The sequence below is a fragment of the Physcomitrium patens genome, chromosome 14 (assembly GCF_059467195.1).
Source record: "Physcomitrium patens ecotype Gransden chromosome 14, ASM5946719v1, whole genome shotgun sequence".
NCBI classification, from domain to species: domain Eukaryota; kingdom Viridiplantae; phylum Streptophyta; class Bryopsida; order Funariales; family Funariaceae; genus Physcomitrium; species Physcomitrium patens.
In genome coordinates, this window is record NC_143423.1 from 6,194,026 (window position 1) to 6,338,204 (window position 144,179).

At 31.3% G+C, this 144,179-nt stretch overlaps 10 protein-coding genes and 1 long non-coding RNA gene across 12 annotated transcripts in view; 3 read left to right on the plus strand and 8 right to left on the minus strand.

Moving 5' to 3' along the window:
* LOC112291605 (lysine histidine transporter 1) overlaps positions 1-2,172 on the minus strand; it is a 3,457-nt gene extending 1,285 nt beyond the window's left edge. The window contains exons 1-4 of the mRNA XM_024539251.3: positions 1,712-2,172; positions 1,035-1,067; positions 736-893; positions 1-628 (exon numbers count right to left, since the gene is read on the minus strand). The exon at positions 1-628 is cut by the window's left edge and continues 240 nt beyond it. Coding sequence (XP_024395019.1) covers positions 1-628; positions 736-893; positions 1,035-1,067; positions 1,712-1,768 — 876 coding nt within the window. The 5' untranslated portion in view covers positions 1,769-2,172. The remainder of the gene's footprint in view (positions 629-735; positions 894-1,034; positions 1,068-1,711) is intronic.
* On the minus strand, positions 2,101-3,431 carry LOC141046173 (uncharacterized). The gene is made up of 2 exons (XM_073538675.2): positions 3,291-3,431; positions 2,101-2,751 (listed from the first exon to the last, which is right to left on the minus strand). The coding sequence occupies exons 1-2, from the start codon at positions 3,299-3,301 to the stop codon at positions 2,319-2,321; spliced, it is 444 nt and encodes a 147-aa protein (XP_073394776.1). The 5' UTR covers positions 3,302-3,431; the 3' UTR covers positions 2,101-2,318.
* Positions 3,432-3,434: 3 nt separating this feature from the next.
* On the minus strand, positions 3,435-6,739 carry LOC112291825 (uncharacterized). Its single transcript, XM_073538875.2, has 8 exons — positions 6,477-6,739; positions 6,132-6,234; positions 5,308-5,486; positions 4,958-5,020; positions 4,302-4,381; positions 4,087-4,171; positions 3,808-3,888; positions 3,435-3,670 (listed from the first exon to the last, which is right to left on the minus strand). Exons 1-8 carry the CDS (start codon positions 6,712-6,714, stop codon positions 3,516-3,518), a joined length of 984 nt encoding a protein of 327 aa, XP_073394976.1. The 5' UTR covers positions 6,715-6,739; the 3' UTR covers positions 3,435-3,515.
* Positions 6,740-27,408: 20,669 nt separating this feature from the next.
* On the minus strand, positions 27,409-30,590 carry LOC112291915 (uncharacterized). Its single transcript, XM_024539902.3, has 8 exons — positions 30,338-30,590; positions 29,639-29,741; positions 29,350-29,406; positions 29,142-29,198; positions 28,712-28,915; positions 28,285-28,396; positions 27,934-28,136; positions 27,409-27,826 (listed from the first exon to the last, which is right to left on the minus strand). The coding sequence occupies exons 1-8, from the start codon at positions 30,457-30,459 to the stop codon at positions 27,734-27,736; spliced, it is 951 nt and encodes a 316-aa protein (XP_024395670.1). The 5' UTR covers positions 30,460-30,590; the 3' UTR covers positions 27,409-27,733.
* A 3,167-nt stretch (positions 30,591-33,757) lies between these two features.
* On the plus strand, positions 33,758-39,578 carry LOC112291785 (uncharacterized). Of its 2 annotated transcripts, none has more exons than XM_024539670.2 (13): positions 33,758-34,295; positions 35,263-35,524; positions 35,674-35,748; positions 35,938-35,996; positions 36,173-36,389; positions 36,720-36,816; positions 36,950-37,016; positions 37,142-37,240; positions 37,455-37,544; positions 37,714-37,868; positions 37,999-38,100; positions 38,297-38,528; positions 38,908-39,578. In XM_024539670.2, the coding sequence occupies exons 2-13, from the start codon at positions 35,275-35,277 to the stop codon at positions 38,968-38,970; spliced, it is 1,506 nt and encodes a 501-aa protein (XP_024395438.1). In that variant the 5' UTR covers positions 33,758-34,295; positions 35,263-35,274; the 3' UTR covers positions 38,971-39,578. The 2 variants fall into 2 exon arrangements, with proteins under 2 accessions (XP_024395438.1, XP_024395437.1); XM_024539669.3 differs by having other exon boundaries at positions 33,901-34,026.
* Positions 39,579-57,585: 18,007 nt separating this feature from the next.
* Positions 57,586-59,833, minus strand: LOC112291947 (protein HHL1, chloroplastic). Its single transcript, XM_024539976.3, has 5 exons — positions 59,393-59,833; positions 58,874-59,011; positions 58,487-58,573; positions 58,331-58,378; positions 57,586-58,190 (listed from the first exon to the last, which is right to left on the minus strand). The coding sequence occupies exons 1-5, from the start codon at positions 59,711-59,713 to the stop codon at positions 58,050-58,052; spliced, it is 735 nt and encodes a 244-aa protein (XP_024395744.1). The 5' UTR covers positions 59,714-59,833; the 3' UTR covers positions 57,586-58,049.
* Positions 59,834-68,032: 8,199 nt separating this feature from the next.
* Positions 68,033-69,983, minus strand: LOC112291034 (small ribosomal subunit protein uS17). Its single transcript, XM_024537968.3, has 6 exons — positions 69,913-69,983; positions 69,710-69,750; positions 69,461-69,561; positions 68,713-68,857; positions 68,440-68,529; positions 68,033-68,269 (listed from the first exon to the last, which is right to left on the minus strand). Exons 1-6 carry the CDS (start codon positions 69,922-69,924, stop codon positions 68,176-68,178), a joined length of 483 nt encoding a protein of 160 aa, XP_024393736.1. The 5' UTR covers positions 69,925-69,983; the 3' UTR covers positions 68,033-68,175.
* Positions 69,984-72,299: 2,316 nt separating this feature from the next.
* Positions 72,300-73,222, minus strand: LOC149987816 (uncharacterized). The gene is made up of 2 exons (XR_016506274.1): positions 73,051-73,222; positions 72,300-72,709 (listed from the first exon to the last, which is right to left on the minus strand). It is a non-coding gene; the product is annotated as an uncharacterized LOC149987816 (long non-coding RNA).
* Positions 73,223-77,851: 4,629 nt separating this feature from the next.
* On the plus strand, positions 77,852-82,758 carry LOC112290921 (serine hydroxymethyltransferase 1, mitochondrial). Its single transcript, XM_024537759.3, has 15 exons — positions 77,852-78,024; positions 78,257-78,304; positions 79,137-79,223; positions 79,389-79,510; positions 79,646-79,722; positions 79,874-79,998; positions 80,162-80,254; positions 80,446-80,538; positions 80,690-80,887; positions 81,096-81,200; positions 81,416-81,481; positions 81,665-81,742; positions 81,843-81,954; positions 82,188-82,295; positions 82,426-82,758. The coding sequence occupies exons 1-15, from the start codon at positions 77,911-77,913 to the stop codon at positions 82,572-82,574; spliced, it is 1,575 nt and encodes a 524-aa protein (XP_024393527.1). The 5' UTR covers positions 77,852-77,910; the 3' UTR covers positions 82,575-82,758.
* Positions 82,759-140,366: 57,608 nt separating this feature from the next.
* Positions 140,367-142,619, plus strand: LOC112291712 (uncharacterized). Its single transcript, XM_024539526.3, has 3 exons — positions 140,367-140,834; positions 140,985-141,128; positions 142,018-142,619. The coding sequence occupies exons 1-3, from the start codon at positions 140,768-140,770 to the stop codon at positions 142,320-142,322; spliced, it is 516 nt and encodes a 171-aa protein (XP_024395294.1). The 5' UTR covers positions 140,367-140,767; the 3' UTR covers positions 142,323-142,619.
* A 165-nt stretch (positions 142,620-142,784) lies between these two features.
* The window catches only part of LOC112291711 (putative 3'(2'),5'-bisphosphate nucleotidase, mitochondrial), a 2,911-nt gene continuing 1,516 nt past the window's right edge, over positions 142,785-144,179 (minus strand). Inside the window, exon 2 of the mRNA XM_024539525.3 lies at positions 142,785-144,179. This exon is cut by the window's right edge and continues 942 nt beyond it. Coding sequence (XP_024395293.1) covers positions 143,053-144,179 — 1,127 coding nt within the window. The 3' untranslated portion in view covers positions 142,785-143,052.

The following is a 144,179-nucleotide window of genomic DNA, read 5'->3' on the forward strand; positions in this document are numbered from 1 at the left end:
CACCACGTTATGCCCTGCATAGGCAAACGCAATTGTGCCAAGGGCAGTGAAAGCTCCAAACAACCGATCATTGTAGGATAAATCATCTGGAACTTGCTGTAGGGTAGAACCGCCTGGCAACTGCAGTTGAACAGGCTTGAACTGCGGCAAGCCATAGCTTACCGGTGCCAGTAGCTTGACGCCGCCCGGAAGGGTGTGCCCATAATGAGCAGGAATGATCCACGCTATGGTAGAGTAGCTAATGGACATGATGGCGGCAGCTAACGAAATGGCAGTTATGGAGTTGAAGTTGGGTAGCTGAGCGAGCACAAGCTGGACGATGGCGAAGAGGAAGATCCAGAAGACGATGGCGTCCTGCAATGGGCAGTGGTCGCCGCAGGTGATGTTGTACGCGTGCTGCATGGATTTCCCTGCTGTTACCATGTAAACAATGTCCACGCCAACCTCGACTACTAACTGCATCGGGACCACGATCCATAGCCCCAGTTTGGGGCCAAACGCTTCTTGACCAAGCTCATGGTATCTGTCGAATCGCTTTCCGGGCACAGCTTCGTGCATCTCCACCATTTGCCAGAGTGTGAAGAGGGTGATGACCCATGAAAGGATGAGCATTAGGAGACCTGGACCCCTACAAACATGATACCCACGTCATCCTCAAAGTTTGTGGAGAAGGGAACAATGGCGGAAGGAAAATAGGAAGGAAACGTGAACTGGCTGTGGTGTAGTGGTTGATACCATGTAAGGTAGACCATGGCGTTGGGCAAAGCGAGAACTCCTGCTCCCATCATCGCCGTGACGTTGTGGAAAGCCGCATGCTTCCAGTTGGCATTGCGGTCTGCGGTTGAGATGGGTAGCCATGCTTCCAGGTCGGTTGTGTTCTGGCTGTTTTCACTCTACAGGTCCCATAATCCCGGTCACAACACCCACACACATGAATCCCAATTACGAGAGTAAATATTATACCATGAATGTAATTTCAATGGCTTCAGCAAGCCAAGTGCATCATGTGTAACGAAGGGGGCAGTTACGCTTACCCTTTGAGGTGGTGCCAGCAGAACGGAAGATTGCTGAAATTAGAACCACCGACAAAACACACTTAGTATGTTTTCGACAAAATAATTCTGTGAACCGCCATTCTTCTCATAAACCCATAAAAATATTTAATTAATTAAATAACATACAATAACTTGAGGAAATTGTCGGTAAGCTCTAAAACTACTAAAACGGTGAATGAAAAAAGAAAAAAGAAAAAAGATTTAGCTTCTTAAAGGATTTAGCGCGACACTCAGGACTGGCGATTTTTGCATACCACGGCGGAGCAGAGTGCAACTTCAAGAAATTGCAAGCAATCGGTAGTATGGCCCTTGTGGGGAGATGCTAGAAAAAGACATATACAAAATAAAATTCTCACAATTACAAGAGAGTGCATGTCAGATCTTTTAAGTAGATAACAAGAACACCTTGATCGCAGACTTACAGACGCCGAGAGCTGTACCTTGCAAAGTACCGCGCTTTTCTCATTTAGTTCTAAGGGAAGACCAATGTCCGCTTAATCAGAAGACATTAGACACAGTATTATATATATATATATATATATATATATATATATATATAAAACTGGTTCCATTCAATTTTTCTCACAAGTTGAAGGATCCAACACTGCAATCTAAATCCAGTCTCGTATCACCCCTCCACATTCACTAGCGCCCACCTTTTGGAGTTCGATGTTGTGAGTGTCGAGCGACGAATCCATCCTTCCCAAAGTCATCGCTGCCGGCGTCGCAATCCTCCAGATCACTTCCGCTCTGCCAACAGTCGCCCCCTCTCGCCCACCAACGCCGCCCTGCTTCAACCAACTACCAGATTCCAAAACCTCCTACACCGATCATACCACAGCCGAAGAAACATATACCACAGTGCCTCGACAGCAAAATCACCAACAACTGTGACCTTGGAGCATTCGGCGACACATTCAACCCGAGGGGCACCAAAACGACGCAGGTCACCATTCCACGAAAATGGGTTTAAGCTTCTCAAGCATTTAGCGACTTCCGGGACTAGTATGCTCTGGAACAGAGAGTATCCCATAAGACTGGGTAATTTAGGGATTTTTCGAGATTTTCTAAATTTAGAAAAGCGCTGGGATAGTTAATCACACGTTCTTTGACTTTCCCACGATGATTGGTGCCACAAATTGCAAGGTTCCGAAAATGTGGAGCTGCAGGAGCTCAACGTTTCTTCGTGGTTCCAGCAGACAACAGTTGCTTTGCTTTCCCGTTCCGATTGAGCACAAGTTCGTTAGAGCTGGGCTGCGTTGACTACAGTATTGGTGTGAAGATCGTAACTTGCGGTGCTCTCAGTCTTGGCTTCGGTTGTCCGAGCCTCCGGGTTTGATTTGGAGCAACAAAGATCCAGTCGGTAGTGTATAAAGCCTCCTCGTCCATTCCGTAGCTTGGTTTTGAATAGCTGGCGCTACGGAATAGGCTTGAAAGAAGCTGCCTGCTTACGACCGCATACGGAGCCTGAGAACTGTACAACCTGGACGTGTCACTCAACTGATTGTTCTGGAAACGACAGTACGTTGAAGTGATGCATATTTCAATGACGATTGTAGAAGACAACAGTTGGCTTGCGAATCTTTTGGTCCGCAACATTTCTTTTCTCCCTGGTAAACGCACTCGGATGTGTAACCGCCACATGTCAGCTTCAAAAGTTTGCTGAGTGATTTTAGAGTTCCTACCGACGCGCTCCCTGCACAAAATTGAATTATGTTGATTTCCAGTGAGTATAGATTGCGAGGATGGTTTACGCGTCACACGGATGAGTTTAACTTATTCGACTTATCCGAAAAGGAAAAATCCTACGCCCAGAGTTGTCGAATGCCGGCAAAGATCATTGTTTCAAAGCGTTGTTTCTCAATAAGACTTCAATAACGTGCGCTGCGTGGATTTCAAAACTGAACTAAATGCTGGATGTTGTTCATTTCTCCTCCAGCCCATGAACACCTGGTTGTAAATAACTTTCGACTTCGAGATAAAGATTTACTCTCCTCGACTGAAGAGCATCCAGCCTCCACTTTCACTAGGAAGGCAAATAAATATTCACATCTGGAAAGCCTACGGACAAGAGCTGCTGACAAGGTCTGTAGAAGCTAACCAAAACTCTAATTGACGACAAGGTCCAATGATACTGACCTGAACACCAAGGACTGAGAAAAAATAAGAAAAGAAAAAAAAAAAAATCTCTTCTTTGTGGGATAATAAAAGTGGTCAAACAGAAAATGCAACTACCTCCAATGCATCTGAGCAGACTTCAATCGGTTGAAGAGGTTTCTCAGGTTAATGACGTCTTATCAAGTTAATATCATTGGTGACGAACTAAAGCAGTGACTCTGAAAGGTACCAACTCACAAGATCCAGCACTGATAACTCATATGTAAACCACATTCTTTCTGAACAGAAATTGAGCCCAGAAGCATAACGCTGAATCCCTTCTCTCCAGGAAAAGGTTCCCTCTTATGTGCTTGTAGTGCAAGGGTCTGTGGAAGATAGACTAGCTGCTTGATCTATAACCTCAGAACTTCTAGTGTGTGCAACCTCGATTTGCTCAATTGTGAAGTTGTGATTTGTGTATATGCAACAATCTGCAGCAATCTTCATAGCTTTCTTGGCTGAAAAATCATAAACCCCCAGCACACATCCAAGTACACAATCGTCAACATCCCAGTTCGGACTTTGGATGTCTAAGTACACCAAACAGAAACAACAATGGAAACGCACAAGAAGCCATGTATCCATCCACACTTACCAATAGCCTCAGCTCCCCAGTCAGGTAAGTCGATAAGAGCCCTCGCAGCTGCCGATGCATATGAACCTCCGGACCCAATACCTGCGCGGAGTAGAAGTGAAAAGATAAAACACGCATTGCGATCCTACGCATTTCTACTTCTAACTGACCACGGGATTACGATGTTAGGAAGCATGTCAATAGTGAATTGCCGCAGCATGCATCAAGTCGCAGTTGAATAGTGAACACAGCATGTAGATACATGCACGGATAAAACAATATAGATAGATAGATTCTCACCAATAACACCATCGTAAGGCTCTAGAACATCCCCATTGCCTGTTATTGTCAAAGATATTTCAGCATCCGCAACGACCATAACAGCCTGCACTCAAATCAATTGAAGTTATGAGTAGCAGCAAAATACTCGGACAAGTTCACAGCAGCATGGGAAACATAATATACACCATTACAATTGAAGAAGAGGCCGGTTTAGTTGGCAAAAAGAGATATACATCAAGACGCCTGAGAAACTTATCAGTGCGCCAGGCTTTGGCAAGCTCCACTGCAGCTCTCGTCAGCTGCCATACGTTCCCTCGGGTCAAAAAAACAATGAGCAGTTAAACATACCCTAAACACTCCACTTGTACATAAAGAGCTAAATACACAGCAATAATGGATTCGGAGACAGTATCGGAAACTATCGAACGATCATGTCCTCAGCATTTTCTATACCTGGCCTGCAACCAACACAACGGTGATCGTCAGTCATACGAAGGATGTGGGAGCATGCAAACCTTGCCTAGAAAATGCACTCGCAAGTTTCAAAACTATTAAAAGAGATGCAGATTGCATTCATCTGAATTGATTTAAACTACTATGACTTATTGCAAAACCTCATAATGTAATTCACCATCAAATTAATGAACCTAACCTTTATTAAACATCTATAAGCTTACCTACTAGAATGCATTCCTGACATGGTGAGCTTATGACGCTTAAGATAAATGTGTTCTTATACTGAGGTGGGATTACACGAATGAGTAAGGAAATAGACGGAAAAATTATAGTACATGTTTAGAACACTAAGATCCTGAAAACTAGTCAAAACTTGAACATGAATAATAGGCTACTTGAGTGGGCAGGACACAAAAAGCTGCAAGTTACCTACCAGAGTGTTCTTCAAGTTTGGTCTCCAGCCTCTCAAACAAAGTAAACGAATCAGCAGTGCCACCTACAAACTACCCCTTTCCCATTAGCTACGAGCACCCTCATAAACCCTGGCCACAACGTGTTACGAAAATGAGATATCCAAGTACTGCTTCATGCACTCGTGGCGGATAAGGTGGTGCATTATTGATTATGGCTCTGTCGTTCAACGTTAGCTTTCACGGTTACTAGAATAATGTCTGCGCATCCTACTCATCCGAAACGTCCTAATCAACAACTGCTCTACTTATTTAAAACAACCTTAACCATGAACAATAAGACAACACATGTCATTTTTCAAAATTGACTGACCTGCAAAACCTCCGATGACGTTAGCACCAAGTCTGCGAACCTTTCGGACATTCGGTTTGATAATTTCATTGCCCAATGTAACTTGCCCATCTCCAATAATAATGACCTTGTTATCCTTTCGAACACATAAAACAGTGGTGCCGAGCATACCCCTGTTTTCCGTATGCATGTGCCTCAAACTGAAGGCAACCATTTCAACCAACACTCAGAACCAGTAGATACACTAAAGCACAAACGCAAAGCACCAGACTTAAGAAGATTTCAAAGAGAAAGCTATACAATACAGTCATGGTCTCATTACTGGGGCGATACAAAGTAAAATTCAAAACATCGAACTCTCGATACGATCATATCCCTAAAATCTCAAATTTATTCCTTCTAAAAGCTCCCAAACATGTGAAAACTTAGCAGCATTGCGTCTGGCTTGGCTGAGAGAGATGTTGTCTTACTACCAATGTTCAAACGAGTTGCAATTTAAATCTATTGCTTCAAGAAAAAAACAAAGGGGACTGATGAACATAATTGGCGAGCTATTCAACGCTACGAGAGGTAATACCCAAGGGATCAAACATAAGTCCTAATTTCAGCATACTCGCTGAAAAAATTTGAACACTTTTGCAGAAAAAATAAAACATCAAGCTGCACTGCGCCTAAATGATCGTCGCGTCCCGGTGCTCGCGCGACGGAGAAAAACCTTAAAAAAACCCCAAGAAAATAGAATAAAATGACTGACATTCAGTGAATTTGATTGTACAATCACCTCACTCGAATGGGTCAAGACCCGCAATCCACAACTGAAGAACTCGAAGAATACGAGAACAAACCTCTGATTCAGCGCTGGGAGAATAGAAACAAAATCTGAATAGTGAATTGAGCTGCTTCTGCACGACCCATCGAATTCTTGTAGAACCCTCCCCTTTGCATACTCTGCAGATGCGCAATACCAGCACACAAAGGAAACATTCCAAAGAAAAAATTACCAATAAATATAATGAAGATAACGAAAATCCAGCGCGCTAAACTAGGAAACAGCCCCTCGTGCCTCATCACACGAACTAACAAAGCCCATTCCTCCTCACAAACGCAGAAGCTCAACATCCGCCTCCCGAGACCATCAATAATGCAACCTCAACCGCACTGGGCGTAAGAGAAAGACAGTGAGATTATACTAGCGAGGGAGAGGAGACGCGCGGGACGAAGCAGGCGAGGTCCCATGGCAGCTCGCAGAGACAGGCACGCTCTGCAGCAAGCAAGCAAGCAAGCAGGGGCGGAGGAGGAGGAGCTCCGAAATGCTTTGCAACGGGGAGAGAGAGAGGCAGGGTTGAGTAACATGCCCGAGGCCCAACCCCTTCCTGGCCCGATGCCACCTCGTCCCGTTTGCCTCCCCACCCCTCCACGTGTGCACATCCGTGCCACATCGGCACGTGCTGTGGCGTCTGCATCTAAAACTTAAAAATTTCGAAATAATCTTCATAAGAACTTCTTTTTAAGGCCTTGATAAAATTTTAAAATAGTAATTTTTTTAAAAAAATAGTTGCAATCCTAACAAATAAATCAATCTATAAATAGACAAATCATATTTTTCTTGTCAACATTGATATGATTTGGATAGATTATCTTCTCATTGCTTCCTATTATCTTTTAGTGTTGCTTAACATACATTTATGGACTATCAAAGCAAGAAAAACCTCCAATTATAGTGTTGGTGCTTTTACAAGAGCTTAATAGTCATGCAGAGAAGTAGGCAAAGGTGCAATCTATAAGATTACTACAATGAGACAATTTTAGTAGTTAGTGGTGATGCAATGTCCCAATAAGTACACTACATTAAACAAGGTGTAGAATTCATTATTGGCACCTAAAGACTACCCATTTATCTTCCTTACTTTATAAAATGTGTACATCTTAGCACTTGATGAGGTAGATTGTTTGTTGGAAAGCGGTTTTTGAGATCAAATATTGCAGTTAGTCCAAGTTTTGTTGATGCCACAAACTCTAATATATTCAAGAAGAATCATACACACCATTACTAAATTGCCCTTGTTGTTGTTAAAAGTGCTTTTTAATAATATTGGTAGAGACTCTAAAACTATTTAGCTGAGTTGTAAAACAAATAGTATTATGAAAATCCGTTTGAGATTTTGAATGTTTGAATATATAATGAACCTATAGTAGTGGTCTTTATAAGCTCAAGAATGCGGTCTAATCTTCTATTTAAATCCATATGGATCATTATTAGTAAATAAGTCGCATCATCATATATGGAGAAGTCTATTAAGGTCTATTGGTAGATATTGAAGAAATTTTTCATGGATGAAATACCAATTATTGTAGCCACAAGTATATTAGAACAAGGAAGAAATCATGTTGGTTTAAATCAGAAAAATAGTACATGCTAATGAAGGACAAAGTAGTAGCTTAGGAATTTTTGGAGACCTTATGAAGAGCCATACTTGTGGTTCTTGTATTGTTTGAAAGTGCCAACAAACTCGATTTAAGTAGTATTGTGGATGCACTCATTGAATCAACATTGAATCCACACATTATACATGTTGATTATTGTGATTTAAATATTATAAATTATTAAGTAAACTCTATCTTCTAAGCTGTCAATGTCAACACTGTTGGTTATTTTTCAAAGTCTCAATAGAATTTATGTGTAAGTGTCTTACACAATTAGAGTATGCCATTAGTTGTGATTTGATTTATTTGTAGCAAGCCTTGGATTTTCTTTGATCAATCACTTGGATTAGTAAAGTTTAAGGTCAAATATCTTTGGTTGGTATTGGTTGATGTTAGCTTCCCAATAAGCTTAGGATCACTAAAATTAGAGCCAAGACAAAATTTTAGCAATATTTTAAGGAATGTCATCATATTATGTGAAGTTTGCTTGAGAATATTAAGGTATCTCATTGTAGAAAGAAAAATGGAACTTGCAATAAGATAATCCTAATAACTCTAATAAAATCTTTAAAATAATTCAATTAAATTATAAAAATGTTAATCAATCTTTAATTAAATTCAAAAGAAGTCTCAAGAATTTATAAAAGAAACATAAAGAAATTATAAATTAATCTTAATGAAATATATATAATAAAGAAATCTTAAAGAAATATCAAAAATAGAAATCTAAATTGAATCTTAATCAAATTCTAATGTAACCTTCAACAAATTCTAATGAAATCTTAAACCAATCCCAACCATACCTTAATAATATCCTAAATTCTAAACAAATCTGAATCAAATTTTAAATAAATTCTAATCAAATTTTAGACAAATCCTAATCAAATATCAAATCTTAACCTTAGACCAAACTCTAATAAAATCCTAAATCCTAATAAAATCCTATCAAATCTTAAATTAATTTTCATCAAAATTTATATAAATCCTAATTAAATCTTAAGCAATTCTTAAATCCTAATTCTAAATCAAACTCTAATAAAATCCTAAAACATAAAGAACCTCAAGAAAATTCCAAATAAAATTTAATCAATTATGATAGCTATTTGAAACCTCAAAAAATATTAATTAAATTATAGATCTTAATTAAAATTTGATCTGGACTTCAATCAATAAGCAATTATCAAGCACATAAAATTTGAAAAGAATTGAACTTACTAATTACAAGAAAAGCTCAAAAACTTCTCAATTATTGGCCACCTTCCTTCTCTAACTTAAATGCTGATCTTCAACACCAATTTTTCTTTATTGAATTGTTCAATTGCTCCAAAAATTAGATTGTGTATAAGTATTCAAGTGTCACGGCCATAATCATGTAAGCTAATAATTACATATAGAAATAGGTAGAAGTAAGTAAAAGTATGTAAAAGTAAGTTAATTCTATAATATTTAATATGGAAGCTTCCTAGAAACTTCTTAGACACTGCTTTGACTTCATAGGTATCTTTAATTGACTTTTTGGATTAGAAACGTGGTCAACAAGTTGGCCATGTGCCACACATGTTGTTAGCTTGAAGATCAAGCTAACTATGTGGTCCACACATAGAAAAACTTGCCTTGTAAGTCAAGGCATGTGCCCTACAAAGTCAACACATATTGGAGGTCCCATAGAACGTCGCCACATAGTCCCTAATTAGATAGTATATATAGAGACAAGAATGAAGCCCTCTTCACTCTTGTCAACTCTTTTCTTGCTTCCAGTCTAGTTTCAAGGGTCTCAGGTTTCTTATCTTTTGGTAATAGCCATTCTAGTTTGTCTTTCAATATACATACTTGTTTATTTATATTTTTTTACCTTTCTTTGCATGAAGGCTCACTTGTCTGAATTGCTTTTTCATCGAGTTCTTGTCGTTGACAGATTGACAAGAATACACGTACAATATCAGAGCTTTGTCTAATCTTGATTAAGAGTAGATTACCCCTTCTTCTTGATAAGATATAAGCGTATTAGAAGTTGCGGATTACCCTCTTCTAAACTGATATTGTCCTTAGTATTTTCTTTGTCCGCAAGTCCTCTCTTCTAGCTGTCTTGAGCGATATTAGACATCTTCTCTCTTCTAAGTGTTATCATGGCAGAACTTCTTGAAATGAAGAGTGCAATGGCACAAATGCAAGAGCAATTGAGGGAGTTAATGCTTGCAATGCATCAACTCAATTTACCACCACAAGGAGCAACAAGATTGGCAGGAAGTAAAGATATAGAAATGGTTGGATCTGCTTCAACATCTGCACCAAACCATGTCCTTTCTCCTATGGTGGAACGCCCTTCAAATGTTAGAGAACCAAGAATTGCCCTACCCGAGAAGTTTGATGGCACCAGATTCAAGTTTCGAGGATTTATCAATCAAGTGCAACTTGTGATTGAACTTCAACCCCAAAGCTATCCAACTCCAGGATCACAAGTTAGATTCATTGGTATGCTTCTTTCAGATTCAGCACTATCGTGGTTTTCATCTTTTCTTGAAAGACGAGATCCAATATTGGATAATCTAGAGGCTTTTTTGGCGGAGTTTCGATTCATGTATGGAGAACATGATGCAATTCGTGTTGCAACCAATAAGATCCGTATTTTACGACAAGGTAATCGATCAGTAACGTTATATGCTTCACAATTTCGACAACTTGCAACTGATATCAAGTAGGATGATGCTGCACTTATTAGCCAATTTCTCTACGAATTACAATATGAGGTAAAAAAATTAATGCTCAACTTACATGATCCTCAAACAATGAATCAAGCAATTGACTTTGCTGTGAAGTGCGACAATTACCTTTTTGAATTCCGATTTGAGAACCGTACAAGTGGACCTCAACATTACTATAATTCAATGGCAACACCAACACGTCTTCAACACATACATTCGGAAGTAGAGGATATGCAAATTAATGCAGTACGTTTCAAACCTCTTACTGAGCAAGAAAAGACTCGTCGTCGTCAAGAAGGATTATGTTTATATTGTGGAGAACCAAAGCACACTGCTCAACATTATCCAAAGAAACAACGCAATCACAAAGTGAGGAGTATGGCTGAAAAAGAAGATAATATGTCGGAAAATGAGTTTGTCCAGCTATAATAGGGACCGTGCGGCTGGAACCTTGCACAACTTCTAGTAAAGGTCCTATTCTCTCCTCAGAGCCCTCTCTTTCTTTTATATTAAATGTTATTTTAGGACCTAAACATTAAAAATTCTCTGCCTTGTTAGATTCAGGAGCCTCAGCGTGTTTTTTAGATGAAGAATTTACTAAAAGACATAGCATATCTTTAGTAAAGAAAACTAAACCTATTCATGTAGAAGTCATAGATGGTCATCGATTGTCTTCTGGAGATATTACTCACGAAACCCTTCCTATAGAAGTAATAATCAATGGTGATAATAGTTTTGTAGTATTTAATATCATTAGATCTCCCTCTAATCCAGTCATTTTAGGTTTATCGTGGTAAGAAAAATACAACCCTCAAATAGACTGGATTTCTTGAACTCTTACTTTCTCTAAAAGTATAACTAACAGTGTAGTTAAGCAAGTAGAGAGTCATAAGTTCAGTTCAATTAAACCCGTATTTATAGGTGCAAAAGCTTTCTTGCATGCTGCTATGAAAGAATCACCATACATTATTTATGCTACACCCGTTTCTACTGGTGAAAAGACTTCAAGTGGCATTCCAAGCCAATATCAAGAATTTCAAGATGTATTCGAAAAAAAAGAATGCAGATACACTCCCGGAACATCGTCCCTATGATTGTTCAATTGACCTTCAAGAAGGAACACAACCGCCATTCAGACCAATCTACAATTAATCACAAAATGAATTGGCTGAACTCAAGGTGTATATTGAAGTAAATCTAGCTAAGAATTTCATACGCCATTCTAAATCTGCGACAGGAGCTCCAATTCTATTTGTGAAGAAAAAAGATGGATCATTGCGGATGTGTGTTGATTATCGAGGACTCAACAAGATTACCATCAAAAACAAGTATCTACTATCTTTAATATCCGGACTTCTTCATCAGCTGAATCAAGCTAAGATCTATACAAAAATAGATCTTCGGAGAGCATACAATCTAGTACGCATCAAAGAAGGAGATGAATAGAAGACTGCGTTTCGAACTAGGTAAGGACATTTTGAATACAACGTCATGCCTTTTGGACTTATAAATACACCAGCAGCTTTTCAACATCTAATGAATGATGTTTTTCGAGAGTTTTTGGACGATTTTGTAGTATGTTATCTAGACGACATCTTGATCTATTCTAAGAATCCAAAAGAACATGAACTTCATGTTCGTCGTGCGTTACAAAAATTAAGAGATGCAGGACTCTATGCCAAGATAGAAAAGTGTATATTCCACACTACTCAAGTCGATTTCTTAGGTTAAATCATTTCATATGATGGACTTATGATGGATCCTAAGAAAGTTCAAACTATTATAGACTGGAAGATCCCAAAAACGATAAAAGATGTCCAATATTTTTTGGGATTTGCCAACTACTATTGGATCTTCATCAAAGACTTCTCTCGAGTTGCAGCTCCACTTACACGTTTGACTTGTAAAGACAAACTCCAATGGAATCAAGAAGCGGAAGTTGCTTTTGAATCTTTGAAGACAGCGTTTGTTTCTGCACCAATCTTGTATCGTGTTGATTTTTCCAAAGCATTCTTTATGGAAACAGATGCATCGGACTTTGCTCTGGGTGCGATTTTATCACAAATGGGAACAGATGACAAACTTCATCCAGTAGCCTTTCATTCAAGAAAATTCTCAGCAGCAGAAATCAATTATGAGATCCATGACAAAGAACTTCTTGCAATTATGGATTCTTTTCAAGAATAGCGTCATTATCTAGAAGGCGGTTGTAGTCCAGTCACCATATATACGGATCACAAGAACCTCGAATATTTTATGTCAGCACGCGTATTAAATCGTCGCCAAGCTCGTTGGAGCATGTCTTTATCAAGATTCGAGTTCATCATCACTTATCGGCCAGGAAAACAACAAGGTTTATCCGATGCCTTATCTAGACGTTCTTATCTTACACCAAAAGAAAGACATGCATCTTTTGAGCAACAAAGAACAGTTCTCTTGAAGCCGAAATAATTTCATCTTCGAGCAATAAAATCAACATTGACTGTTGATTTAACTTTTCTTAAGCAAGTCCAGTTAAGTATGTCTTCAGACCCTCTTGTTCATGATATCAAGAACAATTCTTCTAAATCTCATGATCCATCTAAATTTGAATTCAAGAACAACCTACTCTATTTTGAAGGATGCCTATATGTTCCAGAAGGAGAAGCACGTTTACATGTTCTTCAAGCTCGTCACGACTTCCCAGCAGCAGGACATTTCGGATATAATAAGACTTTGGAACTGATATCTAGGGATTTTTGGTGGCCTCAAATGTGGAAGGCAGTTAAAGATTTTGTACAATCATGTGATGTTTGCTCAAGATCAAAAACTCCTCGTCATCGACCTTTTGGACTTCTTCAGCCATTACCCATTCTAGAACAACCATGGTCTTCTGTTTCTATGGACTTCAACACGGATCTTCCAATCTCAGGTTCTTATGACTTTATATTCATGATAGTAGATCGTTTTACCAAGATGGCACATTTTGTACCATGTACAAAATCTATCTATCACAGTTGAAGAAACAACTAAGCTCTTTCTTGACAATATCTATCGCTATCATAGATTCTTCAAAGATATTATATCAGATAGGGGAACTCAATTTGTATCAAGATTTTGGCAGACTCTTTTCAAGATTCTTAAAGTGGATATAAAACTATCTTCGACATTCTATCCTCAAACTGATGGACAAACGGAGCATGTTAATCAAGTTTTGGAGCAATATTTAAGATGTACCATTAATTACCAACAAGATGATTGGACAACTCTTTTGCCATTGGCAGAGTTTGCTTACAATAACACGGTACACTCTTCTACAAAACAAACACCTTTCTTTGCTAATTATGGTTATCATCCATGATTTGATACTTTTGACTTTTCAAAAGTTGATAATCTTGTTGCAAAAGATTTGACAATTCATTTATCAGAGCTACATGCAACGATAAAGGTGCAGTTAAAAGAGGCTCAAGAACAACAAAAGGCCAATGCGGATGTCTATCAAATGGAATAACCATCATTCGTCTTGGGTGATAAGGTATGGCTACTTCGTCGCAATATCAAGACCACTCGTCCTTGTGACAAGTTGGACTATCGAAGGCTGGGACCATTTTCTATTTCTATACAAATCAATCCAGTTGCATATCGTTTAGATCTACCAGAGTTAATGAAAATCCATCCAGTATTCTACGTGTCTCTTCTTGAACTATACAAGACAGTGGACATATCAAGAAGACGACAAGCTCTACCTCATCCTATAGAAGTGGACAATAATGAAGAGTTTGAAGTAGAAGAAATCTTAGATTCAAGGTGGCGCCAAAATAAATTAGAATATCTTGTCAATTGGCATGGATATGGTATTAGTGAATGCACATGGGAGCCATTAAAGAATCTTGCAAATGCAGCAAAGGCGGTGGAGGCTTTTCATCGACGACATCCATCAAAATCAAGATGAAAACCTTCTTTATAAAAGAAACAACATCTAGGCAAGTTAACATTCTTCTTTCAATTCTTGTTCGTAGCTTCATTGTAGTAGTGGCGCTCAGGAGATGGAGAACCAACAACCAGCGGATTCAACTCAAGAGCCTTCATTTGCTGACCTGCCGGACGAGACATTACAATTGTCACAACTTTCAAGACGACGCAATCGAGATGAAGATCTTTAAGAACGACATATTCTTCCTCAAATAAATGGTGAGATACAACGCGTTTGGTATCACGATTTGGGAAGGGACTCCCGATGTTTGGTGATTTTGCTAGAAGTAGGAACAACTCCTGATGGTGTTCCAAATATTCTATTTGAAGGAAGTTATGAAGGCCTCAACAATGATCAAATAACTGGGTGGTCTTCCCGCCCTGGTATGGGACACTACCGATGGTTGACAGGCCCTATCAATCATCTTCAAAGAGAACAGAGATCAGAGTATGTAGCGAATACAATTCGTCGCATCATAGATTTCTTCAACATATGATGACCGCTCCTCGTGGAACTCGTCCCTAGAAGGGGGGGTAATGTCACGGCCATAATCATGTAAGCTAATAATTACATATAGAAATAGGTAGAAGTAAGTAAAAGTAGGTAAAAATAATTAATTCTATAATATTTAATATGGAAGCTTCCTAGAAACTTCTTAGACGCTGCTTTGACTTCATAGATGTCTTTAATTGACTTTTTGGATTAGAAACGTGGTCAACAAGTTGGCCATGTGCCACACATGTTGTTAGCTTGAAGATCAAGCTAACTATGTGGCCCACACGTAGAAAAACTTGCCTTGTAAGTCAAGGCATGTGCCCTACAAAGTCAACACATATTGGAGGTCCTATAGAACGTCGCCACGTAGCTCTTAATTAGATAGTATATATAGAGACAAGAGTGAAGGCTTCTTCACTCTTGTCAACTCTTTTCTTGCTTCCAGTCTAGTTTCAAGGGTCTCTAGTTTTCTTGTCTTTTGGTAATAGCCATTCTAGTTTTTCTTTCAATATACATACTTGTTTATTTATATTTTGTTACCTTTCTTTGCATGAAGGCTCACTTGTCTGAATTGCTTTTTCATCGAGTTCTTGTCCTTGACATCAAGTCTTAATTGCTCTCACAAAATTTTGCTTCACAACACAACATTGAATTTGGATGCTTTGAATCATCTAAATTAAATAAAAAAAAAGATCTCAAAATTTAGATGTTGGATTGCTATAAAATTTTGCAGTACTAAATTTGCTTGAACTTAAGTTTAAACAGGCTAAAAAATTATTGAAGTTGACAGGGTTGCCAGATCAAAGGGAGGTTCAAAAGCTAGGACCCTTTAGTACCAAATTGATAAGATAAAATATTTTGTGGATAAATTCAATAAAATGATAAAATAAAATAAAATAAAAAATAAATCTTTGATATTTTGTATGTGAAAAAAAGTATATTGGACAAGATTATGGAAGTTATTCCATTGTCTAGTTCTTCTTCTCGAGAATGCCGTAGGAATTGTTGTTGGTAAATTTTGATCACAAATTGTAAAAGAAAAGCTTTCAAAAATTGGGATTATTTTCTAAATTTGACTTCATACTTTTTTAGAAATAAAAACTTTTAGTAGCTCATTTTATTATACTACTTTCTTGTAGACGTGCTTCAAGCTTTTTTAGATCTTGAATTTCAAACTAATTATGATTTAGACAATAATATATTTTTGACTAATCTTGTCGTGTTCATTGTATTAAATTTATTGCCATGAGATGCATGTGTGATATGTTGTATTTAGATAATACATTTTTTTATTGGATGTTTTGTAATTTTAGGATTCAATATATAAGGCTCTTGTATGTGTAGGGCACAATTGACTTTGACTATGTGCACGAAAATTACAGATTTTGCATGTATTTTAGTATGTATAGCTAAATAGACTTAAGATAAGATTAATTGAATGAAACATAATTAAAATATATATATATATAATTTCAATTGCATATAATATTATAATCAAAAATCACAAAAAGGCGTTGAATAAAAACCAATTTTTATAAAGATTAAGTGATTAAAGCACATCCACAAGTTAATCTTATATAGAAATTATTTATTATATTAAGCACAAAATTATTCAATATTTAGATAATAATTTATAAAAAATATATATACATGATGATTATAAATTAAATATTAGTTATTCAAAAATTTTAAAATATAAACTTTAAAAGAAGAAACTAATCTTATAACATGTATTTTTCAAAAAGGGTTAAGTTATAAAAATGAACATATAAGCCAAAGCCACATTTTTTTAATATTATAAAGTTAAAGTTTATATTATTGTTTTTAAATATAGTAGGTGATTAGACCTTGGTATTCTTAATGTTTTCCTATATAAGAGAAATAACTAAAGATATCTTAATGTTTTCCTATATAAGAGAAATAACTAAAGTTTATTAAATATTTACTAATATTTATTCTATAAACTCTAGAATTGAAGAAAAAGATTGAATTATCTTTGGAATTAACAATAAATTTTAAAAGAACAAATGTTTGATATAATATAACAATAGTCTTATTTTAAATTTTTTTTAATAAATAAGCAAGAATTACTAGTGTGAATATCAATGAAGCCTCTATACTATTACTAATAAAGGATTTTTATTGAAAAATATAAAAAAATCTAAAATTATATAATATACATTTAAATTATATTTATTGCTAATAAAAAAGATATATAAGATTAATTATTATTTATTTATAATATTTGAAGAGCCTAGTCTATTAAAGTTTTTATTTATCAAATTTTTATATTTAAAAGAAGAAGAAATAAATAAACAATAATAAAGCCAACTTGAGCTAAAAAAAAATTATAAAAATTTAAATGGCTATTAAATGTATAATTAGAAAAATAAATTAGCTTTTATTTTTGGCTTGAAGATTATTAAAAGCAAGCAATCAACTTATTTATCTACACTTAGATATTTAAAGCTTTCTTTAAATGAAGATAGCAAAAAAAAACAAGTTAATTTTTAAAATTATAACTAGATTTATAAAATAACATTTGCACTAATTCATTACTTTATTATAATCAATATGGTATGCATTATAAAGAAAGAAAATATATTAGCAAAATAGATGTTAAAATTATGCATTAGAAGATAATAAAAAATATATTTTTTTGTAAATAAATAAAGTATGATTAATTAATTCTTAATATGGATTTATATGTATATATATAATAAAAAAATTAATAATATTTAATATAAAAATTTATTAATTATAAAGATATTATATTATTTTTTATAATTAATTTCTTTATAATTAATAAATTTTTATATAAATTATATGAATATAAAAATTTATGAATTTAAAAATTTGATTTAAAATTTTTTAAAAATATATGAATTTAAAATTTTATTTTTATATAAATTATATGAATTTAAAAATTTAAATTTAAAAATTATATATTAGAAATAAACTTACATCATTATTACTTTTTTTAATATTATAGATTAATTTATTTTAAAAAAAAATCTATTTATTTTGTAATTAGATTGCATAAAACGATGTAATAATATCAAATAATTAAAATATAATCTGATATCTTAAAGTTTCCAAGGTAATCTTGGGAAAGTAGGCCTAGTAGGTTGCATTGAGAGTACAAAAAATGGTAGGAAAGAGAGTCTTGGGGGCCTCTTGCTCTCAACTTCAACAACAAACAATGCAAATATCACTCCAAGGACTAACCTCAGTGCATCCATGATCATATCCACAAAATCATTGCCAAGTTCCACAAATTCTGCAATACACAAGGCAAGGAAAACAAAACTCAACTTGTAGTCATTGAAGTTCTTTGTTTTTCACATCTCTCAAACATACACCCATCCATGCTCATACACACACCCACATTGCTTGACTTAGTTCTCTAATTTTACTCTTTGGAATTGATGCAACCATGGGTCACTATTATTAACATATGCTTTCAACAATGCTTCAACTAATGTATGAACTAGTGTTGTGCATATACAATTGCAAAGTGAATGTATTTCCTCTCCACCTCATGTCATCCTTTGGATGAGCCTTTTTATTTTCTAAATATAGCTGGATCAATTTAGTATTTATCTGCTCATGTCTAATGTACCCAACACAAGGTTTGTTGCTGAAAAATTACAGGATGAATGGTGGTACAATCAAATCAAGTGTATATATATATATATATATATATATGTTCTACTTCTGAGGTGGCAACATCAAGTTTGTAAACTAATTTGTGTGTATGGTGATATCAAGATATTTATAGAGTGACCCCCTGCCTTTTGATTCAAAATCCAATGAAAGAGTTTAGAGAATACGAAATGTATATGCATAGTTTAACTGTTGTCAAACTACACAATAAAAGAATGGAGTCTACTTAAAAATTTGTGAAGAAAATTAAACAAAAAGAATAAATTTTAAATAAGAGAAAATCACTTTTATTGTAACAATCAATTTTTTAAAAATTAAAAAGAAAATTATACAATATTTATTTTTATTATTGTTTATGACTAATATCCTATTTATATATAAAAATAAAATATTCTACATTATATTTTAAAAAAAACTTAAATGATATCAAATACAATGATAAAATTTAATTAAAATTATTATTTTTATAATTCTAAAAATTTATAAATTTAGCATTATATTCTTACATCATAAAACAATTAAAGCCATATAAAAGATATAAAAGAATATAGTGATTTTAATTTATAATATATATATATATATATATATATATACACATACAAATAGTATTTATATAATTTATTCTTAGTACTTTATAAATATAGCCTAGAAAAAAGAAAAAAATAAGAGAAGTATATTGGAAATATTTTTTATAAGATTTTTTTGATCTATCTAATATTAACATTTAAAGGCATTTAAGATATATTCAAGATTAGATTTTCAATCCAAATTATAAGAATCTGCAAATATGATTTATTAAAGCTTCCATAAAAAAATCATATTTTATGTATTTATTCAAAGTAATATTTTAAAGCTATATATATATATATATATATATATATATATATATATATATAATTTAAAATTTTAAAAGAAAAAAATTATGTTAATCTGTGAAATATTAATAAGACAAGCATGATTGATCTTAAAACAACTTGTGTTAGATAAGAGTGGTTTGTAAAAAATTCCAAATAAATAAAAAAATTATATGTATTATAAAATATTTATGGTTATTTAAAAGAAGTATCATTTTTTAAAAATTAATCTACAAAAGTCGCTTTTACTAAAGATATTTTTTTACTTTAACCACAAAATGCTACTCAATACTTGCCAAAATGTTTTCTAAATAAGAATATAAATAATATATAATACTATTATTTGGTTATTGATAATATTTTATTTATTTTTTAATATATTTATTGTTTAAAAAATGATATAAAATTAATTATTTTATTAAATAATCAACTTTTCTTTGAAGCTTGAGATGAATATTTTTTTGTAGCACCTACCAATTTGTATTCTTTCTAAATAACAAGTAGTAGAATTACTCCTTAAGTTCATTCAACTCAAAATCTAGTCTATTTCATTTAAAGTGATTGTTTAAGAATAATTTACTTCCTTTCTACTTGGATACATCTAAAATAATAAGATTTATGTTTATCATTCTATATTATAAGCAAGAAATTTTAAACAAGGTATATTATTTCTTAGATTAGACATAACAAAGGTTTATTGTACTTTACTTCATAACTTTATATTCAAAAGTCATAGAATCATTAAGCATTGGTTCACACCTTGTAAAATAAAAAAATATTTCTATTTACAAGAGTTGAGGCTAATATTAGCATAAATAATTTTTTTCTTTTAGATTTATTTTTATGCAAAGATATGTAACATATTTCTTTTTTGGATCCTATTATTTCTACAATATAAAAGAACTCTTTAACTTTGATGTCAAATATTGTAAATAGTAATCAATTCAAATTGTCTAATATTTTATGATAAAAAAAACTAAATAAAAATTACTTAACATAAATAATTAGGTAATTTTTGTAGAAACTTAAGAATCCAATCTTGATAAAATAAAATTTAAAAATTGTAAATTTTATGCATCTCCAAGTTTCAAGATTAATTATTCAACATTAACAAGATATTAAATGTCTGAATTTTAGTAATTTTAATTTAAAAAATAAATATCTAAAAAATATGGGAAAATAAAGACAATTAGCTTTCTATTTTAGAATCTCATTCAATCTACAAATAAATATATGAATAGTAAAAAAAATTAATTAAAGAAAATATAGAAGAAATTAAGATATTAACTCTTTTATGGTTAAATTGACCAAAAATAATTCTCATTATTGATTATAGATTTTTTTTTTTGTTTTTTTTACTTATTTACATATGGATTTTTTTTAATATTATGAAACCTTTTCTTATAAAAAAAATACTATAAATTAAGTGATGTCTTCTTTATAAAAATAGAATTAAATATAATAATAGATGATAATCATTTTATTTTATTTTTATTTCATATATTTATAATGATAAATTATTAGAAATATATATATATATATATATATATATATTCTTAGAAGAATCTCAATGTCAAACTATAATGGGAGGCATCTTATTAATTAAAAATTTAAGATAGTTAAAAAAATTATAAAATAAACCAAAATTATCCATGATTATTTTTCTAAAAGAGAAAAACAAAATATAACTTTTGGAATCATAATGCATATTTTGTCTTTGTCATTGTAGATGGTCTTAAGATGTTTGAGTTGTCTAGCTTAATAAGAGCTGATTTTGACCTAATACCTACATATTCACATTTATCCAATTGTTTTAATCTAATGAACAATAACTCATTTTAAAGGTATAAAAGTTGATATTATTCTTTGATTGTGTTTCATATTATGTGTTATTTTTTAAATATTTAAAATTTTTCTCTTTATATAATTAATTCATCATAATCAAATCTATCTTACATACTATAGAAACAAAAAGTTATGGATACAAAATACTACAAGTTTAAACATGTCACTTAGAGAGATTTATTATATTAATTTCTACGTAAAGAACCTAAATTTTTAATAGTATTATTATTTTCACATATTGAATACTATATTATTTTGGTATGGATTAATTATTTAATTAAAACTGCATCTTAGGATTTCATGTTTAATTTTATTTTTTGATGTTTTTAATCTTTATGTTAAATTTTAGCTATTAAATTTAGTTTAAAAATAAATGAAAATAGAATAAAGTCTATTATCTACATCTATTTTTAACAAAAGTGTATCAAATATATAATATAATGCATTTTACTACATAATGTTTTATTGTAGAAAATTTTCAATGCACTGGATAGAAGATACAAAAAAACATTTTTTTGAATCTTTGAAATATACTTTTATTTTATTTTATTTTAATAAATTATATTTATAGATTAATAATTTAATTAATGTAATTGTGGCATGTTAAATCTTCATACTTATTTTATATTTTATATTTTGAGCAAAATAGCACACATGCCCCTGAATTCTTCCGAAATATCAAGAATACCCGATTGTCTGGGCCCCACGCGAATTGTACGCCGCGGCTCCCGCTAGTGTCCCAAACGATAGTCCACCGAATAAGATCTTCTGTTCAAATGGTGTGAATTGTGTCGGAAGTGTGCAATGCATTCTTCTGATAATCATATCCAGACAATCTCGACTCTTCCAACAAGCTCCGCAGCTTCTGCAGCGCTGCTTTCTCATCTTCGAGACTACTCCCGTTGATCCTCCACACATCGATAGCGCCCACACGATTCTGACTTGAATCCTTTTGAGGTTCCGCACTGCCGGAATTCTTACTCCTAGTGTTTACAGTTTGTGGCAAAGAATCTAACCGTAAAGAACGTAGGTACTGGACGTGAGGGTTAACACATGGTAGCTATCACACTTTGGGTTCTGCTCGTCGCGTGTGATCGGATGCGGTGTCGAATAGCTTCGAACAAGTTTGTGACAAACGAATAACTTTTCCAAACAAGGTTCTATACAGCTCTAGGACTCTCTGCAAACCCCCCTCCCCACTATTTTCTTCTTTCTTCTTTCTTTTTCTTTTTTTTCTCTTAATTTCCTGACGGTAAAGGAAAAAATCGAATTCACCTCACATAAAAAGGTTCTATTCAATTGTTCTTCCACAATAATGTCTCCTACCTGATCCTTCAATACACGCCTCCATTATGATCCAAAATGTGATTCGTATGTTTAAAAAATAGATGCGGCACCTTGTAGCACGACATTTGTGTTAGATCACTGAAGTCGCATTTGAAGAAGATAAGAATGGATTCAAATTACAAATGCTAACATTTCTTCTTTGGATAAACCAAATTCTCAGGCGAATGATAAATCTCTCTCTCCCTCTCTCTCTCTTCCTGGAATGATGAATCCACTTGAGTATGATGCGCCACAGGCATCTCGACCTTCCAGTGGTCACCTTCCGTTGACACCCTCTGGAAGCCTATACTCTCATTTATTTGGATCTGGAAACGGACTGCAAGGGATCCAAGGATCAAGTCCTCAAAGTGGAGGTACCGCTGGTATGAGTATCTCAGGGATCTCAGATTTCACACCAAGAGCTAACCGTATGGAGAGAGGATCGGTCACCGCAGGATTGTCCTCAACTTCCTCATCTAGAATGACGAGTAACTCTTCGTCAAGGAATATTAATGGTGGTGGAAATATGTCCTCAATGTCGCTACTTTTTTACGCTCAGCAGCAGCAGTAGCATCACAATTCTCCTGCTCAGATGTCTGCAACAGCTCTGCTGCAAATATCGGCTCAAATGGGCGCAACTGTGAGCAATTCTTCCCTTTTGCGAGGATTTGGATTGGGAGGTGCGGATTCGAATTCTATGGGCATGTGGCAAGTTCAACGCCAAGAGCAATAGCAGCGGCAGCAGTCCCAACAGCAGTCGTAGACGCAACCGCAGCATCAACAGCAATCACGATCACAGACTCAACAACAGCAGTAGCAGGGGAGGACAGGTGATCTTCCACTTAATAACATGTCTAATATGGCAATTCATCCATTAATAAGGCGGCCGAGTGATTCACAGAATGTTTCGCAGGGTCTGTGTGGCTTGTCAATAGGGTAGAAAAATAGTTTTGGAGGTGGTCAAGAATGACTATCGAATAATTCCACTAATGTGCAAGACCTTCTGAATTCTTTGTCTGGAGGTGCTGGACTCTCCCGAGCCAGTCTCTTCCCTGCAGCGGGAGCGGCGGCGTACAGTTTGCGCGGGGCCCAGACAGTGCGGAAAAGCACAGGCTTCGGGCCCCAGTTCAAACTAAAAAAAACAGGAAATGGATAGCTCATAACTCTGAGAGGCAATTTTGCAACTATACAAAAGGAGGGGCAGATTTTTTATTATCAAAAATTGAGGGGTATTCTCGATATTTTGGAAGAATTTAGGGGCATGTGTGATATTTTCCCTATATTTTATTAGAATATTATAAAAGCAAAGCAAATTGAGAAATGTTATACATCTTCTGTTGTTGTAAAACTTTGTCAACTCATAATTGTGTGTCTCTTTCAAAAACTAATCAGAATCTTTTATTTTAAAATAATAAGTTTAAAAAGAATAAAATAAAATCTCTAATCTACAAGTAATGGTTTAATTTTTTTTAAAATAAATGCTGATTTTATGAATTTTATTTTGGTGAAGATGTAATTTAAGATTAAGCAAAGGCCTTTATTTTCGAATAGTGTACAATATATGGTAGCAAGTTGACCAATATTTTTTGGTTTATTGGATATATATATATATATATATATAAACCACCTAAAGTAAAAAAAACATGTATATTTCTTATTCTTCTTTGATGAAATATAGAAGATAAATAAAAAAATATTATACTAAAAAGTAATAGTAGATACTTTTGAAAGTTTAAAATATTCAAGGCACTTAAGCAAAAATAAATTCAATACCAAAATTTAGCTATTTAGAGCTTGTATTGGAGGTAAATTAAAAACATGATTTTTTCTTAGAAAATAGAAATATTAAAAGACAAATATTTATCTAGGATCTATGTAGCAATATTCCAATACTTTGATGTAAAAGCATCAAAAGTGCTCTTACTATATACTTGCATGTAGTATTGTAGTATCATGTGTTTCTTCGATAGAAACATGATTCCATTTGTTGAGGTAATTTTTTCTTTCAATGAGTTCAAAAGATGCATTTAGATGACCAATATCATTATTAATAATCTCCAAAGTTGTAACCATCTTTTTCATATTTGGAATATATTTCATATAATTAGTAAGAAATGAGCCATAATGAGGTATAGAGTAATACAAGAATCATTTTATGCTTTGAAAAAAATTAACATACTTTGGAGCCTTCCTAAGTTGGTTGTGAGCAAATACAACCATTTTTTTTGCCATCAAGTCTCCAAGACAATGACACAAACACAATAGGATGTCTATGTTGACCTTTACAAGCATACTCAACTATTTCTTGTCTAAGAGTCTCTATAGCCACATATCCATCTACATTTCCTCTATCACTTTTCTACACTATGGAATCATAAGAAAGGGATCACATCCAAGCCTTAGAAAAGTCTTCTATTAATTATTTCATTGGCCAAAAAAACTCATTGCACTCTTTTCCAATATGCATTTTTATAATTGAATATTTGTAATCTATCAATGAGCACAATTTCAATAGCTATTACAATTGATTCATAAAATTCATTTAGTTTGTAGACTCCATCACTAATTTGTACAATCAAAACTTATAAAACATGTTTCACAATAGAACCTTGGTCTAATAACTATAGTTAGGATTTATGAATATTGTTCATAGTTAATGTAATATGTCAAAATTTATTCAAGTATCTATCAAATATTTATTTGTAATTTCTTTAAACATTAAAAATATATATATTTGACAATATTATACATTTTCAATGCCTTTTGGTCTTGGTTCACTATTCAAAGAAAAAGACTTAGTTGCTTTTGCACTCCCCTCCAACCCAAATCTCAATGTTGATGCCATCTTCTAAAAGACTTAACAAAAAAAATAAAAATAAAATCCATACTTAAGAATCTGGAAATATATTTAAAAGACACATTAGTATAATATAATATAAATTTTAATGAATACTTTATTACTACTTTTCTATTATTATTATTTATTTAAAGTTAACAATATATTTGATTTTTTTAATTATTTACATAATTATATTAACTAATTCTACATTATTATAGATTATATAGATTTATTTTGGTCAATTTGAAGTTGTCTTGGTTATTTCAATTGACTCCAATTAATAATAATTCACTTTGTCAAAACAATTCAATTAATTGCCAACTTTTTCTATTGGCTTATATTTTACAAATAAGTTATGATTTCAAAAATTTACTAAATACTTTGACTATCAATGTTGATTTCTTATGTGTTGTCATTTATTATTTTTCTCTTAACTTCAATTATTATTGTTATTCTTCTTTTAAGTTTTATTATTTTATATTTGTTATTTTATCTTTATTTACATATAATTTATTTAAAAAATATATGTTTCTTAATATCATGAACTTAATTGTCTATTTATTGTTTTATCTTTAGTTATGCATAGTTTGTTTTCAATACATTATTTTCATTTATATTCTTTAATATTATTCATTTAATTATCTATTTACTATTTTCTTTTGTTTGTTTATTTATTTAGTCATCTCTTAACTTCTAGACTCCATCACAATGAACTCATAAACATGCATGAGAGATTCAGAATGGACTTCAAAAGATAAACGCTCGAATCACTTGCCTTCTGAGAATTGATAAAATCACAGCAACACCTTCATGATGCTGATCCTCAAATTTCCATCGTTGAGCACAACCGGTTCTGAGTCTAATGCAAGCTCCGACTCGGTAGGCTCCGCCTGATTCAGCCAAATTCTAACTGGTCAGTTGCCCCAGTTGATTCGTTGCCTGATCTCTCGTTGCAAAGATCCTACACACTGCAACCTGCACCTCCATACGCTTGCACGATTCTGCCAACACCTCAATGAAAAAGAGCAACATCGTCCAGGATGAAGGGTCGCCCAGACATAGCAGCACTCGCGTCAGTTCAGCTTTGATAATTCTAAAATCATCTCAAAGGCGACCACCGTTTTGTGAATATAGTGTCAACAGTGAAGATATGAGCGAAGACACTGCATGCATTCGTCATTCCACTTGACAACTGAACGGATCCCTTGGGCCTCCAGCAATGAGCGGCAAGACGGCGAGAATAAGAGACTCCACAATTTTGCTCCACCAGTCTTCTGCGCACACCCCGCGACACTCGGCGATGATTGCAGTGAATGCAAGACTGAGAACTCCAATCGATGTGTTCAAATTCACGGGTTAGAGATCCACTGCTCCCACCACGTTGCGTCTCTGCCCGAATAGGAGTGTAAAGCGATTCGAGTTGGGACGGTCCGGAGCGACAGGTGGCGAGCGCAGGGCGTGAGCAAAAAGGTTGTGAGGGTGACAGATCAGAAAACGAGGAAAAAACAAGCAGCAGCAGCTCGGAGTAGAGCCGAAGACTAACAGGCCCAGGAGAACAAGCAGCGGCAATTTCAAATGTCTTATTTGGTTACCGAAGCTACAAGACTTCGTTGGCCTTCAGCACGCAGAGGGTCAGGGAACCTAATTGGAGAGTTCTAGTCTCCGCACTCTGCTTTACCAGCACATGTCTGCTTCGTTTCTTCAATCGCATCGAGGCTCTGTCGCCATCTCATTCACATTCATATATACATGATTTCTCAAGTAGACGTTCTGATGATTAATGTCGTAGAACATTCGGAGACGAAACTCACACCACCGACCATTTTGCAAACTACAAATCATTGTTATCCCATACGCCAAAAGATGACAGTAGAGCCTGCTTGAAGGCGCAGTAGCCAGTGAAGCAAGATGAGTGGCAAATGAAGTAAAATTTAGTGTTTCGCAAGGTCAAAGTTAGTCGAAGAAAGATACACATGGTGGAGCCATGCAATGCAATGTAACGCCCTAATCTCAAGAATGTAAGAAAGAAACAGGAATTTTACAATTTCAGACGCAGAAATCCTTATATATACTAATAACAACCTCTGATTCAGCACTGAATTGGAATAAATCCTCCCAGCTGTGCAACAGCCAACTCCGTTCTGACTACAAGGTGAATAAACTGCAAAAAATTTAAATGATGTGCAGGCCTGAAGACCATAATTGGTAAATACTCAAACTCAGTGCATAAGCAATCTGAAGTGCACCCCCCTAATGACAGCATGGTTGACCCATCAGTCTGAATCTTTTCTGGAAACTCCATTTGATTAAGGGCGAATGGTCCCCAAATTCAAGACCAGCTTCATCACTGCTCCTTTTGCGCCTCAAAACGAGCAGGCGATTTGACTGCTTTCATGCAACAGATACCTGATACGAGAATGGTAATGAGGGTAAAGGCCTGCACACGACAATTTTTCGTTACAAATTGTAGAATACCAAGTCCCAACTCATGTAGAAGTGTAATGACGGTCCCATAAACTAACAGAAGATAACAAGTAAACTTACCACAAAGATTCCTTCAAGAATCACAGCCCTGCTCCTGCAAAGTGCATCACAATCTGTAGTTGCATTGCCAGTGCTTTCGAATAAATGGCGTTCAAGAATTCCATGATGCTTCTCGTTTGAAGCCTTAGGGTCAGAAGAATACAGAACAACATTGCTGGTTCCAGACGACTTCAAGCTTGACAGCACCTTTTCCAGCACCTCTCCTGCAGAATATAAATACGGTGAGCACACTTAAATACAAATGTAAAAATTGGAAGAAAAATATCAAATCATCTGGCTTGTTAAACAAGAAAATTCACATAAATTCTAAATGTTGAATATTCGCAGTGTTCGTCCAAATCAAAGTATAACCTTCAGAAAGGGACTTGTCAGCAACGCTCCAATCCAACAAGGGACTGTAGCAGATGACCAGAAGATCAGTTTTCTTGTCCGCACGCGGAAGCTTCCTCCCCACAATCCACTCCTGGACACAAAAAAAAATCACAAAAGGAACACACAAGCACGTACGATTTGGAGCTTTAGTCTAAAATTACACATTTATCTCACTGTTAGGCACCAGAATATAAACAAGGAACGAAAAAGAAATGACTATGCAACACGACTAATGTTTGACTTGCGTTCAGTAAGCATTCAGAACATGCGTTTCTCAAAGCATGATGCTGAAATCTGAACGTATCATCATCTACATTTTTCACGCACGTTTTATGCACAATCAGTGTCACACAGGTAAATTTTCAAGGACATAATCTCAGATGAAGCGTGTAAATTGCAAACACACCTGCACAGCAGGAACACCAGTAAGCCTCTTCACATCATGCTCTCCAATAGAACAAGATCCAGATACCGCTACTTCATCAATTGCCACTGTGGTGCCGAGCTCGCTTGGAACGTTCCTAAGTAGAGACTCTGCAACCGAAAGTGACCCACTTGCTACAGTGACGTAGGGGATTGCCATTGAATACCTAGCATCAGCGACAGATCCCTGCAATTCGAACCAACGACAATTCTAGAAATGAGTAATGATCCCCAACACGTAATAAACCTCGGTTGAATGTAAAACAAAATTGCATAAAATGCAACAGATTAAAATCAAGTTAATATGCCGTTTCGTGGATACACAAATTTCTCCTGATAAGCATCAAAAATAATAATTCCCGTTCATATCAAGTTAACCTACACATTTTCAACACCGTGGATACGACAAACACCTGAAGAGTCTTCAAAACGCCAGACGGCTGACCTCGAGAGATGTCCTCAGATTGGAGCTGCTCAAAAAAAAAGATTTTACGAATCAGTTCGAACAAAGATAAAAGTAAACAAAACCCTAACCTGCCAAGAATTTCTACTGTAATTGGAACGAAAGAAATTCATGACATGTTAGGACTCCAGACTAGGCCAAAGCAAAAGATATCTCACCTCCTCTCCAATGAAAGCAACAATCATCTCTGGAGCTGCTTCCTCTCCGTCTATACCCTGCAAGGCACTAAATTAATGGGTGACTATGTAAAATCAACATGGATTGTGCCTGTGGCACAAGTCAGAGAAAAATGAGACACACATCTTGTAGATTCGACAAAAACACACCTGCCCTTATCGCACTCTGCGGGGGGTACCACTCTCATCCTCGAAACACCATTCAGACTCTATCTCCTCAACATCCGTTTAAAAACATAGTTCGAGGTTCAAAAGAAATTAAACAATGTACCTGAGTAGATGTGCATCTTCTTAGGTCCTGGAAGATGTTGCTTACTAGGCTTTCGGGCGTCTGAGATTTATACTTAACACTTCGATCCTCCTTACCGAAGCATCTGCAAGCAAACACGGCAAGAACATTCAATTGGGAAAAAGCCCTGATCAGCTGCAATTCAATAACAGCCTTAGGAATTAGCACCAACCTACTGATCATTTGAAGAACCCAGAATTCCCAGGAAAAAACAGAATCTTCACAAGGCATCAGCTTGTTGATAAATTCTAACGTATTGGATGGGAAAAATCCAACAATAACCAGATTTCACAATACAGCTCTAAAAAATCCTACACCACGAACACATAACAGCGATAGAGATCTGAAACCTCAAAAAAAACAAAACAAAACAAAACAAAACAAATCAAACAAACAAACCACCATAATCCTGCTGAGAATTCAATCCGATTCTGACACAAAAATAGGCCAAACACACACTAGATCTGGGATTTTACTCAACCTCTTCAGAAATAATATCGACGGTGAGCGTAGCGAATAGGAAACCCCTAAACTTCGGGCCTAAAGTGTTCTGAAACAATCCACTACCCTAAATCCAAAATCGGGTCGCCTTGTGGTCACCCATAATTCCGAATCTGAGATGAGTGCATCTAAACGGAAACAGAAATCAGCTCAGGCAATCAAACCCACAAAACGCTATACCTAAGGTCGGACCAGACGAACGCCGGAGTGACGACCTCAGCTGCAACCAACTGAACTGCGATGAGAGCCACCAAAACGAACCCCACAACCCGAACCTCCATAGCATTGCACTGCTTCCCCATCTCCGCGATTTCCTAACAGCAAACAATACAAAAAACCCTCCGAAGCGCACCAGGATAGCAAAACAGCCAGTCAGTCCACGACAACGACGATGATCTGCGGCAGTGGCTCCTCCACAATCGAAGCCTCACTCCTCGTCGTCCTCCTCCTGGTCCTCCCTCGGCAAGCAAGCAAGCAAGCAACCACGTAGAGGATGAACGAACACAGCCCCCTCGGATGGGTGTCTCCCGTCGTCGTCGTCCTTGGATGACACGCCCTAAGCCCACGCTTCCGTATTGCATCGGACCCTGTGCCCGTGGGACCCTATCACTGTGACTTTTTCCCACTTGGGTTTTTTCTTTTTTGCTTTTTCCCTTCCTTCCTTCCTTCCACAGCTTAGTATTATAAAAATTGTCTTCGTTTGCTGATGAACCCCAGACTTACTTAGCCTGTGGATGGACGAACACAGCCCAGCCGATTATCATGTGTGGGAATGAGATTGGAATAAAGACAACTATACATGTATTTGTATGTTTCACCTCCCAAGTATGATTTGAGAGGTTGAGTTGTGTTCTTTTATAGACATGCCTCTAAGCTTAGCCCACAAATGAATATGATCCATTAAATTTTCATGTGCAGGTTGATATTCTATTATTGAGGTTTTGCCTTTGAACTGTTATTTGTCCATTATCTAGAGAACATGTGGGCAGCAATTCAAAGGCAAAACAAGTCTTGTGAATAATAATGCTCCTCCTCAACCTTGAGATAAGTATTGAGAAGGCTCTATTTGACAAATGATAGCCTTCTCAAACTTCAAGAGATGTAATTCATTTGTAGCCAATCACAATTTGTAGCATGGAGTGGGGTTCCCCAATCATTGTCTTCCCCAATTCTCATTGTTTTGACACATATTGTTTCCATTCTTGGACTACACTAGACACATACTCTTAGCCCCTTGGGTTGCACTCATGACTCTTTAATTTAAGGTAGTACACAAATTTCATTACTTGCTCAAAGCCTTGTAACTGGATTTATTTCTTGAGTACTTATTTATAATTTGTAATAAATATCTGAATCATTTGTATAAGGATATATGTGTCAGGTTTTATCAGTTTATTTTATGAATGCAGACTTTTGCAAGAGTAAAAAACCAATATTTGGAGGTTTTAATTCAATATATAGCTGTTTAAATAGATGAGAAATAGCAACCCAATAGTTCAAAGAAAAATAACAATAGTGCCAATATTGTCATTATAATCAGCCTATATAAATTCAGATCCTAATCTTTATATGTTCAAAAACTATGCATTGAAAAATGTACATGTATTCACTGTAAATCAAATGCATTGTGGAATATATTTTTTGGAATAAAAAACGTTTTTGTAGAATGAGATGACGAGATTAGAACGTTTTGCCAAAGACCTTAATTAAGATTGACATTGCCACTTTGGTAACATTGATATACTGTCAATACTTTAAATTACGTGGATTTTAATGTAATAATAGATTTAGATTGTTAAAAAATTTATGAAGTAATCATAAACACTAGTTTTACAGTTTATTTGAAAGACAACCATAATAATTATGTGTTTATGGTAATTACAGTTTGGTGCAAACAAAAAAGAATCGGTTTTGGAGCATAACATAGAGAGTTTGAATCTGATATAATACAAGAATCAATTATTTCTTGAACCAGGATGAATGTATTATTCAAAAACTTAGGATGTGCATTTTATTATACACATATAAAATATATATATATATATATATATATTTATATATATAAGTTTTGAAATGTTTGTTTTAGGTGCATCAATATTGTAGCTGAATTTCAAGAATAATATATTTAGTCTGTGTTCAATGTTTTTGATTTTAATGTGTTTAATATTAGGTTTAGGCTACAAGCACCCCAAATTGCTATATTCAAACCCATTATGTCCATACACACACCCAGATCCTCCCATTGATTGCTTTAGACCTTAGTGCAAGTTCCAACCTCCTCCCCTCTTCCTTGTCAAGGATGAAGTCTAAGACTTCTTCCAATCAAAAAAATTGTTAACATTCAATGTGTTTTTTTTTTCAAAATATATGTAAAAATAAATCAGGTTTTAACAAAATTAATTAAAATCAAAAACATTGAATACAAAAAAAGAATAAATTGTGATAGCAGTAGCAAAAACTATGGTGACATCAACAACACCCTGTTATGAAATTGCTCGTATTTTAATTATCACTAACTCTGTAGTAAGACACTACTGGCACCCTTCTCTTACATAAACAAGTTGATGTAAAGTGTGCAATCAAAGCAACATTGATTGATTGCTTCAAAAGTATTGCTCTAATTTGTTTACATGTACAGCTAACAAAACTTTTAACCTTGCTTTACAATTAGGTTCAAACAATGTTATACTTTAGATTGTAAAGCAAGTTAAATATTAGGAAATAAGAGCTAGGATATAGGATTCACTTCATGGATAATGTGAGATAAAAGTTCAACCATGAGATGGAAAGTATTTCACCAAAATTTTAGAATATAGAGTACATGGTTCCACCAAATGTTGCTCAGTTGTGCGTGACAGTACAAAAAAATGGAAAAGTGAAAGTGAAAAGTGGACAATGAATCATTAAGCCATACACTCTAAGAACTTTAATTAACAAACAAGTTCTCATTTATTTAGATTGGAACAGCATATTCTGAAGCAAAATAAGAAAAAGTCACAGATTTCTATCCATGGATATAAATAACCGAACAAACAATCAAACAAAAAAAGCCGTGAAACAAGCCCATTGAATGCAAACGGCGATCAGAGCTGCGGTGGGGCTAATGAACGAGGCCAATCCCCTCGGATGAATGACCGGCCTACAACAAAGCTGAGGTGGCAATCCGGCCATCCATCCACCGAAAGCACCATCCATTAACGAATGAATAGATTCAAGCTCAACAAATAATCCATCCACAGTCGGATGAGACCACGAGAGGGCCGAGCTAGTGACCAGTAAGGTCCACTTGGTGCGGTTATCAAACCGAATTAACCCTGCCCCCGCCGTCGGCTAGGGCGCGGTCATGGGGTTACTTCCCACCCACAAGCCAAGGAGTGGGCAGGGTGGGTGCCCCACCCACGCCCGACCCGGCTGGGGATGGAGGAAGGCATTGGATGGAGCATGGGTGGGGGCTAATGCACTGCTTGCTTGTGAGTTGGGCCCCGCCGTGCTCCTTAGCTCGCGGAGTTTGGCCGCGGCTGTTTTGTTTTGTTGCTGTAAAATAACGGGGTTGGTAAAAGAAATTGCGAGACAAATTGCAGGCCTGCCTGCAACTGCGTTATGTTATGTTATGTTATATTGCGTTGCGTTGCGTTGCGTTGCGTTGCTTGGGGTGGGATCCAGGATCCCTGGTGCTGGATAGGCAGTGCTTGAGGCAGCCAGTCCCATTGCGTCTCCTCTAAAGCGCGTCTAAAGAGCCTAAAGTGATGTAGATACTTCCTTGTTTGCTAAGTTACACCAGTTTCTTCTTCTTCTTCTTCTTCCTAGTTTTTGGTAGGCCATCGCGCTCTCGCTCGCTCCTGTCTCTCTGCTTGCCTTGTGGATTAATGGTAAGCTTAGCCTGTGCTGCACTCTACCAAGTCTCGTGACTGCCAAGGAAGGGACTGGATCAGTTCCCACAAGCGAGGAGGGCGCCACACTACGCGACGGTGCCTCTGTTTTTTCTAGCTTTGCTGCTGCAGGCATTTCGTGTCAGTGGGCTTCGTGATTGTGCTTCTCGCACCTCTGGGTGGCCGAGTGTGTTCGCAGCGTGTTGAGTTTTAGTGTCTTGGGTGGCGGCGACAGCGGGAAGTTTTCATAGCTCTTGCGTTTAGGAAAGGTAAGGGGAGGCGAGTGATTTGCAAGGAGATTGTGAGTGGGGGAGGAGGGGGGTAATTTTGTGGAGTTTGTGAGATTGCACACCAGCATTGTGTGCTGGTTGCGTCTTGGGTGCAATTTCTTGGACGAGGGTTTGTAATCTTTGTGTTTGGTTGGCGTTCTCTTTGTGACGCATTTCGCGTGGGGTGCATCCAATTTGGGGTTGCGAGGTTGTTGGGGTTCGATTCCTGAACGGAATTTGGTTTAGATGCATTTTATTGCGGTGTAGTGATTGGTGATTCGAAGTTGATTTCATTTTTAGAGGCAGTAGTTTTTAAATGCTGGAGATCGGCATAGCGATTAGACTTGGTGGTTGAGGAGTGCTTCACTTAGAAAAAAACGTGTAGTATTTGAGTACTTCTTGCGATTGTATCTTTCAGTGCCTGTAGATATGTTGTAGCGGAAGAAACCACACAATGGCGTTTCGATCGATATTCTAATGTCGGCTTAAGTTTTGAATTTTCTATGTTTGTCAGTATATTTACTTTTGAGAATATATATATATATATATATATATATATATATCGAATTACTGATAAATTTGTTGAGTGAGAAAGATTGCAACGTTCTACATTTGAGTGTGGCTTCGAAATCTGGTTCGAAAGTAAATATGGTTCACGTGAGCACTGCACGAGCTAATTATAAGTTTGCAGTATCTTTAATTTGAATCTTCTCGACTAGAGTGACGGAGGTGACTTATTGCAGGGTTTTTGTTGTGTCGCTGCAAACCTAGAACTGATTTTCTGAAGTTGTCATCGGAATTTCAGACTATGATTTGCCAACTAGTGCAGCTTATGATTGAATTATAGGCTTTGTGACTTCGTTATCGAAATAACTAATCCGACGTCTTCAGATGCTTTGTCACGGCATCATTCCCATTGACATTATTCCAACACAATAAGATTAATTAGTGTAATGTGCGAGCTCAGGTTTACAGGAACATGGGATGCATTTTTTCTTCCGACGCTGATGACGGAGGTCCCTCAGAAAATTCCGTCAATCCTAGTGAAGTATATGTGTATGTATTGGGCTTGAGGGAACCTAAACAGATCGATTTAACAGAGAAGTTGAAGGGAACGGTGTCGCCGGGGTTATCAGAAAAGATGCAATCTCTTCGATCAAAAATAATCACTCTCTGTGGCAGAAATGGATCTGGGATGAAAATGAAGCCGCAGAGGAAATCACTCGATGGTGAGAATGCTATTCTGTAATTTTATGCGCTTCCTTGACTTGGTTATAACCATTTTTCTCGGACATAACGAATTATTCTGTACAATGTACTGGGTGGGTTTAAATGTATAATGAAGTAGTTTGAAATAATTGGTTCATATGAACTGCAGGTGATTCCGGTGACCTGGACTTGGAGAAGGCTTTGAACGATTATTTACCTCTATTGCTGGGTCTCGTCATAGGAGGTGGTGCATCTCCAGGGTCCTGTGACTCTTTGTTGCATTGCAATGTGTGCTCGGATACTGGCTTTTAGGTTTCATAATGTTGTGGTTTTTTGTGCATTAGGTTTCTTTCAGGGAGGTATGATTTGCTTGCATCTTGATCATTCCTGCATTCTAGGAAACTGAAATGGGTTGGTGTTATGTGTTGCATAGGTGATAAATTCAATTCGGTTGTTGAATTTCCCTGGACAAATGTGGTGGACGAGAAAAAGGTCAGCTTCAACTTCAATTTTCCTTTTTGATAGAGAAACGATAAGTGACTATTTTTGAGGTTCTTAATCAACCAGATTGGTTAACAATTACAGATGAAATAGAAAGTGGATCTTCTCTTTGAAGCTTTCATACTTTTTTATCCACTGAGCATCAACATGCTTGGTCCCCTTTGCAGGACACTTCAATGGCAAGTGTGTATTATGAGTTGCTGTCTGTGCTGCATCTTTTAGGAGTGCTGGCTTTACAAGAAGCCAATATGTGCTTGACACCAAAGCCTCGAGCAGATGAATACAATTCCAAGGCAACCGAAGGCATGTGCTTCGCTTTGCATCCAGTCTATGCTTTTGGGCGGTACCTATCTTCGAGCCTTTCTTGGCACACAGTATCTGATGGTAACTCCTACTAACTTTGCGCTTCATCCTATTGCAACTGCAATACATTCAATTTCTTTTGTGGCTTCATGCACTGCAAGCTTCTTTTCCATGACCTGCGAATTAAATGTAGTTATGTTTTGCAGAAGAACTCGTACTTTATTTGTCAGGTTGTAGAAGTTCAATTTGAATACAATCCATTTTTAAATGACGTGAATAAGCTCAGTGAGGATTATTACGGATTGATACATACATGGCTGACGAAATCTGAGATAGTTGAATGTGTTAGACTATCTGTATATTTTACAGATGTTCTCTTTTTTGTTCTAACTGGACGAGTGCTTCCAACAGAAAGCAAAAGAAAATCCATCAAAATATTGTTGAAGGCCGCATCATACTTCGAGTGTGCCTTGAAAGCTGTGTTGCCTAATACTCCAGAGGATACAAAGTAAGACATCTTGGAAGGATGAACAGTGAATACTTTCATGTTCCTGCACCCATCTAGTTGACAAGTTCTTGGCAAAAGCATAGGTTATGTAAACACACAGCTGATCGTGGCATATTAACGGACGCTCGTGCAGGGCGAAGCTACCAGCTGATCTAACTGAAACAATGTTTAGGTCATTGGAGCAGCAAGCTATAGGCCAGGTATGTTTTTGTTTCGCTGTTGTTTGCATATTATTCACGTATCCTGTTGAGACTACGAATAGGTTGCTCACTATGAGTATCATTCATTTTTGTGCCCTTACGTTGAACGGGGTTTCGTGGTGCAGGCTGTGGACTTGCAGCTAGGATTTGCGGTTGTTAGTGGGAAAGCTTCTCTCGCTGTGAAGCGAAGACTGGCCTGTGAGCACGTTGAAGTATGGGATGAGGTAGGTGTTCCAATGCTTATGTTATATGCTGGCGCAATTTGTAGATGCGTTATTGGACACTAAGACACTTTGAAATGATCTGCACCCGATCAGTAGCATTTGTAGAATCTCATCTTCAAGGAATATTTTTCGCTGTTGGAAGAAAGACGATTTATATATCAAAATAAAGTCTTGTAGGTAGAGTCACCAGTTCATTTTGTGGTATGTATGGCAGGCAGTTAGAAAGCTAAGAGCCGTGCAATTGGGGGAAAGGGTGAGGGACAAGCAGTTACTATATGTGAAATGGAAGCTTGCAGAAGCAAAGGTATAGCATTTGATCACTGTTTGAGGATGGTGATCTCTTTACAAGTTGCCACAGGCATATGGAATTGTGTACCCAGCTTCATTTCTTGAAGCAGAAATTTAGCTTAAGATGCATTTCGTCTTTTGGGTAACACTTTCAGTCACAATAACATTCATCTTTTGTTTTACAGGCGGCAGCTTATTATTTTCATAGCCAAGTTTTAGATGAGGGCTGTGGAAAAAACATACATGCACAATCTCTGTCGTGCATGAGAGCTTCACATGCTTATTTGAAAGAAAGCCAAAAAGCTCGAAATGAGTTTGGGAACATGGAACCACTGACAAAGTATGCTGTTCTACGCACTAAAAAAACTTCTTAGTTTGTACGGCGTGTCTTTAATCGTACACCTAAAATGTGGGAGTAGTCCACAGGTCTTTGAAGATGTTGTCTAAGTACCTGATGTTAATCTGTGCAGAGTTCCTCCGTTGTGGGGTACGATGAAGTATCTCTATCGCAGAATACCCAGGGAGAGGTCGAGTAAACGGCGCCTTCTCAGAGAGAATTACCCCAAAGAAAAGTAAGCGACAAACTATGAGTTCTTTCGGTTTGTATGTGGTTTGGCAGTTCATCAGTGACCAGTACATTGTATTGGAAGGGAAGATATCTGCCAAAATTGCCACCTGTGAAGTCTTCTGTACTGAAGCCGTGTCTTCAAAATTGGTCCATAACAAGCACTACATGGCTTTCTAAGGAATGAAGGTTTTGCTCTGCAGAATGCCACGGAAGACACCCAAATTGCCAGAGTTTCCTGTTGCATTGAGTGCGGATCCATTCCACTTGCCTCCATTTGATCCAGCTTGGAAAATGGAGAGCGGGTTTGAAGTTAGGGCTTCCCTTACTGCCGTCTTACCAGTATATTACACGTTGAAGGATCAAATTCCACCGCCAATTTTGGATTTAAGCAGGGCGGGACCTGCGCTACCACCATCGGCAGTTACTGATATGGTACAAGTCACATAATTGCCCTACATAAATTGTGGAGTTTTTTCAATATATGCTGTTGGTCATAAGCTTAAGAAGGTTTGAACTAGGTGCGTTTGTCATGTATGAGGTTATTGATGTAAAATTATGCCCATTCAAATCAATCTTCATAGAGATAAACCAGGCGTCCCCGAAACCGTTCCCTGGAGCTTTTAGGCTAGTATATGCTAATCTCTGTAAAGTACACTTTTAGGTACAGCGAAGTCGAAGGTGTCCAAGTTTGTTTTGTTGCTTAGAGATCTAATTTAAAGTGCGGCAGATGTTTAGTTCATGTTTAGTTACTTATCATAAAGCCGAAGTTGGATGGATTTCTGACTTCGTTCCTGCTGCTTCACTTTTCCAGTATGCGTTGGTGTCGTTGGCATCTGTATATGAAGTTTGGTGGAAGGATGTGAAACGTGACTGAGGTTGAATATTCCATGATCATGAATGAGTGAATATTCACTGTTGAGCTTCGCGGGAGCTTTCATAGAAGACTTCTGTGGCTTTGAAACCGACTGGAATTGAAATTTCAGCTTGTCGACAGAGCTTACAATTTCCAACTTTTGAGTACGGGTGTAGGCTTGAAGCCCGCGAGGCGGCTTTTTCCAACAAAAGCTAACTGGATTTGCCTACAGACGCTTCGTCTTTGTGATACACCTATACATTATTATTCTGTATTTTACATTCTTTTTGCAATTGAACAAAGTTTAATTTGCATAATCTTAGGTAGTTGTATATGTCTTTTTATTTGAAAGATCATTTTTTCTTTTTTTAGACATATTAGTTTGAAAGTAGTACGTTGTAGTGGTTGGATATGAAATTTGATCAGAGTATTATTGAAGCTGTAAAACAGTGTAGGCACAGTTCCACTGCTTTTGCATGCTGAAGTCTATCCACTTGTAATGAAGTTTTGCATTTAGGAGGAAACCGAGGGAATATTGGAGCCTTGTCTCTGTTACGTCAAATTTTTTCCCTTACCAAAAGTTCAGACTTTTGTTTGAAAAATAAAAATAAAATTGCTACTTTGACCAAGTTCCTGGTAGAAGCTATTTGGATTACTTTTGGAAACGCTTTGGAAATGCTCTTTGTTGTAATGCATTATTAATCACTTGCATCCTAATCATTGATATATGCACTCAAATTCTCAAACTAATGCTAACAAAATTATATTTAGAATCCATACTGTTTCATGCATTTAGATTATTTTCTTTATCTATTTTTTTAAAAACATGAAAATCAAAATTCAAAATTATATACATATTAACACAAAATCCATGTGCTAAGATCTATTTGATAAGATTGATGAGAGATTGAGATTTCACAACTAGGATTTAAACTACAATAATTCCTCCATAATTCAATATTTTGTAATTCAATAACCTATATTGCTTGATATAATGTCTCCTCCAAATTTGTTCTATTATGATAACTCAATATTTTGATTACTTGTTATTTGATACAATTTCAAGAATTTATGAAGTTCTAGTTCATTGTAGCCAAGCATCTAGAATTGTCTACACATAATCAAAAACATATAGCTTATGTTGGCAGTCTTTTAGTACTATGTACATTGAGAAATATGTAAGTTTTATAATGTCAAGGAGCTTAATCACAACATAGAGGGTAGTGGGTTTCTTCTTTTTTGGCACCTCTTGCCAAAGTTCAAATTCTAACTCTTCATCCTTGCCTTCAATCTTCCCACTTGTAGCACTTGCCAACAATTCGTTATGAGACACTTTCTCATGTTCCATTGAAACTTTTGCAAAAAGGTTGGGAAGGGCTTCCATTGACATTAGATTGCAAACACAATCTTTTGATGCTATCTAGAACCTCATTATTAATGATATCTTCATCTTAGTCATGTTGAATAGTAGCAGTAATCAATTAGTGATTGGGCAAAGGATATCTTATTTTTAACTATCATTAAATAAAAATATTTATAAAAATTTATTGACTTTTTAGTAGATAGATTCTAAATTTGATTTTTAATTTTTGACAAAAGAAAAAAGAAAAAAGAAAAAAAGAAAAAAAGAATGTGATATGAAGTAAATTTTATCATTATAAAACAAATTCATGGTCGAACAACTAACTAATATTTGATATATTTTATGAATATTTTTTGTAACTTCAATTTTTATTTTATAAGTTATTGATACCTTATTTTATAAATTTTAATAATTAGCTTCTAAAAATCTTCTTTATAATTGATTCTATGTTCATTATGTATTTAGTTTCTTTCTTTTATTTAAAATATTAAATTAATTATTTGATAAAATCTTTTAGGTAATAAATTGATTGTTAATTCCATTAAAAAATTTACTTCAAATAAGCTCTATAAATATAAATTTTTGGCAAAGTTATGAATTTTTAATTTTCTAATTTTTTAAATTTTTATAGGATTTATAAAAACTAAATCATATATATTAAATAAACTTGTTATATTTAAATACTTTATAAACAACATCATATAAATTTTTTATAATATAAGCTTTAGCTAATTTATATATTAATTATTCATTACAAAAGGTTTATTAAAAGCATAATAAATAAATTACTAAATTTTATATTTATGGCAAATCCTTCGAAATTTATTTCTATTATTATTCCTCTACCTTATGAATTATTCTTTTATAATGACACAAATTACTATATTTATTTTTGTAATCTGATTCTTTGAATTTTTAAAGTTTTTTATAGAGATTTACAATAATTGTAGATAAATTTTTGAATATATTTGTGAAAAAAAAGACCTTTTGATTTTTGATTTTTCCATAAGTCTTGATGTAAATTTGACATTTTAGAATCTCTATTGAAATAATCAACTTAAAGTTAATTGGATCTATTGAAATGTGTATTATATTTTTTTTGTAAAGTTTAGTATAGTCTTGTATTTTTTTTGAGGTTTAATTCTCTTACTAATAATTGAATTCTGGCATGAAAGCAAATGACACTTAAAACTTTGTAAACACAATTTGTGAGCTAAGATATATATATAAGCTCTTTAAAATTTTAAATGTGCATTAATTTATTCAAAAAAAACTTTAAATCTGATTGAAATATGAATATATATATATATATATATATATATTTAAAAAGGATAAGTTATTTATTTATTAATTCTAATAATATATATTTTTTACTAAATAATTTATCAAAAATAATAATAAGTAATTAAAAGATTATTAATCTATTTTTTTGAAATTTAAAATTAATTAGAAAAACAAAAAAATAGATTAATATAAAAATAAATTTTAAAAAAATTGATTAAAGTAAATTTTGTATTTTTATGTCATCGCTATGTGCATTCCAATAATTCAATAATAAAATTAAATTCGTCTTTAGAAATTTATCTTTAATATTATCTTTTATTCTTTTGAAGAGAGATAAATCTAAAAAAATTAAATTTTTATGTATTTAGTAATATTTCATTGTTAAATCAATTCTAGTAAAATAATAAAAAAATAAAGTAAAGATTAGAGGTGCTACTAACAATACTTTCTTGACACCAATTAAATTAAGTTGTTGCATTATTGTAAGTTTGGTTGGAATACAAAAAAAAACATTAGCCTTGTTTAAAATATATATATATATATATATATATATATATATATATATATATGCCAACAATTGCGTAGAGCTTCATAATGTTTTACATTGATAAAGTCAAAGAGAAATCTTAAATTGGTTAAAAAAGAGACAACTTCTTTGATGTTAGCAATTACATAGGTTTACAAATGGACCTTTGGAAAGAATAAGCTATTATTATAATATTTGACTTTTTTCATCAAACTAGACTTTGTGTCATGGACATGTATTTGCCATAATTATTACATATGAATAAGTTGTAAATAAAAGTAGATTAATTTCATAATGTTTTTTAAAGAAACTTCTTAGAAGCTTCATAGACGCTGCTTTGACTTTATATGTATTTGTAGTTGATTGAAAGATTAGAAACTTGGTCAACAAGTTCACCACATGCCATACATGTTGGTAGCTTGTGGAACAAGCTAATTATGTAGCGCCCATATAAAAAACTTACTTTGTAAGTTAAGATATGTGTTGTGCAAAGTCAACATATTTTGGAGGTCTTATAGAACGTTGTGATATAGCTCTTAGATAGATAATACATATAGAGGCAAGAGTGAAGTTTTCTTCACTCTTGACAACTATTGTTTTCTTTTTAGTCTAGATTCAAGAATCTCTAGTTTTGTTGTCTTTTGGAAATAGCCATTCTATTTTTTTTTTTAATATACATACTTTCTTATTTCTATTTTGTCATATTTCTTAGAGAAAGTTTTACTTATTTATTTGCTTTCATCAAGTTTTTGTCCTTGACAAATTGACAAGAGTACACTTATAATATCAGAGCATTGTCTTTTCTTAATTAAGAGTAGATTATTTCTTTCTACTAATAAGACATAAGCATAGTGAAAGTTATAGATTACTCTCTTCTAAACTGATATTATTTTTAGTATTTTCTCTATTCTTAAGTTCTTTCTTTTATTTATCTTGAGTGATATTAGTCATCTTTTTTTTTTAAAGTTTTATTATAACAAAGCTTATCCAAATGAAGAGTGCAATGGCACAAATATAAAAACAATTGAGGGAATTAATGCTTGTGATCCATGAATTCAATTTACTACTATAAAGAAGAACAAGAATGACAAAAAGTAGAGATTTGAAGATGATTGGAGCTACTTCAATATTTGCACAAAATCATGTCTCTTCTCCTACATTAGAATATTATTCAAGCCATAGAGAACCAAAAATTGCCTTACTTAAGTAGTTATATGATATAAGATCAAAGTTTCAAAGATTCATCAATCAAGTATAAGTGGCAATTAAACATCAATTCCAAAGCTATCCAACTCCAAGATCACAAGTTAGGTTTATTAGAACATTACTTTTTAATTTTGTGTTATTATGATTTTTATCTTTTTTTTGAGTAGTGTGATACAATATCAGATAATTAGGAAGCTTTCTTGGTGGAGTTTCAATTTATGTATGGAGAACATGATGCAATTTATGTTATAACAAACAAGATTCATATTTTGTAATAAAAAAATCAATTTGTAATATTATATGCTTCAAAATTTTGACAACTTACAATTGATGTCAAGTAAAATAATGCTATACTTATTAACCAATTTTTTTATGGATTATAATATGAGGTAAAAAAATTGATACTTAGTTTACTTAATCCTCAAACATTGAATCAAGCAGTTGATTTTGTTATAAAGTATGATAATCAAATTTTTAAATTTTTGTCTAAAAATCCCTTAAGTAGGCTTTAATGTTATTATAATTCAATGGCAATATCAATGCCTTTCCAATACATACCTTCAAAATTGAGGATATGCAAATTGATGTGATATGTTTCAAATCTCTTATTGAGAAAGAAAAGACTTGTTATTGTTAAAATGGATTGTATTTATATTATAGAGAATCAAAGCACTTTGCTCAATATTGTCTAAAGAAGTAATGTAAATATAAATTGAGAAGTATAACTGTCAAAGAAGATGATATGTTAAAAAATAAATTTATCCAAGTATAATAAGGACCACGCAATTGGAACCTTACATAATATCTAATAAAAGCCTTATACTCTCCTTAAAATTCTTTTCTTGTTTTATAATAGATGTTAGTTTAGGATATTAACATCACAAAACTTCTACATTATTAGATTTAAGAGCTCTAATTTATTTTTTAAATGAAGAATTTATTAAAATATATAATATATTTTTAATAAATAAAATAAAATTTATTCATATAAAAATCATAGATGGTATTTCGTTGTCCTTTGGAGACATTATTCATAAAATATTTCTTTTAAAAGTAATAACTAATAGTCATAATAGTTTTGTGATATTTAATATCATTAGATTTCTTTTTAATCTAGTCATTTAGGTCTATAGTAGTTAAAAAAGTACAATCTTTAAATAGATTATGTTTCTCATAGTTTTGATTTTTTTAAAAGCATAACTAAGAGTGTAATTAATTAAATAAAAAGTTATAAGTTTAGTACAACCAAATCCATATTTATTGATGCAAGAGATTTCTTATATGCTATAAAAAAATGATCACCTTGTGTCATATATAACATACCTATTTCTATTAGTCGAAAGACTTCAAATGGCATTTATAGCTAATATTGAGATTTTCATGCTATATTTGAGAAAAAAAATATAAATATTCTTTCAATGTTATATTGTAATTTTTTATAGTATGTAAAAATTAATTAAAATAGATAATATATTTCTAAGTATTGATGTGATTTAGAATGGTTAATAGATTAATTTAAAAAGAGTTGATGTAAGAATTTTTTTTTTTGAGCTTTACTTATGTTGATTATAGTGTTTAAAATATATAGGATATAGATATGTAATATAAAAATTAAAGAGAATATTGGGGCTCAAAGATGAAGATTCAAACCTCTAAAAAGCTTATTTGGAGGAATAAAGGCAAGGTATGGATGGATGAAGGCTAAAAGTAAAGATCTTTATCTCTATTAGTCAAAGGCCATGCCTAATGGGCATTCAATAGGCTGTTTGTGACAATAACAAGGATTTTTAGAATTTTAGAAGGAGCATTTGAGAATAAAAAGTAAAGATTGTAAGCATTAAGATTTGGACTACAATTTTTATAAAAAGTTTAAAAGATTTAGAGTTTGGATGATGAAGTTATAGATGTTTGAAGTTAAGATGTCTTTTTAAGTCATATTGTTGCTATTTTAAACATACGAGGAGTTTTATGATAGATTTTAGACATTGGAAGGTGAAATTACAAGGATGGTTTTAAGATCTAAATCTTTTGTGAAAGAATTTTTGCATTTAGAATTTTTATGAAGAAGTATTGAAGACAGTACATTGAATTCAAAGGTAATAAGTAAGTCTTTTTGTTGATAGTATTGGTTGGAGCCATATCTTGAGTTTTTGAATGAATTTTTTGCTCAAAATTTCTAAAAGTGTATATTATTAGGTTGAAAAGCTATATATCAAAATTTTATAATATTTGAGTACTTATTTTGTAAGATATAAAGAAATTTGCACACAAGTGTATAAAAGTAAGGGTTTGAAGCTACTATTAGGTTATAGCGATATTTCAAGATTTGTAATGAATTTATAATTGAAATTTGTTGTGATAGTTGTTAATAGTACAGTAATACTTTATGATAAATTTTGATTTATTTGGATAGTTCAATCGTGATATATGAGCTGTTGAAGTTTGAAAAAAATTCATCTTAAGGATATATAAGGTTTTATAATATTTTATCATATTTTTGGTAAATTTTGGTATTTAGGACTTATATATTGATGTAATTGCCTAGATAGGTATAATTTTATATATAAACTTGGTATTTTTTTTAATCTAGAGGCTTAATTAAGTATTTAATGATAGCCAAGAGCCTAGCGCTTTCTTAAGGCAAATTCTCTCTACCCCAATACCAAAGCATTGTTTTTATGACTACTCAATTGATTTTTAAGAAAGAACTCAACTACCATTTGGATCAATCTATAATTTATCACAAAATAAGTTAGTTAAACTCAAAGAATATATTGAAGAGAATCTAGCCAAGAACTTCATATGCCATTCCAAATCTCTAGCAAGAGCTTCAATTTTATTTGTAAAGAAAACAAAATGGATCATTGTAGATGTGTGTTGGTTATTGAGGATTCAACAAGATCACCATCAAGAATAGGTACCTGCTATCTTTGATATTTAGACTTTTTTTATTAGTTGAATCAAACTATGATCTATACAAAAATAAATCTACAAGAGGCATATAATTTTCTATACATTAAAAAAAGAGATGAATAGAAGACTGTGTTTCAAACTAGTTATGGACATTTTGAATATAATATCATGCCTTTGGGACTTATAAATACATCAATAATTTTTTAACATCTAATAAATGATGTCTTTTGAGAATTTTTGGATAATTTTATTGTCATTTATCTAAATGACATCTTAATCTATTCTAAGAAAACAAAAGAATATGAACTTTATATTCATTGTATGTTACAAAAATTAAGAGATGTGTGACTCTATGCCAAGATAGAAAAGTATTTATTTCACACTAATTAAGTCGACTTCTTAAGATACATCATTTCAAATGATGGACTTATGATAGATACTAAAAAAATTCAAACTATTATGGATTGAAAGATTTTAAAAATGATAAGAGATGTCCAATGCTTTTTGAGATTTGCTAACTACTATCAGATTTTTATCAAGGACTTCTCTTAAATTATAGTTCTATTTATATATTTGAATTATAAAGACAAACTTTAATGGAATCAAGAGATAAAAGCATCATTTGAAGCTTTCAAGTCAACCTTTGTTTTTACACCAATCTTGTATTATATCAACTTTTTTAAGCCTTTTTTTATAGAAAAAAATACATCAAACTTTATTTTAGATGTAATATTATCACAAATAGGAATAGATGATAAATTTCACTCAATAGCTTTTTATTTCAAAAAAATTTTAGTAGCCAAGATCGATTATAAGATCTATAGTGAAGAACTTCTTAGAATTATAGATTTGTTTTAAGAATGGTGTCATTATCTAAAAAGTATTCCTAATCCATTTATTATATATATGAAACATAAGAACTTTGAGTATTTTATGTCAACACATATTTTGAATCATGGCCCAATTTACAAAATCCTATCCTTGTCAAGATTCAAATTCAAGATCACTTATCAACCAAAAAAATAATAAGATTTATCAGATGTACTCTCTAAAAAATTTTACCTTGTATCAAAGGAAATAAATGCATCTTTTAAATAAAAACAGACAATTGTCTTGAAGCCAAAGCATCTTCATCTTTGAGCAATGAAATCAATACTAATTATTGATTCAACTTTCATTAAGTAAGTTCAATCAAGTATATCTTGTGATCTTCTTATTTGTGATATTAAAAATAATCTTTCAAAATCTCATGATACTTCCAAGTTTGAATTCAAGAATAATCTATTATATTTCAAGGAGTGCTTACATATTTCGAAAGATAAAGCTTAATTACGTGTTTTTTAAGCTAGTCATGATTTTTCAGCAGTAAGACATTTTGGATATAATAAGATTTTGAAACTAATATCCAAAGATTTTTGGTAGTCTCAAATGTGAAAAGAAATCAAAGATTTTGTACAATCTTGTAATATTTGCTTAAAATTAAAAATTTGTCATCAATTTTACAAACTTCTTCAGTCATTATCCATTCTAGAACAACTATAGATATTTTTTTTTTCTATGGATCTTATCATGAATCTTCTAATCTTAGGTTTTTATGACTTTATATTTTTCATAGTAGATTGTTTCACTAAGATGGTATATTTTTTACTATGTATAAAATCTATCACAAATGAGAAAACAACCAAGTTTTTTCTTGATAACATCTTTGACTATTATGGATTCTCTAAGAATATTATATTAGATAGAGAAACTCAATTTGTATTAATATTTTAAAGAATTCTTTTTAAGATTTTAAAGGTGGATATAAAACTATTTTTGGCTTTCCATCTTCAAACTAATGGATAAACAAAGCATGTAAATCAAGTTTTAGAGTAGTATTTGAGATGTACTATGAGTTTCCAACAAGATGATTAAACAACTCTTTTTCCATTGGCAAAGTTTTCTTATAAATACTTAATACATTTTTCTATGTAACAAATATCTTTTTTTAATAATTATGGTTATTATCCATGACTTGATACTTTTGACTTTTTAAAAGTTGATAATCTTGCAATAGAAGATTTGAAAAATTATTTATCTAAGCTACATACAATAATAAAGGTGCAACTCAAAGAGATTCAAGAACAACAAAAAAAACAATGCCGATGCTTATTGTAAGAAACAAGCTCATTTCTATGTTGGTGATAAAGTATGGTTACTTTGTTGTAATATTAAAACTATTTGCCATTGTGATAAGTTAGATTATTGTAGACTTGGACTATTTCCTATTTGTGAATAAGTTAATTGAGTCGCTTATTAATTACATCTAACAAAGTCTATAAAAATCTATCCCATATTTTACTTGTCTCTTTTGAAGCCATATAAGTCAAAGAATATCCCAAGAAAAGACAAATACCACCGCCTCTTATAAAATTGGGTAATAATAAAGAATTTTATTTGAAAGAAATCTTAGATTTGAAGCAATATTGATTTAGATTAGAATATCTTATTCATTGGCATAGATACGCTATTAGCAAGTGCACATGGGAGCCAACAAAAAATCTTATAAATATAATAGAGAAGGTCAAAGCTTTTCATCAACAACATCCATCAAAATTAAGATGAAGGATAGCAAATCTTTGTTATATAAGAAACTAAATTTAGAAAAGATTATATTCTATCTTCTATCATTTGTTTGTAGTTTTTGTATAATTGTGGTAAAGAGATGGAAAATCAACAACTATGAGTCATTGAATTGACTTAGGTAGGTATTTAGTATAAAAAATACACTTATGGTGCTTAAAATCACAGATTTTGTGAGTTAATAGTAAAAATTTTAAGAAAAAATAGAAAATAGAATATTCATAGTAGATATGCAATCAATAATAGGATTTATTAAGAAAAATTTCTGAAGCTCGAGGTGATGGAGTGTTATCAAATTTATGAAGACAAATAGGTATCCCAGCAAATCTTGGTATCACCTCTAGCTAAAAGCAGATTGTTAGGTTTGGAATCACATTGTTGGCTTTATTAGACAAAGGAGCTCAAATAGGTGTACAAAAATAGAAAGCTACAAAATTATTCAAGGATAATTCTTTAGCAAGCTTTATTGTGAGATCCTTACATATGAAATTAGATGAAGGAAGTTTGGTATTGAGAGATTGTTATTTCTACCAAAGGGAGTCAATGCTTAGCCAAAAGCAATTTAATGTGGGAGAACTTGTTATTCTATAGTTCAGCTTTCAATTTTTATGGAGAATTGGATTGGCTATCATACCTCCCCAAAGTCATCATACTTGCAAGGTAATGAAGGTTAGACATAAGAAATTAAGCTGAGAAAGAAGAAGTTAGATTTTTAATTTTTAATTTTTAATTTTTAATTTTATTAAAAAATTATATAATAATAAGAATAATAATAATAATAGTAATAATAAATAAATAAAATAAAGATTTAGATGAATATTGTTTTACAAATGAGTTATTCACTATGGATGAATAGTCATTCAAGGATGAATTCTTATTGATAGATGAATATTAATTTGAAATTAAAACCATAAAAATTATTAATAATAAAATAAAATAAAATAATAATTAAATATATAAAATAAATAAATAGATTAAAATAGTAATAATGATGATTTTTAGATTTATAGAATATTTTGATTGACTTATTTTGATATGTGATTATATAATAGGAATTGCTTGATTATTTAGATGAATTAAGAAGTTTTTAGGTGAATAAAATTGGATTAAATAAGAGCTATAATTTATCACAATTTCATAGTTAATTTTATCATTATGAGTTAGAAATAACTCCAATTAGTAGAGATTATTTTTACCTCATACATTGGTGATTTAAAGAGGTTAAGAGTGATTTGAGTAGGATTTAAATAAGAAATTAAATTTTAAGAGTTAAATAGTTAATTCTTTTATTGTGAATTAGAATAAAACTTCCAACTAGTGGAGGTTTTTTTTAGCTCTTATTTTGGTGCATTTTCAATTCAAGAGCCATCATTTGTTTATTTACCGAATAAAACATTGTAATTTTTACAGCCTTCAAGATGACGTAATAGGTATGAAGATCTTTAAGAATGATATATTCTTCTATAAATAAATGGTAAGATACAATGTATTTGGTGTCATAACTTGAAAAGGGAGTTTCAATGTTTGATGATTTTATTGGAGGTAAAAAAAATTCTTGATAGTGTTACAAATGTTTTATTTGAAAGAAGTTACGAAGGTCTCAACAATAATCAAATAACAGGATGGTGTTTTTACTCTTAAATAGGATATTACCAATAATTGAGAGAATCTATCAATTATCTTTAAAAAGAACAAAGATCATAGTATGTAGCAAATATAATTTGTCACATATTTTTTGGAAAAGCTTCCTAAAAGCTTGATATATACTATTTTGTCTTTATATGTATTTTTAGTTGATTGATAGGTTAGAAATTCGGTCAACAAGTTAATCACGTATCATATATATTGTTAGCTTGTAACAAACTAATTATGTGGTGCCTATATAAAAAACTTGCTTTGCAAATTAAAATACGTATTGAGCATAGTCAACACATTTTAGAGGTCCTATAGAACGTCACCTTTTAGCTCTTAGGTAATTGATATATATATATATATATATAGAAGCAAGAATGAAGCCTTCTTCACTCTTATCAATTATTTTTTTGCTTTTAGTCTAGTTTCAAGAGTTTTTAGTTTCTTTTCTTTTTACAATAACTATTCATTTTTTTTTTAGTATACAAACTTTCTTATTTCTATTTTGTCATACTTCTTAGAAAAAGTTTCACTTATCTATTTGCTTTTATCAAGTTATTCTTCTTGACACTTTGGTATCATACTTAATATTTTTTTAAATAAGATTTTTTTAAGGATATTTTAGAAGTTACATCAAATTGATTTTACATATTATTTTAGTGAGATTTTATTAGGCAAAAATATAATATTATATGTTATAGATAAATTTTATAAGTAGATTATAATAACTTGATTTATTGAGAATAGATTATAATTAATAGCTTATTATTATGGAAAAAGAAGCTTTAATTTTTTATTTGAGGTATTATTTATCTTGACAAGAATTTGAATAAATACTATCTATTTTTCAAAACTACTTTGAAAGAAGTTTTTTGACAAATTTTGCTTAGATTTCTTTACTGGTTTACTATTGGCTAATATACATTTTAAGCATGGAATCTAAACTTTGATCTTTATACAATTTGAAACTTAAAAGAAAACATATTATTCAAATCTTTTAAAATTCTAATATAGATTATTCTCAAAGAACTTCTAATGGAATTGTTTTTGGTGGCTAAAAAATAGCAATCAATTTAAGCCATATTATAGAAATGAATCAAGACAATTAGAAATCTTGAGTACCAATGTTTTGTATAAAGTTGGACTTAAGAGCCGATAGGAAGTTTGAGCTCAATGTTACCAATTCTATTAGAAAAAATCATAAATTGATACTCATTGGCTATCTTAATCTACTAATTTGTTGCAAATTTTCCTTAGCAATAGAATATAGCATCAAAGACTATATTATTCTTTTAAAATCCAAATCAAATAAAAAAATATTCTAAAATAAGAATAATATTATAATAAAGATGAATACAAGGATCTCTATATTTATATTATAAGTTACTTTTAATACATAATTCTAAGAACTTTTTTTCTATAGACTTTAGATGAAACTAATACTTATTTAAGAAGTGCCGATCTAATCATGTAGAAGCTACAAAGGTCTCAAAAAAAAAAAATCCACTATTGACAAATGAGATTTATAAGCAATGAAAGAAGATGTTGATTTAATGAGTTACAACATGGCACTTCTATATTAGAAATTATTATTAGCCAATCTATTTAAATATATTACTGCAATCATAGTAGCAAAAAATAATTATTAGCTAATTTAAATTGAAGTAGGAAAATTAGAGAAATCAATATGAACTATTTTTTATAGTTAGATGGTAGCTAATACATAAGAATGATGGAAATTAAAGCAAGTAATGCATCATTACCAATCCATACACATACAACAATAATTTTTTTTAAAAAATCATAGTTACTAAGTTTTAAAATGGAAATTTTAATAAAATTAAAAATAATATTTATGCCAAATAATAATATATCTTATAGTAAATTTAAAAGTAATAGCAACATGCATGAAGGCCTTGTAAAAAAAATCTGTTAAAGAAAAATAATACATGGAAAATCAAAGACCTTAATTATATCTCAAGACATGATATGTTGGAATCTTCACAATAAAAAAAACATGATTTAACTTTCATTAGAAGTAGGAAATCACAATTAGCACAAAAGTAAGACAATGCAATTGCAATACAAAGCCAACATATATTAAAAGAATCCCACATCTTAGGCCAACTAAACCACAATTGTTTTTAATGGATGGTAATGAATTATTTGCTTCAAAATTAATGCCAATTGTAGTTGAAACTCAATGGTGCATTGAAATGGCAAACACAACTTAAATAGTAGAAGAAACCAAGCATGTGGCTAATTACTAAACTAGATCCTAAGAAGGTGCAAATTTATCATAAGGAAGAAACATTGTAAATTCCAAAGTTTGAATATGGTATTACTTTCATGGCAATTAGATCCAAGTAACATATCCATGCTCTACACTTAGTATAGTTTCTCTTGCAAATCAAAGGCTCAAAGTATTGACGGCTAAAAAAGATTCAAATCTTGGATAACATATTTTCTTTTTATTCCTTAATGCAACAAAATAATTAGGCAAGATAGAGGATATTTCAACATACTTTTATTAAATAAGAGATAATTTTAAATTCTTATGAACTTTAAAGTTTTTAAGTATGAAAAGAAGGCACAAAAGAAAATTTCTATCTTAAATCAATAAATGCCTAAGATTCCTTGGATTTCTAAAAATCCTAAAATCTCAAAAAAAATAAAAATAAAAACACTCATAATAATTGATATAAAAAGTATTTTTTTATTTCAATCATCTTTATTAAAGTAAATATTTTTTTAATGTAAATAGATTAAAAAATCTTTTATAAGTATTCAAACTAAAAAATTATATATAAAGCATAACTGTAAAATGTGTTATTCTTCTTATAAAATAACATAAATTATATGGATTTATGGCTTAAGATTCACAAAAGACGATTTGGCCTAATGAAATTTTTTATTTTTATTTTGAAAGCTGATCCAAGCTATGGCAATAATTCTAATGGAATAAGTAAAAAATTATTTGCATCATTGTCTCTATATCCATTGAAAATTTTATCAATAGCATTGATGCTTTGGTACTTAACAAAAATAATTGGATCAGTATCACTAATAATTTTAATAATTCTATTAATATTATTAATACTTATACTTCTAATAAATACTAAAAATATAATTGAATATTATTAGATTTATAAAATTATTATCATTTAGTAATTTTAATATTTTTGGAGGTAATTAAAATATTATAGAATTTTTTCAATACAAACATATTTTTGTAGGAGAATTTTCATAAGATATGATGAAAATAATTAGAATTTTTTAAAACTCACTTTTTTCTTGCAAACTCCTTTAAGAATAATAACCATTTAAATTATTTTTACGACAATAAAAGAGATGGGATTCATGTATTTTCCAAGTTAAATAGATTTTATATTGATTCTTCTTCTTTGTAAATAGGTAAATTTTAAGGCTATTGAATAAGAAGTGATTTTATTCTCTTCAATCAAGTTTTTATTCGATTTGAGTTTTAATTATAAAAATCTAAACCTAAATCCTCTTAAATTTTAAAGTAAATGTTTTTTTTAAAAAAAATAAACATAGAGATCATTATGGAGTTACAAGAATTTGGACTCAATACTATAATAAAAGATCTTTCATCTATTCTATAGAAATTTTTATTTAATATTATAAGTAATTTTGTAAAAACAAGCTCTTTTATAAACTAAATATTATATTAAATTATATGAAAAATTATAAAATATACATGTTGCTTTTTAAGCTAATTTTTAAGATATTAGCTTTAAAGCTTGTCTTTAATAAGTACAAGTTTTTCTCAATTAACTTAAAAATTAAAAAAATATCAATAAGTAGTCAAATTAAATAAAAACAAATTGAAGATAGTATTGAAAAAAATTATTTATATACTAATCAATATTTTTTATCTTATGCCTACCATTAAAAAAAAATTAAAATATCTAAATAAAGCTTCAAAGAGATCCATAAGATCTAAAAAATATATATTTTAGCTTTTATTTTAATCTTTACAAAACAAATCTTAAAAAAATCACTATTTTTATGCTTAATAATATGCCATGTAAGTCACAAAGATTATGACTAAGACTTATTTAAGTCTTTTAGTATGCATAAAATTGAAGTTATTAAAGACATGGTTGAAGGCCTATCATATTTGGCCCAAACACTACAAGTGTTGGATTTTTCTAGATCTTTAAGTATATTATGAATAAAGACTATATTTCTATGATTAACTAAGTTTTAAGTACAAACCAATATTACATTCTTTATTGTAGAACATGCTCTTATTTAATATAAAAGTAAAGAAAAAATCAAATTGAACAATCAAAGGTCCATCATCCTACTAAAAATCTCTTATCAAATTTATACTAAAGCAATAAAAAAAATCTAAGTAGTTCTCAAAGAAGTTATTTATTATAATCAAATTGTATTCTTCTCTTTAAGGTTTATCTTAGGTAATATAGTAGTGACCTAAGAGACCATAAATTAGGCCAAGATATTAAAATCACTTGTTCTTCTTTTCAAAATTTACTTTTACAAAGCTTATGAAAAAATCTCTTAGGATTTTGTATGTTGAGCTTTTTTCAAACTTAACTTAAAAAATTCTTTTTTATATATAGTTAATATTAATATTTAAAATATAAGCAAAATTATAGACATTAATAAGATTTTTATAAATTATTTTTTAACAAAATGAGGTAAAAGACAAGGATATCGTTAGGAACCTTATTTCTTTATTTTGGTTTAAAAAATACTTAATATTGGTATTTAATATGCAATCCAAAAAACATCTACAAGATGTTCATTCCATTTGGAGCCTTAATTAATAAGTTATTAGCCAATATGATGATAAATCTACAAATTACTATTAAAAAAGAGAAGATAAAGTATTCTATTTAGCATGTACCATAAAGCATTTCAGCTTAGCTTTAAGTCTTAAAATTAATTGATCCAAATCTATTGTCTGTAGATAATTTAAAAATCAAGAAAAATTAGCATAGATAAACCAATTTAGATGGGCATAGGCATCTAACATACATATTATTAAACTACTTCAAACTTTCTTTAGAATTTTTTTTTAAAATATTATATGAAGAATAATTTTTAATTTAAAAAATAATAAAATAAATAGACTATTGATGTGCCACCAAGATCAAAATACCAACAAAGCTATCTTCATGAATCAATCACATAATGTGGCATTGGATGCAAAACCATGTCTAATAGATGTAGTTCATAGACTATATAAATTTATATAGTATATTTTAATTTAAAAAATATTCATCTATTTAATATCTTATATTACTTGGCCTTGTTAGTGTCAAGAAGGACTTAAGAGATTTTGGTGCAAAATCTCTCTTAACTTAACATTCTTTGTCAAGTCAAGTCTTGTGAGATTTTTTTAAGAGAAAGGACTTTTTATTATAGGATTTTGCTTAGATATAGTGATTTAGAAATTGACTAAAGCTTAGAGTTTTTTCTACACACTTTTACTCTTAGTTTCTTTCTTTGTAGTAAGAAAAATAGCTTGACTTGTGATATTTAGATGTTTTATCTTTTACTTGACAAAAAAATCTCTTCTTCAAGTTTTGTGGTGTAGCAAATTGAAGTGGAGAAAATAAATCAAGTCTGATTTTCACAATGATATTGTTTACAACCAAGTTTGTTATGTAGTACTAACTTAATGAAAGTCATAATATCAAAGTATTTCTCCAACAAGGCTATGGCAATTAATGTTGATCACTTTGTTGCAAGAATCATGATGAAGATGGTCTTTGCATCATTAATCTAGAAGATGACACCAAAGCACTCCCATCCATATGGTTGATAGTTGCACTTCAATCAAGTTAGGTAAATATTCAACATTTTTTTAGATTTTGATTAATAGATGCTTATTAGACTTGGAAACTAGATTTGATTTGATTACTAATCTCAAATTAAAAATAAAGTATTGGATCTAAAATTTGAAATAAATTAGAAAAGTATAGACACATACACACACACACACACACACACACATATATATATATATATATATATAGATATAAATCATTTTGATTTAATCTTCCTATTTTCTTTCATGATGTATGGAATTATTTTTTATAGTAAAATCTTTATTTTTTTTAATTGTATTTATTTACAATTCCATCAAGCAATAATTTTCCATTTAAACAGTCTTTATCATATTAAAATTGGTTATATGGTCCAATCTCCATTCCCTTAAAGATGCAATATTTATTTGGTTTATTTGATACAAAGGTGTTGCAATTAACACTTACAGGAAAAAAAATCAGCCATAATATTAATACTCATTGTGTTATGTGGCAATCTCAATTCTATTCTTCATTGTTTTTGGCACTATCATCAAGTTTGTTACATGTGGAATTGGGTCACTTCTCTTCTACATAAATTAACATCAAATCCATGGAAGTGGGGTTGTTGGAAAACATTTTCTTGACAACATATTATTTTTGCTAAAACACTTTCTTCTAAATTCAAATGTTTTTGTAAGATTTGGTCTTTGCTAAAGGATCTTTGCCAAAGAAACAAATATGACTTAAAAAAAAAAATCACTATATTCTCTAATATAGAATCCTAGTATTGAAAGGTGTAATCAAATGTAGACAAATTAGCTCAAAATTTATCTAAAAGAAATTAACAAACCACATGTTACATGAACTTCTCTTTTTAAGAAATGAAATGAGTGATGGATCGCAAAACAAATATTAGATTTTAGAATAGACCAAATAATTTAGTTTAATCTAAGTGGTGTAATCTTATACAAAAGTATAAATGAACTCGCTCTGGTAGCTTTCCATGTTTTTAGTACTCTTAACATTGCCTTAGAGTATAAGTAGTTGGTTGTACTTTTCCCACTCAACTAATGCATTGGATATATGTATCTAAACAATGAATTCAATTTGATAAACTGCCTATGTAGAACATCTACCTATATTTTATCGTGTAATTACAATCAAACATATGTTCTGGAAAAGTAATTAAAAAATTAACTCGATGACTCATGTGTAACAAACCTTAAGCCCATAAGCTGTTTCAGATACATAATAAACCTCTAAAATAATCAATTGAGAATTCATGCTTAGCCCAGAAACTATGTGATATTGTAAGTAGAATGCGCCTGATGCAGCGACCAGATTCAGAGAGTACATATCACTTCTACGTCAAAAGATAAAGCATGTACTACTGGCATTTGAGCAGAGCCTATATTGCTTATAGCACACGTCAGAGCCTTGAAGACTCTTATTTTGGGAAATAATTGATCTCCATCTAATGCAGGAACACTGACACATTGCTGCTTTTTGGCAACAGATTGAAACATACCGCATAATTTCGTCACTACGCCTACATAATCACGCGTCACGCAACTATTGTCCCCTCAGAAAAAAGTTGCCAAAGAAAAACTATGCATCTAAGATACAATACAATTTTAGGTCATACAAGGCTCGCAGGGAAGTCATCAGCTTCTTTCTATTCAACATGTCTTTGACGAAAATCAAAATCTTCTCGTTACAGCTAAGAAACATGTCTCTCTTACGACCTGATCTACTTGTTGTCCTTCGACTGTCCAGCTTGATCTTGTGAACCGGCTGGTAGACTACCAATGCTGCCAAATGACTCCCCAACTTTGCTGAAGAAGCCCTTCACTTTGTCCACTACGGAGTTAAGCTCTTCTTGTGGAGGGATCTGCAGACATCGAGATTTTAGTACCCAATTTCAAGTTGCTGTAAATGTTAGACACAGTGATAAATGACTATATAAACATGGAAAACATGATCACAGAAAAGAAAAGCACAAAAAGTGTCCTTAGACGGATGAAAACTTACTGTGACGACATCCGAGGAAAACATGGCTGACTGGGGTTTTTCAGGGTCCTGTGAGAAGTCAATGAAGAATGTTAGAACATAGAAAGGTGTTGTGCACGGCAGCGTACAAAAAACACTCAGCATTCACCTTCACCGGCAGAGTGTGGAGACATGTACCATGATCTTGTAACCATATTGAAACCCAGTAGCGGACTTCAATACAGGGTATTGCTTGATGGCTGTCTGTATAATTTTCTTTTCATCCTAGAATACAACAGCAGCCCCTTAGAGTCAGTCATACTAGCTAAATCGGCACAAAGTCAAAAAGTATGTTAACGAATCTAGTAAGAGCATACCCATCGCCCAAGTCCTAGGCAGCTATCATGGAATTCATGAGAAGACTTGTAGGGCCACTACAAATTTCAATTTATGTTAGTTTCCACACAATCCAGTTTACTGAAATGAATAAACAGAAATTTGCCAAAATAGAGTACAAGTGGATCTACACCAATTGGTAACCTCATACACCAGTGTATACTGCCATAGACGTGAGGGAACTTTTACCTTGTAAATGACACCAGCGATGTTCCGGGTCAAAGTGCCTTCATACAGCTTCTTTCCCCAGTCATTCTTCATGGCTCCAACCATCATTTTTGCTGTGGTTCCTCCGGTCACCACGCTCAATGGATACCACCTTGGGACCTGCAACATTCCCAACAAGAATCAATCAATGACTCACGACACACCGTTTCTGTGCTTCATATTTGTGTCAACACCACTCGAGACTCCATAACCATCACCCTAACTTAACAACATCAAGTCCAGGCCGGTGGTCGCTAAGTTGCGTAAAGTAGTCTAGGTTCACCAAAAGCTCCTGCGCTATGATTACCTCCAAGCACGTCAGTCTAATAAAATTGAATGCAGAAAACCCTAATCACAATGGTGTTTATGGACTTACGGAGCAACAGCACAAGCTAAACTCTCGCAAACATGGGGATGTGGAGTAAGAAATAGCAGCTGTATGGACATCATTCAACACGATTTACTAGTAACTCTCAGCAATTCTGAACAACAAATGCTTACGTTCAAGGTTCGGATGAACAAAACAAACTTGGGGTTGCCGTCGTCTTCCATGGCGGGCATCGAAGGCATCTGCTGGCGGTTGGGTTGCCGTCCAGGGATACCAGCGTTGCGCCTCCCTTTGGCCCGCACGCTCACAGATACATCTCTCCTGTTCGCGTGCTCCTCCAATCCCGCTTTCGAGCACGATTTCAACGCCGCACTGCCGCTTCCCACCATGAACGACGTCTGATGTGTGCCCACTGCGGCCCTTTGCTTCGTCGCGCCCCCCGCAACGCAGAAGCTGGACGCCCCCGGCGCAAGCGCCATCATCGTAGTCTCCATCGGCTACCAAACACAATCCTACGCAATTCTGAAAACCGACAATCAAGTGCAGAATGCAAATACTCTCGTGCGACCTCGAATCACACCAACAAAGTTACCTTGCGACGTTGATGGATTTGCTGGAGCTGCTGCGAGGCTCGCCTGCGTCGTGGAGGGGGAAGAGCGTCTCAGCCTCGGCGAGCAGACCTGAGAGTGGATAGGATCGGCTAGTAGGTTCGGCTAGTCCCTACCTCGCCACACCTACACGACCACAAATACCAGTTGTGACGTGCAGCGAGTTGGGTTTTCAGCCGGTCGTTAAAATTGTGGCGCTGGGAAAGGACTGCTGGCCACGTCATCATCGCCACGTCACTCTGGCCTCGGGAGAACTCTGTCTGGAACATTGGACTGATTCTTGTGTATTAAAGAATGAAATATTTTTTCTGTAGAGAAGACACTTTCTGACAAAAAAAAATCTGGAATTGAACAAGAATCTCTACTGTCAATATTGTTGATGTGAATGCCACATATTGTTCTTGATTATTGCTACCGCAGTATCACCACTGCTGACTATTGTTGTCTGCCATAATGCATCACCAAAATGAATCACAATGTATTCATTAATCACACAAACATATTCCACTGATGCTACATAAAACTAAATACATATAAAAAACAAAAACGATAACTAAGAAAATACACATACATATGCAAAAATGAACATTGTATACGATAGTAAAAAGAAATTAGATTTAAAGAATTTTACATTTAATTATTACATATTTAGATATAAATAATTAGACATACATAGTTAGATATAAATAATTTTATATTTAATAATTACTTCTAAAATTTTATAATTTAATTAATTAATTATATTTTTAAAGTATATATCATTATTTTTTATTGATTTTTTATTATTTAGTCATCCTTATTTTAAAATAATTGATTACAAGTTTTATTTTATATATATTGTTATTATCTTTGAAATGTCACTTTAAACTTGTTCTAATAATTATTGTATATGTTTATTTTTTATTTTTATTGGTGTTCTTTAACTATAGTATTTTTTATCTTTATACTAAAATTACTCAAAGAGCAAATGCAATCAACAATATGAATTAATAAAATAATAAATACAAAATCAAAATTATATAAAGGCCAAGTAAAACCTTCACAAGTTGTATTGTGCAATGAAAATATAAGAGAGTTGCATAACTCATTTCTAATTGTTGTATGACAATAATTAAAAAAATATCATACAATATAGTATAAAGAAGGTTTGTTGAAGAACTAGAATTCAAAAAAATTGAGTTATATTAGGTATCTAAGTTATACGAGGTATACATAGCTTAGTAAAGAAAAACCGACAAACATAATATATAATGCATAAGAGCCAACAAACAACGAAACAATCAAACAACAAAATAGAACAAAATGAAATTAGTGGCTCAAACCACACAAATCCAAGCCAAGAATTCACAAGCAATTTATGACAAGTTAAAAAAGACAAGAATGGTTCTTAACATTAAATATATGCAACAAGGTCCTTTATAACTAAAGACAATTTAAAAAGAGACAACACAAGTTAGAGAAAGAAAATGAATGTAATTGATAGAAATTGTCCATAGATGATTAATTCTTATTCTTTATTTCCATACATAAACAAAATATATGAGTCTTGAGGATGTTTACCAAAGTATTGAATTATAGTCTTTCAAAGAGTGCTTATAGATTTAAAGATTCTTTTGCCCTATAATTCTATTGTAATTGTAATTTATTTATTTAATAATAAATTATATAATTTACAGTGATTTTTTTATTATATTTTATTTGTAGAGCCAATAATGTAGATAGGATGTATTTTTTATATAGAAAATATATATGGCTATACTTCTTGCTCTAATTTCTACTTTTGTATTGTATATTCTAGAATGGTTCTAAGCAATAGATTTGTAGAAATAGTTGGTGATCTTTTGTTGTTTTTAACACATTGTTTTCAACTATTACTTTAAAAAAGATATTCTTTACTAATTTCAATTAAAGAATTTTTTTTTTTTTTTTTTGTAAAAATCTATATATTAAGTTTGTATTATATAGGAAGTCATATATCTTTAATTTGCTAAGATATTTAGTTTTGGAATTAATTTTTACTTTGGTAGTTTAACATGTATGCAATATAATTTAACCATAGATTATGTAATTTTATTAATCGAAAATATTTTTACTAGATAGAAAGTATTTTATATAATACTACAATAAAAAATAAAAAAATGAAGTTTGGACTTAAATGTTAATATAAGAAAATGCAATGTTAGAGATTAATATATAGATGATTTCTAATTAATTTATTGCAATGAGAATTGTTTGTTGTTTATTTGTTAATATTAATATTTATTATGTATTCTAAGAATTTTTAATTTAATTTATTATCAGAACTAAGAATAAATAACAAGTATAAACCTTCTAAAGAATGAAACTTTAAATGAGATGTATTTTTTATATATAATTATGTAGTAAAATTAATTTAAAGCATCTAATTCTAAAAATAAATATTATCTACATTGGATTATTCAGTATTTTTAGTATTAACTTATATCAACTATTATAAAAAAAATCATAAATTAATAAATATAAATAATCATTAGAGATGTCAGAATAAACATCCAATAGAAATTATCATTGCTATGGCCCAATAATCTAGGTTGGTTGCTTTTGTTGAAGTAGCCATATGACTTAGAAGCCATGTGGCCTAACCTTAATAAATTTTAATCATATAATTATTTTTTAAAAAAAATTCTAAATTAAAATATTTATCACACTTTATATTAGCTTTAAATACTTGATTATTATATTTTCTATAAATTAAAAATTATATCATAAATAAATAAAAATTAGCTTATAATTTTTAATAAGAATTATAATAATAAATATTAATTATTTTATGGCCATTTAAATTTTTATAAGATTATTAATAGATTTTTTATACAAAATATATGTATATATGTTTATATACATATGTATATATATATATATATATATATACACAAACATATATAAACAAAACTCATATAGAAAGCTAAATGATTGTATAACCATTAAAATAACCTTAAATTATTAATATTTGTATATAGAAGAGATGTTTTTGTGATTAAAATATATTTTTGAAAATTTACCAAAAAGTATTACCATCTTTAAAAGTTGTACAATATTTTACCAAGTTGGTGATTATTTCTATCTTATTAGGTTAAACCAAGCATAAAAGTGCTTTAAATGGAGGTTGGAAACAAGAACAAGGGGTTGGTAGAGAGTCAAAAAGAACAAGACAAGGACATAGAATGGTTTAAAGTGAACTAAATTTAAATAGTTCCAATCAATAATTTTGAATGCTGCTAATAATCTCAATCAATTAGTGATTTTGTGGATCGACAATATATACATATATAATACATACAATGAGCAAATTTTAATTTTTGAAAATAAAATAAACAAAAAATATAAAATAAAAAATATTATTTGTAAAAAAATCTCTTTTTACGCCTTTCCATTGTACTTTTTTCATTTTCTTGCTTTTAAGATTGTTATAGTTTTAAAATTTTAAATACAGATAAATGTATTTTTAACTAAAAACTAAAAGTAAAAACTTATATGCTTATTATAGATGGACCTTGTATAATTTAGTAGATATTATGTTTTTAATGCCAAAAACTAACAAATTCTTTGGACACTTAATCTTTCTAATTACAAATATCAATTATTACAAAAAAAAAAAAAAAAAGAAAAAAAAGAAAAAGAAAAAGAGACAATCACAAAATACCAAATTAATGTGCAAAGTAATATTGCTTGAATTAGTCATAATCTTGCTAACAATTACATTTTTGTGCTTTCTACTTCATGTATTTGTATATGTTTTAAAAAACCAAAAATTTATTTTTTCATTCTAATTAAACTAAATTTAGATATTCATACATCTTTACTTATTACAACAAATGTCAATTATGTTTAAAATCTTATAAATACAACCATTTGCAATATTCTCTAGTATCATGTTAAATCGAAATTGTTTTTTTCTACAAGATCTCAAAACCCTCTATAATACTAATAATAAAAAAATTAAACTACCATATTTTTCTAAATAGACCAATTGAAATAATAAAGACTCACATCACAACAGTAATAATTAATATACAAACACCATGAATAAAACAAAATCACTAAATTAAATTTTCATATTCAAAAAATACATCAATTCAATTTCATATCTTTTATGCTCTACTATAACAAATCCAATTTGATTGCACACTTCCTAAATTCTCTATTTAGATTTTTTTTTTCCTACAATCATATCATTTAAATGCTCTAAATATATGATCTTGAGATTTCTTACAAATTCAATTCAATTTCATTTCAGTTTGGTCAACCCATTTGAAGATTTTTGAAATACACGTAATAAAAAATTGCTTCTACCAAGTTCCACTTACAATCCAACTTCATTTTGTCTATTTATCATTCACAATGCTAGTTTCTATGCCTAGTCTCAGCACACATGGCGACTATCTTATTTATATTTTGTGTGCATTAAAGTAGACGAAGACAGAGCTTTTGAGGTTGCTGACCTTCATCGAACACACAAAGATCGGAACCTGTTTTGAAAGTTTGGCATTTCATTCTTGCCAAAACGCTGTTGGAAGCAGATGAATTCATTGTTCATGCACTGTCTGCTAAACATGGAGGCAGAGGAGTGGATGGGTGTTGCAGGAATGAGGCCCAACAACGCACTTCTCAACACTCAACACACGGTTTGCATCAGAATGAATCGAAGTGAATCGAAGTGTGTGATGTGAGTCAGAACCGCTCTGAAAACATCGCCGGGATGCCTCTTTTGCATTCCCACAGTAACGTCTCTCTGTGCATCTCGGGACCTGTGCCCTGATCGAGCCACAAAAATGTTCTCTGATTGCCATGTCTTCACTTCTGCCAGTGCCAATCAAAAACCACAACAAAAACAACAACAGCAGCAGGCATGTGTGAGAGGATGCGGTGATGCGTGTAGAATGGGTTGGGAGTGGAAAGATAGAATGAAGCACAGACGAATTGAATTGCATTGCATTGCAGGGCTGGAGAGACAGACGAGTGAGTTGGTTGAGGTTGGGGGCAGGCCACGGGGGTTGAGGTGTGCGAGAAGGAAGGCTCCCTCCTCCCATAGGGAATGGCGGAGAAGAGGGAGGGAGGAAGTAGAAGGACGAGGGAGGGAGGCGAGTGAAGGTATGTCTTTGAATAAACCCAAAGACTGCAGCAAAGTAAAGATATACTATTCCACGGGGGATGACACTTGGACCCATCCGGCATCCCACATGCCGGATACAACACCCTACAGTCTGACGTGGAAGGAAGCCCATTCATTCAACACTCTCCATCCGTGTTGTGTAGTGTGGTGGAACTGCGAATGTCTTTAGGCTCTACGATGTGTGCAACGTGCACTGTAAAGAGCTTAGTCGGGTGCTGTGCTCTGAGGCATGCCGCAGTTTGGCAGCTGGATCGAGTGGGAACGGAGAAGAAGATACAGAGCTGTGCAAAGAACTGTTAAATCAATTCCAACCATTTTTTATATTTATAATCTCTAATAGCAACTTCTAAATATTTTTAAAGCTTTATTGAATTAGAAAATTTGTAAGATATTTTAAAACCTGAGAAAAAGATTAGAAATATAATGTAGTTTTTTATTTTAATGAAAAAAAATTAGCAATTTAGTTTAATATTTAGAAATTTGATAGATTATATAATAATTTGAATTTATCATAAAATTACTAGAGAATTTTTTTTAAAAAATTCCAAGAATATGGTTTCTACTAATATAGGTTTTGATACACTCATTATTAATTAAAATTAATTGATTGAAATATTCTTCTTTAGAATTACAAATTACAGTCCATCCTCAATATATATTAACACTTTGGAGCAAAGAAACTTGTAACACTTTTGTGTTTTCAACACTTTAACAATCATTGAAGGTTGTATAGACAATATGTAATACTTACATAAATAAAAATTATGTGATTATAAAATTAAAGATAATATCGCTTGTATGAATAAAAAATAAAAATATATAAGATATGATTGTCATCATATATATAAGCATAATAGAAGTAGAAATCTAAATTTGCTTAATGAGATTCTTATCTATGCCAAGTTATTTTTTTTATAGTAAATAAATACTTTGAATAAGAGGTATAACATCAGTAGGGTTTTGTTTCAAAAATTATTTTAAGATCACCAATATAATTTCAGCATCCTTAAATCCTATTCTATCCACCATCCCATTACAAATTTACACATTATCAGCTTTTTCAATGGATTCATTGGTAGCTACATTTTTTTCATTAATCAAGCATATTTATAATTTCTTTCTTAGTAGATATATAAGGATTGTTAATTGATGAATTTATGCCCATTCATAGTAGATCAAGTTTCACTCACTTGAGATACCATTACCAATTGTTATAGTAAAGTTGTAACTTCTTGCAATTCTTTCTTTTGTATTGCTTCCTAAGCTTCTCTATCTCTCATAATTGCATCCTTTGCTTCCATATTATTAAAAATATTTTTTAAAAAAGTATGTGTATGTTCCCAATAATTCATGATTTTTTGATGTAATAATTTTAATGGATTAAACATTCTCTAGCTTTATCAAAGATTGACACACATTAATATCTTTGTTCTTATTTTTTATGAGAAAATTTATTTGGTATTGAATTAGTTACTTGCAATATTGAACTTTGAATGATTGAATAATTTCTACATCAATAGCTTGGAATCTACTTATAATATTTGGAAGCAAGAATTCAAGTTTAATCATCCTCAATTATGCACCTACATTAGGTACTTGATACCACAAACATACATATTTATCTAAAGAATAAGTATTAGATAGAAGATAAATGTAGGTAGATTTGATAATATCTTGTGGAAAAGCTTTTTAGAAACTTCATATATGTGTATTTTATTTTAGACGTGTTTGTAGTTAATTGGTAAGTTAGGAACTTGGCCAACAAGTTAGCCACATGTCTCTTGTGTTAGTAGTTTGTGGTACAAGTTAACCATGTGGTGCATGTATAGAAAACTTGTTTTACAAGTTAGATATGTGTCTTGCAAGTTGGACATGTATTGGAGGGCTTATAGAAAGTTGTCATATAGTTCTTAATGAAATAGTATATATGGAGGCAAACGTGAAACCTTTTTCATTCTTGTCAATGCCTTTCTAGTCCCTAGTCTTGTTTCAAGTCTCTCTAATTTTCTTGTCTTTAGTAATAGCCATTTTATTTTTAATATTTTCTTAATTTTGAGTTAATATCTACTCTTTTCAAGTGACAAAAGAATATATTGAGTTTTTATTTGTTTGAGATTCATCTCTTTGATACTTGGTGATCTGAGAAATTGTCAACCAATAGTAATACCTTAACTTTTTGATGATATTGGAGGATCTCTCTCTTTTTTATTGAAGTAAATTTAGAACTCTTCACTATTATAGACCTAAACTTCCAGCCTCTCTAAATCATTAAATTACAAATTTGTCACAACATCATAACATTGCTAAATCCTCAAATAATACAACACTTGAATACAAAGAGGCCAATACAAAAAAGCCTAAAGTTTAAATCTTGGAAAGATTGATGGAGTTTGTGACTAATAATGTTTGTGTGATGTGGAATGAATAATGTGTGAAGATACTTTGAGCTTTACACAATATTATAAATACCAACTACAATATAATCTGTACACGATGGACCTAATTTAATTTCATCCAAGTGAATTCATTAAATAAAAGGGAGCTCAATTTTTATAAAATCTATTAGCAATTAACAATGATTACTATACTTTTTGGATTTTTTTGGGATAACACATATGGAAGGTGAAATATAGCTACAAAAAGTATTTGCTCAATTATTGCTGGTAGATGATTCTCCATATAGTTAATACTAGTAACGAAGAGTTGGCTGTACACTAAAATATAAATGACAGTTCACTTACACCACTAAAATAAAAATAATAATAAATAATAAAAACCCTTTAGAATGAATTGTAGGAACATTTTGCATTTCTTGTACTACTCGCACGCACGGCCAACACCGTTTGGTCCGTCTTCAATGGTAGAACGATTGGGGCATCAAAGCAACACAGTTAACTGCTCGGTTTGTTCGACAACTTCAATAACCATTAATCCAATTCACATGAAAGTCAACTTTCAGATCGCACTTCGCCGTAGTGCACATCCACAAGCTAAAAAGGATAGCTTCTCACATACAACAATAACGCTTTGCACTGTAGGATTCAGACTGAGAATACAGAGAAAACGTCGGCAAATTCATTCTTCACGTAACACTACCACGAACCAGATGTGTTATATGTAGGTGATCAAGTTTCCCATTTCAATAGAGAGGGTGATAGATCCCATCCTCTAACTAGTACAAGATGACTAAGAGAATTTAAACAGCTGTGAACACCTTTTTGTTTCCTCCGTCGGAAGCGCCCATGGGGATCACTTTCAAGACGTTGAATCTCACCGTTTTCGAGAGAGGCCTGAAGAGTTGGGCAATGTATTAGATAACAGGGAGAGTCATTGTTATATCAAATTATCGGTATCACCCAAAGTGAACTCAAAACCCCAGGTAGTTCCATTACAAATAGAATCTACCCAGCTCCTATGATAGACTATGATATTCTTCCAAAAGTTGTAATAAAAAACTAACCTGCATTGGCCGATGATAACCTTGTCACCCTCTTTCACACGGAAGGCAGGGGAGACATGGGCAGCTAAGTTGGAATGCCTCTTCTCATACCTGCAAAAATAGAATTTAGGGTTTTGTGAACAAACAGGGACACCGCGTAAGAGTACCAAGACAATTGTCACATCATTGAATTAATGACATCTGACAATCTTCTCCAGAAGCTATGCCGCAAATTTTCTAGCAAGCGCCATCGCGGAAAAATTGTGCAAGCTGCATGAATTATGATAATATCACCTCTGGTATTTTCTCACGAAGTGGAGGTAATCTCGCCGGATGGTAATCGTGCGGGTCATTTTTGTGCAGTTCACAGTTCCAGTGAGAATGCGACCTCGGATGGAGACGTCTCCAGTGAATGGGCACTTCTTGTCGATATAAGTACCTACAGAAAAAATATGAAAAACAAAACTCGTTGAGCAAGGCGAACAAATAATAAAAACTATACATTTAAAATGCAGAAGTCGAAGAGTAAGCCTTCATATTCAAGGCACGGGCCTCAAACCATTCAATGGTCGCAGAAACCAAGCTCCACAATTTTGTATTTATGGCTAAATAAAAGAGAATCCAGGAAGGAGGCAGTATGTCTACATTCATACAGGAATAAGAAGTGGATCCGAATCCGACACAATCTGGATTAATATGCCACAATTTTTCTACAACCCTTGTACTATATGTGTGAGCTACAACGATAACATTTGATAAAAGACGACGTGATTTGAAACAGTAAAGTTCATAATCTGCTTGACATTACGTTAGTTGCTGAATCATTTAAACACATGAGTGAAAATCAAGTTGGCAGAGGCTTCAACGCCATGATTCTAAAATGAGATCCAGTAGATAATTCAAGCATTGCATGAACGAAGGGGCAGTGCATCATGGAACACTCCATGAGACTGAGTGAAGACACAACCAGGAAAATCAGTAGTACCAAGATGGGTTACAATGACAGAGTGTGCGTAAATAAAAACCAGTAGATGCCACGTACCCTCAATAGCTTCACGGGGAGTCTTAAATCCAAGACCTACATTCTTCCAGAATCGAGTACCGGCTTTCCCTGCTGCCTTTCCCTTCGCCGAAGCTTTTGTGCTGCAATAAAAATAAAAAAATAACACATCCTTATCAGAAAAATTAAGGCACGCAGAATCATAGCTTGTTGCGAGCAAACCGCAAGAATTAAACCAAAATCCATAACTACTCTCACACAAGCAAAGATAACAAAATTCCAATATCTTACCTGAGGAAGACCTTAGGCTGCTTCAGAAACGACTTCTCGGTCTGCAAACGAAGAAAAAGCACAGGCCCAAGACCATCAGGAAAAGCCCTCGTCGCCCGAACCACAAAACCCTAAATGCATCGAACACTACAGACTCTTTGAAAGAATTCCCAAAAGGCACAAGATAAATTCATAAGACCAGCTACGAAAACTTCAAAAAGCACCTGCTCCGCCATGGTGCTCGATCTGCTTAGACGAGTAACGAAGGCGAAGAGGGTGCAAGCGAAGGTGCAAAATTCGAAAGGGATTGACCGGGCGGGCTGTTGTTGCTCTTAGGGCTGTTCAGGACAGGTTTTAGGGCCGACCATTCTTCGCTAGAACATGACCTCCATTCTATTCAGAGCGCATTTCAAATGAAGCTGTCATCTCTTTATAAAGGGACCTTTTCACACGGACCCGATTTTGCAATCTCCAGCTGGTCGAGGATATTGAGGTCTGAGTTCGGCGGGTATCAATACTTGGCAACTGCAAAAGGCGTTAAGAGGACTATTTTATTTTTCTTTTACATTATCCTCTGTATTTCTCTCTGAAATGTAGATGGATACAAATTTTTCTTTTTCTTTTTCTTTTTCTTTTTAATAGGAAGTCTAAACACAAGCTTAGTGTAAGTAGAGAACCGTGATGGCGGCAAAGAATGAATATCAATAATTACACAAGAAAAAAACAAAAAAAATAAAAAACAGTCTATATGAATAGTCAGCATTCATTATGATCAACCTCCCAGAACCAAATAAATAATTGATTATATAATGTAGTTTAGTACACTACATGTCATATAGTATAGGTCATGCAAATTGTAGCTAACAAAATGGGTTGACTATAATCCAAAGTTGACTTTCACAAAGTTAACTATAACCCGAAATTGACTTTAATGAGATTGACTATACTTATATATGTGTATATATATATATATATATATATATAATGTATGGTCAATTTGATTTTTCAATATGACTATTAAAAAAATCACCTTATAAGTTTTTATTGTAAATGTGAATTTCCATTGATAACTTTAAAGAAGATTTCACATATTGAATCTACTAAATTTTAATTTTAATAATAAATTTAAATAAATTTGATAAAATTCTAAAACATCATATTATTTTTACAATTAACTTATATTAAAATAATGCTAAAACTTAAGAAATAAGTATTTTTAATTAAAATTTTGATCTTTCTATTAATATTTTTTTAAATTACATACTATAATTTTTTTTTATATAAAATTCATAAATACAAAGGCATGTAGAATATGTAATAGTATTTCTTAGGAGTTTATTTTTATTAATAGTTGATTTATTTATGTGACAAAGATATAAGAGCAAAAGTAAATAAATGAAAATAAAAGATAATTTAGAAATTATCTAAAATACAAGACAATATTTCTAAAAAAAAAAAAAAAAATAGAATTAAAATGAAGGTCTAAAATCCATCAAAGTAAGTTTCATTGCTTATATATGTATATACATATATATACACATTTGAACATGTTACAAAATATTATACTACCAAGATTTATTTTTCTTACAACACATATATACATATGTTACAAAATACATATAGAAGAATGTTAAAATGACACAGATTTTTGTAAAATTGACCTACTATCCTCATTCTCTATATTCCTAGCCCCTCATTCCTTGTCTTGACCTCCCCATCTCCATTCCTAGTGCCCATCTTCCATCCATGGACCTCTAACAGGGCACCCTCTAAGCCTTGGAATCTTGTTCATAGGACCCCACAAGACCACTATCAAACCATACATTAGCTTGAGATATGCCTCTCGTAGCAAACTTTGCATTCAATTGAGCTAGTATGCTTTACCAACACTCTTATTAGTTGTGTGCATAATACCTATTTAAAAAATAATAATATATATATATATATATATATATATTATTTTATCTCATTGCAATATCCTTGTGATCATACACCACCATTGTCTTTTTTAAACTCCATCTTGTTTTAATTATAAGAATTAAGCTATGGCATCTTACATCGTATGCTAATCAATGGTCGCTACATTTGCCTTATCTATGTTCTCCATCATCAAGGCCACATCTGCCACATCAACATCGCAACTCTTCACTCTATTGAAACTCAAAGAATGTTTGTCTTGCATAACAAGGTAGTATGCATAGTGGATAATGTTTCTACTAAAGATACAAACTATTTCAATGTTGGAGCCATGGCCATCGATCAAATCAACTTGGCCTTCTCCATTTTCTTTTCATGCAAGGACTTATGCCCAAAGTGCAATGGTGCCTGATTTATTTGCAAGACAAGCTCCGCTTTGGATGCTAGTGTCACTTAGAAGGATCAAGCTTACATTGTCTACAAAAATTGCAATGGGTTAGACAAGGTGGATCAAATCGATAAGGCGGAGCACATCGTTGCCAATGGCAAGAAGAGGTTAGTGCTTGTACTTGTGCAATTCGTCAATTCCATAGCATTTGTAGAATGCATAGCCAATGTCTTGAAAGATTTTCAAGTCTCTATTACATAGCTTGACGTTATATAATCTCGTGACATAAAAATATATGTATATATATATATATATTCACATGTGTCTTTTGACTTGAGACCTTATTTGTTTGAATATCGATGTGCCTCATAATCTTCTCTTTGTTATATTGCCCCTTTGATTTCTTTCTCTACTCAATCTTTTACTGTTCAGTGTCGTTGCATATCTTTGTATATCCATTGCCTTTGAAGGATGGTGTTCATGCTCTCATAGCTTGTCCTTAAGAAATATGGCTTTTATTCTATTATCCATTCTTACCCAAGTCCAACTTCTTCATGACAATGCATTTTGAAAGCTGTATCAGAATAAGTCTGTAGAAATTTAAAAAGCCAACATATAGTTTGAAAGTGGCCTTGTAGGATCTCATCAGCGTGAATCCATGGACGGGAATGGACGTTGAGAATGGAAATAGGGAGGTTGAGACAGGGGATAAGGACCTGGGAACATGGAAAATGAAGATGGTGGGTCAATTCAACAAAAATCAAGGTCACTTTAATGTTCCCAATTATATATATATATATATATATATATGTATGTAAAGTAAGTAGCTTCAACAAGTTTTCATCAATCAATACTACATATTTTCATATTATTTATTTATCTTTAAGATATTCATATTCAACATGCATTATTAAAATAAACAAATAAAGTGCTGCAACCAATGAATATTTAAAGAACAATATGGTATCATTTGGACTTTACACTGCACCAACTTCCTCCAAACACTGAGCATAGAATATTATAAGTAAGTTTTTAAAAGTGTAAAAATATATTATACCACAGAGATAGCTGGCAGCCCATGCACTGCACTTGCAGTTCTTTGCACAGCTCTGTATCTTCTTCTCCGTTCCCACTCGATCCAGCTGCCAAACTGCGGCATGCCTCAGAGCACAGCACCCGACTAAGCTCTTTACAGTGCACGTTGCACACATCGTAGAGCCTAAAGACATTCGCAGTTCCACCACACTACACAACACGGATGGAGAGTGTTGAATGAATGGGCTTCCTTCCACGTCAGACTGTAGGGTGTTGTATCCGGCATGTGGGATGCCGGATGGGTCCAAGTGTCATCCCCCGTGGAATAGTATATCTTTACTTTGCTGCAGTCTTTGGGTTTATTCAAAGACATACCTTCACTCGCCTCCCTCCCTCGTCCTTCTACTTCCTCCCTCCCTCTTCTCCGCCATTCCCTATGGGAGGAGGGAGCCTTCCTTCTCGCACACCTCAACCCCCGTGGCCTGCCCCCAACCTCAACCAACTCACTCGTCTGTCTCTCCAGCCCTGCAATGCAATGCAATTCAATTCGTCTGTGCTTCATTCTATCTTTCCACTCCCAACCCATTCTACACGCATCACCGCATCCTCTCACACATGCCTGCTGCTGTTGTTGTTTTTGTTGTGGTTTTTGATTGGCACTGGCAGAAGTGAAGACATGGCAATCAGAGAACATTTTTGTGGCTCGATCAGGGCACAGGTCCCGAGATGCACAGAGAGACGTTACTGTGGGAATGCAAAAGAGGCATCCCGGCGATGTTTTCAGAGCGGTTCTGACTCACATCACACACTTCGATTCACTTCGATTCATTCTGATGCAAACCGTGTGTTGAGTGTTGAGAAGTGCGTTGTTGGGCCTCATTCCTGCAACACCCATCCACTCCTCTGCCTCCATGTTTAGCAGACAGTGCATGAACAATGAATTCATCTGCTTCCAACAGCGTTTTGGCAAGAATGAAATGCCAAACTTTCAAAACAGGTTCCGATCTTTGTGTGTTCGATGAAGGTCAGCAACCTCAAAAGCTCTGTCTTCGTCTACTTTAATGCACACAAAATATAAATAAGATAGTCGCCATGTGTGCTGAGACTAGGCATAGAAACTAGCATTGTGAATGATAAATAGACAAAATGAAGTTGGATTGTAAGTGGAACTTGGTAGAAGCAATTTTTTATTACGTGTATTTCAAAAATCTTCAAATGGGTTGACCAAACTGAAATGAAATTGAATTGAATTTGTAAGAAATCTCAAGATCATATATTTAGAGCATTTAAATGATATGATTGTAGGAAAAAAAAAATCTAAATAGAGAATTTAGGAAGTGTGCAATCAAATTGGATTTGTTATAGTAGAGCATAAAAGATATGAAATTGAATTGATGTATTTTTTGAATATGAAAATTTAATTTAGTGATTTTGTTTTATTCATGGTGTTTGTATATTAATTATTACTGTTGTGATGTGAGTCTTTATTATTTCAATTGGTCTATTTAGAAAAATATGGTAGTTTAATTTTTTTATTATTAGTATTATAGAGGGTTTTGAGATCTTGTAGAAAAAAACAATTTCGATTTAACATGATACTAGAGAATATTGCAAATGGTTGTATTTATAAGATTTTAAACATAATTGACATTTGTTGTAATAAGTAAAGATGTATGAATATCTAAATTTAGTTTAATTAGAATGAAAAAATAAATTTTTGGTTTTTTAAAACATATACAAATACATGAAGTAGAAAGCACAAAAATGTAATTGTTAGCAAGATTATGACTAATTCAAGCAATATTACTTTGCACATTAATTTGGTATTTTGTGATTGTCTCTTTTTCTTTTTCTTTTTTTTCTTTTTTTTTTTTTTTTTTGTAATAATTGATATTTGTAATTAGAAAGATTAAGTGTCCAAAGAATTTGTTAGTTTTTGGCATTAAAAACATAATATCTACTAAATTATACAAGGTCCATCTATAATAAGCATATAAGTTTTTACTTTTAGTTTTTAGTTAAAAATACATTTATCTGTATTTAAAATTTTAAAACTATAACAATCTTAAAAGCAAGAAAATGAAAAAAGTACAATGGAAAGGCGTAAAAAGAGATTTTTTTACAAATAATATTTTTTATTTTATATTTTTTGTTTATTTTATTTTCAAAAATTAAAATTTGCTCATTGTATGTATTATATATGTACATATTGGCTAGAAAAACATGTAAAGTTTCGACAAAAAGAAAAAATGTGTGTGTGTATACACACACACACACACACACACACATATATATATATATATATATATATGAATAGTGTTTTAAGAAATGAAATGTAAAGATAAAGAAGAAGATTTGCAGTTAGATTTGCATTAGACTAGATATATGCCCACAGGAAGAATATTAAATATGGGCAGATCTGTAAAGTTAATCCTCTATTATATCTGTACATTCACACGTTCTCCCCCAGAATTGAGTCATTGCCCAATGATGCTTCTCAATGGCATATCTGACAAGCAGATGACAAGGATTTCTTTCACCATTTTTATTCCTGCATTCTGAACTGAACAGAACCCTCATTTTGAAATGGATATACATGAATCTGGTAATTAGTGTCTCTATCATGTGCATCAACATTACTATTTCAAATGCTTCTGTGGAGTTCATAAACTGCAAGAATTTGGTGTTGGTCCATATTAAAATATACTTTTTCTAGAGGTGTTGATTGATACATTATATTATATACACTACAGAAGCTAATGAAAGCATTGTAATGCTCTCACTTGGTATTGGTGTGGTACAAAACCTCAGAACAAGGAAATTAGTTAAACATAATCTATAGAATGAATGTGTGGAATTTGTGCAAGAGTTTGTTTGATTCTTCCTTACTGATGTGGCTGTTAATTTAATGCTTCATACATAGTAGGTCATTACAATTTGGTGAACAATTAGGAATGCATAAGATAGTGTGTCAGTGAACTAGTTATAAGTGGTCATTATAAGTTCAAGGTTGCAACCTAGCAGTGAAAAAGCTTTTGATTTACATAGTATTCCATCAAATAATAGTATTATTCCACTTCTTCAAGTGCATAATTCCCGGATTCTACACCTAGAATCTGTTCTTTGAAAAATTGTTCATTATTTACTGCATGGTATATTGGTGATATATGCATGGAAATTATTGAGAGCATTAAATGTAGCTGGCTCTCTCCATGCTAGTTATTGTAGTTTACAGTTAATACATTAGCTACAATGTTTGGAATGTAGTGGAGAGAAATTGTTTATCTTCTCTTTGTATACAAGAGACAACCACATCAATACATAGATAAGAAGTTCTCTCTCCTTCTATTCACTCTTGTGTGTGTGTGCATATTACTTCCAACTACTCTTGTGTCTCTCCAAGCATTCTCAAGAGAAATGATCAAGCATATCAATCATGTTCTTTTTTAATTTATAATATCCAATAAGGATAGCCACAAATTTTGAGGGCTACTTTTGACCAGTTTCCAATGCTAGCAATAATAATGAACAAAATAAAATAAAATAAAATCTCACTCATGTATATTTTTGGATAAAGGATAACCCATGAGTTGGAGATCAAAAGATATTTGCATACTGTAATGGATAAGAATTTGTGTGTGTGTGTGTGTGTATGTATCTTGATTGATTGTGAATAACAATTTATCATACTTGTTATTCTGAACAAAACTCTGCCTTTTTCCTCCATGTAACATGAGACTGAAATTTCACTTTTGGTTTTTGAGATTTGTCATGAAGCAAATTGTTTTTGATTTTTTTAACAATGCAACATGGAAAAAAAAGTGAAATGATGCATTTGTTGGATGAGGCATGACACTTATTACTACATCAGGGAACACATATACACAAAATAAAATAAAAAATAAAAATAAAGATAAAAAACCATGTGTTTGAAATTATGGGTTTTACAAGTTATGCAAATTTTGTGGTAAAAACATTTCAAAGACTTTTCTAAATTAAATATATATAGAAGAGAAACTGAATGTACGTGAAAATGTATGAATAACATTTCAATGGACTTGGTGAATATTAGACAAATTTGAGATCAACTTAAAATTCACACATCTATAAAACTCAAAGTCAAATTCTTTCAATTTCTTAAAAAAAATTTATGTAGAAAAATAATAATCACATATTTAAATAGATTCTCTATGAAAAGATACAACAAAAAAGAATTAGAAAATTATTTTGTTTTAGTTACCAATTTATTCAAAATAGACAAAAGATAAGCTCACACATGTAATTTGTTCTCTCTCCCATGCTTATACACCTGAAATGTAAGGTTGCATACTATTAGAATTGTGATGGAAATTATTGCATTGAATTGTTCGCTGAAAAGGATCCACAAAAATGTGATACATCAGCATTAAGCTGCGTTCTTGACTTTTCATGACACTTTTTACTTTTTCTCTCGTCAAATGTTTCTTCGGCACAAGCATATCTGGATGCGGTTGGATATCATTAAATAGGAGAAATTATCATCCGCATGCATTCTCGGAACAGAGGGATTACACCAGGAACTGTCGTGGGGCCGACGCAGAAGACACGGAAGACAATTCCTGGGAGACCTAAGACTCTTGGGCGTCATGCTTGCCAAGCGGCGACAAATTCTCGACTAAGTCCACGAGGAACCTTTCGTTCTTGCCTTCACATGAATCGAATGCATTGTTCCCGTTTGCATTCCGATCTGCCGAATCAACTCTCCCCGCTGGATTGGCACACACAGAAAAGACCCATTTCTTTAAATCTTCTCTGAAGTCTCACGTCCCCGTAAGTTGTGTGTTGCTGTGTTTTGCCTTTCCAGAGGTGCACAGTTGGTGGAGGCTGTGAGGATTCCACCACCATGGCCATTGCAACAGCGATGCGTCGCCTCGCTAGATCGCAGAGCCAGCACCTGCACCGCGCATTGCATCGAACCCCTCCTGCCGCCTGCTCCGGTTTCCGGTTCTCTAGTAATGTTAGTTTCTGCCGTTTTTTTCTTTCTTTCTGGTTATGTCTTTGTGAGACTGTTTTGTTTGTGAGTTTAGTATAATTGCGCCGGAGTAAAGGTGCCGGGTCTTCTGTAGAGCGTTGGATTCTTTCGTTGTAAGGTTCTTTGTTGCCGATTTCTATGTACAATGGGTTGAATGTGGGTAGAGGAATGCTTGGGGTGTGTTGACGACATCGCTCTGTTTTGGTTCGTATCGCAGACTGCGGTTGCTTCAGAGTACTCAAGTTCGGCTAAGTCGAATGTAACGGTGAGATTTAGCCGCCATTACTTGTTTGGCCGTTTTGGCAGGTTAAGGCTTCATTCTGATTTCATGTTTGCACTGTTCGTTTTGTTTTATTTTTTAAAAAATAATAATTGTGGAGTGAACATTTGGTAGCAACATCTCCTGAATGATTTCGATATATATATATATATCGTGGTTGAAGATTTTATAACCCGTTGGATCGATCGAGTGGATCTGCACCATTATGGCAATGTGCGGTGTATTTGGAGTTTGAATTCATTAATTGTCGTGGTGCATGGGTTACATGCACTTGATGATCGAGCTCCGGAAAAGCGTTTGAGTCATTTCTACTGGATAGATGAGTAGGACGGGTGCGGGATAGATCTGAGTAATTTGAAAACTTCTTGGCGCTCAAATTCTGTGACCGTTTTGAGTTGTTAGAGTTGCATCGCTTCATCGAACACAATCACATCGAGTCTACGAATATTTTCACTCTAGTGATCAAGGTTGAGCGGTGGAAAGGTCTTTTATGTATTGGCAGCTTTTAATATATCCGTTATTGTTCACTTGGAGGCTCCCCAATGAATCTGGGCAGAACCCTCTGCTGTCGATTGTAAACCTTACAGATGTAGTTTATTGCTGTGTTGGAAACAGTCTTTCGTTCGTAGGCGTGGTCTTTGATGGAGTTGTCATGACTTCACTTGGCAGGACGTCCCGTGCCTTGAAAATCTTCTAAAGTTACAGCAGATTATTGCCTTCTTTTTGTTTTGTTCTTTTTTGTTCTTTTTCTTGCTGATCCTTGCATGAGTTTCAACTTGTAGCATGCTGTCTTAATTTCGCACCATGTATGAAACAGTGGCCGAAGCAGCTCAATGCCGACATCTCCGAGGTTGATCCCGAGATCACTGACATCATTGAACACGAGAAGAATCGTCAATGGAAGGTATGAACATCCGCTCCTGTGTTTTTGTAACCCCTCTTTATTTGAGCTAAAATTTGTCTTGTATTTATGTTGGAGTATCAAGTGACAGTTGATGAGTAATGATTGATATTTGAATGAACTTATCTAGGGCTGGGTGATAATTCTAAGTTGCGTTGCGCTTTCCAGGGACTTGAGCTGATCCCGTCAGAGAATTTTACGTCCGTATCAGTTATGCAGGCAGTGGGTTCAGTCATGACCAATAAGTACAGTGAAGGTTACCCCGGTGCTCGCTATTACGGTGGCAACGAGTGCGTAGTTTCTCATTTTCCTCTCTCTCTTTAAAATATAACTTGTCTGTATTCTTTTTCATAAACCTTTATTGATTGAGATTTTTGCTCTGTTCATGAATAGTTAGGTATATTGACACCTCTACACAAATGTAGGTTCATTGACATGGCTGAAAGACTGTGTCAAAAAAGAGCTCTCGCAGCTTTCCGCCTCGATCCAGAGAAATGGGGAGGTCGGTATCTCCATCTTGGCGTACACAATTTAGCTTACGTCTATTCTGCACATGGCCTCTTCTCTTAGCTGTTACATGCCCTAGTCCTTGAAGTTGTTCCTGCGACTTTTAGAGAAGCATACAGCGCTGATACGCAACACCGGTTGATCAGTGAATGTGCAGTCTCTCTCTGGGTCCCCAGCCAATTTTCAGGTCTACACAGCTCTCTTAAAGCCACACGAGCGCATAATGGCCTTAGATCTTCCTCATGGTGGTCATTTGTCTCATGGATATCAGGTGTGATTCCTAATAAACTCTACCTGTACCATCTTTTGCCACTCGCCTCAGAGCGTCAATTATTATGTACCGCTGCTAAAGATAGCTTATTTATTTATGTATAGCTGATGTTTTCTCCACTTGCCTTACATCTACTGGCTCTGTTGTCTGACATGGTAAACAGACGGACATGAAGAAAATCTCGGCGGTTTCCATTTTCTTCGAGACTATGCCATACCGATTGGACGAGTCTACAGGTTACATAGACTACGATACGGTACTAACTGCAAACCATTAGTTGTGGTCCTGTATAATGCTCTTATGCATGTACATCCTTTTGATGTATATCCTTGGATAATATTTTTGATGTGATTTTGAGGATTGTTTCTAGCTATGATCACTCTCCTTTTCCTAAACATGCGTTGAAGTTGTGAGTCTAATTTAACAGATCAATTTGGAAATTTGCAGATGGAGAAAAGCGCAGTTCTTTACAGGCCAAAATTGATAGTAGCTGGTGCCAGTGCCTATGCTCGCCATTACGACTATGCTCGTATGCGCAAGGTGTGTTTAAATTTGATGTTTGCGGCCTTTGCATTATGTGAAATTGCATCATTTGTATGTTTCTACAGTGTAATGTTAACTATCCGATACTCTACTGTGTACCTGCTCCTTCGAGTTCATATGTGATCTGCAAATTGTCTTTCTCATGCAGGTTTGTGACAAGCAAAAAGCTATTCTGCTTGCTGATATGGCCCACATCAGTGGCCTGGTAGCCGCTGGCGTCGTCCCGTCTCCCTTCGACTTCGCGGACGTGGTAACTACCACTACCCACAAGTCTCTTCGAGGCCCTCGGGGGGCCATGATCTTCTACCGCAAAGGGTTGAAGGAGACAAACAAGAAGGGTGAACAGGTATTTCAGATACTAGAAGTGTTGTGCGTTTTTTTAGTTACAACATGTGTTTTTATTGTGGAGTAAGCTTTAAAAACCATACATGTGATTGATAAGTTCCACGCAACGTGTCTTCACTCCAACGAAAGCATAGGGGCGATGCTGGTCTCGCGTATGCGGAGGTTGGTTACATTTCAGCTGAATGTTTCTGATCCATCCTGCTGTGCAGATTTTCTACGACTATGAAGACAAAATTAATGCTGCTGTTTTTCCAGGACTACAAGGGGGTCCTCACAACCACACCATTGCAGGACTTGCTGTTGCCTTGAAACAGGTAAACTTTCGTCATGCGATCATTTAACGAGGAGCATAACTCATCGATATTGGAAAGAGGTTTAAGCGAATCAAAATGCAAAACTTCACCTTTTTTAATGGCTTATAGGTCCGTTTATTTAGCTTTCAATTATGATGGAAGTAGTCGATGGAAGATTTGACTGCGGCGTGGACCTGCGTATAATGATATCTTATCGCTCTTTGGGGTGGTTACAGGCAGCTACGCCAGAGTTCAAGGCGTACCAGGAACAAGTTCTGAGCAACTCTGCACGTTTTGCCAAGGTCGTTGTCTTTTCATTTAGGCCATGCTATGTGATACCTGACAAGAAACAGTGTGATCAGTAGTATATTTTGTTGTACTACAAAGTAATTAGGTGATGATACTTCTCTAGTAACGTTTACAAGTATTTTATCCTTTTGGTATTAATTTGTGGGTGATTTATGCAATTGGTTTAAAACATGTAGGCCTTGATGAGCCAAGGTTACGAGCTGGTGTCCGGTGGAACAGAGAACCATTTGGTGTTAGTGAACCTCAAACCCAAGGTATTTCCTGTGCATTCCCTCTATAACATCATTTCATGCTATTGCAGCTTTCGAAGAAAGAACATTGAATAGTTATTAACGAAATCTTTCATTTTTTTAGGGTGTGGACGGCTCTAGAGTGGAGCGAGTGATGGAGCTTGCTCATATTGCGGCAAACAAAAACACTGTTCCTGGAGATGTATCTGCTCTAGTACCTGGAGGCATTCGCATGGGTAAGTTGCAAAAGTAATCTTTTGATCAATCCAATTTTGGTGATGAACTGACCGATGAAAGGTTCTTCGAAGGGTTAGTGACATGAAAGGGTGATGAATTTCATGTATTACATCTTGTAAATTATTAATCGCAGTTGCTTAGTTGGTTGCTGTTTGTGTTATTATTGTCTGTGGCATTTGAGAGGGTGAATTTATTCTACGGTCTCATGAAGTGGACTCTTTGCTTGGAAAAGGAACCCCTGCTTTGACAAGCAGAGGCTTCATAGAGGAAGATTTCGAGAAAGTTGCTGAGTTCTTTGACCGAGCGGTTGGAATCGCTGTGAAGGTCAAGAAGTCCACAGGTGAGACTTATACTAACTATTATTTTCTTTGAAACGACGGGCAGAGAAAGTGCTGGTTGTACACATCTTTGATGTATTAATCCTTCCGTTTGTAACTGAATCAATACTCCGCATTGTATTCTGGTTATAGGTGCAAAGTTGAAGGACTTTAGGGCAGCTGTGGACACTGATCCCGAGATCCAGGCAGAAATTGGAAAGTTGAGAACTGAAGTTGAAGAATTTGCCAAGCAGTTCCCCACAATAGGCTTTGAAAAGTCCTCCATGAAGTACCAAAATTAGAAGCGGCAGTCTTTGTATAAATATGTCCCCCGTGCACTGGGAAATCAGGTGACATCATTCACTGGCTGCGTGTAGCCATGCTAATTGTCGCCCTCCATGGCCAATTATATAAGGTCTTCAAAAGGATGAATCTTGTATCTAAGATGAGTTACTTTTTGAATTGAAGAGATGTGAATTGAAATCCCGTGCTGAGAAGCGGTGTTCTGCGGGCGCGATGCTGAGAATGCTTGATTTTTTTTTTCTTATCTTTCAGTGTGACATTATTATGGATGTCTGCCCGCGTTCCCTGTGTTCCTCTTTTCTTTTCTCTCTGTATTTAACAGGGTCTGTAATTGCATTTTTAGCTACTATGACGGGGATGTCTCATCAGAGAAGCACGATGCTGAGTGTTTCATCCAAAATCCCCTTTTATGGAAGAAATGTTAAGATGAGATTTGTTAAAAGAATTGAAAGTGGTTTATTAGGATTTACGTTAGCAGGTTTTGGATCATGAAAATTGGGTAAAATTGGACAGAGAAAATTGGAGGATTTGAGAAAGAAAGAGACAAGAGAAAGAAAGAAAGAGACCCATTAATGTAAAACTTGTTGAGGAAAAGAAGGAAGTTAATTTTCCAATATTCTCTCTTCCGTCCCTCCACTTCCTTGCCACCTTTGAGTTAAACTTGTGATTACTGTTTATCTCATCCATTCTCTCGCTCAATTCCATGATTTGTGGCCTGTAATTCTGGTCAAGTAGCCACTACCTAAAGAACAAACTTGAATAAGAATCTGAACATGGAGAACACAACAGTGAAACAACAATAACCATTGTAAAATTGTACTGTTGCATGGTTTGGTTTAAAAGTATTCATAAACTAGTATTTAAAGTTCAATAGACACTATAGCCTTAGTTTTTTTTTGTAAATATCTTTAAATGTATTTGATGCCTTTGGTGCCAAAAATAAAAAAAATGTTTACCCTAATGGTTTTGGATTAAAGTATATTTTAATAAGAAAATTAGGTTTCCAATAAGTACTAATTGTTTGTATCTTTGTTTTACATAAACATATCAAGCAAGGACTTAACAAAAAATACAAAAAGCATAGTGATAAAAAATATAAAAAATACAATAATACACTATTTTCATTACATGTATAATTAATTTGAAGATGGCATATCAAGCATGTGATGTGATAGTTAAGTTATTGTCTAAGCTAATTTTTTTGTCACATCTTAATTCAAGTGTTTGAAAAAAATGAAATAAAAAAAAGCTGTATATAATTCCATATGATATAGTTAAATTTTATTCAGAGTTGATTGTTTCAATTTATTCATCAGTTTTTAGGAAATTATGATGCAATGTTATCAAGAACAAAATTTAACATTTAAATTCATAAACTAAAATTTTCATATAAAAAACATAATAAAATATATACTTGATTATTTGAATTATTTGAATTAATGATATTAGTAATAATTAAAATTTTATATTCATATACAAAATAATTTTTAATCATATAATGATTTTTTTTTAATTTTAAGAAATCCTAATTTAAAATATTTGTCATACTTTAAATTGGTTTTAAATACTTAATTATCCTATTTTTATCTAAATATAAAATATATATCATAGATGGATAAAATGGATATATATATATATCTTTAAATGATTAATACTTGAATATAAAAGTGATATTTTTGTGATGAAAATGTATTATAAAATAGTTACAAAATATTATTGCAACTTTTAAAGGTTGTACAATATTTTACCAAGCTGGTGATTATTTTTATCCTAGTAGGTTAAACCAAGCACAAAAGTGCTTTGGATAGGAATTGAAAATATGGACAAGGGAGGGGGAGGGGGGGGGGGATGGATGTGGGGACAGGAACAAGAGAAACAAGACAAGGACATGAGACAATTCAAGGCGAAGTAGAACTATATTTTAATGCCTTGAGATATCTCAGTTGTCACCTCTCAAGATTTAATATTGGTTGCTTCAGAAATCATTGGAAATGCAAGGGAGTGGGAGAGAAGAGGAAAGATGGGGTGTGTGGGATACAAGGGAGAATGTGATGGTGCTTGCACAGGAATGCAAGGGATGTGATGGGATAGGTGGCCATGCAATCAGGGTGTTGGGATGCATGGGTCCTAGCCACCTAGCCCTGAGCACTAGATGCCTTGGGCAGTGAGATCACTAGACCTATGTCAAGGTGGTTGATCTTTTACATAAAATTATGTTTTGTGGTGGTAGTAGTAGTGGCTTGCAATGAGGCAGCTTGTTGAATTCCATATAAAGCACTATGAGAGAAGTAGTGCCTTCTTATAGTGCATAGTGATGTTACAAGAAGGAAAAATATGGGTAGGGTGGTGATGGGCACTATTAAGGTACAATGTTTAGGAAAAAAGTGTAAAAAAATTAATATGAGTATGGATAGTGGCCATTTTTTCATTACAAAAGAGAAATTGGTGGAAAGAATTAGAAATGGATATGGATGATGTTTTTATTTAGTACTAAAGAAAAACATGTGGTGAAAATGGGTAGAAAAGTGACCATTTTTTACCACCAAGGAAAAAAGAGTAATTTAAAATGGATGAGAAAAATAGGCAATAAAAAATAAGTGTAATAAATGGATAGAAAAAATTAGAATTGATCATGTAATTGTGAGTATTTTTTATTTTTCAAAAAACATGGGTAGAAAAAAATAGATGGAAAATGGTCACTATCAAGCTAACTTAGTAGTAGAGACTACTACCACTAAGTTTTAATTAAAAATATTAGGAATGATCAATGTAAAAATTTAGTGGTAGAGATTGCTAATAATAAGTTAATTATTGGTTTAATATAAAAATAATATACAATACTAACTATATTGTATGTGATTTATACAAATGAAGTATGAATTTTATTTTAGAGCTTAAAAGATAGGGATGTGATAGAAACTATTAGCAAAGTCTTTGAGGTACTTAATATCAATGGTCTTTATTTAGATGATAAAATTGACTTTTTCTGTCTTGCACTTTTGGATAGTGAAGGAGAAGAAGATAAAGAAGAAGTGGAGGTAATCAAAGATCTGAAAATTAACCTTCTAATGTTAATCCCAAAAAGATAGTATTATTTTAAATATGAATTTGAAGAGGAACATGAAAATCACCACACTTGATATTATCATTGGATTTAATATCATTTTTGTTTATCAAGAAGAAACTCAAATTCAAGTGTTCTTTAAAATTATTTTGAAGAAATAAAAAACTCTTAAAAATAGCTTTAAGATACTTAAGTTGGCCAATGTTAAATAATGATTGTTTAATAAAAAATATTTGGACGTCATTATTCTGTATATTGAAAAATAGACATTTATAGTTTGGAATGAAAATTGCAAAAGAATGTCTCATGTTATTAAAAAAAAAAATCTTTTAAAAATCTGTTATTTGAAACAAACAAAAAGAAGGAATAAATATGGAATTTTGAGGATTTACATCAATTAAGTCATTAAGATTTGTTTGGAGTATAAATTTAAAAAACCTAGATTTGAAAGAATGATTTGTCCGTAAGGTCAATGACTACAATAATACACCCAATATCATCAAAAAAGTTATTTTTTAAAAAAAGTATTTATGAATAATTTTAAGATCCAACATGTGTTGGTGTTGAAGCTAATCCATCAATATTAAAGATAGAAACCTTATGCCTTAGTGATAGAAGTTTTTATGTACCATTAAGGATAAAAATTCTACATAAAATCTTTTAATCTAATGAGCAATAATCAAAAGTTTAGACATTGGTCTTCTAAAAGGCACAACAGATGTAAGTTTTTTTTTATAAAATTTATAGATCTTGATGATGAAAGGCAAGGTATTGAAGTTCATATTAGTATAAGCTACAATAATTATGATCCTAGATTAAAAGTAAATTATTATTTTTTAGTTTTTCATCAAATTAAAATTAATAATTGAGCTAAGATGTTTGATAATCTTAATAACATCAAATTTTTATTGAAATATTCTAGAAAGTGTAAGGATATTATAGAAATAAAAGCTCAATTACATAAAAAACAAATATATTGCCTCTTTTTAGATCTAAAAGAAGTATCAAACTTATTATTATGTCTTCAAATGAAAAAAAGATGCAATAAAAAACAATATGATGTGGCAAGAAAAATGATCCCTAATTGGATCAAAAATGAAAAGATAATTTTTTATCAAGCTTATAATCCAAAAAATCCTATAGAAGAAAAGGAATTGTTTGTAATAGTAATGTAGACAAAAGGCATCCTTAAAAGAATAAAAGATATCAAATCAAATTCGTATAGGTTATAAACTTGATATTAAGACCAACCAATGGAATATACTATTATATGCTAAGATGTATTTTAATATAGAAGGATTAAAGATGCTAATTTTATTTATACTTTATATTGCTAACAAGAATAGTAGTAAAGAGTAAACAACTTTGTATTTCAAAATATGTACCATATTTCAAAACATCATTATAATTTGGCCAAATGCAACAATAATTGATAGGAATATGTGAATGATAAGAATTTAAGGAATGTAAAGTAAATAAATGAGATATTTTTCAAAGAAAGGTGATAAAAAAAGAATAAGTAATTTTTTATATTCAAGAAGAAATTAGAATGATTAATGGCAAAGATTAGGAAACTAGAAACTTTTGAAACTAAATTAGAAATAAAAAATTAATAAAAATTAAAAAGGCCTTGCTCTTATTTCTATATATACCATATAACTAGGAGCTATGTAATGACATTCTATACGACCTTCAATGCATGTCCAACTTGCAAGATATGTGTCTAACCTGCAAGATAAGTTTCTTATATGTGCACGACATGGCCAACTTATATTACAAGTGTCCAACATGTGGGAGATATGACCAACTTGTTGGCTAAATTTTTAATCTATCAGTCACATATAAATACATATAAAGTCAAATTCATATCTATGAAGATTCTAAAAGGCTTTTTTATAAGATATTATATAATTTATGTACTTTTAATGACTTTTATCTAACTCTTCTTATTTTGATAATTTAGTAGTATTGATTGTGTCTGTGATAAAGTATTATATTATATAAAGCTTTGATAAAATCTATTAAAAAAAACTATTGATATTAAAAAAATAATTATTTTTTAGATTTTAAACAAAGTATCATATACTTTTGTATTAGTTCTACCTAAAGAAATTATAGATAGAATATTTTTGCATAAATTATTTAAAAATGAGTCTTGTAGAATATATATAAGTATATATGAAGTATACCTTTTTATGTGAAAAGGTGAATTGATGACTTGATGAATTCATTATATTGATAGATAAGCCAAATATAAAACATTATTTTTGAAGAAACTCTTTGGTGCAATACAGCAATAATGCATATGCATTGACAAAATCAATAAAATATTTATTAAGAAGCCGAGATAAGTATTGAATAATAAGGTTGTAAAATGCCAAGTAGTTAATTGAGCATTACAAAAGAAACTAATTATCAAATTTAAAAGTTTTTAATATATATTGTATAGAGTTTATTTTTTAAAGCCAATATATTTTAACAAAATGGTATATTTTTAGCATATCTTATAAATGGTTTAAATTCAATAATTATGGTCATATGTATGAAAAAAATGTGGGCTATGAGATAAATTGATAAAAAAAAATATTTTCATATGTTAGATTTGTTAGTAAATACATATGATGATAGTTTATTTTTCAACGAAAAAAAAAATATTTGATATTAGTCCTAGTGATGGATGAGATGAAAGTCTAAATGATGGACGAATTAATGATCTAAGTATTAGAAGAGATGATAGAATTCAAATTTGTGGGTATGATTTTTAAGTCTACAAGTTGTTTAAAATAATTGATTTGATGACAATAAATAAAATGGAATTCTTGAAAATAGAATGATATGATATATTGAATAAAATATTAGAATCAATCTTGGCATTCTTAAGAGGTATAATAGACTTATTACCAAGAGCTCGAAAAAACTCCATACCAAGAAAAGGTAGTAGTATTATTTCTAAATAAGTTTATATTATATTATTAAAATTATTTTTAGAAGCCAATAATATAAATAAATAAATAAGTATTATAATAAAAAATATACAGTGGAAAGAATCTAATAGAACTAAGACTTGATAGGATCAAAGTTCTACAACAAAGATAAGAAGTTGTTCAAAAGAAGTGTATACAAGTAAGACTACTAAGTTGTACAAAGAAGCATATTCAAAGTGTAGTATCTAAATATATTTTTTATTTGGAATTACCAAAATTGAGTGCAAAAATTGCCAATATATGATTGTAAAATAAGATAAGAATATTGCATTAGATACAAAAAGATGCAATATTGACTAAGATATAGAGTTGTTTTTTAAAGATTTAGATTTTTATTATAAATGTGGATGTCAAATTTAATTCTTTATGTAATGATTTGATTTTATAATATTTTGTATGTAGTATTTATCATTAAATATAATAAAGATCTATTTTAGTGGTATTTTTTTATTCCCACTATTATGAATATGGTATCGGATGCCAAATTTCATCAAATATATGTAGTTTAATTTGATAAATGGTTTTTTATCCATTGATAGTTTTTCTATTAATTGACTTTAATCATATCAATTAGAATTTGAATACTTACATGGAAAAAAATCCTTGACTTAATATTCTTATCAAATCAAGTCTTGTGAGTGATTTTGAAAATAAAAAACTTTTTGTAAGGATTTGCTTAGCTATGGTGATTTAACCATTTTAATAAAGCTTTAGGATTTTTTTTTTTTTTTTTTTTTTTTTTTTTTTTTTTTAAATTTTTACACTTATATTCTTAGATTCCCTCTTTGTGGTGTAAGAGATAGCTTGATTTAGTTTGGTATAGATTTTTAATCTTTTATTTTATAAAAATATTCTCTCTTCTTCAAATTAAGGTAGAACAAATTGAGATGGAATAATTTTTTTAAACTATATATATATATATATATATATATATATATATATATATCTTTCTAATTTTTAGTTTGTTTTTGTTGTCGAGTTTTGAGCATTGCCATACTAGACATTGGAACCTAATTGGATTGTACTATTACAATTGTACTATTGATATAATAGTACTAAATATTGCATGTGGTATTTTGTGGTACATTATATTAGAATTGTATACTAGAGCTAGTCTGAGCAAATTGTAGTGTATGGATTTATGGTACTAGGCAATTGTAAGTCATAATATTAGGTGTAATATGAAGAGGTTGTAGAGAATAACAATAAGATATGAAGGCAAAGCTTGCAATGCACAAGGAACATGGTATGGCATTAAGATCTGGATTGTAGGACATTGCAACGTAGGAGTATTATGGCATTGTTATTTTTTTATTTTTTATTTTTTTTTATATTTAAATTTTTTGGCACAACAAAGCTTCAATTATGGTATGATATAGGAAGATTTAGATATATTACGACACATTAAACTTACCAAGTATCACGTGAATAAATAAAAGTGTTGGTATAGTACTTCTGCATATGAAGATATTTGGCATAAGACATTCACACTTATGATAGGAATGTGCATTGAGAATCAATGTCTTGTAGTGGCAAATGGTAGTCAACGATGGACCACAATAGGAAAGAAGTATCCTTCAATGGCTCAAGGTGCCAATCCACCATAATAGATTTTATCCATTAGAAATAAGTTTAATAGTAGGATTATATGTGATCATAATAGGCATAAGTTAAAAGGTCTCATTATGGTGATAAGATATGCAATAATAAGATCCTATTGTCATAGATCCATTGCACATTCAAATAACATTAATTTTTTTAAAAAATAAAAAAATATATTGTCTAAAATTCTTAAGTATCAAGTTTGGAAGCTCACTTCAAATGCATATGGAGTCCAAATTTGATTATTTTTTAGTCAATTTTATATAGAAGAGGTTTAAAGAATCAATTGGCATGCTGAATTTTTAGAGTAGAGATCATTTGGAGCATTGAAGTCATATTTAATAAATATTGATTGCTTTTTAAGTGAATTTTTGTTTTTCTTTTACTTCTCTACATTTCATTTTATTACAAGTATCTTTTACTGTCATAAGTTTTGAGATTTGTGACCATCAACCATAAGAAGTTGCCAATTGCTCTAATTCACTTTTGATTTATTGCTTATGTATTGTTTTGAATAAAAATCCAATGTGGATTTTTAGATTTTATTTTTGATATCTTTTTTTAATTGTGGATATTATTCCTAGAGGTTTTTTGTGGTTATCCTATTTTTTATTTGTACTAGTTTATGTTGATAAACATATTGTAGGGATGAAGTTGGATTGATGGCTAGTAAGAACCTTTTATTTGTGGATATGTTGAATATGTAGTAATCTAGAAGTGATTGTTAGTCAACTTTTAAGCTTGGTCATATTTGTAGGTGCATGTTGCCTTTTAAGCCTATAGATAGTTATAGGTATCTAAATAGTTCCTTTTATGGTACATACTAAAGTTAATATTATCAATTTCTTTCACCAAATTACTTGGATAGTAACCACATCAAGAAATTTAGACCAAGGATAGATACTAATAAGACTTTTTAACTTATTTCAATATTAGATACCACTTAGAGGCTTTGGATCTTAGAGGTGGGTACATTTTATGAGATTGAAAACAATTCTCATAATATAGTGAAGGATATATTTTCAGAAAGAATTGACGACATTTCTTTGCTAAATTAGAGATTCAAATTTTAAACATAGATAAAGAAGAAGAATCAAGGATCTCTCACTTTCAATAAGTAGTATGTCTTTGAGCTCTTATTATAATACTTGGAATACAAGGTGATCCAAACTATAGGAAATGGAGAGAGGAATACTTACTTCAGTTGCATAAAGTGAATCATTATTAGGAGGTTATCAAGGATATGAAACTCAAAGAAAGAAAATCTCAATATATTCTTGTATCACTCAAAAAGACTAAAAAATCAATTAAAGATGGTAATATATTGAACTAAAATGACTATTATTAAAGATAAAAAGATTAAAAAATCTTAAAATAAGATAAAAAACTAAAAAGGCATAATAAAAGTGAAGAAGACTTCACTTTTGCCTCGATATATATTATCTAATTATGAGCTATGTGGTGATATTCTATAAGTTTTTTAATATATGTTATCTTTACTAAATATATGTCTTAACTTATAAAATAAGTTTTTTATATGTGTGCCTCATAGTTAACTTATTCTACAAGATACTAATATGTATAACACTTGGCTAACTTATTGACCAAGTTTCTAATCTATAAATATGTGTAAAATCAAAGCTATGTCTATAAAGCTTCTAAGAAGCTTTCCTAGAAGATATTATGAAAATAATCTAGTATTGCATACTTCTATCTCATCATGTATTTGTAGATAATTAATAGAATAAATATATATGTCCATGATAAAAGCATGCATATAGCTTATTCAGCTTTTAAGGAAGGTACTATTTCAAACTTAATGCCTACAATAAAGGAAGAAGATCCAATCCATGGAAAAGTTAATATATCTTTAAAAGATACCAAAAAAAAAGAGTAGCTACTTCTTTAGCCAACACTTCACTTACTTTGTCTTTCAAGGCTTAAGAAATGAATGCAATATTATCTATAATAGGAGAGCTACCATCGTTTGAGCCTCTCTAAATATTTATCAAATACTTAGAATATAAGTATGGAGGTTTTAGGCATGATTTGATGCAACACATTCAAGACTTCCACTTTTGTATTACATAAATTCTTACTTGAGTATGCACTAAGTACTTGATTATGGAAGATAAAAGAAATTTTCAACAAGTTCTAAAAATTCTATTATAATCATATATAAAATTTAATTAAAGCTTAACAAACATAATCTAATATTGATTGAATCTAATTAAATTTTCAAATAAATTATAAAAAAATACAAAAATGTCATAAAGAAACTCTAAAGAAATTATAAAGAAATAATAAAGAAATTCAAAAAAATCCTAAAAAAATCCTAAAAAAAACTTTAAGAAATCTTAAGAAATTTTAAATCCTAAATCAGTCCTAATTAGATCCTAAATCCTAAATCAATACTAATAAAATTTCTAAATTCTAAATCAAATCTGAATTAAATCTTAAATCCTAAACCAAATTCTAATCAATCTCTAAACAAATCCTAACTAAAATCTAATCAATTCAAACCAATCCTAAGGCAAATTAGGACCTCAATATCCATTGATTAAATCATTGATCTTTCTTAAAATTTTATACATCTCTCAATCTTTTAGTTAAAAATAAGCATAAGAAATTTAAAAAGAATTAAATTTATAAAATAGAAGAAAAGTATCATTATCCACTTAGGTGATATTCAGCCTCTATCTTTGACTTTAATGTATATTTTCTAGCAGCAATAACTCCTAATTTAACTATTTATTTATTCTCAATTTTTTTTAAAATTTTGGAAGTCAAGCCAATTATTAGTTCTAATAAAAATTACAACAATTCAATTAGCAAATTATTGCAAATCTTAGATGACCTTATTGGACCTAAAAATCCAATTTCTAAGATCATAATTCACTTAAACTTCAAAATTCTCTAGTCCAATTATTTAATTAAGTTCAAATTCATAATATACGTTTAGCACAAAATATTCACAATTCTAAAAAATTTCATTCATAGATCTGCTTTAAAATATACAAAATTATTTAAATTATAAATCCTATTTTATTTTATAAAATTCAAAGTCACCTAAAACAATCTTGACTTTGAAAAGCTCTTATAAAGTCATTACAAATTTCAATCTTTGGTTTTTAAAAGAATCCTGAAATTGCCATAGGTATCCAATTTTGTGCCTTAGGGTCAAACTTTGACCCAAGTTGATAACTTGTCATCTTGAGATATCAATTTTTATCTTTTTGAGATAATTTTTTCTAAAATAAACTTCTAATTTTCTCCTACAAATTTTTATATCTTTTTTTTTTTTTTTTTTTTTTTTTTTTTTAATCTACCTTATTTTATCTTATTTATGATCCTACAAAGTAATTAAAAGCTTATTTTGTAAAAACATAGCATTTACACTTTTAATTTACTACCTTTTGATTATTATTTATATTTCTAAGATATTTTTTTATAATAATTTGAAATAAGATCTTCTAAAATATATATATATTTTTTATTCTTTCACATATTAATTGAATTACATTACAACACCCCCATAAAAAAGAAAATATTCCATGTGCCATATATACTTCTTTGGATTGATTTGCAATAAAGTCAAGAGATGTGTTTATTGAAAGTCAACTCATTAAGATTTTCTTATCTAAGATTGACAAGAAACTCTGAAATTTAGCCACATCAAGAATTATACTCAATTATAACAATAAGACACCATTGATAAAAGTGTTTGCTGAAGTTAAGAAATACAATTAAGCACTTTGGTAACATGATACTATTGACATTGTAGCTTAAATAATGGATGTGCCTAAGTCCAAGAAGGTTTCAATAGTGTGGCCTCATTAGACCAAATCACTGAATTTCATGTGACTTTTAGAGGTGGAATAAGCTTCTTTTTTTTTGAAAAATTATATATTTGGTGCATTAAGATAAATGGTGGTTGCATTTGCTATACGTGTCCACACAATAGCTAAGAATAAGACACCTACAAAAAGTAATGTATTAAAAACTTTGTTTGGCCATCCAAGCAATTGTAGAGATTCTAATATTCATGTACAATTGCCTTTAGATTTGGTCTTATGGATATTAATTTTGTGGCAAAGCCTTCTATTTTAACTTCAATATAAGATAAATATATTAATATTAAAAATACAATATATACTTTGGCTTACAAAATATTGAATATGCCTATATTTTTTGATGTTGACTTGTTGGCTTTAAAATTTAAACTAGTAAGGATCTTTCAATTGGCTCTTAAAATGTTGAAAAACAAAGGGCTTATACTATCATTACAAAGGGCTCAAATAATTACAAAGCCTTCAATAAAAAAAATTTAACTAAGTTACCAACAAAGCTTACAATTAAAGCTATTTCTATATTTGATGAAAGTCACTTAAACGTAATAAATATAAATCCTTCAAATAAGGTGCTATTAGCTACAAAAGTAGTATTTTTATTTAATATTATAGCTAGATATACTTAAAAATATCAAAATTTGTGTTCAAAAATTATATAGTCAGTTAACAACGACATGCTTGTTGTTTGCTATATTAGAAGTAATGCCACTTGTACTATACTTAAATATTTTATGTTAGATTTTATGTCTAAGCGAATTATGATTAATAAGCAGTTTTTTAAAGTATTAGGTCTCATTCCTATAGACTTAGAACCATGTCTTTTTACCATAATAAGCTACTATCAAAGATTTGTTAAAAACTTTAGTATTGTCGTAATATGTGAAATCTTGCTTGAGAATGCTCCGGACACGTGGTTGTGGAAAGATGAATGGAAATTGTAATAACAAAATCCCCATTCTAATAAAATATTAACAATGCTCTAATTAGACCATAATAATGCTAAGTAAGCTTAATCAAATTCAAAAAAAATCTCAAAGAAATTTCAAACAAACAATAAGAATTCTTAAAGAAATATTAGAAGGATCACAAATATCACTCAAATACATCTCAATTCAATCTTAATTTAATTCTAGTTAAAATCCTATTGAACTTCATTCAAACTTTAGGCCAAAACTAATTGAATCTTAAATCCTAATAAAATCCTAAATCCTAAATCAAACCCTAAAAAAACCTTAAACCAAACCTCAACCAAATCCTAAACCAAATCCTAATCAAATCCTAAACCAAACCCTAAACCCTAAATCAAATCCTAGCCAAATCCTAATCCAAATCCTAAATCCTAAACCAAATCCTAATCCAAACCCTAAATCAAATTCTAAACCCTAAATCAAACCCTAACTAAATCCTAAATCCTAAATCAAAATCTAACCAAATCCTAAATCCTAAATAAAACCCTAACCAAATCCTAAATCAAATCCTAAATCCTAAACCAAATCCTAATCAAGCCCTAGATCCTAAATCAAATACTAAACCCTAAACCAAATCCTTGCCAAATCCTAAATCCTAAATCCTAAATCAAATCCTAATCCAAACTCTAATCAAACCTTAAACCAAATCCTAAACCAAATCCTAACCAAACCCTAACCAAATCCTAAATCAAACACTAGTAATTTCTACAACAGATTTAAACCTCAATAACTAATGAATAAACCGTTGATCTTAACTCAATTTTTTCTCACTTCTTAAAAATTAAGTTAAAAATAAGCATAAAAAAATTAGAAAGGATCCGAATTACCCAATTTATGATAACTTCAAAAATGTGCTCGGGTATTGGCTTGCCTCCTTCTCCAATCTTGATGCCAATCTCCCAGAGCCAATATCTCTCCTTTGCACCATTCGATTGATCTCAAAATTCTCATGCACATAGAAAATCAAGTCTAATATCTTCTTACATAAGTTTCACTCCAATCCAAATAGTAAATTGCAAGAAATCTTAAAAATCCTCACTAGACCTAAAATTCTACTTTCTGAGATCTTAACCCACTTAAACCTTATTATCCTTCAATTCAACCGTTAGATCGAGCTCAAATTCACAGCACATATTGAACACAACTATAACCATAAACTTACAGAATTTCACTTATAGATCTGCTACAAAACTTTCGAAATCACCCAAAACATAAACCCTATTTTATTTCATAAAACCCAAGTCATCTGAAACAAACCTTGACTTTGCAAAGCTCTTACAAAGTCATAATAACTTCAAATCATCCAAAATCAATGCCTATAGAAACCATATCTAATCTTCTCTCAAACCACATTCTCCGATCTGCCAAAGATTCTTGGAGTCGTCGTCGAAACTCAGTTTTGTGCCTTAGGGTCTGATTTCGACCCTGGTTCATATCCGGCCTTTTCCGGGTATCAATATCTAGTTTTTTTTAAGTAATTTTTACTACAATTTACTTTGAACTTTTTCTTAAAGATGTCTATATCATTTATTTTTCCAATCTATTTTATTTTGTCTTATATTTGGCCCTACAAAGTAAGTAGAAGCTATTTTTTTTAAAAGGGTAGCATTACTATTAAAAGTTTTACTACCTTCCTATCTTTCATTCATATTTTTCTACCTTTTCTTTTAACTTGGCTCTTCTATAATAAGATCCATAGTATCATCTTTCACCATATAGATGTGTTACAACACGACAGCTTCTTACCAAGCCTTTAATTATTTTCATGGATAAAGATCAACAATAGACTTAAGGTCATGAGTAATAACATACATTTGACATATTGAAGTAAAAGTTGGGTTCAATTCCAGTGCTTTGTACGAAGGACATGAATCTTGAAGAAAAAAAGTCCTCAATACACTCTTGTGGCTTTGAAGAGAATTAGAAAGTCACTCAAAAGGTGATGTAATATTAAACTAAAATGACTATTGTCAAAAATAAGAAGATTAGAAAGTCTTGAAATAAGACTAAGGATTAGAAAGGTGTTGCCAAGAGTGAAGAAGGCTTCATTCTTGCCTCCATATATACTCTTAATTAGGAGCTACATGGTGATGTCTTATAGGACCTCAAAAACATATTGACTTTGCAAGACATCTATCTTAACTTACAAGGCAAGTTTTCTATATGTGTGCCACATAATTAGCTTGTTTTGCAAGCTATCAACACGTGGTTAATTTATTGACTAAGTCTCTAACCTACCAATCAACTACAAACACATGTAAAATAAAACAACATTTATAAAGCTTCTAAGAAGCTTCTCTAAAAGGTCTTATTAAATTAATCTATTTTTAATTACTTTTACCTAGTCCTACTTAATCATATAGGTATTTACTAGAATACTTATATATGTCCGTGACATTACATTCCTTTCTAGGAATGAGTTTCAAAAGGAGCGGTCTTCATATGTTGAGAAAATTTAAAATATGGCAAATTGTATTTGCCACATACTTCGATCTTTGTTCTCTTCAAAGATAGTTGATAGGCCTTGTCATCTATTGATAGTATCCCATATGAGGGCAAAACAAATACCCTATTATTTGGTCGTTGTTGAGGCCTTCGTAACTTCTTTCAAATAAAATATTTGAAACACCATCAGGAATTGTTCCTACCTCTAATAAAATTATTAAGCATCAAGAGTCTCTTTCAAAGTTGTGATACCAAACTCGTTGTATCTCACTATGTATACAGGGAAGGACATGTTGTTCTTGAGGATCTTTATCTCAATTTTATTGTCTTTAAGGTTGTGACAAACATAATGTCTTGTCTAATGAGTCCACAAATGAAAGCTCTTGAGTTGAATCTGCATCTCAAATACACAGAAGCTACAAAGAAAAATAGAAGGTAGAATGTTATTTTTGTTTGATCTTGTTTCTTTTATAGCAAAGATTTGTTATTCTTTATCTTTATTTTGATGGATGTTGTTGATGAAAAGCTTCAATTTTCTTTATTCCATTTACAAGATTCTTTGATGGCTTCTATGTACATTCATTAATATCATATCCATACCAATGAATAAGATATTCTAATCTATTTTGGCACCGCCTTGAATCTAAGACTTTTTCTACTTCAAATTCTTTATTATTATCTACTTCTATACAAGAAGGTATTATTTGTCTTCTTTTTGAGATATTCACTTTCTTATACGGCTCAACAAGGGACACATGAAATAGAAGGTGGATCTTTATAGACTTTGATAGATATAATCAATAACCAACAAGATTGATTTATTCACAAATAAGAAAAGATCTTAGCCTATAATAGTCCAACTTATTACACGGATGAGTAGTCTTGATATTGTGACAATGTAATCATATTTTATCACCTATATTGAATTGTGGTTGCTTCTTGCAATATGCATCTATATTAATCTTTTGTCATTCTCGAGCTTCCTTTGATTGTATCTTCATTGTTGCATGTAGCTTTGACAAATAATTTGCTAAATCTTCTGCTGCAAGATTATGAATATTTGAAAAGTTAAAAATATTAAGTTGTAGATGATAACCATAATTGATAAAGAAAGATGTTTGTTGAATAGAAGAATGTACTGAATTATTTTATATGAACTGTGTTAATGGCAAAAGAGTTGTTCAATCATCTTGATGATAATTGATAGTATACCTCAAATACTACTTCACAACTTGATTCACCGGTTCTATTTACCTATCAGTTTGAGGATGAAAAGCCAAAGAAAACTTTATATCCACCTTTAAAATCTTGAATAGGATTCTCCAAAATTTTGATATAAATTGAATCTCCTATCCAATATAATATCCTTAGGCAATCCATGATAGTAATAGATATTGCCAATAAAAAGCTTAGCTGTTTCTTCATCTAAAATAGATTTTGTATATAATACAAAATATGCCATTTTGATAAAGCAATCTATGATTATGAATATAGAGTCATATGAATTTGAATTTGGAAGATCTATAATAAAATCCATAGAAATGGAAGACCATAGTTGTTTGGATATAGACAATAGTTGAAAAAGTCTATAGGATCAATAATGAGGAGTTTTTGATCTTGAACAAATATCACATGACTGAACAAAGTCTTTTATCACCTTCTACATTTTTGACCACCTAGAATCTTTAGATATAAGTTCTAAAGTCTTATTGTATCTAAAATATCTTGTTGTTGAAAAGTTGTGACATGCTTGAAGAACACGTAAATGTACTTCTTTTTTAAAATATATAGTCATCTTTCAAAGTACAGTAGGTTGTTCTTGAACTTGAACTGTGAAATATCATAAGACTTAAAAGAAAGATTCTTGATATTATGAATAAGAAGATCAAAGGACATACTTGATTGAATTTATTTGACAAAGGTGGAACCAATAGTCAATGTTGATTTCATTGGTCAAAAATGAAAATGCTCTAATTTAAAGAAGATTGTTTTTTACTGATCAAAAGATACGTCTCCTTCTTTTGATACAAGATAAGATCATTTAGAAAGAGCATATGATAAACCTTATTATTTTTTAAATTGATATGTAATCTTGAAATCAAATCTTGATAATGACATGTTCTAAGCAACTTGGTAACAATTCAAAATATATGTCGACATAAAGTACTCAAGGTTCTTTTGATTTGTATATACTATAACTTAACTTGAAGCACCCTCTAGATAATGATGCCATTTTTGAAATGAATCCACAATTGTAAGAAGTTCTTTATTGTGGATTTCATAATTAATTTCAAATATTGAAAATTTCCTAGAATGAAAAGCTATTGGATGGAGTTTGTCATCTATTTCCATTTGTCACAACACTACATCTAAGGCAAAATCTAATACATCTATTTCTATAAATAATGCTTTAAAAAAGTTAATACAATATAAAATTGATGTAGTAATAAATTCCTTCTTTAAAACAACAAACAATGTTTTGGTTTTTTTTATTCTACTCAAGTTTGTTTTTATAAGTCAAATGTATAAGTAGAACTACAACTTGAGAAAAATTCTTAATAAAGATTTGGTAATAATTCACAAAGCTCAAAAAAACATTGTACATATCTTATTTTTCTTGAGATCTTCCAATATATGATAGTTTGGACTTTCTTTTGATCCATCGTAAGGCCTTCATTGGAAATGATGTACCTCAAAAGGTCAACTTGAGTAGTGTGGAATACATACTTATCCATTTTTATGTAAAATCATGTTCTTTTAGTTTTTGTAACACATGACAAATATAAACTTCATGCTCTTTTGTATTCTTAGAATAGATTAAAATGTCGTTTAAATAACAAATGATAAAATCATAAAGAAACTCATAAAAGACATCATTCATTAGATGTTGTAAAATTGATGATGCATTTGTGAGTTTAAAAGGCATGATATTATATTCAAAATTTCTATACTTAGTTTGAAAAGAAATCTTCCATTCATTTACTTCTTTGATGTGAATCAGGTTATATGCTCTTCATAGATTTATTTTTTTATAGACCTTTGCTTAATTTAATTGATCAAAAAGTCTTAAAATCAAAGATAAAGGATTTCTATTCTTGATGGTGATCTTCTTAAGTCCTCAATAATCCATATACATCTATAGAGATATATCTTTTTCTCTTCACAAATAAGATAAGAGCATCGGTTGAAGATTTAGAATGGCATATAAAGTTCTTAGCCAAGTTCTCATCAATATACTCTTTGAGTGCAACTAATTCATTTTTTGATAGGCTATAGATTGGTCCAAATGGTGGTTGAATTCTTTCTTAAAGATTGATGGTAGAATCATAAGGACAATGCTTTGGAAGAATATCTACATTCTTCTTTCCAAAAACATCTTGGAAATCTTGATATTGGTTAGAAATATCACTAGATATTTTTTGACCATTAATAATGGATATGGCATATATAGCAAAAGATGGCCCTTCATTTGTGGCATGTATGAAAGCTCTTACACCTATTGATAAGGATTTGGATATACTAGACTTATGGATTTTTACTTGCCTAGTAAGACCTTGGACTAAATTGTGGAAAAAATTAAGATTGCAAGAAATCTAATCTATCTAAGAGTATATCTTTTTATCCACAATAATCCTAAAATAATTGACTTAAAAAGAGATTTAATCACATTAAATATTACTAAACTATCGTGACCACTAGTTGCTACTTCTATAAGAATAGTTTCATATGTAATATCCTCAGAAGATAATGAACGTCTATCTATTACTTCTACATGCACAAAATTGATTTTCTTAGCTAAAGATATATCTTATTTTTTAACAAAGTCTTCATCTATAAAACAAGCTGAGGCTCCTGAATCCAACAAGACTAAGACTTTGTGATTTTTTGGTTCTAAATAGACTTCTATTATAAATCAAGGTGAAGGATCAAAGGAGAAAATAGAACCTTTACTAGATGTTGTACATAATTTTAGCTTCACGGTCTCTATTGTAGCTAGAGCAACTCATTTTTTAATACATTGTCTTTGTTGGCAATTGTGCTTCTCATTTTGTAATTACATTGTTTCTTTGAATAATGTTAAGTAGTGTGATTATCTTCTCTACAATATAAGCATAAATCTTCTTGACATTGTTGTCTTTTCTTGCTTTGTGAGGAATTTAAAACTTACTGTATGAATTTGCATTAGTTATGGCGTTGATAAATAAGTTTATGAAAATTTAGGAACTACCATCATTATTTGATTTGTTCCATTCTAGCCATATCTTTGTTCTTGATGTCTTTCAACTAATTAATTGTCACATACAATGGCTTAAAGAATAAATTATTTCAAAGATTCTGTCTTTGGCATTGTCAATAAGAAGTCTTTGACATTATCCTTTAATCCATATCAAAATTGATTAATAAGGGCTTTATTATTTTAGTCCACATCACAAGTAAGGTTTTGGAATTGAGCAGCATATATAGTGGCTAATTGTGATCTTTGCCATAAAGATAAGAGCTTAGTCTTTGCTACTCTTTTTCAATCACTTTCTTTGAATGTGGCCATAAAAACTTCTAAAAATAAATTCAAATCATAAAATAGTTATAAATCTTTTTCTATAAAAGATATTAAGTAAGAAAGAATACTTTCTATGAATCTAACTTGAATAAATCCATCCAAATATTAGATAGGATATAACTTTAGATAGAACTTGACTTGTTGCAAAAATCCTCAAAATTTTGATCTTGTTCCATCAAACTTTTTAAGCATACTAATCTTTGTCTCCTTCATTCTTTTAAAAGCATAACTCCCTAGATTTGGTTGTGAGGTTGATCTACTTGCTTCCTTCAACTGTACAACTTCTTGTGGCAAACTTTGAACTTCTTCCATAGCCATAGGTATAGTACCTCCATAATTCACATTAGAAATACGTGAGATTTTTACTCTTAGAGTATTGACAAATTCATGAAGATCTGCAATAGTTGCAAATCTATTCTCACTTCCATTGAAAATAGCATCCATAATTTTTCTTCTCACAAGTAACTCAAAAAAATTCAAAAAGTTAAATTTGAGGAGGATAATCTACAACTTCTGATAAAAATTTCTACAAAGAGGGATAATCTACTCTCTTTAAGGAAAATATTAGAATTAAAAAATAAAAAAATAATTTAAAAGTGGATAGTCTGCAACCTTCAAAATAAAACAATAGAAGTGGAATAATCCACTCACTTCTAAGTAAGACAAAAATAATATATCAGCATTCTTATCAAACTGTCAAAGATATGGATCTCAAAGAAAAGAAGTCCTCAATATATTCTTGTGTCATTGAAGAGAATTAGAAAGTCATTCAAAAGATAATGTAATATTAAACTAGAATGGCTATTGTCAAAAATAAAAAGATTAGAAAATCTTGAAACAAGACTAAAGACTAGAAAAGCATTGACAAGAGTGAAGAAGGCTTCACTTTTTTCTCCATATATACTCTTAATTAGGAGCTACATGGCGATGTCCTATAGGACCTCTAAAATGTGTTGACTTTACAAGAGACATATGTTAATTTGCAAGGCAAGTTTTCTATATGTATACCATATAATTAGCTTGTTTTGCAAGCTATCAATACGTGGTTAATTTATTTACCAAGTTTCTAATCTGTTAATCAACTATAAATTTATTTAAAATAAAATAATAACTATAAAGCCTCTAGGAAGCTTTTAAAAAAGATCTTATAAAATTGACTTACTTTTATCTATTTTTATCTATTTTTATCTATTTCTAACTAATGATATAGGTATTTACTAAAATATTTATATATGTCTATATTATTTTGATATCTAAATATCAATAGATCTTTTTAACTATGCTTAAATTAGAATATACTAGAATTAGAAGTATTCTTAATATACATGGATGATATAAGATAAGAATATATTATTACATTTTTTTTCTAAAAAAAATAATAATACAAAATCAAATTATTCATCTTATGAAAGAAAAGCTTTAACAATAGTTTGGACTATTATTGACTTTCAACATGTCTTGTATAGTCAATGCTTTATATGAGTAAGTATCCATTAATCTTTGAAGTAGCTTATGGAGTTTGACAAACTTACTGGCAAGTTTGCAAGTTTGACTTTCTTGCTTCAAAAATATAATTTTAAAATATATTTAGAAATCATCCTAAGGTAGATGGCTTAATTGACTATATTGTTCAAACTATCAAACATAGTTACAAAAATATAGATTATTTTATAGCAATCATCATGATTGAGATTTGATTTTTTCATAGATTATAAATAATTATTGCTTCAATATACAAGTATCTTTGGTATTTTATAGGTTGTTGTATGAATGAGAGCCAATTCTACCTAACTCAATATTTGAAAAGCCAACTATAATTGTAGATGTAGATGATCATAATATTTGGATTCAATGTCTATATGACCAAGCACAATTCTTTAAACAAGCCATACTATGGCTATGAAGAACTTATCTATTATTCAACATTGCGATACTTTTTGATATGCTTACATTTGTAGTTGAGCTTATGGACCTCAATTGTAAAAAAATTCTAATAGAGATTATATATATTTGTAACATGAAGTACATACAATATTTGATATTAATATAGAATGCACAATTCTATATGTAAAAGATGTGTTGCCTAGTCGTATTTTGTTGTTTAAAGGCAATGATGGACAAAAGTGCTGGAAACATTCAAAGAATTATGTTCTTTATCATCTTCTCATTCTTCATTCTATATAAAAGATATAAACCTCAAAGAATTAAAATGTCAATACACTCTTGTATTACTCAAAAAAACTAAAAAATCATTCAAAGATGATAGAATATTAAATTAGAATGATTATTGTCAAAGACAAGAAAACTAGAAAGTCTTGAAATAAGAAAAAGGACTAAAAAGACATTAATAAGAGTAAAGAAGGCTTTACTCTTGCCTCCATATATACTCTTAACTAGAAGTTATGTGACAATGTTCAATAAGTCTTGCAAAATGTATTGACTTTGTAAGACACATATCTTAATTTACAAGAAAGGTTTTTTATATGTATGCCACATAATTAACTTAATCCATAAGCTATTAATATGAGATTAATTTATTGACTAAGTTTTTAATCTATTAATTAACTATATATATGTATATATATATATATATATATATATATATATATATATATATATATATATAATCAAAGTAGCATCTATAAAGCTCTTAAGATGCTTATCTAAAAAATATTATGAAATAAATTTATTTTTATCTATTTCTATTTAATCATGTAGATATATATTAGAATAAATATATATATTCATGACATTATTTTTCTTTTTAGGGATGAATTCCACGAGGAGCAATCATCATATGTTGAAGAAATCTAAGATGTGACAAATTATATTTGCTACATACTCGAATCTTTGTTCTCTTCAAAGATGGTTGATAGGTACACTTAGTAATTGATAGTATCTTATATCAAGGTAAAAAAATCATCTTGTTAATTTTATCATTGATGAGGCCTTGGTAATTTCCTTCAAATAAAATATTTGAAATACCATCAAAAATTGTTCTTACTTCTAATAAAATCACCAAACATTGAAAGTCTCTTCTAAGGTCATGATACCAAACACATTGTATCTTGCCATCTATTCAAAGAAGGACATATTATTCTTGAGGATCTTCACCTCAATTATATTATCTTTAAGGTTGTGATAATTATAATATTTTATTTAATAAGTCAATAAATGATAGCTCTTAAGTTGAATCTATTGGTTGTTGATTCTTTATCTTACTAGTGTTATTGTAATACGTGTTGTCTTATTTGGAAATGAATCTGGTACTTGGCTATAGAAAGTGAAGTTGAATTTTACAAATATTCAAGAAATCCTAATAGATTTTATCCATATAAAATCTATATAATTTGGATTTTAATTTAAAAGTGCTCAAAAACACTCTTCTTAATAACCTCAACCATAGATAAATTCCAATTGCCTTATTACTTTCATAATTAGGTAATTTTGATTTCTCTTTGTAAGCCCTAATCTTAATTAGTGAGTTTTGGTGACCTATAACTCCTAATCAAATCATCCACTTGGTACAAAATTTTGCATATAAATGCTACTATAAGTCTTTTATATACTTAGAAAAATTTAGTCCAATCTAACTTACATATTGTGAGAAAAAGTCCAAAAATCATACTAATGTTACTTGATTGCCAACTTAAAAGTTAATATAGAAGTTCCAATAGTCATTTCTCCTTGTCCAACTATTAACTTGAACTCAAAATTGGTGTGTACTTTTATCTTGAAGTTCTTTAATACCATGCCAAATTTCACTTTAATCCAATAAGTAGAGCTTTAGATATAGAAACTCTACTTGACTCCAAAGTGCCAACTTCTAATACCTTCTTGTATCAAAACCCAGATATCTCTCAATTGCATTCTTAGATTAATACAAAATTTTACACCTACTTAGGATACCCAATCAGCCAAGCACTATCAAATTTTGAACCATAGATGTTATACCAATTATACAAATTAGCCAAAAAAGCTAATCCTAATTGTATTGCATAAATTCCAAGTTGTAGATATAAATCCTAATTTTGAATCACAATTGCAAGGTCATTTCAAATCCTATGGAAATAAGCCTTATAATTTTGAAATAAACTTAAAGCTAATTCACAAATCCTAATTATTGGTCTTTGAATGCCTCTCTACTTTATTGTAGGCAACCATTTTAGTAGCTAGAGGTCTGATTTTGACCCTGTCTTATAAATAGTCATTCCTTGGATATCAATCTAACGTATCCTAGGGATTTTTTAGCTTGACACTATCCTCAACTTAATCTTAGTATCAACTATATTAATTATTTATTTCTTTTATTCTATTTTTTATTAATATATATTATTTTTAAAATAATAAAAGAAATTCTATAATTTAGAAGGTAATATTAATAATGAATCTTTAATTCACTAGCTATTAAGACTAGAAAATAAACTAAAAAGCTTTTATAAAATTAATGTTTATATATCTTGAATTATTATTGAAGAAAAATGATTAAATATTAATTAGAAATTTATTTTTGATTATATTTTCACCATATAGTTATGTTACAATATGACACCATGTATATGGATCATAAGAACCTTGAATACTTCATGTGAGTACATATTTTGAATTGGCACTAAGCTTTTTGGACTATTTTTTTTTATTAAGCTTTGATTTTAAGATAACTTATTAATACAAAAAATAACAAGATTTATTAGATATCTTTTTTAAATATTTTTATATTATACCAAGAAAAAAAAATAGAGCCTTTGATCAACAAAGAATAATTGTCTTGAAGCTTGAGCATTTTCATCTTTGAACAATAAAATCAATATTGATTGTTGATTCAAACTTTTTCAAGCATATTCAATCAAGTATGTCCTTTGATCTTCTTGTTTATGATATCAAGAATAATTTTTCTAAGTCTCATGATATTTCTAACTTTGAGTTCAAGAATAATCTATTCTATTTTAAGAGTCAATTATATATCCAAAAGGTGAAGTATAATTATGTATTCTTCAAGCTTATCATAACTTTTTAGCAATCAAAATTTTTAGATATAGTAAGACTTTAGAGTTAATATCAAAAAAATTTAGTGGCTTTAAATATAGAAGACAATTAAAGACTTTGTACAATCATGTGATATTTATTCGAGATAAAAAAACTCCTCATCACCAACCTTATGAACTTTTCCAACCATCATCTATTTCAAAATAACCATGGTCTTCTATTTCTATGGATTTTATCATAGATCTATCATTCTCAAGTTTATATGATTCTATATTTGTAATAATAGATCATTTTATGAAGATGGCCTATTTTGTATTATGTATAAAATATATGACAAGTGAAGAAATGGCTAAATTTTTTTTTTAAAATATTATTGCTATTATGGATTATTATTATATTAAATAGGGAGACTCAATTTATATCAAGATTTTAAAAAATCCTTTTCAAGATTCTAAAGGTGGATATAAAGCTCTCTTTAGCTTTTTATCTTCAAATTGATAGACAAACAGAATAGGCAAATCAAGTTTTGGAGCAATATTTGAGTTGTACCATCAATTATCATCAAGATAATTGAATAATTATTTTGCCATTGACACAGTTTGTGCATAATAATTGAGTATATTTTTTTATATTTTTCTTTGCCAATTATACTTATCATCTATAACTTCATATTTTTAACTTTTTAAAAGTTGATAATCCTATGGAAAAAAAATTGGCAAATTTTTTCTTAAAGTTACATATAATAATAAAGGCACAATTAAAAGAAGCTCAAGAATAACAAAAGATCAATATAGATGCCTATTGCAAGGAATAACTACAATTCAATGTGGATAATAAAATATGATTACTTTGTTGTAATATCAAGACTATTTATTTTTGTGACAAGTTAGACTATCATGGACTTATATATTTTTCTATTTATAAATAAGTCAATCTTATTGCTTATCAATTACATCTATTGAAGTCTATGAAGATCTATTTTAAATTTCACATATTTCTTCTTGAGCCATACAAGATAGTAAATATCTTGAGAAGAAGACAAATACCACTTCCTCTTATAAAAGTAGATAATAATCAAGAGTTCAAGCTAGAAGAAGTCTTAGATTTAAGATAGCACTGAACCAGATTAGAATATCTTGTTCATTGATATAGATATTATATTAATAAAGGTACATAAAAGCTTGCAAAGAACTTTATAAATACAACAAAGAAGGTTGAGGCTTTTCATTGACGACATCCATCAAAACTAAGATACAAAAAATAAAAAACTTTATTATAAAAGAAATAAGATCTAGAGAAGATAGCATTCTACGTTCTATACTTGTTTATAACTTTTGTATATTTTTAATACTGTCATATTGTAATATAACTATATGATAAAAATATAATCAAAAATAAATTTCTAATTAATATTTAATCATTTTTCTTCAATAATAATTCAAGATATATAAACATTAATTTTATAAAAGCTTTTTAGTTTATTTTCTAGTCTTAATAGCTAGTGAATTAAAGATTCATTATTAATATTACCTTCTAAATTATAGAATTTCTTTTATTATTTTAAAAATAATATATATTAATAAAAAATAGAATAAAAGAAATAAATAATTAATATAGTTGATACTAAGATTAAGTTGAGGATAGTGTCAAGCTAAAAAATCCCTAGGATACGTTAGATTGATATCCAAGGAATGACTATTTATAAGACAGGGTCAAAATCAGACCTCTAGCTACTAAAGTGGTTGCCTACAATAAAGTAGAGAGGCATTCAAAGACCAATAATTAGGATTTGTGAATTAGCTTTAAGTTTATTTCAAAATTATAAGGCTTATTTCCATAGGATTTGAAATGACCTTGCAATTGTGATTCAAAATTAGGATTTATATCTACAACTTGGAATTTATGCAATACAATTAGGATTAGCTTTTTTGGCTAATTTGTATAATTGGTATAACATCTATGGTTCAAAATTTGATAGTGCTTGGCTGATTGGGTATCCTAAGTAGGTGTAAAATTTTGTATTAATCTAAGAATGCAATTGAGAGATATCTGGGTTTTGATACAAGAAGGTATTAGAAGTTGGCACTTTGGAGTCAAGTAGAGTTTCTATATCTAAAGCTCTACTTGTTGGATTAAAGTGAAATTTGGCATGGTATTAAAGAACTTCAAGATAAAAGTACACACCAATTTTGAGTTCAAGTTAATAGTTGGACAAGGAGAAATGACTATTGGAACTTCTATATTAACTTTTAAGTTGGCAATCAAGTAACATTAGTATGATTTTTGGACTTTTTCTCACAATATGTAAGTTAGATTGGACTAAATTTTTCTAAGTATATAAAAGACTTATAGTAGCATTTATATGCAAAATTTTGTATCAAGTGGATGATTTGATTAGGAGTTATAGGTCACCAAAACTCACTAATTAAGATTAGGGCTTACAAAGAGAAATCAAAATTACCTAATTATGAAAGTAATAAGGCAATTGGAATTTATCTATGGTTGAGGTTATTAAGAAGAGTGTTTTTGAGCACTTTTAAATTGAAATCCAAATTATATAGATTTTATATGGATAAAATCTATTAGGATTTCTTGAATATTTGTAAAATTCAACTTCACTTTCTATAGCCAAGTACCAGATTCATTTCCAAATAAGACAACATATATTATAAAATAAGTATTGAATTTGATATAAAAATTTGAAGTGGAAGGTATTGGATTGTATTTTTGGTTATTTGGAATTGATGGCATAAGAAAGTAAGAAGATTGAATTTGGAGTTTTTGATGGAATTTTGGATAGAGCTTCAAGTAGATCTTCAAGTGGAATTTCAAGTAGTTTTTCTACTAGTAGACTATGTATGTGCATTGATCCGAATATTATAAATATGTTTTGAATAATTATAATATTTATGCAATAAGAATAGAGCAAGGATGACAAAGAGCCTTTGGCAACCAAAACATTAGTAGCAATGGTTAATAAAATTGATCATTTTGATAAAAAGAATATTTTAAAGTATTTGAAATATTATGTAAAGAAATTGGAATTGAATTGGATTTTTGAAAAAAAAATGATTGAACTATTTGGAATTGCTATAATTTCAAAGATAAGAAAATAAGTTAAATCAATTATAGAGCATTTGGAGATTCATAAGAGACATTTTGACATGTATTAAAGGAAAAATATTTTTTAGAAGACATTGATTAGATTATCAAGAAATTATTTTTGAAATGGGTTGAATGGCCTATTAAGAATTTGCAAGCTACGGAGCTTTTGAGGAGATTTGAGAAGCAATATTCTTGATTATGAAAGATGGAAAAATTAACTATAGAGCCAAATAAGATTGAATTGTTTCTTCAAGTAGCTGATGGAGAATTCTAAGAGAAGATGGAAATTATTCTTGAAAATAAAAAAGAAGATGAAGGATTGATAAAAAAATGGAAAAAAATTAAAGATGTTGTGGAATTTCTTGCAAAGAAGGAAAGAAGAAATGATAGAGTTGGAATTCAAGGAGTTGGACAAGTATCTAAAATTCAAGTACCTACTTTATGATTGACAATATCTATTATCTAATCTCCAAAGACTACATCAAAAAAAAGATATTAAACTTGAGGTGATTATACATGGAATGTAAGATCTTCAAATCAAATTTATAAAGTTTTAAGAAAAGAATTCTACAATAAGTTCAAAGGCTATTCCTAAAAAAAAATATATGCCAAGATATATTTGGTGTGATGATGATTTTTATTTTTAAAAAGATTATGGTGAATTCAATGAAATAGAAGAACAAAGTATTATTTTTTGGAAAGATGGAAAGATGGAAAGATGGTATTGAAGGATACTAGTAATCTTCTTCAAATCAACTTTGATAAGAAAGATATAAAAGTATTGATTAAAGATTATTTGACTATACATAAGATTGCAGCAATAGAAGCTGCAAGTTATAATACTAGAGTGGATGATAATAACAAAAAAGATTTTTTTAGAAATATTATATTAAGTAGACTTTGGTCTTCTATTATTTCTATAATGTAAAAAAGAAAGATGCCATTAGAAGCATTGTTGAGGATTGCTATTATGATTTGAGGAACTACAGGTTAGAAGGATCTTGTGGAAGCTTTGTTAATGCATGCCTATAATGCTAAAAATCAATATGAAGCTGCAATAAAAGAGAAGAAGAACCAAGATTTCAAAGACACAATACAAAGAAGTACTTCTAAGAGACAACTTCGAGGAGACAAGGCTCGTGAAATGACTTCATAAGAATTATCAATGGATGATGCTTGGAAAAATTAAAAAAAAATCAAAAGTTATAGAAAATAAACATAAGTTATTATATAAACTACTCTCTGATATTGAAGTAGCAACAGATTTAAAGGAGGTACTTGATGAATGTATGCTCAATGCTAAGGTTGAATTCACATTCAAGGAGATTTTAAAAATTGCCAAGAAAATATTCCATAATATTTTTATTGATAGTATTAAATGAAAGAAAAAATTAATGGAAGAAGTTGAATTGAATCACACTATTGATGCATGCATATGTGAGAATAAAAGAAATAAAATTGATAATTATTATAAATAATTAATAAAAGAAGAAATGAATCATAATCAAAGAGTATGTTTTGATGATCAAAGTAATAAGAATAAAGATGTTTAAAGTCATTATACTTAAAAGAATTGGATTAGAACAACTACAAAGGCATTAGTAAAGGTTGGAGATATAGATGAGCTGATTGTTACTTTTATTGACTATGGTTTAGAAATAAATCTTATGTCAAAGGATCTTTATATTAAACAAAGGTAACTAATTGATATAGAACATGAATGGATAATATAGGAAACTAATAATACATGAGGTGATTTATATGGTACTTGTTGAAATATAAAAAATTGAATTGGTGATGTTGAAATGGAATAAAATTTCTTTGTTCAAGATACAACATCTTATCCACTTATTTTAGAATAATCATATATTAATATAACTTAGATGGAAATAAAAATACTTCATAATGGTTTAGCTTATACATAAATTTGTAGTGAAGATGGAAGAAAGACAATACAATTTTCGATTGTAATTCCAAATCATGAACAAAATTAAGAAAAATTGAAAAAAAGACTATTTTTAAGAGTTATTAAAGAATTCAAGGATTTTTAAAGAGTACTACTATAAAGTGAGATTATAGAAGTATAATATGGAAGATATTCTTGCAAGGTGTAGGTTCTTTTGATACAAGATTTATTGAAATTTTTGAAAATAGAATTATTATGAATAAGAGTATTGAAGATTTAAAAAAATAAAAAAAATAAAAAATTGTGGATTAGTATTTATGAAGAAAATCGATTAGAAAATTCTTTAAAATTGATTGCATCTATTGGATTAGGTGATGATGATAAATTTATAAAAATTCATTTAAGAAAATTTTATTATATGATTGAATATTTTCAAGCATCAAAGATCATGGTTGAAATAAAATATAAGACAGTAGATAAGAAAGTGAAATTTGTTGCTGGACCTTTGTCAAAAGATTCTAAAAAATAGATAGAAGAAGCGTAAAAAAAAAAGAGCTTAAGAAATCTAAGGAATATTAGACACAAGTTCACTAAAGAGGCTTTTGAAGAATTAAAGATTGATTTTGATGGTTCTTTATTGCCAAAAGAAATTAAGTACTTCAAAAAAATGTCAATAGAATAAGATAAGTCATTTGTCTTTGAATCTAATGAAATTGGATGTGTAGATCTAAATATTGTAATACCTATGGTTATTTTCATTTTACTACATGTATCTTAGAATTTGATGCTAATTCTAGTTCTAAAGGCACATTTACCAAGCTTGGTGGAATTATTAAAAAAAAAATGAAGATGAAGATTTTTGAGCTTTTTTTGCATCATATTCTAATTGATGGTTTATAATACCTAAAAAAAATAGATCATTATGATTTATTTAAGATATGCAATGACTATCAAAAATACAAGAATTGGATCAATAATAGATGAGTTTGTTGAAGCATTTACAGAAAGGCCAATCTATTCAATGAGTGACTTGTGTTCAAGCTATAATTAATTTTAACTTATAGAAGAGAATAGAAATATGACAATGATGAAAATACCACTTGAGCTAGTTAGAATGTGTGCCCTTTTTCAAGGTGTTATTAACTTAGTTATATATATGATAAATTACATGAATAACGTATTGAGGGATTTTATTCCTAAAAAGTCTGTCTTTTTTGGATGATGTTCCTATTAAAGGGTGCAAAAAAGAAGACAAAGATGAGACTTTAAATAAGAAGAGATGTCCTAAGTATATTATTTATTATACATAAGATTATAAAAAAATATTGTCTTAGTTTGATGAAATTTATCTTACATTATTGGATATAAAATCTATATTTGGAATATAAGAAGTTATAATTAATGGATATTTATGTGGATTTTATGAAAGAAAAGAAAATTCAACCAAGGTTGATGGAATTGGAAGAATGATAGAAAATTGCAGTTCTTTAATAGATGTACATAGATTTTTGGACGTATGTATATTTTATCACATTTGGATTTTTCACAATGTTCACATAGTAAATCCATTGTATGAGTTACTATGCAAGGATTATTATTTTAAATAGAAAAAAAAAAATTAAAGTACTACAAAGATTAAAGAAATTATTGACATCACGTCCAGTGTTGAAAAAAATTGATAATAAGTATAATAGATTAGTGATTCTTATTATGGATACTAGTCCAATTACCATTAGATAGACTATAGATCAAGATGATTTGAATGGATATAGATTTGTAGTCTAATTTAGAGCCAAGATTTTAAATATCCACCAATATGGATATTCACAAGTGAAAAGAGAATTATGGAGGATTATTTGAGCTATGAAAGCTAAAAAAGATTATCTGATAAGAGCAATGATAGTGATTGAAATAGATTATTTGGCTTTATTTAGAATAATAATTAATTATAAAATACCAGATATTTCAATATTGAGATGGATTTCTTATATCAAGTCATTAAATCCACAATTTAGGCATGTTGCAAGAAAAGAAAATTCAATAAGAGATGTGATATTTTGAGCAAAATACAATAGAAAAGATGAGATGATTGAAGATATTGATGATGTCGATACAAAATTTTGTTTAATTTTACAATTAAAGAAGAAAGATAAGTCATTTTATGAAAAAAATTATAAATGAGAGTTATTAAATATTAGACATTATTTGAACATATAGACCAAGCATACTAATTGGTCCATTGAAAAATTTAAATAGATATATAAAAAAAAAAAAAAAAAACATATAGGTTTATATTATGAGGATTTTTTTTGAAGAGGCCAAAATCAAAGATTAGAATGCCACAACAAGTAGTAGGTACTAAGAAAGATCAATAAAAACTACTCAAGGAGTTTTATGATAGTCTATGGATAGAGCATAGAAGAATTTGGGCTACTTTGCTAAATTAAAGGAATAATATTAGTAGAAGAATATATATTAAGATGTAATTTTTTTTGCAAAATCTTGTATAACTTATCAAATGTATTCAAATATACAACATCAAAATGGTCTACATCCAACGTATTCTTTAGCTATTCATTTCAAATAGGTTATAAATTTGATTATTATGCCAATAGAATTATAGTAAATAAAATATTTAATTTTGATTTTTAAAGATTTATTAAACCAAGTGGAAGGCAAGGCACTAAGAATAAAATCTATAGAGATAATTTGTAAGTTTTTACATGAAGATATTATTTGTCACTATAGATGTATGAAAAAGATTACTATAGATTATAAAAAATTAGATGTTCATGAAACTCATGAATTTTTTAAGAGATGTGGAATTAAATTATTATTGATTATTTCTTATAATGTAAAAAGAAATGCAAAGAATGAACATGGACATCCACTAATTTTAAAGCCTTGCTTAAAGCTTGCAATAAAAGAATAAAAGAATGGTTTCAACTTCTACCTTATGTATTATGGATTGACCAAACAACACATAATTTAGTAATAGGATATATGCTTGTAGAATGGATATTAGTTTGTTTTTGTAAGATATTGATAAAATAGACTAATAGTCCATAGAATAGTCAGTTCAAGAGGACAGATGATTGATTTAGTTATTAAAAGCGGTTAATTACAAGATTACGGTTAGAATCTGGAAATCAAGAGCAAATATATAGGAGTTGTAGAAGTTTGTTGGAGGGCCAGACTATGATAGTCATGAACTGAGGTAAGCTTGGTGCTACCTCTTTGTTTCTTTGTTTTCTTTGTTGTTGAAGAATAATGGATGGTTTTTGAATACTGAGAAGTGAGTCTGTGGAATAAATCAGAGACTGATTTATGAGTTATTGATTATGTAATTGGAGTATTGAGTGATTGAATTATATGAGTTATTGAAAGATTATGATTGTTGTTTATTGAGAGTTGTGTGTGTTTCGACAGAAGAAGTCTGTGATTACAGAAATTATGTGAATTCAGATTGTTGGAGTGAAGTCTATTATTCCTAGTATTGGATAGAAATTATTATGTTTTGAGTGGTCTTTTGAAAGTGTAGGATTGCATGCTATTGTTATCAGTTGATGAAGGAGTATTATTACTGGAAGAAAGCATTATAATATTTCTTGGTATTTTAGTGGTTTAGAATATGGTTAATTATGTGTCCCTAACAAGTAAAACTCATGCACTTAGTCTTTTCCTGTGTTTAAATTCCCCTATACAGGTTTATTCAAAAAAGAATTGTAGAATAAGTAAAACGACAATCATAATGCTAATAGAACTCATGATAAGTCAAAAACCTATCATGCCAATTGAAGCACATGTATTAACTTGAAGTATTGTCATGGACATACTCATGTAAGCTAGTAATTACATATACAAATAGGTGGAAGTAAGTAAAAGTAGATAAAAGTAAGTTAATTCTATAGTATTTAATATGAAAGCTTCTTAGAAGCTTCATAGATGCTGCTTTGACTTCATAGATGTCTTTAATTGACTTTTTGGATTAGAAACGTGGTCAACAAGTTGGCCATGTGCCACACATGTTGTTAGCTTGAAGATCAAGCTAACTATGTGGCCCACACATAGAAAAACTTGCCTTGTAAGTCAAGGCATGTGTCTTATAAAGTCAACACATATTGGAGGTCCTATAGAATACCGCCAAGTAGCCCCTAGTTAGATAGTATATATAGAGACAAGAGTGAATCCCTCTTCACTCTTGTCAACTCCTTTCTTGCTTCTAGTCTAGTTTCAAGGGTCTTTAGTTTTCTTGTCTTTTGGTAAAACCCATTCTAGTTTTTCTTTCAATATACATACTTGTTTATTTATATTTTGTTATCTTTCCTTGAGTGAAGGCTCACTTGTCTAAATTTCTTTTTTATCGAGTTCTTGTCATTGACAAATTGACAAGAGTACACCTACAATATTAGAGCTTTATCTAATCTTGATTAAGAGTGGGTTATCCTTTTTTCTTGATAAGTTATAAGCATATTAGAAGTTGCGGATTACCCTCTTCTAAACTGATATTGTCCTTAGTATTTTCTTTATTCTTAAATCCTCTCTTCTATTTGTCTTGAGCGATATTAGACACCTTTTTTTTCTAAGTATTATCATAGCAGAACTTGTTGAAATGAAGGGTACAATGGCACAAATACAAGAGCAATTGAGAGAGTTAATGCTTGCGATGCATCAACTCAATTTACCACCACAAAGAGTAATAAGATTGGCAGGAAGTAAAGATATAGAAATGATTGAAGCTGCTTCAACATCTACACCAAATCATGTCCTTTTTCCTATGGTGGAATGTCCTTCCAATGTTAGAGAATCAAGAATTGTCCTACCAGAGAAGTTTGAAGGCACCAGATCCAAGTTTTGAGGATTTATCAATCAAGTGCAACTTGTGATTGAAGTTCAACTCCAAAGCTATCCAACTCCAATATCGCAAGTTAGATTCATTAGTACACTTCTTTCAGGTTCACCACTATCATGGTTTTCATCTTTTCTTGAACGACGAGATCCAATATTAGATAATTTAGAGGTTTTTTTGATGGAGTTTCGATCCATGTATGGAAAACATGATGTAATTCGTGTTGCAACCAATAAGATCCATATTTTACAGCAAGGCAATCGATCAGTAACATTGTACGCTTCACAATTTTGACAACTTATAACTGATATCAAGTGGGATGATGCTGCACTTATTAGCCAATTTCTCTACGAAGTACAATATGAGGTAAAAAAATTAATGCTCAACTTACTTGATCCTCAAACATTGAGTCAAGCAATTGGCTTTGCTATGAAGTGCGACAATTACCTTTTTGAATTCCAATCTGAGAACCGTACAAGTGGACCTCAATGTTACTATAATTCAATGGCAACACCAACACCTCTTCAACACATATATTTGGAAGTAGAAGATATGCAAATTGATGCAGTACGTTTCAAACTTCTTACTGAACAAGAAAAGACTCGTCGTCATCAAGAAGGATTATATTTATATTGTGCAGAACCAAAGCACACTGCTCAACATTATCCAAAGAAACAACGTAATGACAAAATGAGGAGTATGGCTGTAAAAGAAGACAATATGTCAGAAAATGAGTTTGTCTAGCTACAATAGGGACCGTGCGGCTGGAACCTTGTACAACATCTAGTGAAGATCCTATTCTCTCCTCAGAGCCCTCTCCTTGTTTTACATTAAATGTTATTTTAGGACCTAAATATCACAAAGCCTATGCCTTATTAGATTCAGGAGCCTCTGCGTGTTTCTTAGATGAAGAATTTACTAAAAGACATAGCATATCTTTAATAAAGAAAACTAAACCTATTCATGAAGAAGTCATAGATGGTCGTCCATTGTCTTCTGGGGATATTACTCACAAAATCCTTCCTATAGAAGTAATAATCAATGGTCATAATAGCTTTGTAGTATTTAATATCATTAAAACTCCTTCTAATCCAATCATTTTAGGTTTATCGTGGTTAAAAAAATACAACCCTCAAATAGATTGGATTTCTTGAACTCTTAATTTTCCTAAAAGTATAACTAATAGTGTAATTAATCAAGTAGAGAGTCATAAGTCCAGTTCAATTAAACCCGTATTTATAGGTACAAAAGCTTTCTTGCATGCTACTATAAAAGAATCACCATATATTATTTATGCCACACTTGTTTCTACTAGTGGAAAGACTTCAAGTGGTACTCCAAGCCAATATCAAGAATTTTAAGATGTATTCAAAAAAAAGAATGCGGATACACTCTCGAAACATCATCCCTATGATTGCTCAATTGACCTTCAAGAAGGAACACAACCGCTATTCGGACCAATCTATAATTTATCACAAAATGAGTTGACTGAACTCAAGGAGTATATTGAAGAAAATCTAGCCAAGAATTTCATGTGCCATTCTAAATCTCCGGTAGGAGCTCCAATTCTATTTGTGAAGAAAAAAGATGGATCATTACGGATGTGTGTTGATTATTGAGGACTCAACAAGATTACTATCAAGAATAGATACCCATTACCTTTAATATCTAGACTTCTTGATCAGCTGAATCAAGCTAAGATCTATACAAAAATAGATCTCCGTGGAGCATACAATCTACTAAGCATCAAAAAAAGAGGTGAATGGAAGACTGCGTTTTGAACTAAGTATCGACATTTTGAATACAACGTCATGCCTTTTGGACTTACAAATGCACCAGCAGCTTTTCAACATCTAATGAATGATTTTTTTTGAGAGTTTTTGGACGATTTTGTGCTCTATTATCTAGATGACATCTTGATCTATTCTAAGAATCCAAAAGAACATGAACTTCATGTTTGTCGTGTATTACAAAAATTAAGAGATGTAGGACTCTATGCTAAGTAAGAAAAGTGTGTATTCCACACTACTCAAGTCGATTTATTAGGTTACATCATTTCAAATGATGGACTTATGATGGATCCTAAGAAAGTTCAAATTAGTATAGATTGGAAGATCCCAAAAACGATAAGAGATGTCTAATGTTTTTTGAGATTTGCCAACTACTATCGAATCTTCATCAAGGACTTCTCTCGAGTTGCAGCTCCACTTACACGTTTGACTTGTAAAGACAAACTCCAATGGAATCAAGAAGTGGAAGTTGCTTTTGAATCTTTGAAGACAGCGTTTGTTTCTGTACCAATCTTGTATCGCGTTGATTTTTCCAAAGCATTCTTTATGGAAAAGATGCATCAGACTTTGCTCTGGGTGTAGTTTTATCACAAATGGAAATAGATGACAAACTTCATCCAGTAGCCTTTCATTCAAGAAAATTCTCACTAGCAAAAATCAATTATAAGAGCTATGACAAAAAACTTCTTGCAATCGTGGATTCTTTTCAAGAATGGCATCATTATCTAGAAGGCGCTTCCAGTCCAGTCACCATATATATGGATCATAAGAACTTCAAGTATTTCATGTCAGCACGCGTATTAAATCGTCTTCAAGCTCATTAGAGATGTCTTTATTAAGATTCGAGTTCATCATCACTTATTGGTCAGGAAAACAATAAGGTTTGTTCGATGCTTTGTCTAGACGTTCTTATCTTATACCAAAAGAAGGACATGCAGCTTTTAAGCAACAAAGAACGGTTCTCTTGAAGTCGAAGCAATTTCATCTTTGAGCAATAAAATCAACATTGACTGTTGATTTAACTTTTCTCAAGCAAGTCTAATTAAGTATGTCTTCAGACCCTCTTGTTCATGATATCAACAATAATTCTTCTAAATCTCATGATCCCTCTAAATTTGAATTCAAGAACAACCTACTCTATTTTGAAGGATGCCTATACGTTCCAGAAGGAGAAGCACGTTTACGTATTCTTCAAGCTCGTCACGACTTTCTAACAGTAGGACATTTTGGATATAATAAGACTTTGGAGCTGATATCTAGGAATTTTTGGTGGCTTCAAATGTGGAAGGCAGTCAAAGATTTTGTATAATCATGTGATATTTGTTCAAGATCAAAAACTCCTCGTCATCGATTTTTTGGACTTCTTCAGCCATTACCCATTCGAGAACAACCATGGTCTTTTGTTTCTATGGACTTCATCACGGATCTTCCAATCTCAGGTTCTTATGACTCTATATTCGTGATAGCAGATTGTTTTACCAAGATGGTACATTTTGTACCATGTACAAAATCTATCATAGGTGAAGAAACAGCTAAGCTCTTTCTTGACAATATCTATCGCTATCATGGATTATCCAAGGATATTACATGAGATAGGGGAACTCAATTTGTATCAAGATTTTGGCGGACTCTTTTCAAGATTCTTAAAGTGGATATAAAACTATCTTCGGCATTCCATCTTCAAACTGATGGACAAATGGAGCATGTTAATCAAGTTTTGGAGCAATATTTAAGATGTACCATTAATTACCAACAAGATGATTGGACAACTCTTTTGCCATTGGCAGAGTTTGCTTACAATAACACGGTACACTCTTCTACATAATGAACACCTTTCTTTGCTAATTATGGTTATCATCCACGACTTGATACTTTTGACTTTTCAAAAGTTGATAATCCTGCTTCGAAAGATTTGACGATTCATTTATCAGAGCTACATGCAACGATGAAGGCGCAGTTAAAAGAGGCTCAAGAACAACAAAAGGTCAATACGGATGTCTATCAAAAGGAACAACCACCATTCTTCTTAGGCGATAAGGTATGGCTACTTCGTTGCAATATCAAGACCACTCGTCCTTGTGACAAGTTGGATTATCGAAGACTTGGATCATTTTCTATTTCTGTACAAATCAATCCAGTTGCATATCGTTTACATCTACTGGAGTCAATGAAAATCCATCTAGTACTCCACGTATCTCTTCTTGAACCATACAAGACAGTGGACATACCAAGAAGATGACAAGCTCCACCTCCTCCTATAGAAGTGGACAATAATGGAGAGTTTGAAGTAGAAGAAGTCTTAGATTCAAGGCGGCGTCAAAATAAATTGGAATATCTTGTCCATTGGCGCGGATATGATATTAGTGAATGCACATGGAAGCTAATAAAGAATCTTGCAAATGCAACAAAGGCTGTGGAGGCTTTTCATCGACGACATCCATCAAAATCAAGATAAAAACCTTCTTTATAAAAGAAACAACATCTAGGGAAGATAACATTCTACTTTCAATCCTTATTTGTAGCTTCTTTGTAGTTGTGACGCTTAGGAGATGCAGAACCAACAACCAACGGATTCGACCTAAGAGCCTTCATTTACTGACCTGCAGGACGAGACATTATGATTGTCACAACCTTCAAGATGACACAATCGAGATGAAGATCTTCAAGAATGACATGTTCTTCCTCGAATAGATGGCGAGATACAACGCATTTGGTATCACGATTTGGGAAGGGACTCCCGATGCTTGGTGATTTTGCTAGAAGTAAGAACAACTCCTGATGGTGTTCCAAATGTTCTATTCGAAGGAAGTTATGAAGGCCTCAACAATGATCAAATAACTGGGTGGTCTTCCTGCCCTGGTATGGGACACTACCGATGGTTGAGAGGCCCTATCAATCATCTTCGAAGAGAACAAAGATCAGAATATGTGGCGAATACAATTTGTCGCATCATAGATTTCTTTAACATATGATGACCGCTCCTCATGCAACTCATCCCTAGAAGAGGGGATAATGTCATAGACATACTCATGTAAGCTAGTAATTACATTTAGAAATAGGTGGAAGTGAGTAAAATTAGGTAAAAGTAAGTTAATTCTATAATATTTAATATGGTAGCTTCTTAGAAGCTTCATAGATGCTGCTTTGACTTCATAGGTGTCTTTAATTGACTTTTTGGATTAGAAACGTGGTCAACAAGTTGGCCATGTACAACACATGTTGTTAGCTTGAAGATCAAGCTAACTATGTGGCCCATACATAGAAAAACTTGCCTTGTAAGTCAAGGCATGTGTCTTACAAAGTCAACACATATTGGAGGTCCTATAGAATGTCGCCACATAGCTCCTAGTTACATAGTATATATAGAGACAAGAGTGAAGCCCTCTTCCTTCTTGTCAACTCCTTTCTTATTTCTAGTCTAGTTTCAAAGGTCTCTAGTTTTCTTGTCTTTTGGCTATAGCCATTCCTGTTTCTTTTTCAATATATATACTTGTTTATTTATATTTTGTTACCTTTCCTTGAGTGAAGGCTCACTTGTTTGAATTTCTTTTTTATCGAGTTCTTATCCTTGACAAGTATGCTACCTTAGAAAGATGGGTTGATAAAGAAAAAATTGTTGGCTATTAGAATTTGACAAATTGAATAAAGATTAAAAGATGTTGAGCTAGCATTGAGAAGATTATAAAAGGCTAGGATAGCAAATAAGATTTGATTTGATAAACAACATCAATTGAGGCCTAGAGCAATTAAAGAAGGTGATTGGATACTTATTTGTTATAGCAATTTAGATAATCAGTACAATACTTTGTAAAAAAATTTGAAAAGTTACTTGGACCATATGTAATGGTAGAAGTCTATGATAATGCCAAATATTCATTGAAGAGTTGGATGGTACAAGGTTGAAGATATCTATTGCTAGAAAGTGAGTGTAGATTTTCAAAAGACAAGATAGACAAATCAAGGTAGAGGATCATGCTGAAGATATTAATATTTTTAAATAAGATAATTGTACTAAAATGGATGGTGAAAATAATAATGAAGAAATTAATGCAAAAAATAAAAAGAAAATATGATGCCAATTATGACATAAGATTCATTTGGCACAAATTGGATGATGTGTAGTTCAGAGGAGGTAGATGTTATATTATAATACAACTATATGGTGAAAATATAATCAAAAATGAATTTCTAATTAATATTTAGCCATCTTGATTCAATAATAATTGAAGATATTTAAAAATAAATTTTATAAAAGATTTTTGATTTATTTTCTTATCTTCATAGCTAGTAGATTAAAGATTAATTAATAATTTTATCTTTTAAATTATAGAATTTCTTTTATTATCTTAAAAATACCATAAATTAATAAAAATATAGTAGAAGAGATAAATAATTAATATGGTTGATACTAAGATTAAATTGAGGATAGGATTGGACTAAAAATTTCTTAAAATATGTTGGATTGATATATAAGAGTCGATGATTTAAAGAACAAGATTAAAATCAAACCTATAGCCACTAAAATGGTTGTCCAAGATAAAATAGGGAGGTACTAAAGATCAGCAATTACAGTTTGTGAACTAAATTTTATTCCAAATATATAAGGCTTATTTCTATAGGATTTGGAATGACCTTACAATCATAGTTTAAAATTACGTTTTGTATCCATGACTTGGAATTTATGCAATATAATTAGGGCTTGTTTTATTTTAGCTATTTTGTGTAATTGGTATAACATCTATTGTTCAAAATTTGACAATTCTTAGTTGATTGGATATGCTAAGTAGGTATAAATTTTGATATTAATCTAATGATGCAATTGAGAGATATTTGGATTTTGGTACAAGAAGATATCAAAAATTAGTAGTTTAGGGCCAATTAAGATTTCTATGATATCTAAAGTTCTATTAGTTGGATTAAAGTGAAATTTGACATAATATTAGAAAATTTCAAGATACACATTAATTTTGAGTTGAAGTTAGTAGTTGAATAAGGAGAAATTGCTACTAGAACTTTTACATCAACTTTCAAGTTGGCAATCAAGTGACATTAGTATGGTTTTTGGACTTTTTTTCACAATTTATAAATTGGATAAGGATAAATTTTTCTAAGCATATAAAAGACTTGTAATAACATTTGTATGCAAAATTTTGTACTAAGTGGACAATCAAATTAGGAGTTATAGCTCACCAAAGCTCATTGACTAGGGTTAGGGCTTGCAAAGAGAAATCAAATTTATCTAATTATAAAGTAATAATACAATTGGAATTTATATATGGTTGAAATTACTAAAAAGAATATTTTTGAGTACTTTTTATTGATTTTAAGTACTTTTGAATTGAAATTTGAATTGTATTCTTCTTATATAAGTGAAACCTATTAGGATTTTTTGAATAATTATAAAACATAACTATACCTTCTATAGCCAAATACCTAGTGGATTTCCAAATAAGATAATATATATAATAACAATGGTGACTAGATTAGAAGTACTTTTTAAATAATGATGCTAATCTTGAAATGAATCCATGATTATATAAAGTTCTTTGTCATAGATCTCATAGTTAATCTTGGCTACTAAAAATTTCTTAGAATTAAAAGCTACTATGTGGACCTTGTCATCTACTCCCATTTATGACAATAGTATCCATAGTAAAGTCTGATGCATGTGTTTTCTTAAAAAATGCCTTCAAAAAATCAATACAATAGAAGATTGGTACAAAAATAAATATTTTCTTTAAAGCTTCAAAAGATGCTTTAATTTTTTTATTCCACTCAAATTTATCTTTATATAATAGTCATGTAAGAAAAGCCACAACTTGAAAAAAAATTGATGAAGATGTAGTAATAATTAGCAAATTTTAAGAAATATTATATATTTTTACTATTTTTAGAATATTTTTATTTATAATAATTTGAACTTTCTTAAGATCCATCATAATACTATCATTTCAAATGATATATCCTAAAAATTCAACTTGAATAGTATAAAATATACACTTTTTTAACTTGGCACATAATCTTATATCTCTTAGTTTTTGTAACACATGACAAATATGAATTTCATGCTTTTCTATATTCTTAGAGTACATCAAGATATTGTTTAAATAACAAACAATAAAGTCATCAAGAAAATCATAAAAGATATCATTCATTAGAAGTTAAAAAGTAGCTGGTGCATATGTAAGTCTAAATGGTATGACAGTATATTCAAAATATCCATATTTAGTTTGAAATGTAATTTTTTATTTATCTCTTTTTTTAATGCATATCAAATTGTATGCTCTTTGTAGATTTATTTTTGTATAGATCTTTATTTAATTCAATTGATTAAGATTTCTTAAAATGAAAGATAGATGGTACCTATTCTTGATGGTGATCTTGTTGAATTTTTGATAGTCCACACATATCTACAAAGATTTTTTTTTTCTTAATAAATAAGGTAAGAGCCTTAGTTGTAGATTTAAAATGGCGTATAAAGTTCTTAGCCAAATTTTTATTTATGTATTCTTTAAATGCACCCAACTCATTTTGTGATAAGCTATAGATTGATCCAAATGATAATTAACCTCCTTCTTGAAGATCAATAGAACAATCCTAAAAATAGTACTTTGAAAAAATATTTATATTTTTTTTTTCAAGGATGTCTTGATAATCTTAATATTGGCTTGAAATGCCACTTGAAATCTTTTTTCTATCAATAATAAGTGTGGTGTATATAACAAAAATTAATCCTTCTTTTGTAACATATATGAAATTTCTTGCACCTAATAATAATAGTTTAAATATGTTGGTCTTATGAGTTTCTACTTGCCTAATAGAATCTTGACCTAAATTATAGAAAAAATTAAGATTACAAGAAATCTACTCTATTTAAGGATTATATCTTTTTAATCACAATAATTCTAAAATAATTAGATTAAAAAGAGTTCTAATCATATTAAATATTATTAAACTATTATGATTACTAATTATTACTTCTATAAGAATAATTTTATGTATAACATCTCTAGAAGATAAAAAATTACTATCTATTACTTCTACATACATAGGTTTGATTTTCTTAACTAAGGAGATATCTTATTTTTTAACAAACTCTTTGTCTATAAAACAAGCTAAGGCTCTTGAATCCAACAAGGCTAAGATTTTGTGATTTTTTGATCGTAAACAATTTCTATTGTAAAACAAGATATGAGATCTGAAGAAAGAATAGGACCTTTATTAGTAATTGAATAAGATTCTAGCTATTCAATCCCTATTATAGCTAGATAGACTCATTTTTTGATACATTATCTTTTTTAGTAACCATGTATTTTTATTTTGTGATTGTATTACTTTTTTGAATAATATTGAGCAATGTGCTTGGATTCTCAACAATATAGGTATAAACCTTCTTAACAATGACAAGTCTTTTTTTGCTCAATATAAGATTTAAAATGTACCATATCAATTTGTATTGGTTTTGGCCTTGATGAATAAGTTTTTGAAAACTTAAAAGCAGCCATTATTACTTGATTTGTTTCTCTCTAGCCAAATCTTTATTTTTGTTGCCTTTCAAATAATTGATTGTTGCATACAATAGCTTGATTAATAAATTATTTTAAAGATTTTACTTTTCATATTATTGATAATAAATCTTTAACATTATCCTTTGATCCATATTGAAATTAATTAATAAATACTTTGTCATTCTAGTCCACATTGTAAGCAAGGTTTTGAAATTCAATACTATATATAGTAGCTGATTGTTATTGTATAGTGTGATTTACAATCTAGAAATACACTGGATATCTAACTATAGAGATTTTAGTTTCAATTTATTGGCTAATCTTTAATAAGTGATTGATTCCACTTTTAATTTATATACAAAGTTTTGGCTCTCAAAACCTCCACTTTATATAAAATACCCAAATTATAGCAAAATCCCTCAAAACATATTTTTTTCCCAAGAAATTTCTTTTTTTCAAACTTTAGAAGTTCATATCTCTTGATCCAACTGTTCAATTTTTCTCAAATTTTTAAATAAGATAGATATTATTTTTAATCTATACTACAAAAAAATGAACTATAAAATTGCTACCAATCTTCTACGATCTTAGAAATCCTAGCAGGTACTTTAAATCCTAATTTACAAGTATATGAGTACTATTTTCTTCATATCTCAAAACTCCAAAATTTAAATACTACAAAATTTGTACACAAATTTTATTAACATGACTATACACATTCTTAGAAATTTTGAGCCAAAATCTCATCAAATTGCTCAAGATATACGTCAAAACACAACTACTAGTGAATCGGGTCACTTACTACCTTTAAATTTATAAGCGCTGACTTTGACCTCCAATATCTCCTTTATTTCAACTTATAATCCATCAAATAGTATACAAAAAGTGTAGCCAAAAAAGTATTCTTTTTAATTCCAATTTTTGAGCTTTTATTAATTTCTATATTTAGAAGTTAATATTAATCAAAACCAATCTTAAAAGCCACTATCAAAAGTAAATTAAAGTTATACAAATTCTATAGTAATCTTTTTAAACAACTTCTTCTCAAAGTAATAATCAAATTATATTCTATAACCAACTAAAATCTACTAGCATGGCTCTCACCATATTACTTAGTAAATTATATATTAAGTATATAATTACGTTATTTTTATATAATAGCCGAACCACAACATGACAATGGAACAACTCAACACGGAACCGAAGCCTTCGTAATTGGTACCTCATTGGGGTGCACAATCAATTCAAGTCTTATACTGAGTAAGAGGCCTATATCAAGACCTAGATTGGATGGCCCCATAATTATTTTCAATTGGCCCTTCGCTTCAGGATCGTCCAAATGTTGAATAGGTCCTTTCTCCTTTTGCTGACTTCTTGTATAGATAGCTTGGACTACTTCTACCCAATCAAATGGTGATTTCTGTGTCTCGTTATTTTTTTCCTCTACAATTTGTACAGTCGATTGTATCTTCTAATCATGATTATTAGGGTTAAATGGAACATTGCATTGATAATGAAAATGACCCAATTGCTTGTAATTTCCACATACTTGAGTATATTCGTCTATAAACCTTGAATTAAGGCATTCACTGGCATAATGACCAATTTGTCGGCACCGATAGCAAGGAAGTGATTTTCGACCCATACCATCAGGTACACTTAGAGTCTCCACTGGAATATATCTACTAGGCCGATTCCATGAAGCTATAGTAAATGATCCTGGCTGACTAGTTGCTACTGGTCAAGAATTGGACTGTTGAATTGGTATAGTTTGGAGATTACCCCCTTCATTATTTCCACCGTTCTGCATCTTTGTTCCATAAATTGGATTATAATTAGTATTTTAAAAATTTCCAAAGCACGATTAGATCAATTTGAGCGATTACTATTTCAACCATCCATATTTTCAGTCTGTATTTGATTAACATTCCATTGAGTTGGTTGTATCGTCTAGTTATTGAACTATTGTTGCCTGTATAAATGCCAGCAATTTTAGGTAGGGTACTTTCCTCTACAAAATGTACATTAAATACTCGTTTGTTTGGATGATGGACATTCCGTATCAAAATGACCTTGTCCCTTACAATTATTATACCATACATTAGGTTTCGTATTAGAAGGCTTATGTCATTTTTCCTTGTTTTTAACCAAATTTACGGCCAATTCTTCTATCTTCTTTGTTAGATTTAACAACAAGGCTTCATTTGGATCTCTAACAGTTGCATTTGTGAGCAACTCCAGTTGTTGATAGGTTGGCAATGTAGAATAAGGTGTCATTGTTATTGGCACTATTGCTTGGAGTGGGGTAGCATTAATTGGTTTTTACAACATAACATTCTTCATATTGGATGCAACCATTTGTGGATAATTATCCATCAACACATTTTCTAATTATATTTATTGGCTTCCTAAACTTGGAATCATCGTGGCCCCCATTGTTAACAATTGGTCATAATGCCATTCTTCCCACACCTTTGCTTGTGCCAATGATGCCTCTACCGTAGCTAGTCGAGCCTCTTTTACAAACATTTTCAATTCTGGTGGATACAAACCATTAATTAATATCGACAATATAAACGCATCTGGCATTTGATTATTTACCCATTTATGAAGTATATCTATGATCCGGCCATAATATGACTCCATTGATTCCCCTGCAAACATCTTGCTATTCATAAAACTTTTTCTAAGCCGATCTTCAAATCCAATTGGTCTAAAATGTATTAGGAAGGCATTCTTCAAGGCCTCCCAATTGAAAAATCTACCTAGTAGTTGCCAAATATACCATTCAAAAGTTATATCTTTTAAAGTTGCTGGCAACCATCTCAACCAAATGTCTTCGATTCTACCATTATTAGCCATGCAGGCTATCAAGAATTGAGATATATGGTGATCGAGATCAGAGCCCGGGCAACCACTAAAAGTAGATAATGGTACCACACTTGTAGTTCGGTCTCTTACTACTCCCATTTTTATTGCAATTGGTACTTCTAGCACTCTTGTGGCCATTGGTATTATCATTGGTCTCTTTGCTATTTGAATTTGAATTTTTCTTCCTTTAGTTTTACTTGGACCTACAATTCTTTTTTGTCATTCTCGTAAGAGATTTCTTATGCGTAATTGCTCTTGTCTTTCTTTCGCTTATCGATTAATTCTTTGATAATCCTCCCTTTCATGATTATCACTCATAATCTTTCATTCTTCTTTATAAAATCAATACTGCCTTAAATTATAACTCACATATTTGTAACCCTAAAATTGATTCTTCTCACGTTCTCATTCAATATATAATTCCATCTCCTATACAATCAATTTCTAATATTTCATATTATTATCATTTCTTCAGCACAGGCACCAAAATGTTGTTCTCGTTGTGTTCAAGCTTCAATATATCAAAGCAATTGAACTCATAGAGCTGGGTTCGAACACGGGGAAAGACTGGTTATATGAATTGAGTCTGTTAGTATCACAATTGACTGTACTCAAGCTATTTGAAATCGATTATCAAACTACAAAACACCAAGGCTTACTACTTCCATCTTAATTCAACACCTAATCCATTCTATGACTATGAATTCAACAATACTTCCATATTCTTATTCGTTCATCTCCCACTTACTCTCTTTGTGATTTACATATATTGAATTAGTAATCTCCAGCTTACCTATTGTATTCAAATTCTCAATTCATCACACAGAATTCAATATTTTGGCTTACGACTCTCACAGTCTGGCACTCCAGACTAACTTCTCAGTATTCAAAAACTATCCATTACTCATCAACAACAAAGAAACAAAAAAGAGGTAGCACCAAGCTTGTCCTGGCTTACGACTATCACAGTCTGGCCCTGATCTCCCTTTCCTCAACCTCTTTATCCTACCAAAAGATGGATCGTAGACCAGCAGATTCCAAAGGTTATGACCCTTTGAATTCTTAACCATTTATTCTACTAACAACCTACTATTACCAACTAAACTGCCTAACCATCAATCTAATTCTCAAGGTTATCAATAACTAACCAATAACTTACTACAAAGTTTATTTGCCTATTCTACAGTGACTAATGTAATTACCTTTGAAATTTGATTACATATTTTAATTAGAAAAATTACTTGGAATTTTTTCAATAAACTATAAAAAAATTTGAAAATATATATGATAGAATAAAACTATGAATTTTATTTAGAAGCTTTTAAAGTGCTTTAGACAGTACTTGTGATTGTAATTATATATTTTTGATAATTTGGAATAATTTTATTTATTTCAAAGAATCCTTTTAAAAATTTTTACATTCTAGAAGATTTTAATTATATCTTGATAATTTATAAATGGTTAGAATAAAGTATATGTATATAAAAGTAACATAATCTGAGTTATTTTTAATCTAGATTTTTTATAATTTAATCTTTTATATCTTATAAATAATAATTTATTTATTTTATCATAATCTATAATATTTCTATGTCTAATTTCTAATTATTAATTTTTTAAAACGACTTTAATTAAATAATCTTATTCAATTATTAATATGTATGTATAAAACCTTTTCAACAAGAATTTTTATATACAATTTATACTTAAATATTGTAAGAGTTTATTAGGATTATATGAAAGGAACATTATAAAAGTCAAATTTTATAAGAAAAATTAATCTAAACATTTATTTTTATGATAAAAATATAATTAATGAACCAAATATAAGAAAAAAATTAAAATCTACATTCAAATCATTATTAGAAAAAATAACTAAAATTTGTATTAAAATTATAATTATAAATATCACTAGTTCTGATTTTTTATATAAACTAATACATAAAATAAAAAAGCACAAAAAAAGATAAAGATATTGCATGTGTTAATATAATAAAAGTAAAATGATTTTTTTTGTATAAATTTTGGATAAATAAATAATATACATAATTCAAACAATAAAAAAAGACCAACTTAAAAATTTATGAGTATTATAATTTAGAAATGCATTTATTTAGAATTAAATATTAAAAATTAATTTGTATCTATAATAATTATCAAAAATCATATTTTAAATATTTTAAATTATCATGTAATTATATTACAAGCTTTTATTTTTTGAATAAAAAAATAACATTATATAATATAAAATAAATTAATTTTTTAATATGTATTAATAAATTGATTGATTGTATTTCTTAGAAATTAGTACAAAAAATCTTTATTTAAAAAAATGTATCAAATTTTGTATATGCAAATTATGTTTGATCTAAAATGATAAGAAAGGCATAATCTATTTTTTGACTTCTTGCAACCTTGGTGGATAAAACCAAGTCTAAATCAATATTCTAATCACAATTACTTGTGAATTTTTTCTTCAAATTTAAAAAAAAAAAAAAAACAAACAAACAAAACAAAAAAAATTACATCAATTTCTTTGACAAAAAGACTTTTATTATATTACAAAACTTTAGCAACTGATTTTTTCTTATCTTTTAATTTATATTCTTCATTTTTTTTTCTTCATAAAATTTTCTTATTACTAAAGTACTCTTATTTTAAGGCTGATACAATTATTGACACCATTTCTACTTAGGTATCAACTTCAATCCAATTAAGTCGAATTATTTTTGTAAGTTGATTTTTGGATATGAATTTGGCCAATAATAGGTAGTTGAGTGTGCTTAAATCATTTGAATAAGATATTGATTAATAATAATCTAAATTTTATAAAAATAGTAATCTAATCAATAAAATCTAATTATCATCTAGTCAATATTTTCATTCAAAGTTTGATCTTCTAAGAAGAATTGGCCTTAAGTACTTCTATTTTAATACAAAGTTAGACAAGTTTATTTAAAATTACGTGCATCTCATGCATGCAATGTACTTTTCTTTTAATTGATTTTAATATTGTATCAATAAATTTTATATTTCATATTATAACTAACTAATATAATTATGAATTTATTTTTTATATATATTTTTAATTTTTTAATTTGTAAATTTATTTTATATTTATTAATTAATTTTTGGTTTTTCAATAATAACTTTTCACTAAGTCGAAAAAATTCTATAACATACTTTTATTGAATTTTTTATTGATTTTTTTTCTTTATTTAAGTTTATTTTTTATTTTTTACTTTTTTTTAAAAAACATTATTTCATATCATAATATCAAATTTTATTTTTATTTATTGTTGAGTAAATATGATATTTTTTAAGCTTTTTATTAGTATCTTAAATATATTATACTATTTGAAGTTATTTCTTAGGTTTATTTGTCTCATCAACTAAAGACTATATTTTTTAGGTTTTTATATTTAAATAATTTTATTTAGAATTTTTAATTAATTTTTAATTTTAATTTTTTATAAATTATTTCTAAAAATTAATTTTTTTTTATTGTTTGATTCTCAAAGAAGATACATAAAAAAATGAAATGAGTATCACAAAAAGATGACAAAATGAAAATAAAAAAATATGTATATTCAAGAAGAAATTAGAATGACTATTGTCAAAGATTAGAAATATAGAGATTCTTGAAACTAGATTAGAAGCAAGAAAGGAATTGATTAGAGTAAAGAAGGCATCATTCTTCTCTTTATATATATTATATAACTAGAAGCTATGTGGCAACACTCTATAAGACCTCCAACATGTGTCCAACTTGCATGACATGTGTTTAACTTGCAAGAAAAGTTTCTTATATGTATCCCATATGTTTAGCTTGTACTACAAACTACCAATACATGTAACATGTGATTAACTTGTTGGCCAAGTTTTTAACCTATCAATCATATATAGACATGTATAAAGGTGAAATTTTATCTATAAAGCTTCTTAGAAGTTTCTTTATAAGATATTATCAAATTTAACTACTTTTATCTATTTCTATCTGTTCATATAATCTAGATAATTATTAGAATAAATAAATACGTTTGTGATAATAATCTTTTAATTTATTTTTTTTGTAATTATGGCTTTTATAGAAATTTTATTATAGTCATTCTATATAGCATTTAAGATCTTTTTTGAAACAAGACTAGACTATTCCAAAAACCCAAGATCCTTCTATTCTATAGTAACATAAAACCTCATGACAAAATAAGACAAAACAAACCAAAACAAAATTAAATGGAATTAAACAGAATAGGACATGAAAGACAAATTGAGCAAATAGAAACATAATAGATCAGAGCTAAACAAAAGAATGCAAAACCAAACTTTACTAAGAGAAAGGATCTAAAGCCATACCTGACAAGATGCCTCCAAAGGCCCTAGTTAGTCTTATTTATACCTTATCCTATTACCTTGAACTTTCTAGAATATTCTTAGGTAGTAGACGTCATCTAGATAATTTTCCAAAGACTTTTTTAGAAGGTTCCATGATGGACCCTATCTAAATAACAACCCTAAACTCTTTTTAGAATATTCTACCATAGATCCTATATTGTCCACTAACCTAATTTCAATTCTAAAAACTTCCATGGTTCTATCTATCTATATAATTATCTTATCTATACCTTGTTACGATTAATCCCACTTCACTAATATGGAACATCATCATTTCACTCTTGATGGTATTTCAAAATTGTTTCTTGGCAATGGGTGAAGTTTTGTGGAAGTTCTTATGTTACATTTTGAATGAGATAATCTTTCTAAAGAACTTTGTACTAGAATTGTAGACGTCCATTGCCATGACAAAGGTAGCAATGCTCCAAAATGTTTTCCACTTTATATTCTTATTGGTCATCAACTACAATTGATATTGGTCGTGGCAGTGGTAGCTGATGTCAATCCAAAAAGCACTTTGGCTCGGTATAAAATTCCTTCAGTTATAAAATATAAAAGACTGAATGGACTTGAACATGTGGCAGAAGCTCAAAGCAATATACAACAAATACATAATGAAATCCATAGTCATCTACTCCCAACGTGCCATAGATAGCAAAATTGGTTGCAATAGTCTAAGAGATGATGCGTTGTCTGCTTTGTTATGTTGATATGACTTGCAAGAGCATATAAAGACTCAAACATCATAATCCAAACCTGCCCAAAATCATGTCCTTGAGATCCATTTTAAAGTCTTTTCTTGTCTTAGATATCCAGATATTAGGATATCATGTCTCTCCTAAAGTATGTGCACCCAAAGTTTAGCATTGTTGGGTATATAAATTTACTTCTTGAAATAGAGCAAGCTACCACTAAGAATGTAATCTTAATATTATATATTTTCTACCTTCAACCAATTACTAACCATCTTGAAATAAGCATCTTGTTGCCTAGCTTCCTTCCATTCTACCTCTTTGGTTAGATTTGAAATGATATTATTAATGGTAGTAAAATCTGCCTTGTCTTTTGATTTGTCCTTCAAGTCTAATCTTCGCGATAAACTATCTGGCATAATATATTGTCACCTTTACTTGTACAAAAGCTGAATATCAAAAAGTTGCAACTGTTCTTCTTAATAATAATGCTCCAATTTCATATTTTTTAGATGCAAATTATGTAGCAAGGATCAATAATTAGTCCTAATAACTACTAGCTTCTTCAATAGATAGTGTCACTACATATTTATCGTGTGTACAATTGCTAATTGTTCTTGATCAGAAGCAGAGTAATTGCGTTCTACCCTTCTGAGCTTGCATGATTCATATGCCATAAGTTGAAGGTCCCTACCAAAGTCTTGTTGAAGGACCCTTCTAATAGCAAAGTTAGAAGCTTCAATGTCAAGCATACAAGAGAGATTAGAATCATATGGTTGCAATATTAAAGCAGTAATAAGTACCTCCTTCAATTTATCAAAGGCATTTTGCTCCTCCAATTTCCATTTAAATAGAACACTCTTCTCTAATAGGTTTGTCAATGAGGCAACAATGTAAACAAATCACTGAATAAAATGATGATAATATCCAACAAGGCCTAAAAACAAACAAACTTCAAAATCATACTTATGGATTGGCCAATCTTCCATTGCTTTTATCTTATCTTGCTCTATACGCATGCCTTTGAAGGACACCACATGCTCCAAAAAGGTGACTTCTGACTTCCAAAGTTCACATTTTGATTACTTGCAATAGAAGCGACTATCTTGCAGCCAACGCAGCACCTCTTGTAGGTATTGCTCATGCTTCTCAAGGATTTTACTATATATGATGATATCATTTATGAAGATGACTACATATTTAACTAAAAAGTCTTAAAACAATCTGTTTATGTAACCCACAAAAGAGACTAGAGCATTGGTGAGGCAAAAGGATAAAATCAGCCATTCAAAATATCCATAGTATATACAAAATGTCATCTTTTTTGCATCTTCTCTTATAACAGATATTTGCCAATAGCTGCTCCAAAGATCTAATTTACTAAAGATGATTACACTTTGAAGTTGATTAAGAAGATCATCTATGCGTGGAAGTAGATATGCATTTTTAACAATCTGCTTATTGAGACCTCGATAATCAATGCAAGAGCAAAGTCCGCCATCTTTTTTAGATGCAAAGAATACAAGTGTTCCTCATGGTGATATTCTTTCTTTAATGAGGCCTTTTTTTTAAGAGTTTGTCCAATGTCTTTTATAGCTCTTCAAGTTTTTTTGGTGTTAGGTAATAAATTGGTCAACTTGTTGCTTTGGCTCCAAGTAATAATTCTATTTAAAAGAAGACACTTCAATCAAGAGGTACTTCATTAGATAGGACGATTGAAAAAACATCTTGATATTTTTATATGAATTGCTCTGTCTATTCTATTCTTTTGGCTGTCTTTCCTACCACTAACGCGAGATTTGGAACAACCATATATACCAATTGCTCATGCTATAGTTGCTTCTTCATATAGGTCGTTCCTATAATGAAGTCTTTAGTTATAGACTGTTTTTTTTCTTCACTTAATGTGGAGGTACAAAGAATCACCTTAGGTCTTCAATCTTTAAAAAAGATTGTCCTTGCTATCCAACCAATTTTTTTATTTTCCATCTCTAGCCATGGCATACCAAGGATAACATCATACCTTAGTTTTATCACCTTCAATTTTTCTCTTAAGACATAAGTGTCTGTCAATCTCAAGGTTTCTTCTTCACATGTCTCACTCAATATGTTTTTTTGGTCATCTGTAAGATATATAATTCTTCCATTGATTTCCTTGATTTTAATTTTAAGTCAGTTGACAATTTCAGTTGAGATGCAAATTTTTGTAGAACCACAATCTACAAGCACTCAACATGGTTGTCTACTTAGTAGTTCCATTAGATGTACTAATTGACTCTTTTTATAATTGTCCAAGGCTATGCCATTTGTCTTTCAGAGACAATAGCTACTCTTAATATTGGCCTCCGACGCCTTTATTGGATAGCCTCATTTTTTTTTATCTAATTCATTATCAGCTTGGTGAGTTTCAAGACTAAGAACCCACCTTGTCTTGTTAATACTTGTACTTTGATGTTTTGGACAACCTTCGATCTAATAGTCTAGCTCTCGACAATAGAAATATAATTCTTTTTGTACCAATATTTATTATCTTTGTGGTGTTAATGATCCTTGTAAGGCATCAATCTCCATTGGCGTTAGTTGTTGTGACATAATATTAGATAGAAATATAAGACTTCATGCTATATGTCTTACTCTACAATTCTTGAAATCTATAGCATCGACTCTCTTTTTAATCCAAAATAGGTGATAGGCCCCACCTAAATAACTACCTTAAATTCTTTTTAGAAGGTTTCATAGTAGATCCTACCTAAATAATTATCCTAAGCTCTTTCTAGAATGTTCCACGATGGATTCTATATGGCCTACTAACCTAACTCCAATTCTAGAAACTTCCATGGTTCTATCTATCTATACAATTATCTTATTTATACCCTGTTACATTTTTTGCTAACAAAAGCTATCAAAAGCAATCATTTTTTTCAACTTTCATAGAATATTTGCTCTTGTTTCTTCTTTAAATATATACAATGACTCTACTTCCACCATAATAGTATTTATCTTTTTATCTTATGAAATATCTTATTATAGTTGCACTTCTTGACTTTGTACTTAGATTTAATATCTTATAAGAATCTCTTTCTATTTTATGCCTTATATACTTATGATCCTTGATTTTACATGAAAAAAATCCATAAAAAAATAAATTGAGGCTATTCAAGGTTTTTACTTTATTTTGTATTTAATCCTTCTAACTTTTCTTCAATTATGTCAATGTGGAATTGGATTTAATTAAGTGTGGAAACATAACATCTAGTATTTATTACCATGTTTTTTCAAAAATTAAGTAACTGGTGATATAACTTTATCAAATAAACTTACAAACAAATTTATAAGAATGTCATTGAAATTAGCCTTAAATATAGTGAATTTTTTTCTAAATTGTATTGTAATATTTGAAACAAGCTTAGAAATAGTGGATCAAATTTAAAATTAAATCTAAAAGAATTAGATGAATCTATTAATAGTAGGAAGAATCTATAATCAAACATCTAGTAATTTTAGAATGTTAGATCTATTAATTGAGAATTTATTCAAATTAAGAATCAATGCTCTTTTTATAAATTTTACACCTTTATGAAGCAACAATCTAAGTTTGAGTTTAAAATTTCTAAGTAAATTTTAATAGAATATTTCAACATGCTCGCTCTCCAATTTCCTATGTTTTTTCTTTTTTTTTGAAAAAAATTGGAATAGTAATTAGGATTAAATCTAAGAAATAGCTACAATTTAATAGCACATAATGGTGGAGCCAATCAATTGAGTTAAGAGGTTTTGGACACAATTCTATAAGGCTCCCTCCTACCCTCCTCTTTCCTCTCCTTCTCTCCCTCCATTGAAACATGAAACACAAAAAAAAAATATTAAAAACCTTTATATAAAAACTTGGTTTGTGAAATACATTTTGAAATATTAAATGGATATAATTACTTTGATTTACTTCTATTATATTAAAACTTTGGATTTGTATTTAAAAGACATTAAGTTTTGAAGCAAGTTGGATGTATAAGATAATAGTTTTATAATATAAGTTATTATTTTATTAAAAATAAAAAATAGAGAAGGCTTTTAATTTAAGATCTATACTTCAGTTGAATTTATGATTATTTAAAAAATTATTTTTATATAAATTAACTTTTGATACATAAATTTTAGAATTTTTTGAACTTACTAGTTTATGAAATACTTCTTGAATATTTAAATTTTAGACTTTCAAAGTATATAAAGAATTTTGTGTAATGTATTATTACACTTTCAAAATATTATTTATAATATACTATATTTATTATTTAGAGATAGTTGGTACATTTTAAAGTCTAAAATCAACCATATTCTTCTTAAAATATTCACAAATTATAAGACTATATTTATATATTTTGGTAATACATGTTGAATATGAAATCTCAAATATTCATTATTATTATTATTATTATTACCAAAAATAATATATATATATATATATATATATATATATATATAGATTATTTGAAAAAATTATCATTCATGCTATTGAAATAATAATTAATATACAAACACCATGTTTAGAATCAAGTCACTTAATTAATCCTTTGTATTAATAAAATATATCAATTCACATACTTATTTATATAAGTATTTTTATCGTTTTTACTATAAAATAACCTATCCAATTTTCTTCTACACTTCCTAAATTCTCTATTTAGATTTCTTTTGCTACAAACATATCATTTACAAAAAAATTATCTAAATATATAATCTTGAGATTTCTTACAAATTCAATTCAATTTCATTTCAGTTTGGTCAACCCATTTGAAGATTTTTGAAATACACGTAATAAAAAATTGCTTCTACCAAGTTCCACTTACAATCCAACTTCATTTTGTCTATTTATCATTCACAATGCTAGTTTCTATGCCTAGTCTCAGCACACATGGCGACTATCTTATTTATATTTTGTGTGCATTAAAGTAGACGAAGACAGAGCTTTTGAGGTTGCTGACCTTCATCGAACACACAAAGATCGGAACCTGTTTTGAAAGTTTGGCATTTCATTCTTGCCAAAACGCTGTTGGAAGCAGATGAATTCATTGTTCATGCACTGTCTGCTAAACATGGAGGCAGAGGAGTGGATGGGTGTTGCAGGAATGAGGCCCAACAACGCACTTCTCAACACTCAACACACGGTTTGCATCAGAATGAATCGAAGTGAATCGAAGTGTGTGATGTGAGTCAGAACCGCTCTGAAAACATCGCCGGGATGCCTCTTTTGCATTCCCACAGTAACGTCTCTCTGTGCATCTCGGGACCTGTGCCCTGATCGAGCCACAAAAATGTTCTCTGATTGCCATGTCTTCACTTCTGCCAGTGCCAATCAAAAACCACAACAAAAACAACAACAGCAGCAGGCATGTGTGAGAGGATGCGGTGATGCGTGTAGAATGGGTTGGGAGTGGAAAGATAGAATGAAGCACAGACGAATTGAATTGCATTGCATTGCAGGGCTGGAGAGACAGACGAGTGAGTTGGTTGAGGTTGGGGGCAGGCCACGGGGGTTGAGGTGTGCGAGAAGGAAGGCTCCCTCCTCCCATAGGGAATGGCGGAGAAGAGGGAGGGAGGAAGTAGAAGGACGAGGGAGGGAGGCGAGTGAAGGTATGTCTTTGAATAAACCCAAAGACTGCAGCAAAGTAAAGATATACTATTCCACGGGGGATGACACTTGGACCCATCCGGCATCCCACATGCCGGATACAACACCCTACAGTCTGACGTGGAAGGAAGCCCATTCATTCAACACTCTCCATCCGTGTTGTGTAGTGTGGTGGAACTGCGAATGTCTTTAGGCTCTACGATGTGTGCAACGTGCACTGTAAAGAGCTTAGTCGGGTGCTGTGCTCTGAGGCATGCCGCAGTTTGGCAGCTGGATCGAGTGGGAACGGAGAAGAAGATACAGAGCTGTGCAAAGAACTGCAAGTGCAGAGCCGCGCAGTGCATGGGGCTGTCCAGCTACCTATTCAATGTGTCACCTTTGATGATTTATGACCTTTGATAATTAATATTTTTTCGTGCATTAGATGATATTGATTAAGGAGAGATACATTATATATAGTAGCCAAAGTTTAATCATTACAAAGATACTGATAAAAAAACACTTACAACTTTACAATCATTCAGCTTGCTAAAGAGTTTAATTTCTTGTTTGTGTGAATATATATATATATATATATATCTATGTGTGTGTGTGTGTGTGTGTGTATATGTATTGTGCTTTCTAATTAATATAAATGTAATACATTGTGAATATAACACCGGCCCATTGAAATGTTCACGTTCCCACAGCGGGAGTTGGGTCGAGGTTATACCGGGGCCTTGCCGTTCACGTTGATGGCGTCATTGGGGTAGAGCCCAACGGGATCAGGCCGGCAAAAGAAGAAACCTTTCTCTTTCTTTCCACCTTCTTCGCTTGAAATTGCCCTTTCAGCTATGGAAATCTCGCTTGATCGCACTTCGTAATCCGCACCTGGTGCCTGGACGGGGATAGAACAAGCAAGAGCTACACTAGAGTCTTTGTTTTCTCTGTTGGGTTGCTTTTCTCTTCTTTTTTTTTTTTCTTTTTTTTTTGCACAGTCTTCTGGGTCGACAATGAGTGAGAGCCAAAACCAACCCAAGCTGTTGCTGCGCAAGCCCAAGAAAGGATTGCATCCTCCTGGTACTTGTGTGCCCTTGGTGCTCCCGATGTTGGGGTTTTGTCCTTCGTATTCATCAAAATGAGGGTTCTCTAGGTTCTACTGTAGATTATGACTCTAGCAGGGGCTAGCATTTGAGGTATTGAGTTTATGGCAATGTTATGCGGTGGCAGGGGGTGAGATGGCCGACTCCGCAACTAGAGTGCCTGTGCAGCAGCCTGCAGTAGCTGTTCCAGCGGTTTCAGCGAAGCTGGCATCATATTATCGTTACAGGGCAGGCGTTGGAGCTCTGTTGCTTGTTAATCTCGGTATTGGAGGTTTGTTTTCTCTCGCCCTAATTCTGCACATTCTCTTGAGGATTTTTAATTTTTCTTTCATTGATTGCATTCGTGCGTTGGTGTTTTAGTGAAGAGAGTGATATCGTGGCATTGCTGAGAAGCAGTTCTTCGCATATGTTTGTGGAAGTCTACCTTGCTGGTTTAGAAATGGTTTATTTTTTTGAGCCCTTGGAATGATTTGAACTTGGAAGTTCACGAATGAGGTCGTGGATCGCTCATGAGCCTAAGCTTGAAAGATTTCAAAGACCTTTCACGATTCGGTTCGTGTTGCAGAGGTGTGATCTAGCCATATCGTGAAAAATAAATCTTGGGGATCCTGTTTTAGTTTAACTGTATATGCGTACTTGGTTTCGATTTTGACCTAGTCTAGTTGTGGGAAAGGTAAAGTACTTTGGCTGGACCAAAGAGGAGCCACTTACATTCAACTTTCATTCTCTTTTATTCTGTGTCAAGTTTCGAAAGAAGTGTTTACAGTTGCTTTTTTCCATCGCTAGGATTTTCAGTCTGTTGCATTTCAAGAGCATGTTCAAGCTATTAAAACTTGTATATAGGGACATTGAGGTTTAGGATTCATTCGGTAGAAATAAGTACGAGAAGTCTTATTAATAAATTCTGTACGACTTTCAGCAAAACACACTAGGCAAAATGTGATATTCGAGTTCATACCAGGGTTTATTTTTTTTCAAATTCAAAAAAACTTGATATAACGTGGTTATCATTACAATGCACGATATTTCTCTAGAGCCGAGAATATGTATATTTATGTGGCAACTTCCAACTACTATTTTGAGGTGCAACCGAAGTTACTTTTCTTTTCGTTTCGGCTTCTACTCTTCCGAGTATTTAATTGTGTGCTTGTTATTGTTAGGTTACGTCTTCTACCATTCGAGGCCATTTCTTGATGATCAGACTCATCATATAACAGATAAGCCAGTGTCTGCCGTTCCTGGAGCACCTGTGGCATCTTCTGTTGCAGATAATGCCGCTCATCCATGGACACCGCCACCCAAAGTACCCGTCTCTGAGGATGAACAACGGCAGGTATTGCAATGGATGCTTGAGGAGATGCGGAAAGTAAACACTCAAAACAAAGCCGAGAAGGCCAGGATTGATGAAGACAAAAAGCTGTTGAAACAACTTTTGAGGGAAAGACACCTTCCTTCGCTTCCTTAGAATTCTAGGAGAATATTCTTGGTAAGACTGCATCCTCCAATTGGATGTTCTCTAGAGTTTTGGAATGAACTGATACCTTGTGACATGTTTTTGACTTGGAGGTCAGCAAAGATGGAAGTTATATAAGAAATCAGGGAAAGTGAATCAAAAGTGAGTCCATTAAAAGGATGAGATCTTGCAGAAGAGCCAGATTCATGTAGATGGGCTCCTAGATAGGTCTCTACAGTGATGCCTTTGTATTGAATTCCAATGTGTAGTCGCATTTTTGTAAATATCACGTTTGGGTTCTGTTTTTAATTACCTGTATCTGTTTCCTTTCTTCTTCTTCTTCTTCTTCTTCTTCTTCTTTTTTCTTCTCTTTCTCCTTTTCCTTCTCTTTTTTCCACTGCTTGAATACAATGGATAATGGTAGTCGGACAAAAAATGTTGCTCTTAGCAAGTAATTTGTTTGCACCAATGCACTTGATATATGGACTCCTTCCATGGCGTAGATTTTATTGACTTCATAAATTTCACAATCATATCTACTTGAACGGAAACCGATCAGTGATGGGTCTAGTAGAGCGAATTGCCTTGTTATATCATCAGATCCAGCGTATATATATGATAGGCAACTTCTGTCTTACAGATTTGAAATGCTACTGCCAATTTACTTCTTCGTGTGACGCCTCTTAAGCATTCGCCAGTTCCTGTTGTACAGATGAGACTTCAACACCTTTTCTTGCACATTTTACTGACCAACCGCAGCAGTCTGGCTCCGAATGTCCGCCAGGAGGTGATGGAGATTCTTGTTGCTGGCAAATATACCACCACCCTTGACTGTGAACACATCTTTGCTATTGCCAATGCTATCTGCCAGAGCTGTTCCCTCTAGATCTACAACCTGACCCCCAGCTTCTGAAACGCATATAGCCCCTGATGCATGATCCCACACCTTCAAAGGCGTTGAACGATCAGCTTGAAGAAGGAATGCAGATACTCCACCAAGAGCTACGGCAAAGTACTTGCACAAACTTCCACAGCATAGTGACAGGACTTGCATCTTTTCTTTCATCAAATGCTTGCCCGCATGGCTGGAAGCCAGCGCATGAGCCAGTGGAGATTTGGACCAAACCTCATTATCGGAGATACAAAACCAGGAATCAGGAACTGCTTTGGAATTATCCACTTCACTCTTCAACATAATGCTGTTTGAGCTAGTGCTCTCAGCGAGGGGCTGCACCCAGCAGCCTTCTCCCAAGCTGGCAGCCATTACAAGCCCACGTTGGTATATCTCATCAGGCTTGAAATGCTCTGATTTGAAGTATGTGCTTGCCATTTTAATGACAGTCCTATCTTGATTAAACTGTATTGCCACATTTGGGCAGCCCATCACACCAAGCACTGGTTTCCCATCATCAACTAATGCAAGACCCACTACATACAGAGCATTCCCACCTCTCAGAAATCCCCGTGTTCCATCGATAGGATCCAAAACCCAGTAAGAGCGTTGACGATCAGTGGCAGTAGAAGCAGACATAGCACCTCTGTCAATAGCATCTAGAACAATGTCACAATTCAACTTGCCAACCTCTGGAGAAACAACAGGAGCTAGGACATCCACAACAGTCTCTATTATTGTTTGCTTCCCCCAATCACCGCTTGCTAATTTCTCTTCATGCTCAGCACGCAACTGGCTTGCATTCTCCTCACCCACCAAAGGAATGCCAGGAAAGAGTCTTCCTAACTCTAAGCTGACAAAAGCTTGTACACTAAAATCCGCAATTGTCACAGGTGTATTATCAACCTTGTCTAGCTGCCCCTGCCCTTTCTGCATACCAGACTGGACAGAAGTGCATATTAGACAAGCTCGCTGAA

Coding starts and splice junctions, on each gene's coding strand:
- LOC112291712 (XM_024539526.3), top strand. CDS start 140,768: ATGAGTGAGAGCCAAAACCAACCCAAGCTGTTGCTGCGCAAGCCCAAG. Junction 140,835..140,984: donor GAAAGGATTGCATCCTCCTG/GTACTTGTGTGC, acceptor ATGCGGTGGCAG/GGGGTGAGATGGCCGACTCC. Junction 141,129..142,017: donor TGTTAATCTCGGTATTGGAG/GTTTGTTTTCTC, acceptor TGTTATTGTTAG/GTTACGTCTTCTACCATTCG.
- LOC112291825 (XM_073538875.2), bottom strand. CDS start 6,714: ATGTGCACACGTGGAGGGGTGGGGAGGCAAACGGGACGAGGTGGCATC. Junction 5,021..5,307: donor CGTCATCGGAGGTTTTGCAG/GTCAGTCAATTT, acceptor GGTAGTTTGTAG/GTGGCACTGCTGATTCGTTT. Junction 4,172..4,301: donor AGTTTCTCAGGCGTCTTGAT/GTATATCTCTTT, acceptor ATTTGAGTGCAG/GCTGTTATGGTCGTTGCGGA.
- LOC112290921 (XM_024537759.3), top strand. CDS start 77,911: ATGGCCATTGCAACAGCGATGCGTCGCCTCGCTAGATCGCAGAGCCAG. Junction 78,025..78,256: donor GTTTCCGGTTCTCTAGTAAT/GTTAGTTTCTGC, acceptor TTCGTATCGCAG/ACTGCGGTTGCTTCAGAGTA. Junction 79,511..79,645: donor CGCTATTACGGTGGCAACGA/GTGCGTAGTTTC, acceptor ACACAAATGTAG/GTTCATTGACATGGCTGAAA.
- LOC112291915 (XM_024539902.3), bottom strand. CDS start 30,459: ATGGGGAAGCAGTGCAATGCTATGGAGGTTCGGGTTGTGGGGTTCGTT. Junction 29,407..29,638: donor GAAGATGCACATCTACTCAG/GTACATTGTTTA, acceptor AGTGCCTTGCAG/GGTATAGACGGAGAGGAAGC. Junction 29,199..29,349: donor TTGCTTTCATTGGAGAGGAG/GTGAGATATCTT, acceptor TTTTTTGAGCAG/CTCCAATCTGAGGACATCTC.
- LOC112291947 (XM_024539976.3), bottom strand. CDS start 59,713: ATGGAGACTACGATGATGGCGCTTGCGCCGGGGGCGTCCAGCTTCTGC. Junction 58,379..58,486: donor AATATGGTTACAAGATCATG/GTACATGTCTCC, acceptor GACTTCTCACAG/GACCCTGAAAAACCCCAGTC. Junction 58,191..58,330: donor TTTCCTCGGATGTCGTCACA/GTAAGTTTTCAT, acceptor CGATGTCTGCAG/ATCCCTCCACAAGAAGAGCT.
- LOC112291785 (XM_024539669.3), top strand. Junction 37,869..37,998: donor AACATGGAACCACTGACAAA/GTATGCTGTTCT, acceptor TAATCTGTGCAG/AGTTCCTCCGTTGTGGGGTA. Junction 38,529..38,907: donor CATCGGCAGTTACTGATATG/GTACAAGTCACA, acceptor TCACTTTTCCAG/TATGCGTTGGTGTCGTTGGC.
- LOC112291034 (XM_024537968.3), bottom strand. Junction 69,562..69,709: donor CAGCCTAAGGTCTTCCTCAG/GTAAGATATTGG, acceptor TTTTTATTGCAG/CACAAAAGCTTCGGCGAAGG. Junction 68,530..68,712: donor TTCGTGAGAAAATACCAGAG/GTGATATTATCA, acceptor CTATTTTTGCAG/GTATGAGAAGAGGCATTCCA.